This window comes from Lissotriton helveticus, chromosome 6 (assembly GCF_964261635.1).
Source record: "Lissotriton helveticus chromosome 6, aLisHel1.1, whole genome shotgun sequence".
Lineage (NCBI taxonomy): Eukaryota > Metazoa > Chordata > Amphibia > Caudata > Salamandridae > Lissotriton > Lissotriton helveticus.
The window spans coordinates 1,954,504,673-1,954,648,851 of record NC_136067.1 but is presented as its reverse complement, the minus strand read 5'-3'; the positions used below and the strand labels follow the sequence as shown (position 1 = coordinate 1,954,648,851).

Sequence of the window (144,179 nt, the reverse complement as noted above, 5' to 3'; positions counted from 1 at the left end):
CAAACAGTAGGAAGTGCAAATCGTTTTTTCATTCGCACAACACACTTATATTAATAAATTTCAACAATCACATTCACCAGTTTCCTTCGTGCATGCGAGCGTCATCAGGGAGAGTGCAAAGTTCTATGGGTTTAAGTAGAGGACGGGCTCTTGATCAGCACCGCCTCCACCCGCTCTGCCAATCGGTGCCTGCCTCGGCTGGGAAGCCGGAAGAAGGTGCCTCCCTGCGCCCTCCACTCAATCAAGCCTAGCGCTTGCGGTGGACCGGGGCTGCAGGGGTGAATAAAGTCACAGTGGTGAGTGGGTAGTTTTTTTAAAATACAGAGGTATAAGTAAACACAGTGCAAATTTGTAAAAATCAATCGGCGCAGTGTTTTAAAATAGGGCGCGCTTCATAAACCTGAAGTCGTTTAGTGAGCGCTGCTCTTGCTACAAATATCAGCATCAAACAGTAGGAAGTGCAAATCGTTTTTTCATTCGCACAACACACTTATATTAATACATTTCAACAATCACATTCACCAGTTTCCTTCGTGCATGCGAGCGTCATCAGCAATTGCATTGCAATTTAAAAACTGGCTTCACCATTAGTTGTGTTTTAAAATTGTGATTCCAGAGACACCAAACTTGGTGGTATCAACTCTTCTCATGAGGAATTTGCACATATAAACTGTAATAAGGAAATTCCAATGTTATCTAATGGGAGTGATAGGTCTTGCAGTAGTGAAAAATGAAACTACTAGGACATATTAAACTAAAAAGTGTGTGTTCAACTTTTTAATTTCACTGCACTCTGCCCATTGGCTGTTCGGGGCCTAGCTTAGGGGAGACCTATATGTAATAAAAAGTAAGGTTTGGGCCAGGCATGTTTGTTAACTTGTCAGGTCATAAGAGCAGTTTAAAACTACACACAGGCTCTCCAGTGGCAGGCTGAGACATGTTTAATGGGATACTTAAGTGGGTGGCAAAACCAGTGCTGCCCACTGGTAGCTTTTGATTTACAGGCCCTGGTCATATGTTGTGCACTTTACTAGGTACTTACAAGTAAATGAAATATGCCAAATGTGGATAAACCAATGTTACCATTTTTTCATAAAGAGCACATGCACCTTAGCACTGGTTAGCAGTGGTAAAATGCTCAGATTCCCAAGGCCAGCAAAAACAAAGTCAGCTAAAACAGGAGGCCAGAAAGCAAAAAGTCAGAGAAAACCACACCAAGGATGCCAGGTCTAACAATAATGTTATGTTTTCATTTTCTATTTTTAATACTTTATATAAATTATATATTGGTAATTTTTCAAAATGTATTCATGGAAATCTTTTATACGTTTATTTTTTATTAATATAGCTTAGGGAAACTTAAATCTGAGATCCTTAATTTTTGTAGCTTATGCTAGAGTGGGAATAGTGGTGCCCACCCCTCCAATATCCAATACTTTATTTACTGTTCCTTAAGTCAGAGTGGGGATAGTAAATCTAACGCCTCCAAAATCCAACACTTTTTGTACTGTTGCACAGGTTGGAAGGGGAATTGTAAATATGCCCCTTTTCAATGACTAACACTTTCCGTGCTGTTGCTCAGATTCAGTTTGGGACTAAGGGCCATATGTATCAACATTCCGTTTTGCGATTCCTAAATAGAGATTTTTTTTTTTTATATTTCTTTTTATTAAAGTGAAAAACAAATGAACATGAAAGAAAAAACAGCACAAGGCAGTACATACATAAATGTGTCACATCACTGCGAGGATAGGGACATACAGATGCAATACAATCGACATAATCACGGGAGGGGCAGGGGAGAGGAATCTGAAACAGGAGAAATGCTTAAAGGGTTGCGGAGGGAACATCAGGTTGGGAGGGAAGCAGTTCAGTGTCGAAGTCCGCTTGGGGGGGAGTACATATCTCACCACGATACGAATTCCATTGGTTCCAGACCTTCCGCTATTTTCGAGGTCTGCCACGGGCAATGTACACCGTCTTCTCTCTGAACATGCACCAATCCATGTTTTGTTTCCATGCCAGAACCGTGGGCGGCCTCTGGGCAATCATGTTGCCCAGGGTTACCCATTGAAGCTGCGCCACATTGTAATCATTCGGCTCCCACACGTTCAACAAGCACCGCCTAGCCTCAGGCATCGACTTCACACCCGTGACCTCACTCATAACTTCATGCACACAAGTCCAATAGCGCGCCACCGTAGGACATTCCCAGATTATGTGGAAAAGGGTACCCACGAGGCCACAACCACGCCTACACAGCCCATCCAGAGAAAATACCATGTGCACCAGACACGGCCCTGTAACATAGACTCTGTGAAGAATTTTGAGTTGAACAAACCGAAGGCGCGCCGGAATTGCCACCTCCTTAGGAGAAGACACCGCCGCCTGCCAATCCTCATCATCCAGCTCCAAGCCATCACTAGTCCAAGCCTCTCGGAGACGACAGAGGAGGTCAACCCTGGTATTTATCAACTTTTTATATATTAGCGAAATCGTGCTGTCCGGGACATACCCGTCCAGTATACGGTCCTCAAGCGGGGATGCCTCCGGAATATCCACACCCACTGGAAAAACAGATAACAACGCATGATGGATTTGCGCGTAACGAAAAAATTCCCTAGCATTCAAGTCATACTCTACCTTCAGTTCCTCAAACTTCTTGACCCTACCTCCACACATCGGTCACCCTGCAGATACCGATTACGTCCCAATTATCGAATCCCTTCATTTTCCATAGGGACCCCAGTCTCTCAGACGCATACAACGGGGTCGCTCAAGTCAATTTATCCGTCCAACCCAGGGCGGCTGTGGCGCGATACCATACCTGTACTGCTATCCTGGTGGGGCCCGTGAGTGCCCTCCCCGCGGATCGTGCGTACAAAACCCTATTGTAGTCCCCGCCGGGCAACAACCACTTATCCATCTCAAACGCCGGATTTGGCACGGGACCATAAGTACAGTGGTTAATCGCCCCCATCTGAGAGGCCCAATAATAACGACGAATGTCAGGAAGCGCGATTCCACCATCATACCACGGGAGTGTCATCTTCGCGAGAGCAATACGGGGACGACCCCCCATAGCAATTGCCTCTGTAGACTTTCAACCTCCCGAAAGTAGCTAGCAGGCACAGTGTCGAAAGTGTTCTGCAATGCATATAAGAACTGGGGCAGCGACATCATCTTGAACAATGCCGCCCGTCCTAGAGGGGAGAGAGGGAGCCTACGCCAGGCGGCAATGTCAGACCTGAGGCGCTGAAGCGGAGGCAACAAATTACGCTCATAACGGAGTGCGGGGTCCAAGGTGATAAAGATCCCCAAATACTTGAATCCCTCCCGCACCACCTGTATAGGACATCCACGAGGCAAGAGGGGAGCATCGCCCGAGAGAACATAGATACAAGACTTAGACCAGTTAATGACAAGACCGGAATTTTTACGGAAAGAGTTCAGGACGTCAAACAGGACTACCAACGACTTCCGAGGGGACGTGAGATACAACAGGATATCATCCGCGTACAAAGACACACAGTCTTCAAAGTCTGAAGTCCATCGAACGCCCTTCAAAGACGGCTCCCACCTCAGCCAGGCCGCCAGGGGTTCCAAGGCGAGAGCAAAAAGAAGCGGGGATAAGGGGCGACCCTGGCGCGTCCCTCTGTCAAGGGTAAATGGAGCAGAAACTCGGCCGTTTACTACCACTTGAGCTAAAGGATCAGTGTAAAGCAACTTCACCCAGTTAATAAATACCGGGCCGAAACCGAATTTCGCGAGGGCCGCCCAAAGATATGGCCATTCCAGCGTATCAAACGCCATTGTGGCGTCCAAAGAAGCCAAAATGGCCAGCTCACGTAGCGTCGCCGCCCTCGCGAGGGCGCCGTGCAGGCGCCGGAGGTTCAGTGCCGTGTTGCGATGTGGTAGAAAACCGGATTGATCGGGGTGAACTAAGTCGCCGATGACGGTTATTAAGCGAGTAGCAAGCAATTTGGCCGGGATCTTAGGCTCGGCATTTAAAAGAGATATGGGTCTATATGAGGTGCAGCGGTCGCGCGGCCTCCCCTCCTTGTGTATTACAACAATAGAAGCCAGTCGTTGATCAGGAGGGAGGGAACCCGTTTCCAACGATTCCAAAAACATCGACCTAAGATAAGGGGCTATCACATCTGGGCGAAGCTTGTAGAGCTCAATGGGGAGTCCATTCGGGCCGGTGGCCTTCCCTGACCGAACCGCACGGATGGCATTCGCCACCTCCTCGACAGTAGGCGTGGCATCGAGGAGTTCCCTTTCAGGGTACGACAAACAAGGCAACGCGATATCCCGCAAAAGTAGCCGAGAGTCCTGCTCAGGTCTATCTGACACTGGGGAATAGACATCCCGGAAATACTCCGCAAAACACTCCACTATCTCAACAGGGCCAGTTATTCTCGCTCCATTCGCACTCTCAAGCACCGGAACCACACGACTAGCACACTCCTTCTTATCCAACCACGCAAGTAATTTCCCCGCTTTGTCACCCACATCATACAGACGTCCCTGCTGCTCTCTGCTCATTACTTTCGCAGCATCAGTAACCAGTGCTCTATAATCGAGTTGCTTAAGACTAAGGAGGTGCAGCCTATCTTGGGTAACCCCCGAATCAAACTCCCCTTCCAAAGCAGTTATTTCATTTTCAATTCGAACAACCGCCTCCTGTGTACGTTTCTTAACATTGCTAACTAAGGAAAGGGCCTGGCCCCGAATGACAGTCTTGTACGCTTCCCACGGTGAGACAGAGGAGGACACAGAGCCCACATTCTCCGCAAAGTAATGATCCAGCGCTTTGATCAGTTCCGCCCGCACCTTAGGGTCCCGGAGGTACCAGGGGTAAATCGGAGCCACCCGACCCTCCGTTCCCAGCTTCGTGTCCATGACCAACCATAAGGGGGAGTGATCCGATATGCCCCTGGCCAGATGTTTAATCTCCCTAATAGAGGAGGCCTGCGGAGAGGGCACCAGCACATAATCTAGTCTGGAGAGACTACCGTGGGCACCGGAATGGAACGTGTATTGCAACTGCCCCAGGTGGAGCAATCTCCAACAATCGACCAATCCCAGAGTGTCCAAGAAGTTACCCAGCCAGGATTGAGACTTCGCAATTTCCCTGGGAGGGTAGCGATCACACATCCCGGACACCACTGAATCAAAATCTCCACCCACCACCAGCTGACCCTCCGGAACTCCCAGGATCACTTTCCCCAAATCGGCGAAAGTAGTAGTCTGCAAACCAGGTGGAACATAGACAGAGAGGAGGGTGATGACCCTCCCCTCCCAGCGCCCGACAATGGCGGCGTACCGCCCTCTATCATCGAGGATAATATCGTCAACCTCAAGAGGGAGGGAGTTCCTGACTAGAATACCAACCCCTGAGAGCCAGAGGTGAATCCGGAGTGCGCTAAGAGACGATAACCACGCCTGTTCATAGCATGGCATGTATTGCCTATTAAGTGCGTCTCCTGATTCAACACCACATCAGGGGATAAACGACGTAGCAGTTGTAATACCACCCCTCGTTTTATCCTATCTCCCAACCCATTGACGTTCCAACACAATAGCCTCAATCCCCTACCCCATCCCAGAAACCAATCCCACCCCCATCCCACAACAGATGCAACACAGAGCTACAGTAGATCATCAGTACAGTGCCTTGAGAGAAACAAAAGAACACTAACTTTGCCCCGTCTACCCCCCAACAGTTCCCAACAACCCACCCCCCACCCTGCACCCCTGCGTGAGACTAAAAAGCCACCCCAACTTGCAGTGTGCCTGTCGCCCTAACACACAACTAATCTACGAAAAGAACCCTAGAGGAGGAAAGACCCACCCACCCCCCGCCCAACCCCCGAAAGACAGTACATTAGCAAACAAATATGCATAGCATCAAACCGCTGCCAAAAGTCAATATGTTGATCCGGGAGCCGATCTCACCCCCTATTCCTGCTCCACCGGGCCACCCTCGGCCCCTACTGAATACTCAGAGTGTTCTTGTCGCATGGGCAGTGTGTCAAGCCAGTCTCCTGCAGCCTCAGGATGGTTAAAGAAGAATGTCCGGTCTTCGTACACCACACGTAGCCGGGCCGGGAAGAGCATAGCATACTTCATGTCCCTGTCTCTTAATCTCTTTTTCACCCCTTGGAACCCCATTCGCTGTTTCTGTACCTGCTGGGTGAAGTCCGGGTAAAAACTCACTGCAGTGTTTTCAAAGGCAGTGGGACCACTCTGGCGCGACGCTTGCAGGATCGCGTCTCTGTCCCGAAAGTTGAAAATCCTAGCAATAATGGGTCGCGGGGTGGCCCCCTGCTTGGTCATTCCTCCCGGTATCCTATGTGCCCGTTCCACAGCGAAGAACTTACTGAGACCCTTGGGGGCGAGGTGGTTCACAACAAGGTCCTCCACAAGCAGGTCAACCGAAGAGGCATCCGTTTTTTCAGGGACACCGACCACACGAATGTTGTTCCGTCGTGCACGGCTTTCAAAATCTTCAAGGCGTCGGGAGAAAAAATCGTGCGAGGATCGCAGGTTACCGACCTCCGCCTGTAGATCAGAGACGTCGGTGGTGAGACTGGAGGTCTTTAAATCGAGAGATTTGACCTTTTCATTGGTCTTAGCTAGATCTGCCCTGATCAGAGTGACATCAATAGCAACTGTGTCCAGTTTGTGGGCCAGGGCTTCGTACTGTTGACCCAGCGAGGCCTTCATGCCAGCAATGGCGCCCATGACATCACGCAGCGTCAGGTCCTCACCCGTCAAGGAATCATCTCCGACGTTGCTCGGGGGTTTATTCGGTCCCCCTGGAGAGCCCTTGGAAAGAGTGTATCTGTCCATAACGTTGGACTGTACGGAGCTCCCACGGAGAGCCGGCTTGGTCTTGAGCTTCTCACCCTCGGGCTTGGTGGCCATCTTGGGTTCAGCGCCCTGGAGGGGAGCCTTGGACCTGGTAAAAATGGCTACACTCGATGCGACCAAAACGGGTCCTCAGGATAAAGTGGGCACTTCACACCACATGATAAACCACAGTAGGCCAGCGCAGAACTCGGGTTGAAGCAGGAGAGCAGAATGTGACCAGTGCGGGTCAGGGCAAACCAGAGTCGGAGAGGTCTCAAAGCCAAAAACGAAACCGAAAGTGAATGGCAGAGTGAGAAGACTCGGGCAAGCCGTTGTTGTCCGATTACTGCCCGGCTGGCAGAGAAATCGAGCCCGGGTCAGCACCAAGGAGCAGGCCAGAAAAGTTCAGGAGCCCGTAACTTCGGCTCCCAAGATCCAACTCGAAATCCGAAAACAGCTAGTAGGTCAGCCAGGTTGTGCCAGTAACGACTCGTCGTCGTGGACAGGATAAGATGCAGGATAAACGGCGGAGGCGGCGAAGGTCCGGGAGCCCTGTGCTCACGCGACCATTCTGGTTGCGCGCGAAGCTCCTCCTCCCTAAATAGCGATTTTTAAGGAATTGCTATTTAGAAATCGCAAAATTGTATGTATGTAGAAATCAGCTTCTTTTTAGCGATTTCTTAAAATTCCTTAATTGTGATTAGCAAATTGCTAATCGCAATTAAGGAATAATTTCCCATTCATTTCTATGGGCCAGGAGGCCCATAGGAATGAAGGGGAAATTTGCGATTCGCAATTTGCTAATCGCAAATTGTGAATCTTTTCAAGGGTGCAGGGGTGTCCAAAGGACACCCTGTTGCACCCCTAAAATCGGCATGGGTGCACATGTGGCGCACATACATGCCCTAAGGGCATGTATGTGCGTCACATGGCACTTAAAAAATTGGAAATATATGCATTTTGAAAGGAATTCGCAACTTACCACCAACTAGAAGTTGGTGGTAATTTGCGATTCCTTAAGGCCAATTTGCTAATTTTTTTGGCTTCTTGCATTGCATTTAAGGAATCGCAATTTTGCGATTCCTTATTTTTCAATCAGATTTGCTTGATGCATACCATTAGTCCAAATTGCATTCGCAAACGCCGAAATTCTGCGAATTTTGGCGTTTGCGAATTCAATTTGGCTTGATACATATGGCCCTTATAAAACATTTCACTCCAAAGTCCAACATTTTCCCTACTGTAGCTAAGGTTGTAGTGGGAATAGTAGGAAATCTGCCTTTTCTCTATATGGCAATCTCAGATTTTGTGCTTTTTTTCTGGACCCTTTACTTTTGCTGGCTTTAGAATTCAGTGCACTTTTCTCTTGCAGGAGCAAAGTGCCTGTGCTCGCCCTTTAAAGATGGTGGAATTGGCATATTCCTAATTGGTATATTTAACTTGCCTATGAGTCCCTAATATATGGTAAAAAACATACCCAATCCCTGAAAGTTAAATGCCACTAGTGGACTGTAGCACCTCTTGTGCCACCCACTACACTGGCAGTGCAAACATGAATTCAGGCCTATCACTGTAGCCTGACTGCAGCAGTTTAAAATCTGCAACTTGACCTGTCAGAATAACCCCTTTTGGCAGGTTCAAATGTCCATTGTATATATTAATAAGTAACTCCTCTGTAGGCCTTGTAGTCCAAAAGGCTGGGTGCATGGTATTTAAAAGTGGGATTGGTAGGAACTGAATATTACCATGTTCCTACAGTGATAGGGCTCATGAAAGCTATTTTCACTGTGGCAGGACTAACAGTTTTACAGAGAAAGGCTGAGTGCAGATTAAAATCTTAATACTGTATCTCTGGAATGGGACCAGCTAGAAAAATTATATAATAACTATTTTAAATAATTATTAAAAATCAAATACAATGGTGAAGTCTATTTTTTTGTAATACTAAGGAGAAAATAGCCATTTGGAACGTTACCTTTTCCCTGCTTGACGTCCATGAAGGCTAATTGGCATTGGTTCTCAAGGTTCTCCCAGCCAGTAATTAGCTTTGTATTGGTGTGAAGTACCTCCCAAGAGCTAGCATTTGGTTGACCTGAAAGGGCAGAGGTGACTCCTCTGAACTCCTCAGAATATGCAGGATAGGGGCCCTGGTCATCCTCTTTGAACTTTGCTTGCCACGTCTCCTGGGTTTACATATAACACTTGGGGTACATTGACAGGGGAGAGAACAGGATGCCAAGTCAATACTTGCAGATCCACTGTCAGGTTGAAGAAAGACTCAGCTTTTATTCTACCAGACATTTGTCCCTGGGTTTACATATGACCCAGTACTTGAAAGGCTGGCAAGACAATCCTTGTGGATCCACTTTCTGGTAGAATAGATTCTATTGACCACCTTCTAGTGGAGTAGAAGATGCAAGGCGACGCAAGGAGGAAGAGGAGCAGGGAGCTGGAAGCAGGTCTGCAGGAGCGGGCCAGCAGGAACGGGCTGGCAGGAGCATTGCCAAGCATAACCAAGCAGAAACAGAGCAGTGGCAGAGTGGACCCATAGCAGAGCCAGCACAGGGGAGTGGCGGGGGTGGGAGTTAGCTGAGCAGTGTGCTTCTACTGTCTGCTGAAGCGTAGGGCCCGGTTGGCATTCCTGCTCCTTCCTATGCCCTTGTCTTTCTGAGCTCTTGGGTGCTCTGCCCATTCACTGAGCGTCACATGGCAAGCTCTTGTATGATAGACTTTGTAGGGTAGAGCAGCAGGTGCAGAGGCAGCCAGCCCTTTGGTGCTCCCTCTTTCCCACTCATGTCTTTTGCCATCCTGCCATCTTCTTTTTCACAGCCACATCTGCCTGCCTGCTACTTGTGCTAGCCATCCTAGCCACCCCTGGTACTTCTGGTCACTCCAGATCAACAGGGGGAGTAACTGAAGTTCACAGCCCCAAGTGACTTTTGCTGTTGCAGCCTTGAGCGAAATCCTATTTTTACCAAGTTCAAGGCACACAACAATACATTCAAAGCTACATTAGGAAATTATTTCATAGCAAAGAAAAATCCTGGGATTCTCGTTCCTCTTATGATGTGTTCTTTAATTCTCTTGTAGCCATGTGCCAACGTGTTTCATCGCAGCAGGGGAATCACTCCTTGCAACTTCCTCAGGGCTGCTATACTTCAAAGATCTCCCAAGGGATCCTCCTAAAAACCGGCATCTTTATCCGGGATGGATTGACTCGTACACGAGGAGACGCCACGAGAGAAACCAAATGATACTGAATAGGAGTTGGAAACTAATTAGCTGCTTTTTTTATTCTCGCATTTTGAGGCGCGAGGGGAATAACTTGGGGCACACTTTGTGGATAACAACCATAGGATACCCCAAAAGAAAAATGAGAACATTTAAACCTTTACGGACTCAGTTTTGAGAACCAGCAGTTAGGAGGATCCCTTGGGAGATCTTTGAAGTATAGCAGCCCTGAGGAAGTCGCAAGGGGTGATTCCCCTGCTGCAATGAAACGTGTTGGCGTATGGCTAAAAGAGAATTAAAGAACACATCATATGAGGAACAAGGATCCCAGCATTTTTCTTTGCTATGAAATAATTGCCTAATATAGCTTTGAATGTATTGTTGTGTGTCTTGAACTTGGTAAAAATATTGTTTCAATCGATCTGATTGATAAATTTGGGGGAGTTGGGTGTTTTCTCCCTCTGTCAAGAGCACCGCACAGTTTTATTCTGACAAAACGTGACAGTGTATTCCATGTACAGCGCCTGAGACTCATACACCCGCATCAGTAGAACTGAGCGGAGTCATGTAGGATTGCTGGTTCCTGAGCCCTCCTCGGGCACCGTACTGTTGTGACTACAGGTGGTTAAAGAGTTAATCCCTGTTATATGCATTAGTGTTTTGCGGCGGGGATGTGGAGAGTCCCCCACCTTTCTTTGTGAAGGCAGCCTCAGCAGGGTCTGTTATCACTATCTACTGGACGTCATGATGACTACTCGCCACAGACAAAAATACTCCTATGAAAAAAAACAACTTCTAAATCAGACCCAGAGCTGCTGTGTACCCTACACAGTTTCAATTCAAAGCTGGCATGGAGTCCTGGTAAACTGTTGTTGACATGAGCATCACAAGGAGGATCAAAAGTGACCACGACCTCCTAAAAGTGGAGCTAAATATCCAGCTTTAGTGTGTTCAGTATCTAGAAACATCTTGCACCCTTGAGGTGGCTAAAGTTATTGTGATGTTGAATAGGAAGAATATTCCATGGCAGAACATCTGCCGTCCTGCAAAATATGATCAGTGCAGAGTGGATGATGGATGGAAATGTGAATCTGAAGAATTATTAAGACTTCAGGTGTCAGTAACCCCTGTTGACGTCCACAAGCTGGAAAATGCATTTAAATGAGCCTCAAACTTGGCCCAAAACAGTAAATCTATCTTGGGAAGGAATTTGTACACATGAAAAATACTAACATCGAGTGGTTTGACAGTGAATGCTTAAAATTAAAGAAATCACGAGCCAATGGCCATGCCCCAGATAGTAAAAACACTTGGGCGGCAGTAATGTACAAAGGAACGCACTTCAAATGAGTATATAATCAGATTGGGTAGTCAAATAGTATTTTCAATTTCGTAATTCACAAAGGACAAAACGGCAATTAATTGTGGTGCCACTCAGTATAAAAATGCACCTTACTACCTAGATGCCTGACTACACAGATCCTGCATTGCATTCACCGTGATAAACAATATAATATACAAATATCCCGGCACTCAAAAGTAAAGACTCTATTCATATTTCTATAAAGCCAAAACAAGCTGCATTACGTAGTATCAACATATCACTGGCAACAGACAAATTTGGGTTCATACAGAAACTGTAATTTTTAATTTAGAAAGACATTGTATAAGACATCACAGTTTTCAAACAAGACCAAAAAAGAACCAATGTCCCTAGAATAAGTGTAACAATGAAGAGACTGTTCATAAAAAGATGGTTGTAGCTTTATGGTCTTGATACAATTGCGCAACAGCCGACACGTGTTTCGTCACGTCAAGTGACTTCCTCAAGGCTCTTTCAAATTTAAGGGTTCAGTGGCTGCACGTGTACTTGATTCCGAATGTCTTCTCAGACAAAGACCAATTGTAACCAGAAATTTCCTGATTTATAAGATGTTGGCCACCTATTTTCTTAATTTGAGTTACGGGAGAACTGCCAGCACAGGTAGTTCAAACAGTATATGATAAAAGTGTTCTGTATTATGTCCCAAATTATACATGTTACAACAGTATGCTAAGCCCAAAAAGCTTTTTTGATATGTATTTGTCCCCGTTGGCAACCTTCATTCCATCATACGAAGTCTTTTCCCCAAAGAGCGAAAATACTTTTTAACAGTCTCTTGTGTGAGGTACACATTTATTGGGTTCCCCATGGGCTATGATAGGTATTCTGTATAAAGTTACAATAGCGTCGGCTCGGCAGGACGCGTCCGGTAGGGCTTAGCATACTGTTGTAACACGTATAATTTGGGACATAATACAGAAAACGTAACTCAAATTATGAAAATAGGTGGACGACATCTTATAAATCAGGGAATTTCTGATTACAAGTGGTCTTTGTCTGAGAAGACATTGGGAATCAAGTACACCTGCAGCCACTGAAACCTTAAATTTGAAAGAGCCTTGAGGAAGTCACTTGACGTGACGAAACACGTGTCAGCTGTTGCGCAATTGGATCAAGACCATAAAGCTACAGCCATCTTTTTATGAACAGTCTCTTCAATGTTACACTTATTCTAGGGACATTGGTTCTTTTTTGGTCTTGTTTGAAAACTGTGATGTCTTATACAATGTCTTTCCAAATTAAAAATTACAGTTTTTGTATGAACCCAAATCTGTCTGTTGCCAGTAATATCTTGATACTACCTAATGCAGCTTGTTTTGGCTATATATAAATACGAATAGAGTATTTACTTTTGAGTGCCAGGATATTTGTATGTTATAATGCCCCAGATAGTATCCCCCAGTGGAGAGGAATGACTTTTAGCATTGAAGAAAGAATAAAAACAACTAATTAAACACAACAAATACATTTTAATGTCAAAACATGGAGAGCCCTTGAGCTAGCAATACAAGATACGAATACAAAGTGCTTATGGGGCTTTGTTTAGATGGGGCTGTGAAGGACCGGGTAAAACCCTTGAAATGGGTATTCAATGGCACTCCTGCGTAGAGTACTTCAAGGCCAGGTCTAATCCATCCTATCTAAGTAAACAAAATGCACAGTTTGTCCTCCCCAGGGCTTAAGGACTGAAATTGTGCCCTAATTTGCTAACAATAATTTCTGCACAAACTGGAAATTCATACCAAGAATTTACAGAAGATGAAGTCCGAATAATCATTCTTAGCCAAAAACAAATGAAAGCCCCAGGCCTTGAAAGAATTCCAACAGATATATTTTGTAATCATTTGACCTTTTGGGTGCGCATGTTGACCACACGTTCAATGCCTTCTGGGAGTTTGGTGAGATCCCTGCATCTTGGGGATCTGCAGTTGCTGTTGCTGCTGCACCAAAAAAGTCCACCCAACGATATGACGAACTATCTCCCTATCTCATGGTTGGACGGCGCTGAAAATATTGATGCCATGTTACTACTGACCGGTACAAAAGGGGTTGGTGATGGACGGAGCAGCTGAATCAATCAAACACTCACACCCAGTCAAAAGATCTGGGTTTAATCCATCACCGTTCTTTAGCCCACTCTGCCACCCCAGTTCAGACATGGCTATATGCAAATCAGTCTGACCCTGTGCCTCATGGGAACAGTCCAGCCCGAACGGCCAAGCCATGTCTTCCCTGGACCGGAAACAAGCTTCCGAGGACCGGTTTCTGGCATTCCAGCCGTCTTCAGCCCGGCTTGCTTGAATCCAGTGGCAAAGTGAGCAAGGGACTCACGTCTGAGCATACCCTGCCACACTTATGGTGGCCAAAAGCAGTACAAAAGGGGGTGGTGATGGACGGAGCATCTGAATCAATCAAACACTCACACCCAGTCAAAAGATCTGGGTTTAATCCATCACTGTTCTTTAGCCCACTCTGCCACCCCAGTTCAGACATGGCTATATGCAAATCAGTCTGACCCTGTGCCTCATGGGAACAGTCCAGCCCGAACTGCCAAGCCATGTCTTCCCTGGACCGGAAACAAGCTTCCGAGGACCGGTTTCTGGCATTCCAGCCGTCTTCAGCCCGGCTTGCTTGAATCCAGTGGCAAAGTGAGCAAGGGACTCACGTCTGAGCATACCCTGCCACACTTATGGTGGCCAAAAGCGGTACAAAAGGGGGTGGTGATGGACGGAGCATCTGAATCAATCAAAAACTCACACCCAATCAAAAGATCTGGGTTTAATCCATCACCGTTCTTTAGCCCACTCTGCCACCCCAGTTCAGACATGGCTATATGCAAATCAGTCTGACCCTGTGCCTCATGGGAACAGTCCAGCCCGAACTGCCAAGCCATGTCTTCCCTGGACCGGAAACAAGCTTCCGAGGACCGGTTTCTGGCATTCCAGCCGTCTTCAGCCCGGCTTGCTTGAATCCAGTGGCAAAGTGAGCAAGGGACTCACGTCTGAGCATACCCTGCCACACTTATGGTGGCCAAAAGCGGTACAAAAGGGGGTGGTGATGGACGGAGCATCTGAATCAATCAAACACTCACAACTAGTCAAAAGATCTGGGTTTAATCCATCACCGTTCTTTAGCCCACTCTGCCACCCCAGTTCAGACATGGCTATATGCAAATCAGTCTGACCCTGTGCCTCATGGGAACAGTCCAGCCCGAACTGCCAAGCCATGTCTTCCCTGGACCGGAAACAAGCTTCCGAGAACCGGTTTCTGGCATTCCAGCCGTCTTCAGCCCGGCTTGCTTGAATCCAGTGGCAAAGTGAGCAAGGGACTCACATCTGAGCATACCCTGCCACACTTATGGTGGCCAAAAGCGGTACAAAAGGGGGTGGTGATGGACGGAGCATCTGAATCAATCAAACACTCACACCCAGTCAAAAGATCTGGGTTTAATCCATCACCGTTCTTTAGCCCACTCTGCCACCCCAGTTCAGACATGGCTATATGCAAATCAGTCTGACCCTGTGCCTCATGGGAACAGTCCAGCCCGAACTGCCAAGCCATGTCTTCCCTGGACCGGAAACAAGCTTCCGAGGACTGGAATGCCGGAAACCGGTCCTCGGAAGCTTGTTTCCGGTCCAGGGAAGACATGGCTTGGCAGTTCGGGCTGGACTGTTCCCATGAGGCACAGGGTCAGACGGATTTGCATATAGCCATGTCTGAACTGGGGTGGCAGAGTGGGCTAAAGAACGGTGATGGATTAAACCCAGATCTTTTGACTGGGTGTGAGTGTTTGATTGATTCAGATGCTCCGTCCATCACCACCCCCTTTTGTACCGCTTTTGGCCGCCATAATTGTGGCAGGGTATGCTCAGACGTGAGTCCCTTGCTCACTTTGCCACTGGATTCAAGCAAGCCGGGCTGAAGACGGCTGGAATGCCAGAAACCGGTCCTCGGAAACTTGTTTCTGGTCCAGGGAAGACATGGCTTGGCAGTTCGGGCTGGACTGTTCCCATGAGGCACAGGGTCAGACTGATTTGCATATAGCCATGTCTGAACTGGGGTGGCAGAGTGGGCTAAAGAACGGTGATGGATTAAACCCAGATCTTTTGACTGGGTGTGAGTGTTTGATTGATTCAGATGCTCCGTCCATCACCAGCCCCTTTTGTACCGCTTTTGGCCGCCATAAGTGTGGCAGGGTATGCTCAGACGTGAGTCCCTTGCTCACTTTGCCACTGGATTCAAGCAAGCCGGGCTGAAGACGGCTGGAATGCCAGAAACCGGTCCTCGGAAGCTTGTTTCCGGTCCAGGGAAGACATGGCTTGGCAATTCGGGCTGGACTGTTCCCATGAGGCACAGGGTCAGACTGATTTGCATATAGCCATGTCTGAACTGGGGTGGCAGAGTGGGCTAAAGAACGGTGATGGATTAAACCCAGATCTTTTGACTGGGTGTGAGTGTTTGATTGATTCAGATGCTCCGTCCATCACCACCCCCTTTTGTACCGCTTTTGGCCGCCATAAGTGTGGCAGGGTATGCTCAGACGTGAGTCCCTTGCTCACTTTGCCACTGGATTCAAGCAAGCCGGGCTGAAGACGGCTGGAATGCCAGAAACCGGTCCTCGGAAGCTTGTTTCCGGTCCAGGGAAGACATGGCTTGGCAGTTCGGGCTGGACTGTTCCCATGAGGCACAGGGTCAGACTGATTTGCATATAGCCATGTCTGAACTGGGGTGGCAGAGTGGGCTAAAGAACGGTGATGGATTAAACCCAGATCTTTTGACTGGGTGTGAGTGTTTGATTGATTCAGATGCTCCGTCCATCACCACCCCCTTTTATACCGCTTTTGGCCGCCATAAGTGTGGCAGGGTATGCTCAGACGTGAGTCCCTTGCTCACTTTGCCACTGGATTCAAGCAAGCCGGGCTGAAGACGGCTGGAATTCCAGAAACCGGTCCTCGGAAGCTTGATTCCGGTCCAGGGAAGACATGGCTTGGCGGTTCGGGCTGGACTGTTCCCATGAGGCACAGGGTCAGACTGACTTGCATATAGCCATGTCTAAACTGGGGTGGCAGAGTGGGCTAAAGAACGGTGATAGATTAAACCCAGATCTTTTGACTGGGTGTGAGTGTTTGATTGATTCAGATGGTCCGTCCATCACCACCCCCTTTTGTACCAACATGTTACTACTGACCCACATAGAATCCTGGGTCGACAACTACAAGATCTTGTTGTCATTGCAAGCTAGTTTCTACAAGTCACAAGGCATGATTGAGCATACAATAAGACTCTACGGTGTCTGTTTGAAGTATACACTCATATACAAAATGCTATTTTCTTTTGGGCCTACATTCATTCTGTGGACAGATCAGAGCTCTAGCAGGCCCTAGATGATCTCTGCCTTTGTACAAATCTCATGAATGAAGTGAAAAAACTTCATTCAGGCACCATGGGGACAGTGAGATTTGGCCGAAAGGGTGAGTTTACATCAAGCTTTGTTATAAAAACCTAGGCATCTGGCAAGGATGCGATTTAGCGCCCTTGCTACTTATTCGTTTCATCGACACATCGGGAAGCGACTCCTGATGCTAAATCTGCAAGTCCTAACCATAGTGGGGGATAAAACAGAGATCCCACTGTTTGCCAATGATGCTATATTGTTGGCCAGCACAGACCTATCTATGCACAGTTTAATCAAGGGCTATTGAAAATGACTACTACTAAATCGTGATCAAGGTTAGTGAACCAAAGGGGGAGATTTACTAAGATTTTGCACTGTGTTTTGAGATTCAGATCGGCACATAATCTTTTTCCCCCAATTTACTTTACAGTGCTAAATTTGTTTAGCGCTGGAAATAAGGGAGAAGTAATGTGAAGCAGCGCATAGCCATACTTTACGCAATGGGGCGTACCAAGGGTGGTGCATGGGCGTTCTCATGCAACCACCCAAGGTTTCTCAAACTAAACCCAATTTACTAAAAAAAGTAGATTGGGTTTAATGTGAGAAAACCATACCCTTTTCAAGTAGGTGCAAGGAAGGAGAAATGCTTTCATTTCTCCTTCCTTTTCCGACTTTGCAGGTGTGATGCACTTTACAGCAAACATACAAAGTGGAAAACAGTTTCAAGTCAGTCTAAGCATGGTATTTTGTACTGGAGGGGTTCCTTCCAGTACACAACCTATGCTAGACTCACAGAGACACCCCTGCATCATGGCGCAAAGGTGTCGCTGTGGCACACGGCAGCTGATATCAGCGCCGGCGCTTTGTTCTTTCTCTAACTATGCTTGGGTTGTTTTGCACATAAATGTTTTGGGCCTTTTTTGGATGTTTGTCAGCCTATTTTACGGCCTCCTGGGTCCAGTTTTCTGTTGATTTCCCTGTTTGTAAGGCAAACATTGTCTCCAGCAAGCACAAAGCCATTCAGTCTTCCAGAGTTTCTATACAAGTTCACAACTGCCTCAATTTGAAAACATTGGCCATTTCTTTAAAGGTATTTAATACCCTTACGGGATCCATTCTTATTTTGGTGCACAAGCATATTATTCTCTATCCCAGCCTGACCCAGGTGCACACACTTGTGTTTCAACATACATAGAAGTTTTTCTGTAAGCATGTATTGGAACATTCAATTTGGGTTTCTGGTTTTTTTTTTTTTACGTACACCTTCACGTATTTTACACTAAGCATTTTGGGGCAGATTTACAAGCCTCTTGCGCTGCTTTTAGGCTGCTGTTGCGTCACTTTTGTGATGCAGTGGCGGCACAAAGCCAGCGCCATGCTGCGGGGTATTTACAACATGACGCATCTGGGAGTTGTGTCAAGTTGTAAATCCCTGCGCCACATGTAGGCATTCCGGCGCAGGGTGGGGCGTTCCGGCGCAGGAACGCCTCCTAAAGGTGGCTGAGTGAAATCTACAAGTCACTTTTAAGGCCATGGTGCGTCAAAACCCTGCGCCTGCTTGAAGCAGGACATGCTGGAGCTTGCAACGCAAATCCAGTAATGTGCCGCCTTTAGATGGGGGATGCGACACGCATCAGCCCATCCGTGCGCCGCATTGTAAATGCAGCGCATTGGTGGTGGCGCATGGGTGGACAGATGCATCGCAACTCTTCTGGCGCTTCCCTGCTGATTAGCAGAGATGCGCCAGAAGTAGTAAATCCGCCCCTGTATTCTTACAAATACATTAGTGTCTGTCCGTAGATATTCACCAATGTATATAGCAGTGAGTGTACAATGATGGGATTGGTCTACTGTGCATTCTGTCATGGTTGATGCTAACTGCAAGCCAGTGTTAGGGAAATTCGAGAGTCCAAAGTCACATTTTACAGTGAAATATAAACATTTGATTTATTTCCAGTTAGGCAATTTGCTTTATAATATGGCATTACCCCAAAGAGGCGCACAGGCCTGTTTAAGCTATATAATATGTGCTCCGCTTAAATATTATATATTTAATTATAGGGACCCCAAAAAAATGTATTGGTGAATAGAAAGGCCTGTCACTGTGCAAGTGTGTCAGCAATGCACATCTGGGGTTTTCCTCGGGCGTAAACTACCTCTGAAGCTCATATCCACTGGCCTTATAGCTAACCTTTCAGCTTACAAGAAATTGCTGTAAATGTGAAACTAAAACTAAACTGAAAATACATTGGGAGTCATACAAGTGCTTCGTAAACAATACAACAAACAATAGTTGCAGGCGAAAAGATAACAAAGCCTGACACAGGGAGCATTTATTTATTTTATTTTATTAAAATTTATAACGCGCAAGAGCTACCCGCAGTGGGTTTCCCGGCGCAAGGGATAGACTGAAGAAGAAAGAGCCAACCTCTCAAAAAACCGCACCATGAATCAACCAAAGCTGCATGCGAATCATTGGAAAAGTATGGTTTTCAATTTTTTCCTAAAACAAAGAAAATTTGTTTCTGACTTCACAGTGATGGGTAACGCGTTCCAGTATTTAGGGCCTAGATGGCAAAAGGCCCGACCCCCCATCCTTACAAGCTTAAATCTTGGGACAACAAAGTCGCAGTTGGCAGAAGATCTTAAAGTGCGACTAGGCTTGTAGGGTTGGACCAGGCTCTGCAAGTATTTTGGGGCCGAGCCCTGCTTGATTTTATAGAGATAACATAAGGCTTTGAACTTGATGCGACTGGAGATCCTAAGCCAATGTAGATCGCGAAGAGCCTGTGAGGCCGATAATCTCCTCGGGATGTTACAAAGAAGTCGAGCCGACGAGTTTTGAACAACCTGGAGTTTGTTAATAGTAGCGGCGTTGGCGCCGAGATAGAGGACATTACCATAGTCCAGGCGAGATGTCACTAACGCCTGGACTACGGTTCTTCTGGTGGTATAAGGCAGCATCCATAGAATTTTCTGGAGCCATCGCAAGGTAACAAAGCAGATGGCGGCCACCTTGGTGGCCTGCTGTCGCATAGATAATTTGTTGTCTATCAAAAATCCGAGGTTGCGAACCACAGAAGTTGGCTGGGGAAGAGGACCCATGTCACTGGGCCAATGTTGGGGGCCCCACAAATCTTTATGCTTCCCTAAAATGAGAATCTCGGTTTTGTCACCGTTTAGTTTGAGGAGATGCCTCTGCATCCACTCAGCTATACGTGACAGTCCAGTTTTCAGAATCGATACGCTGTTGCGCTCACTGCTGGAAAGGGAGAACACAATTTGGGTGTCATCGGCGTATGAAAAAATGGACAGCCCAGCGTCCTCCGCGATGGTAGCCAGGGGTCTCACATAGATGTTGAACAATAAGGGGCTTAGTATAGACCCCTGCGGGACGCCGTGCACCAGTGGAAAGGTAGCAGATGTGGCTTTAGTGGAAAAGACTTGGAAAGTGCGCTCACTTAAAGGAGGCAATCCAGGCCAATGCCGGACCGTCCACTCCCAGGGATCGAAGAGAATTCAGAAGGATGGAATGGGACACGGTATCGAACGCCGCGCTCAGATCCAGAAGGATGAGTGCAGATGTTTCCCCGCGGTCGATACACAAAGAACTCCTCCCAGGTGACACAGAAGCTTTCAAAGGGAAAAAAGGGATGTTTTTGATTTTTTTTACCTAGTGCTGGCTGTGCTTTGATAGGTCAATAGGCAGTCCTGAGAAGTCAAGCCATCAGGAAACATCCTGAGTTTCCTGTCAATCATACCACCCAGGCGCGTGGATACCCTCATGGGTGACAAGCATCGCTCTACAAATCCACCTTACATTACATCAGATCACACCTAAGGGTAGACCGGATATCACCCGGCAGCCAGGTACCAGCAACTATGGGGCCTTCTACAACAGGTGTCTCCAGCCTTTTCTGTTATAAGCTTCCTATATTTATTGAATATTACCCTGAGCTACTGTTCTTACTATTGTCATTACTACTGGAACAGTAAGTATAGCAGAAAAGTTTACACCAGCGACCACCCCCATGCAAGAGTGCCATCAGTTATCACCTCAGTGTCACAAACAGATTTGCCACCAGTAATGTAAAAAACAGGAGGTATCGATTTAGAATACCTCTATATGGGTAATGCCTAAGAGCCATGGCTGTAATATCCCTGGTACCAAGGTAATAATGAGTCATAAGTCTGTCAGACGCTGTATGATTTGTCACTCAAATGTCAACTTTGAATATATGTTTTTCTTCTAAAATAGTAAGCCAGGCTGCACACAAGAGAGCTACTCACAGGTAGCAGGAGATCTTCCTTGGAGAAGAATGGTCTAAAGAATATCAGTGAAGCCAGAAAATGCAGGCATGTCCTCACCTATATAAGTTAATGTTTGTGTGTATGTATGTTTAATATATATAGGTAGTGTTTTTCACTCAGGGGCTTTTGATGCTGTGGAATATGCCTCCATAGTGTTTACAACAAGCAATATGGTGGACAAAGTCATGTTTTCAGAAACCACTTACATTTCAATACTTATGCCTCCTGAAGAACTGTTGTGAAAGTATTCCATAGCCTTGCTGCCTCTACGGAGAATGCTTGTCCACTTGTGTGCTTTTTCACAAAGGTTCGATCTTTCAAAGTGGCAGAGGAGACTGTACGCAGAAGTTGAAAGGGACAAATCCAAGCGCTGTGTAACTGAGGATGGTCTGTTACCACCAGCGGTTTAATGACCTGGGCATAATGGTTCATATTTACTTCACTCTGATGCAGAAGCCACTGAAGTGCCACTGGGCTACCCACTTTTAGTTTATTTTAAAGATGGATATTCCCTGGTGTAGGAAGGTGGGTTTTTTGTTGCTGTTGTCCTGACACTTTTTGCCCCCTTTTTTTAAGCTTCTAGAGGATAGTTTTCAACTCCTGAGAATGCACTTCGGCCTGCTACCCAGTCCTAAGTGCCAGTGTTGATTCCTTTAAAACAAGGCATTACTGATGTTTAGGCTTCCCATTTGCTGGCTCCATTGTCACTCTCCTATTCTATCTCCTAGTTTGTTCATGGCATGTAAGCCTCTTGCTGCATTTACCGCTCCCCAAGAGCAGGGACTAAGTACTATATAAATACATTTGTAAACATTTTAACATCTGTTCAGGAACTCCTTTTGTCTTTAATCTGGACCACTTAAGGCAAGTGCTTGTGGTTTAATGCTGTAAACAGGGCTATAAATCTCATTCTTATCTCACAATTGCGGTGCATTCTATGACTAGGGTCTGTTTTTTTGGTTGGATGGAGGTGACTAGAGGGTAGGCGGACAACGGGTTGCCTAGCCTCTTTTTTTTATTAAGTCGAGCCTAGCAGCAGTGCGCATATGCAGCTTGCTCTGCGAGTCAGGCTGTATTAGGGTATGCACTAGCATCCCGCCCACTCTCTGCCCATATTTGTCATTTGCTTTGTGTCATTGTCTTCATTTGTTACCGCCCATAACAAGTGGACCTTTTACTTGGCTTGTTACATGGCCTGCTTTATTTAGTGGGTGAGCACTATTTTTGTTATTGGCACTAACGGGGACAGTGGCGGCTGCTTTTTTGTTTTTTGCATAATGAGCGCGGGACCCGCTTTAGGGACACCGCGATCATTGTGTAAGTTAAAAAAAAAAAGAAGCCGAGCGTGGTGTCCTTGAAGAGGGCGCCGCGCTCAGTGTTAAAGTTAAACAACCATTTGCAATGCCATAGGGCTCGCATTTATGCGTGTTTAAGCTTATGGCATTGTAAATGACAATGCCTTTTATTTATGTTTTAAAAACCAAAACAAAAATATTAGGCATTGTCATTTACAATGCCAATAGCTCAAACTCGCGTAAATGCGAGACCTATTCCATTGCAAATGCTTGTTGTACTGGCTTCGACCATGGACTAAACCAAACCTTGCAAATTATCTTAAGCCTGTTTGTGAAAGTTGGCGAAGCAGTAACGTACATAATGTACAGTGGCTTGATCACATTGCAAGGACTTAACTAGTATATGATGCTATAAATTATGAATTAATCCAAAGACTATGATCCCCTCAGCCCTGAAAATAATCAAAGATAAGTATTGTTCATAAATGCTTAACACGCAGGGAGGCAAGTACTTTATATTGTTTCAGGAAATTAAACCTGCTCCTTGCTATGAGAAATATCTGGATCAGCTCTTCCCTATAATATAAAGAGAGCATTATATATAAAGTTTAGGTTAGGCTCACCTCCAGTAATGAGACAGACAAGGAACAAGGTTAAATAAGAACCAGACTATTATTTGCAACTGCACACAATTTATTTATTTATTTATTTATTTTTGGCATTTGTACAGCGCTCTGTTACCCGTAGGTGTCCTGGCGCTAAGTGTTACTCCTGATATAGAGGCAGGTTAGGGAATCAGATGGTAAACAACCATGTCTTTAAAGCTCTTCTAAAGGCCATAAGGTCCGTCAGTTTTCTGAGGGCGTGAGGCAAGGCATTCCAGGCTTTGGCTGCGCCCAGCACAAAGCTTCTGCCCCCCCAGTGCGCTCTCTCAGTACGAGGCACCGCGATCAACCCCATGTCAGCTGATCTAAGATTTCTAGTCGGACGGTACCAGTAAAAGTACCGCCGAAGGAATAAAGGCCCCTTGCCTTGTAAGGACTTGAATACTAGGCATAAAGCTTTAAAGAGAATTCTCTTTCGCATTGGGAGCCAATGCAGCTTGACCAGCTCCTGAGACACGGGGACAAATTTAGGGATCCCCAGAATCAGCCTAGCCGCCGCATTTTGAAGTACCTGCAACTTATTGAGTACCCCCTGTTGGGCACCCAGCAATAGGCTATTGCAGTAATCCAACTTTGCCATGACCAACGTTGTAACAACCGTTTTCCTATCGCTGCCAGGGATGAATGGCAGGATCTTACGGATGGATTTGAGCAGGTAGGTCACCGAAGAAGATAGTGCATTAACCTGGGGACGAAAGGTAAGTTGATCATCGATCAACACCCCTAGGTTTTTCACCTTAGCTACTGGGGTGGGAGCCTTGCCCATCTGGTCTGGCCACCATCTTGGGGTCCAGAAGTTAGTGTTATAGCCAAAGACTATGACTTCGGTTTTCGCCGAGTTTAATTTAAGGCAATTAACTGCCATCCAATTTCCGACTGCCAGCATACACTCCTGGAAATTCCTAGCTACATCATCTTCCCTCCCTGGTAATACCGACACCACAATCTGGGTGTCATCAGCATATGATGTAAGATCAAAACCATGTGCTCGAATTACTGGCGCCAATGAGCTAACGTAAACGTTAAATAACGTAGGGCTCAAAGACGAGCCTTGAGGGACTCCGCAGGGCAAGATGAAAGGTTTTGACTCATAATCTCCTAAGGCCACCCTCTGGACTCTGCCGGACAGGAAGGCCCTTCCTCCCGCATCGGTCACCGCTCTAATCTCCTCAGTTGTTTTAATGAGGGCGGATTCCGTGCTATGGTGAGGTCTAAAACCATGTTGAGAGGAGTCCAGAGCTTGAGTGGCAGCCAGGAAGGAACTTAGTTGGATGTTCAGTGCCTTTTCTATTAATTTAGCAGGTAAAGGGAGCCTTGCTATTGGACGATAGTTATTTGGGTCCCTGATATCCAGGTTAGGTTTTTTAAGTAGGGGCAAGATTGATGCCTGTTTCCAACACGCTGGAAAACCACCAGTCGCAAGCATTTTGTTAAAGACGGTCACCAGCGATGCAACTACCGGATCTGTGGCCATTTTTATCACAGCCACCGGACAAGGGTCTGACGGGGCACCTGATTTTGCTGCTAAGAATAGCCGCCTAATTTCTTCCCCATTTACTGGCGAAAAACTATCGAGGATTTGTCCTAAGGGTGACTGCATAATGTTTTCTGAAGAGGCTGCCTGGCAATTCTGCCTCTCCTGGCTAGAGAAGGCTTTAAAGATCGTCTCAACCTTACCTAGAAAGAAACTGGCAAGATCTTCACATAATTCCGAGCTTGCGGAAATGGCCGCGGGTGCCGGGTCAGCCAGAGCTGCCACCGTAGTAAACAGTTCCTTCGCAGAGTTCTTAGCCAAGTTAATACGATTGGTAAAGTACTCTTGTTTTGCCTTCACCACCGTTTTTTTGTATGTTAGGAGACTTTGTTTAAGACAACTTCTATCACTTTCCCTGTATTCCTTCCGCCAGACCCTTTCCAGTTTTTTACATTCCAACTTGTGATTTCTTAATTCCTCCGAAAACCATGGCGCTGAGGGCTGATCTCTGGCCAGGAGGCGTAGTTTGGGTGGGGTGAGGATATTGCAGGCTTTGTCAATCCAGCTAGTGTGGGCAAGCGCCGCCGCCTCCACCTCTAATGGAGGGGGCTCCTTTGTAGCGAGCAGATAATCTTCCAGTGCGCTACCCTCAATTTTGTTCCAGGCCCTGCAAACCCTAGCTACTTTAGGCGGGCACCCCCCACCTTGGGATTTAGGCACAGAGATGGCAAATAGCAGCGCCCTGTGATCAGACCAGGTGAGCGGTAAGGATTTATTAAAGCCCAGAGTAGGGTGGTTCGAGAAAATCCCATATAGGGTATGGCCGGACTTATGCGTGGGCCCACTAACCAGTTGCTTAAGCTCGGCACCATCCATTAGGTCCATAAGTGCGTTAGTGTCCGCATCCATGGGGTTTTCTAAATAGAAGTTGAAATATCCCAAGGCCGTAAAGTCCTTGGAGCAGAGTCCCTCCTCCAGAATACTTCCCACTGAGCTCAAAAAGATGTTTTTAGGACCAGGGGGTCTATAAACTAAGCAACCATTAAATGAGTAATTATTGGCCAAGGTGAAATTAAACGCTAACGCTTCACAACCGTCCACAGTTAGTGGATGAAAGAGGGCGTTAAGGGAGTTATGATAGATGACTGCCAGACCTCCACCTTTCCTCAGTGGCCGGTCTCTCGTAAAACTAATATAACCAGGGGGAGTGGCATTAACTAAGTCCGGGCCCGAAGCCGCGTCCGTCCATGATTGTCACAAAAGCGATTTTAACATTTTCTTCCTGAATTAACAGCGCGCACTCCAAGCTGTGCTTTACCAATGATCTAGCAGTCACCAGGAGGCACTCAAAGTTACATCCCCTTGCTTTATAACTCCCTCGATGTACTCTGGATAAGGCCTTGATGGGGGACATTAATACAGCTGGGATCGCTCTCATGCAGCCAAAGCAGGCACATGGGCTTTATGGCTGGTCCTTATGCAGATTTAGGACGGCACAGCTAGGTTTTCTCTCTGGTCCCATCAAGTATCGTAATGTTTCTCTGCTATATGTCAACCTATATGAATCCCCCCTAGTGCAACCGGCAGGGTGCGTGGCCCTAGGCCAGGGCCAGGCTCGGACGGGCGCAGACGGGCTTGCCTTAGGCGCGCCCGCTGCGCGCGTCCGTGCGCGGTCGCGTCATCGCGACCTTTATGCACCAGGGGAACAGGGGAGGAGAAAGACTAGACTGCTCGGCCTTGGCCCACCACAAGATGGCGGCCGCCCAGGCGAGCGTCCAATCGCAGTTCTCCCCTCTCTGACTCCAACTTTGTGCTAGGCGAAGGGCAAGGGCTTGTAAATCAACCTGCCCCTCCTGCCAGAAGATTAATCATTTTAAAAATGCGGGGTGAGTTGATAAGAATACCTCCGTAATTTGGGAGCAGCGCACCGGACCCAATAAGACACAATCACACACAGTAGAAGGTAAAAACAGAGTAAAATCGGAGTATAATCCCTAGCTCCCGGCTCACGCCTCACGCCTCAGGAGCAACACATTCAACACATTTAGTGATGAATCGGTCTTGCACTTTATGCTGCTATGCACGTTCCCCTGCCAGTTAGAAGGCTATACCTAAGATTGGTTTCTGAGACACATAACATAAGACATTGTAATGCTGCCATGAACCTATGTCTCAGAGCGCACTTTGAATCCAGCTTCAAACCAGGGACTTTTTATATCTATGCTGCTCGGAAAGTCACGCAAACGTTTATTATAGCCAGCACATTGTGAAACACAAAGTCAACTTTGGAGTTTAGTTTTGGACTATTGTATGAGGTTATTACTTAAACCTGATGAGTATTGTGTCATGTTTGATGACATTATACTATAACGCAAAGGTTTTGAATCATAGAGGTACCTGCATTAGACTTAAATATGTAGGGTGCGATGTGAGGTAAATATATCTCTTTTACGAAATGCATTGAAGGAAATCATTATGAGACTTTAAATAGTTTTGTTTTTATTCGATACATTTGGTAAATAGAATCTTCCTTAGGGGCCAGTTATAACTCCAGAGTATGACATAATTAGGAGAAGATATTCAGTTAAACGCGTTTGCACTTTTGGACAAAAGTAAGGAGGGTTCTGTTGCCAAGCAGTGCCAACCAATTTACTAATTAATAAGTAGGATTGCAAAAGTATATGTTGTTAAACCTACCAAGGCAATAAAGTCTGTGTCCATATATTGGAGGTTGCCTGAATTCCATCTATAGTCTAGGGCTAGCAGGCTTTGATGACCAGTGGAGCTACACATAGTACTCTTTTAGTTGGGCAGCCTCTGATTTCTGTCCTTAGATTTAATGGAATAAAGAGAATGAGCCGGGAAGGTTGCATTGCAGATTGCACACTGAGCTGGAGTAAGAGATTGCTGTTCATTTATATATGTTATCTTTTTCAACACAGTTTAAAATCATGGAACTCTGCTGCAGGGGGAGAAAGAGAATGAAGTGTATATATAAACATACACACATATATACACTACCTACTGGTGATACGCAGTAGGTAGTTTTAGTTAGCACCAACTTTTCCCATACATGAAGCGGTTTCTGATTTGCAAATAACTTTGAGGCTGTTTGATGAATCTTCACGAAATGTTCAAAATCAGTTTACAACTTACTTCAGCTGCTGTCTGGAAAGTTTTGGGGTGATTCATCAATCAGGCATTGAGAAAAACGAGGGTCCCAAAACGCTCTTTCCCAATGCAATGGTTATGGCGATTTTGCAGTATTTATACACAACTACAGCCTGAACCGCTGAACAGAATTACACCAAATTGTGCAGAAAGGTAGATCTTGGTTGACAGGTACAGTGAACCTAAGATGAGAATGAGGATAAGATTGAAGAGGGAAAGGAGGTAGACATTGATGAAGCCAATGCCAGGAGAGTGTTGTCCCAATAAAGCAGCATTATCATTTGCTCTGTCTAGGGCAGGGAGCAGTGAGTCCTCCCACAGTTTGTCTCCATCAGAACTGGAGGACAGACAGGCAGAAAGGGCCTTAGCATTGCAGCTGGCTATGTTTGCTCTTGATGAGAAAAAGTTGGCTGTAGAGGAATGAAAGGCGGCTGCTGTCACAACCCTTGCAATGGTGGAGTAAAAGTTGACCCTGACCTTGGAAGAGAAGTAGGCCCTGCTGGCCCATGAGAAGATAGTACAGATCAAAAAGTGGAGGGAGGAAGAAGCAGAGGTTTATCAGCTACCAAGAGATACTGGTTATCTATTAGAAAGGGGGGGTGGGGGGAATGAATCACATAAGTCTCAATACCAGAGTTTCAGAACTTTTTATCTAACAGACCCTCAACCTCATGTTCACAGTGTATGTAATCTTAGTGTGGTTCGGTGGATAGCATCATCATTGGGTCTTGTCACTTGAGTGTCCTGTTCTTCAAGTGACATTGAAACCTCCATCAGGAGGGAGACTGCCTGGATGTTGACAGTGGTGAGTGGATTAAAATGATCTCCTATCCTTTAGGTGAATCTTTATTGGGGGAAAAGAGTAGGATAGAGATAAGTCTAAAAACAAAGCGGAGTTCAGTGGATGAGTCACTAGTCCGTGACGCCTAGTGGTCAGGTCGACATGTTTTGGCCTGGAACAGCCCTTATTGGTCTATGACCTTTGTTAGGACAAAAGAAATATATATGGATGCCTTATACTTCAGGGCTTCACAGATAGTGTGTAATTAGCGAGTGGAAGCACTCACCCGTCTTCATCAGCGAGCACATTTTGCTCCAGACAGAATGTGTTTATAGGTACAGTCTTTAGGCCAATAATTGTGAGGGAAACAAAGGAAAATTAAATGCATGATGAAATTAATGTTCCCAATTTCCCAATTCACCTAGTGTGACACTGAAAAAACAACTGGGTAGCAATGTCGCTGGTGAAGGCGTGGTTATTTTCCTATTGATATGCATTAGTGAAAGAAAGCTGCAGCCAGGGGTAACAGGTACACTGCCTTGCTCTCACTCTTGGCGCATGTGTATAAAGTACTGTGAGGTAGAACTTAGCACTCGCTCAGATCGTCATGAGGTATACCTCTAGGGTGCTCATGACGAGCTGAGCTCGTCATGACCACACCCATTATCATTATGGCCCAGCACAGGAGGAAAATAACTCAAGCAGCCAAGATGTTAAATATGCATTTAAATTGGGGCCTGGCTAGCAGCATGGCTGAGTAGGACGTGTGCCTGCACAGCTCCGGAGAATTGCAGTGATCCGATGCACATTCCGGTGGTCTAAGGTCCTGAAAACGACGTAAACATACTCCTGGGGGTCCAATACCCCCCCCCCCCCCTGAGAAGGCTGCGGGTGCAGGTCGCGGCTAGCCCGCTATACGCAGCGGCGAAGACTGCTCCGGAGGCCCGTGAGCGCAAACTACGATGGCGCCACTGGGTTGCTAAGAAGAGAGGCGGCACAGCGAGAGGCATCGGAGATGAGCGGGGGCCGTGGGTGCCCTGAGGTGAGTCCCCTTCTGGCCGCCATTGCCCCAGAAGTAAGCGGGGGCCAACACGAGTCTCTACATCTGCCCCGGGGGGCGGCGAGAAGGTGGGTAGAGGAACTGCCTCCGGGATTGGAGCTCGCTGCCCTGACAGACATCGACGATCCCGGAGGTGAGGGCTGGCCTCAGCGGGTGTGGCGGCCAGGGAGCGTGGCGGGGCATGCGCCGGGTTGCGGGGATCCGCAGTGAAGAGCGTACGGCCCTCCGCCTGGCCTGAGTGAGAGGAGACCGCGCAGAGCCCGAGCGCGAACTGTGGCAGGGGAAGCCCCAAGGCCTCGGTGGCGGTAGTGAAGGCCTGGGGGTGTAGCATGCTGCGACAGAGGGAGTCCCCCTTGGCATAGAGGGGAAACCGTGTGAGACTGTCCCCCCCCCCCCCCGGGTGGGGTACACGAGCAGAGGGGCACTAATGAAAGGAAGACTACTGCCATTTGAAGGTGAAGGGTGCATAGCTCTGGACAGAGGCGCGGACTGGGCTTTTCTGTGAACTGCTGCACAACTATAAGAGGCAACCAGGGCTGCGCTAGCTAGCAGGATGAAGCAGTGTGGGAACGCATACCTCTGCAAAGTGCACCGGTAAACTGATCTTCCCAGGCTGCATAGGCCGCAGAGGACTTGGTAGTCCAGACTGAGGTCCGCTCTGTATGACCTATCCCTGGCCCTTGTGGACTTGACCGGCTGAGGGGCCGACTCTGCCCCCCGCCCTCCCTCCTTCCCCCCGTCCCTGCCCACATGAAGACACGGTGGCGACTGTTCGCTGGACGCAGAGGCGATTATTTTGCTGAGAAGTGCGTGGGCGCATGGCACCGGAGGGACTGGCCGGAGGGGGACCTGGAGGTGGTGAGGTGGAGCACGGGGCTAGATAACTCCAAGACAGAACAGTCTCTGCAGGTGTGTGGTACCCCGCAGTGCAATATGGGCAGGACGAAGGAAAAGGACCCTAAACCTCCCAGCAAGGGAACACTGGACTGCTATATCAAGTCGGCCCCCCCACCGGATGATGACTCTGCGGCTACTCGTTCGGACACAGCCCTGTTGATGCACATAATCCAGGCTTTCCGTGAGGCCCTTGAGAATAAGATCGGAGCGGTGGGCACGGAAGTAACGCTCCTACGGCAAGATCTTCAAAATTTGGCAGAAAGAGTAACGGAATCCGAAACAAGGCTGGGGGAGGCTGAGGACACAATACAAGATATGAGAAAAGATATGGCGGAGCTTCAATCGTCATAAACAGCTGCTGTGGAAGGTGGACAATGCAGAAAATAGGGCAAGGCGCAATAACCTCCGCTTCGTGGGTTTTAGAGAGGAAATCTAAGGTACCAATATGGCGGAGTTCCTGCACTCTTGGTTACTGCGCACTTTTCCAAAGGATAAATTCTCTAACTGCTTCATCATAGAAAGGGCTCATCGAGCGCTGCTGGCCAAACCACTGGCAGGAGCGAGACCTCGGCCAGTAATAGCTTGTTTCTTGAATTTTTTAGACAGAGACATGATTCTCCGGGAAGCTAGAAAACTTGGGGAGATCCGCCTAGACAATGCCCAAATAATGATTTTCCCGGACTACAGCCAGGAAGTGCAGAGGCAGAAATGCTCTTACGACTGGATAAAAGCTAAATTGAGAGCCCTCCAAATTCAGTACATGCTATTGTTCCCGACCAAACTAAAAGTGATATACAAGGATAAGATCCACTTTTTTCAAAATCCGGAAGAGGTATGGCAATGGCTGGAGGAATGACCTTCGTTTATGTGACCCACGACTGGTGCCCAAAAGACAGACGCTGCAGAGAGGCACATGGAAGACCCCAAGGGGGCACCAAAACCACAGAGGACGCGGCAGAGGCATGGGGAGCGACTTCCAGGAGCGACTCTGTGAGAAGTTGGCCTGGTATATGATGTTCACTATTCTAGTGAGCACCTTGCACCAGTCCAAACAACCCTTATGGTGATGGTTGTAAAGTCAACCTTATAGACCAGCTATCCTAGTGGTAGCATGGACAAAAGCAGTCTTAGGCTAAACTCAAGAGGGCATGTGAAGCCAGCTGTTTTACCATATGCAAACCTTTTAATACCAGATGAAAGGACACCACACAGGTTATATATTCAAAATATATATGTATTTATTTTTAAATAAATCCCCTTAACTCTTTATGAGCACAGGAGCACAAGCGTAGAACAAAGAACTTAAAATAACACACAAAAGTTGCACAAATATGGATAGGCCCTGGTGGCCCGTAAAACCATATACTAAAATAGTGGTATAAGAACCACGTCACAAACAATGGTAAGGCCTAGGGCCTTGGGAATTGCTGGGGCTACACTGGACTAACAGCAGTTAGGACGTGGGAGGCCCACAGGATGCGGGTGCAGTGTCTAAATGCACACGCGTGCACCAATAGAAGTCAATGGGTGCGTAAAGTTAGAAAGTTGCATATTTGGAAGTCTTCCGACTGGACTAGAACTTAACCACTTAAAACTAGGACACTAGGGATGTAAATCTCTACAGGAGCACTGCAGTAATCACGTTACCCCACCCACAGGAAGCGGTTGCATAGGTGTCAAAGTGTGTCGAGTTTCGTCGTGGAGTTCTATGGAGCCTTGGAGAAAAGATGCTGCAGGCGACCAGGAGAGAAGAGTCCGGTTGGATCCAAGGGTGGATCGAAGATGTAGAGTACCTGACAGCAGAGGGGACAGAGTCTGGGTCACTAGCCAGTGACCAGGAAGGAACCAGGAAGGAACCAGGCGATGTCGGGTTGCGATCAGGTGATGTCATAAAGCTTGTCTCCGCTGCCACGTAGACCAGGAGGTGTCGACGATGACCAGGTGCTGGACACGGACTGTCCCACAAAGGCTCTCGCTGTCGGCAGTATTGGATCTCGATTCGGAGTCAACAGGCCTTGGCAAATGCAACCCACGCAGGACTCGAAGATGGCTTCTGGATCAGACCAGCAAGGTCTGATGGGCTGCTCCTTTTCAGCGGAGCAAGGGCCAGTCTGGAGCAACCAGACCAGCATTGAAAATTTGAACGTTCGTCGTCACAGAGGCCACTAGCCAATGGGCAAGTGACCGGACAGACACGTGGAGCAGGAAAATGCAAAAGGGCCCCACGCAGCACTCGTGAGTGTGGAGAGGTGATCTTCGGTGCAAAAGCTGTTCGGGGCTGGGGCTTCTCAATCCCCAATACACAGCTTCGAGGGTGCCTCAGGAGCTGCACAGAAAGCACTTCGCTGGCTTTCCAAGATGGCCGGTCCCACGTCTCACGTCGACTCCACGGGTCTCAGCTTTGCTGTGGCTGTGGATCGGGCTGTTGGATGTCTGGAAGTCTGGTTCTTGTCAGTCTCTGTCGTTCGAGCTCCGGCGGGAGCAACAACAAAGCAAACCTTTGAGCACTTGATGGTGCCTGCTTTCACAGGCTGGTCACTCCTTGACCACAAGGGAGATTCTTCAGTCTTCTACGTTGAGTAGGATGTCGAAGGGTCCAGAGTTTCGTATCAGAGTTTCAGTCAGGATTATCTAAATTCTTGGGACACAGCTCCTACCTTTATTCCAAATCAAGGGGCTGGATTACCTGCTAGGTCCCTCCTATGGGTGGGACCCAGGAAGGGGGTGGTTACACCCCTTTCCCTTTGTCCAGTTTCGCGCCAGAGCTGGGGCTGGAGTGCCCCAGCACCGGTTTGAACTGGGCTATGCATGGGACACCTTGTGTGCCCCAGGCAGTGTCCCTGCCCCAGTCCACTATCTCCTGTCTGGGGTGGTGCTAGGACCTCCCTGTGACAGGAAACCTATTGTCCAGGACTCCCCTGCTGGAGTTCCGTTCAGCAGCAGGAGGCCAGACTTGTGTCTGTGGCAGCAGCATCCATTTTGTGATGCTGAGGCTCTGGTTAACTTTAACCGGGATTACTGTTAGTAACATGTCTTCTCCCTCTAGAAGGGTGGAATGCTACCCTGGTCGCCAGAATTGGCGAGGGGGTAGTATTCCAAAGCGTATGACACCTCACACGACATGTTTTGATAAAGCCAAACCAAAGATAGCATTTAACCGCGAGGTTCATAATGCACTTAAGAGTATATGGTATGGCAATATCCTAGAACAGCTATAAGGACATGGTTCCGAAAGCTGCAGACAGGCTCAGCTCATGCTAGAGCCCCATCTCACATAAAACCAAGCACTCTGCCTTCAGGATTGTTAAGGCCTGCCATAGGAGTGACTTATAGGTGCATATGTGTCCAGATATACGTTTAGACATAGGACTACTATATCTAAGCAAGGGGTGATTACACGACCTTGCCCCAGCTGAGTGATCAGCCAGTTGTGTCAGTTTGGATGGCCAGCCAGGGGTAGCAAAATATATGCTGCAGCCCCTGGTAGGCCTTGGATACACCTATGCCCTGGGTACCTATAGTACACTGTACAGGGGATCATAAGGTGACCCAATCCCAATTGGTGATGTACTTAAAGTAGATGTTGTGAATTTAGAGAGAGAACAGCAGGGCTGTGGGTCTGATTAGCAGGCCCACAGCCACATCAAGTCAAAAACCAGTGAAGCAAAAAGCAAAAAAATGGGGTGACCATAGGATAGGAGACCCTACTCTCCAACATAACCCCCCCCCCACAAACGCAGGGACATTAAACTAAACCTTGACCAGATAAGTCTTCATGTTCTAAGTGGAAATACCTGGAGAGACCATCTGCATTGCCATGGTCAGTCCCTGGTCTGTGCTCCACTGTAAAGTCCATCCCCTGTAGGGAAATGGACCACATGAGCAGTTTGGGATTTTCACCCTTCATCTGATTTAGCCACAAGAGGGGCTTATGGTCGGTCTGAATCTTGAAGTGAGTGCGAAACAAGTATGGTCTCAACTTCTTCAGGGCCCAAACCACAGCAAAGGCCTCCCTCTCAATAGCTGACCAACGTTTCTCTCTAGGGGTCGGCCTTCTGCTAATGAAAGCAATGAGCTGGTCTTGACCATCTACATTAAGTTGTGAAAGCACAGCTCCCACCCCCAACTCAGAAGCATCTGTTTAGACAATAAACTCTTTGGAGTAGTCAGGACTCTTTAAAATAGGTGCAGAGCACATGGCCTTCTTCAGGTCATCAAATGCCTTTTGACAGCTAACTGTCCACTGAACCTTTTTTGGCATCTTCTTGGATGTTAGATCATTGAGTGGTGTCACAATGGACCCATAATTCTTAACACATTTTCTGTAGTACCCAGACAGGCCCAGTGGTTGGAGGAGCCCATTCCTGTATGGTCTGGATCTTACTCTCCAGTGGTTGAACCTGACCCCCACCTACAAGGTGGCCCAGGTACACAACCTTACTCTGCCCTATCTGGCACTTTGTGGCCTTGATAGTTAGGCCTGCCTTGTGCAGGGCCTCTAAAACCTTCTTCAGGTGGATCAGGTGATCCTCCCAGGTGGAGCTGAAGACAGCAATATCATCCAGATAAGCTGCACAAAAGTCATCCAACCCAGCAAGGACTTGGTTCACCAACCTTTGGAAAGTGGCAGGTGCATTCTTCAAACCAAAAGGCATTACCACAAATTGATAATGACCTCCTGGGGTTGAGAAAGTAGTTTTGGCCTTGGCATCCTCAGCTAACCTGATTTGCCAATAGCCAGCTGTCAAATCAAATGTGCTCAGAAACTTGGCAGAAGCCAATCTATCAATGAGCTCATATGCTCTTCAGTCAGTCAGTCAATAACCTTTATTCGGATATTTTGTTATCCATAAAAGTACACACATAATTATGTACATGGTCAAGATAAAAATCACAATAAAATAAGATAAAAACGTTGTTAGGTTTCCCTTATCATTAACAATAGCAACAATACTGGGATGACAAAGTGCAGAGTGCATTATTATCCAGATCAACAACTACATTCAAGTGTATTTCTATTGCAATATCAATAATATGTACATATGCAGAAATCACCCTTAAAATAGCAGCAATGTATACACAGGACACATGTTTCAAACATCGGCATTATCTAAGGTGCTAGTTTTGTAAAGTGCATAATTCCTATATAATAGGCCATCTAAGTAAAGTGCAAAATACAAGGTCCCCCATGAAACATTAAAGTAGGCAGGTTACCGAGACTCAAATGTTTACAAATGGAAATGAAAAATAAAGTGCAACTGTGCAAAGTGCAGATATGCGACCCCTCTAAATACAAGTAATACATCTTGGCCTGATAGACATTGATTCATAGATTATTATGGCTTGTGTATTTACAGATAGCAGCGTGGGATAAAGTGCAACTGTGCAAAGTGCAAATATAAACCACCTCCGAATATATATAATTCATGTTGGTCTAAATAAATGTTAATTCATAGTAGAGCGGGATCGAATAGCCATTTTTAAAAAGGTGCACACACGGTATATAATGTCATCATCTTTAAGCTGGAGAACAATTTTATATGCCACTTTAAAATCCTTTGCACCTTTAGCTCTAAAAAATGGTATCAGGAGGAGCTTACTATATTTTTGATAAAAGGAACAAAAGAACAGAAAATGCATCAGTGTTTGTTTTCCTGAATTCTGACATGGGCAGACCAAATTCTCAATGTTAGGTTGGTAGCCCATGGGAAAACACAGTAAATTCTTTATAGATCCTGCTCTTAAACGAAAGAGGAGACTACGCTCCCAACATGTGATATCTTTGAGGAGATAACCAGCTGGTATACACAGGGTGGATTCATTGTTACCTTCGATTTGAATATACTGTTTCACAGTAGTTTTAACCAATTCTTGTTTATATCTGGTCTCCCCGTAGTGCTTGTAAAGGGTGTTGCGAATTGTCTTCCCGTCAATCCCATCTAATCCATTAGGACTATCAAAAATGTGCTCGAGGTTGACTGCTGCCAGGCTCGCCCGTACTTGGGCCAGCCAGGGAATTTTAATTCCCTGATCACATTTTAGGCAGTCAGCCAAGATTTCCCTGGTCAAAGAGGCTTCGGGGTTTTTCCAAACCTTTATCCAGAACAAAACGGGGCGAGCCTTAATGTAATCCTCCAAATAAGACAATTTCAGTTCAGTGTGGGTTATAAAGGTAGATGAAGAAATTGGTTTTCCCAAGAGCCTTCTGCAAAATCTATTCTCCTCAGCCTGTGCATTTTTTAAATTTGTGTATCCCCAGATTTCGGCCCCATAAGTCATAATTGGAACGCATTGTGTCCTATAAATTTTTAGTAATGACTGTACCACCTCTAATCTTTTAGGCTTGGGGAGGGTCATTACTGAGTTTATGGCTTTAATAAACTTAGACCGTCCATAGGCCAAGTGTGGGATCCATGAGCCGTTGTCTGAGAATTGTATGCCTAGGTAGGGAAAAGTGCGGGTGCATAACAGGGAGTCTTGGTCCAAAATAATCCTATTAACATGGCTTTTTTTGGGCCACAGCACATTAAAAATGATTTTTTTAAATTGGTACAAAGGTCAAGACTATACATAAAATCTACAAATCCCCTAATTAAAATCCTCAGAGCATTTGGTGTGCGACCCATTAAAACAGCGTCATTTGCATAGAGTAAGGCGGGGAGTTTAGTGCCATTTATTATAGGGACATCGGGAGTTTGATTAGACAAAACATTGTGGAGTTCATTAATGTATAAAATAAATAAAAGAGGGGCAAGAACGCACCCTTGTCTAACACCTCTACCGACCGTTATATCTCCTGGCACTGCTCCATCCATACTAATCCTTACTCTAGCTTTTAAATCTCTGTGGAGATAGGCTAAGAAGTGTACCAAATTATTATCCAGACCGTGATCCAAGAGGCGTTGCCAAAGCCTTGATCTGTTAACAAAATCAAAAGCGGACGAGAGGTCCATAAATGCCAGGTACAGTGGACTGTGTCGAGCTATGGTATATTTTCCTATTATTAAATTAAGGTTCAGACACTGTTCCACTGTACCAAGGTGACTCCGGAATCCCAATTGACATTTATTCAAAATGTTTTCGTCCTCTGCCCATGCCCTGATCTTGTTAAATAGAACTCTCCCTAGTATTTTAGGAGTGTTATCAATTAATGAGATGGGCCTATAACAACTAGGGTTGGATCTAGATCCTTTTTTTAAAATCGGAATGATTACCGAAGTTGACCATGTACTGGGGATTTTATTTATAGTTAAATTATTAAAAAAGTTTAATAACAGGGGGGCCCAGAATTCCGGCTCTAATTTTATAAGGTCTATAGGCAGACCGTCCGGTCCTGGGGCTTTGTTGCCCGCACTCTGGGATATTGCCTCCTCAACCTCACTTAGAGATATTATAATTTCGGTGGGGGGCATATTTTCCAGGGAATCATCACAGTATGATGGGGGAGCATATATCTTTGAAAAGTGGGCGACCCATGCTTCGCTAGAGATGTTACAATCAAGGGGGGTGGAAGGATTTCCAAGAGTTCTCAGGGATTTGGTGGCAGACCAGAAGATGTTTGTATTGTTGGTTTTGGCAGCACAGGCTAGATTGTCCCAGTGTTCCTTCAGGACTGTATCGCGCCTGAGTCTTAATTCCCTTTTATAATTAGATCTTAATGCACGAATAAGGGTGGGATCTCTAGGATGTGCCGACAAAGCCGATCTCAGTTCCCTGTTAGCTCTGGAACAGATGTTATCGAACCATTTAGGATCAGAATTGTGTAAGCCCGCTGGTCTAGAGATCAGGTTTTTAATACCTGCACATAATTCAATGAAGGCAAAAACTGCCTCGGGGTTTGGGTCTGACAAGGCGAGACATGTCTCACATAAAGTGGGATATGCTTTTATCATCTTCGTAAAAATCTCCTAATAATGTAGGCCTCTCCATTTAACTCTCAAGGTGTCAGTAGAGAGATGTAAATTACCTGCTCCCAGTTCTTTCCTAAAATTGGAGCGACGTGCCACCTTAAGCAGGACGATTCTAGGATTATGATCACCAAAGGTGGACAGCTTTACCTCTGTCCCAAGAAGATGGTCTTGTAACGAGGGAGATATGAAAACATAATCGATGACTGAGGCTCGTCCTAATCCTCTATATGTGGGCAGTGGGTTATCGATGGTGTTAATAGGAGCAATGTCCATTACATTTAGGAGACTTGAGTTTACTAGATGGTCTATTAACTCATATCCCCATTTGCATGGGTCACGTGTATTTGAGTAAATGGAATTACCATTAAAACCTTTTCCTATCTTCGCATTAAAGTCACCCCCCAAACAGATCCCCGCCAAGTTATACTTTCCCAGTAGATTCATCTCGATCCAAAATAAAATGAAAACGTTCTACAAAATTAGGATTCGGAGTTATTAAGAAATCATTATTATAAAAATTAATAAAACAAATAGAAGTACCCCGTGTGTAGATTAGGACTTGCAAGTTTGTATTCCCAGTAGGGATTAGTTTTATTCTACCCCCTGAGGCAATGCTGATCCATATTGATAAACCCCCTGATGGTCTGCCATAGGTAGGACTGGCGGGGATGGTATTAAAGCATTCGTATCCTTCAAGATATAATTCTTTAGAGGCCCAGGTCTCTTGGAGCAAAAGGATATCAAAAGCTCTTATCATATCAACTCAGTCCACTAATTTTAACTTTGACGCTAAGCCTGCCACATTCCAACTCAGGACCTTCAATGTGGATTCAGAACTATCAATCTGGCGGCGGTTGGGCACATCCAGATTAACACAGACAATCTCATCCGTGTCCCTGCACACCATCGGACTGTTAGAGGTGGTTATGTCAGAGGGTCAGTCGAGGGTATCTAGGTCAGAGATAGCCGAATATTGATTTACCTGCTGGGGGAGGGAACTAGAAACTAGATGTTGTGTCAGGGGGCGTTTATAAAAAGATCCGAGGGATAGAGCACAAATATTGGTTGAATAAAGGTTGAGCACAAATATTGGTTGAAAAAAGATTGTTAGTTTCCTTGACTGCAAGTATGGATGTAAATACAGAAAATTAAATTCAGCAAAAATGTCAGAATTATTTTCTCAATTTTTAAGCCACAATCCTCCTTTTTGTAAATGCGACGCGTTTCGGTGGATCATAAGATTACACCACCTTCATCAGGGTTACATGCAATGTCTTCCCAACAATTCTCCAAGATTTCTATGGAAGCGTAACCTCATTGGGTAGATGCCTCGTTTGTTTTAAAACACATCTCTTGTCCAGCCAGTTAAAAAACTATTCCGGAACTGCGATCTTGCTGTGTGTAAAATGACATCACATGATGGGGTAAGCCGAGCTAGGACAGTATCGGCACTACAGCTGTTGAACACCAACGTAGATATACACGTCAGGTTGATGTACTGTTAGACACACGGTAGACGTAATGAAATTGATGCTAATGCAGGAATCTGCTACTGCGCCACAATGGTTCCGTAATTAAATTGTTTTGGATACCATCCGGTTATCAACGAAATAATCTTCCCGTGTATCCACCTCCAGCCAGTGGATACACGGGAAGAATATTTCGTTGATAACCGGATGGTATCCAAAACAATTTAATTACGGAACCATTGTGGCGCAGTAGCAGATTCCTGCATTAGCATCAATTTCATTATGTCTACCGTGTGTCTAACAGTACATCAACCTGACGTGTATATCTACGTCGGTGTTCAACAGCTGTAGTGCCGATACTGTCCTAGCTCGGCTTACCCCATCATGTGATGTCATTTTACACACAGCAAGATCGCAGTTCCGGAATAGTTTTTTAACTGGCTGGACAAGAGATGTGTTTTAAAACAAACGAGGCATCTACCCAATGAGGTTACGCTTCCATAGAAATCTTGGAGAATTGTTGGGAAGACATTGCATGTAACCCTGATGAAGGTGGTGTAATCTTATGATCCACCGAAACGCGTCGCATTTACAAAAAGGAGGATTGTGGCTTAAAAATTGAGAAAATAATTCTGACATTTTTGCTGAATTTAATTTTCTGTATTTACCTCCTTTTTACCAATAGGAATTGACTGTTTCCTTACTTCTAATGTTCTTCCTTTCTTTTAATTATTATTGAACTATTGTTTTTAACATTGCATCGTGTAATAAATTGTCCAGATCTTTTCATAATTTCATTTGTGTTTTGCCTCATAAGTATAGTAGTCCATTTGTGTTTGGTTTTGATTGTGTACTGAATGGTTGTCACTTAAATAAGGTGTCCCAAAGGGAATTTTTGCTTGACTAAACAGTCTTTCTGGTACCCCATCCCTTTGGCTGCGGGGTCCCTCTCTCTTTCATTAGAGGTGCAAGTATGGATCCAACAGTCCGTGGGTGTGAGAAATTAATAACAATGCAATCCCCTTTGATGGTTTTTGTTGTGGGTCCCACCCATCCCACCCTGCGAACCATTACAATTTCACGCATATCGGGCCTCCTGTACCTCTTATGTTTAGCCATCTAGTCCACACATTTATTTCTTAATTGTACCCATGACTCAGATTTGTTTTCTCTAATGGAGGTAAAGATCCGCTTCCTCTCTCCTGGTCCAATCACTTTGCTGTCCCGATAGAGCTGACCTTTACCTCCACGAATAGTAAAATAAGAGAAGGGAGTAAGAAGGAATCTCAGAGAAATTTTCAGAAGATCTCAAATGAGTCACTTGCCCCGAGGATCCCTAGTGAGGCTATTGTCCAGGAGGAAGATGTAGGCTTGGCGGTACATCAACTAGAAACCGCCATTAAAATAGCAATGGATGAGTTGGCCCCGGCCTCTCTGCGTTATTGCGCTAGGAAGAAGCCATCGGCCCCTTGGTTTTCTGAGTCGCTACGGCTTTTTAGGCAGGCAGTCAGGAGACAGGAACGCCTCTGGCAGGCCTCCTGGGATCTCAGGGACAAAGAAGCTCATAAAACATTACTGAGGAGGTATAAGGCGGAGGTCATCAGAACCAAGCAGGAATATTTTTCAACTCTCACCGCCTCCCTGTCCTCCTCGAAAGAGCTTTTTAAAATCGTTGACTCGCTTACCTCCCTGCAGATGCCTGACCCTGTCATTGGGTCGCAACAGCTCTGTAACGACATTGCCCAATTCTTTCAATCAAAAATTGGGGATATCTACACTGCGTTAGAGCGGCAGAAATCCTCCCTATCCATTTCCCCTCCTCTTTTATCCCCCCGCCTATTGGGGGCTGAGGTCTCCTCGCAGGGAAGTTTGTGTAGTTTTCCTCCCCTCTCTCTTTTAGACCTGGAGAATCTTCTTGGTAGGATTAGGTCGGGCTCCCCGCTTGACCCATGCCCTCTTAAGCTCCTAAAGCAATGCAAGGAGACTCTGTTGCCGCCACTTTTGGAGATCATGAACAGTGCGATGAGGGACGGGATCTTTCCATCGCAGTGGAAGAGGGCAGTGGTGAAACCACTGCTGAAAAAACCCACGCTGGATCCTGGTGTGTTAAAAAAATTTCGCCCCATTTCCATGCTCCCAGCCCCTGCGAAGATGCTGGAAATACATCTGAACCAGCATCTCTCAGCCTTCCTGGAAAACTCCAATCTTTTTGATCATTCACAGCATGGCTTCAGGAGGGGGCATAGCACGGAGTCTGCCCTAACCATTGTGCTTGATAACATCCGCACTAGAGTGGATAAGGGTCAGACTACCCTGCTCATCCTCCTGGATCTCACTCCTGCGTTTGACACCCTCTCTCCCTCAGTATTAACATCTCGACTGAGGGAGATAGGGTGGAGGGGTCTGCACTCGGCCTACTTACCTCCTTCCTTGATCGGAGAGAACAGAAAGTTAAGCTGGGTGAGTTTCTATCTCCATCTCTTCCTGTGCACTGTGGGGTTCCTCAGGGGTCGGCATTAAGTCCGACCCTCTTCAACATCTATGTAACCCCACTGGCCAGGCTTATTAGATCTTTTGGGATGGAGGTAGTCTCCTATGCCGACGATACCCAGATCCTGGTGTCTCTCGCCCATTCTGTCACGCTGACTGCCTCCAATTTTAGACTATGCATGGAGGCAGTCGCCCAATGGATGATTAGCAATTCATTGAGGCTTAACGGCGAGAAGACAGAGATTCTGGTGTTCGGCGGAAAGAAGGAGATATGGTCGGCGGAATGGTGGCCCTCCTTGTTGGGAGTCTGCCCAGTTCCCACGGACCTGGCCAAGAACTTGGGAGTCCTGATCGACCCTTCGCTTAGCATGCAGCAGCAGGTGAATAGAACAATTGCTACCTGCTGGGGTGTTATTCACATCCTTAGGAAGATCAAACACTACCTGTCCTTGCAAGCGAGAAAGCAAGTCGTTGTAGCCCTTATAGGGTCGAGATTGGACTATTGTAATGCGTTGTATGCAGGGATCAATAAAGGCCTGCTGCAGCGTTTACAAATGGTCCAGAACGCCGCAGCGAGATTTGTTTTAGACCTGCCCAGATATTCATCAGCCTCCGCCGCTAGGAAACTCCTTCATTGGCTTCCGATGGAGGATAGGATCCGTTTCAAAACTCTCTGCCTAACATACGGTGCCCCGTCGAGAAAAAGACCGGGAGGAATAGGAGATCTTTTGGTCCCTTATAGCCCTTCCAGAAACTTACGTTCGGCTAAGAAGTTCCTGCTACTAGTACCCCGCATTCGTAGAGCTAAGTGGGGGGGCAGAGCTTTCTCGAGTCTTGCGCCTAAATGGTGGAACACTCTACCGGAAGAAATTAAGTCTCTGCCCACCATGCAAGCCTTCAAAAAGGCCCTGAAGACTCGTCTCTTTGCCAAAGCCTACTTGTAGTTTTGTTCTTTGCCTTTTTTGAAGACTTTTGTCTGTTAGGCACCTTGATGCCTCCAGGTTTTAGTTGCGCAATTTAAGTTGTCTTTCATTTCATTTCATTACCCCTGCAAGGACTAACACATATGGACAGGATGCAGGTGGTAGGTTCAAAATATCCTTATTTGGTTCATCCTGCCCCTTATCCCCGACCACAGTATTACAGTAGTATTATCTGTCACATTGCTAGATGCTGCATTTGAGTTGGCAGCACGGGATGTGCTGGGGCATGTGGGTTTATTACTATTAATAATAGATGACATTGATTTTACAATTAAAGGGGCTGGGGATGCAGGGGAAGGCGATGGTATTCCTGACAAGGGATTTTCCTGGATATTTACAGGGTTAGGTAAATCTTTGTTTTCCCTATTTGGCAATATACCTTTAAGGGTTAGGCTTGCCAAACGATCTAGACGTTTCCACAACTTATCAAAGCTTAAATCCACGAACCCTTTGATACGATTACACACTGTGTCAACAATAATATCAATGGCAGTGTCCCCAAGTGTAAAGTCTGAGAAGCCTGTTTGTGTAGACTTCATTTCCGTGATGTTACATTGTATATCCTCATCAACTGCGATAATTGGGTCGGTAGAATTACCACATGGGTCACTGCTTGGGATTGGGTCTGGGTCTGTGGTAGTAGAATTGCCCCTGAACCATTTATTTAGGGTTGCGCTTTGAGAGTTCAAACGTGGGGGCTGTCTTCTTTTGGGTTTAGGACAGGATGGTTTTGATGCCTTCCTCTTCTTTTTTGTCCCACATATTTCTGGATCAGGCGTGGGGGGTGCATTCGCTATGATTGAAGGGTCGGTTGGGCTCAAATCGGCTTCAACGTTAACAGCTAACCCAGTGAGATCTGATCCTTCAATATCCACGGAATTTTCTCCAGTTACGGTTTGTGGTAAGTGTACGATTACTACGTGTCTCAGTGACTGTGCCACACTTGAGTCTGAGGTGTCATGATGATTAATACAAGGTTTTTTAAGGGTGCCCACAGACAATCTTCTCTCCGCCAACTGAATTTCATTGCTCACCAAATTCATAGTGGCTCCAGCACAGTATCGATCATGTTAAATTGGCCGCAGGAGCAATGGCATCATTCTTCCCCATTTTAGCAGGTGACCACAAGGTATTGCACGTCTGTTGGAAGCAAGGTATTCGGGGGAATGGCCCAGCCCTGCCTCCTCCTGCCCCGGACAGCCACAGACGGCCCGCCCTTTCCACGGGCTTAGCCCGGCGAACGCCCGCGCGCGTCCCGCGATGCGGGAGGGCTGAGTTCGTTTTGAGCGCCTCCGGGCGCAGGCTGAGTGGGGCGGCGTCAGCCGCAAAGGCTCCTGGGGGCTGTAGTCCCCGGCTCCCGGCGGCCGCGAGGTGGAATGGCGTCTCTGGCGGCTGGGGGGGACCTGGTCTTGAGGCAAGAGCCCGCGGCGATGGAGTGGCAGAAGCGGCGGCAGACCTGGGCGTGAGGCAAGGGCCCGATATCCTGGAACACACAGAGGTAGGCACGTGGATTCAAAGGGCAGTCAGGTCTCTAGTGCAGAGCAATCCCGCTCTGCCGAAGGGCTGACTTCGTTTTGAGCACCTCCGGGCGCAGGCTGAGTGGGGCGGCGTCAGCCGCAAAGGCTCCTGGGAGCTGTAGTCCCCCCTCCCGGAAGCTGTGACGCGAGGTGGAATGGCGTCTCTGGCGGCTGGGGGGGACCTGGTCTTGAGGCTAGAGCCCGCGGCGATGGAGTGGCAGAAGCGGCGGCAGACCTGGGCAAGAGGCAAGGGCCCGATATGCTGGAACACACAGAGGTAGGCACCTGGATTCAAAGGGCAGTCAGGTCTCTAGTGCAGAGCAATACCATCTTGGGTGTGAAGTTTTGGTACAAGGACTACTGGGCTGGCCCAGGGGCTCTCTGATGGCTCAATTACTCCCAACTCAAGCATTTTCTGCACCTCAGTCTTCATACAGTCCCTGTCATGGTCTGGTTGCCTGTAGATTTTACTCTTCACAGGCAGACTGTCACCAGTGTCAACCTCATGGGTGCACCAGTTAGTCTGACTAGGTGTTAGGGAAAACATATGTCTATAGGCCTGTAGAACTTGTCTGCAGTCTAATTGCTGCTGGTCAGTGAGGCTGCCTGCCAAGGCCACTCCATCAACTGAACCATCATCAGGGTTCTGAGTCAACAGGTCTGGGAGAGGGTCACTCTCTTCCTCCTGTTCCCCATCTGTAGCCATGAGCAAGCCCATGTCTGCCCTGTCCACATGTGCCTTCAATCTGTTGACATGGAGCACCCTGTGGGGGCTCCTAAGTGTGCCAAGGTCCACCAAGTAGGTGACCTCTCCCTTTTTCTCAACAATGGTGTGGGGTCCAGACCATTTGTCCTGGAGTGCTGTTGGGGCCACTGGCTCCAACACCCACACCTTCTGTCCTGGCTGGTACTCAGTCAGCACAGCCTTTTGGTCATGCCAAGCTTTTTGAAGTTCTTGGCTAGCCTCAAGGTTTTTAGAAGCCTTCTCCTATGTATTCAGCCATCCTGGAGCGGAGACCAAGTACATAGTCCAATATATCTTGTTTAGGCTTTTTGAGAGGTAACTCCCATTCTTCCCTCACAAGACACAGGGGTCCCCTTACAGGATGCCCAAACAAAAGCTCAAAAGGGCTGTAGCCAACCCCCTTTTGTGGGACCTCTCTGTAAGCAAACAGAAGGCAGGGTAAAAGGATGTCCCATCTTCGCCTAAGCTTTTCAGGTAACCCTTTTATCATCCCTTTGAGGGTCTTGTTGAACCTTTCAACAAGCCCATTGCACTGTGGATGGTAGGGTGTAGTGAATTTATAATTAACACCACACTCCTTCCAGATAACAGTCAAATATCCTGACATGAAGTTTGCACCTCTGTCAGAGACAACCTCCTTTGGAAAGCCCACTCTGGAGAAAACTCTAAGTAGGGCCCTTGCCACAACAGGAGCTGTTGTGGTCCTCAGGGGAATAGCTTCTGGATACCTGGTGGTATGATGCACTACCACCAGTATAAATCTTTGCCCAGATGCTGTCTGGGGGTCCATTGGGCCAACAATGTCTATCCCCACTCTCTCAAAGGGTACCCCCACCACAGGTAGTGGTATGAGGGGAGCCTTTGTTGTGCCACCTGATTTTCCACTGGCTTGGCAGGTAACACAGGAGCGACAAAACTCCTTGGCATCTTCTGACATATGGGGCCAGTGAAAGTGAGGGACAAGCCTGTCCCAAGTCTTGTTCTGGCCTAGATGTCCTGCTAAGGGAATATCATGAACCAAGGTAAGAAGGAAGCCCCTAAATTGCAGAGGTATAACCAACCTCCGAAGCACCAGGCTTAGGGTCTCTAGCCTCTGAATAAAGGAGCCCATCATCCCAATACACTTTATGGGTACCTTGAGCATTCCCAGCAGCCTCAGCAGTAGCCTGCTCTGAGGGGTTCAAGAGAAGGACGAGTTAACTGAGCCTGCCCCAGGTCTGCCCTTGAGGGTCCCCCTGTCCCAAGAAACTCAACCTGATCAGGTTCAAGCTTTTCTAGGACAGTTCCCTCTTGGATCACAGAATCATCCTCCTGGGAGGGCTGATCCTCAACCTGAGGCAGGGGGGAGGGAACTGCCTTAACCCTCTTGCTCTTTCTCTTGGGTTGTGTCTGGTCTATAGTTTCAATATCCAGCACAGGTTCAGGTAAGCACTTTTTGGCCTGTGACCTGGTCACAGCAAGGACATGTGCTGAAATACCTAGCATCTCTGCATGAGTCATATACTCCACCTCTGACCATACTGAGTTTTCTAGATCATTGCCCAAAAGACATTCAACTGGGAGGTCTGCACTTACCACAACTCTTTTGAGGCCAGTTACCCCGCCCCAGGAGAAATTAACAACTGCCACACTATGTGTAGTAGTGACATTGCTAGCATTGGTCACTAGGTGATTATCACCCAGTACAATCTGTCCAGGGTTCACAAAGTTAGGTGTCACCATAGTGACACTGGCACATGTGTCCCTGTAAGCTTGAGCCACTTTATCATTTATCAAAGGTGTCTGTCTGTACTTGCCCAAAGTATTGGGACTCACAGTAGTGGACATAGCCATGTCCACATCACAGATCAAGACAACCTGAGTAGGGATCCTGACTAGGCCCGGATCCACCTCAATACACATGGTTAACCCCACTATAGCCTTGGGTTGGGAACTACCACTGCTGACTGTACTAGGGGGTGCAGTTGCCTTAGGGGCTGCAGTGGTAGGGGCTGTACCTTTCTTGGTGCACTCACTAAACCAGTGAGAGGCAGTTTTACAGTAGTTACACCAAGGTTTCTTTGGACCTTCTTTCTTTTTCTTAGAGTTTTGGGACCCCCCCTCCTTAGAAGTATTTTAGGGGCCTGAAGAAGACTTCTGGTCTTTTTGCTTTTGATTTCCACCCTTTTGGTCTGCCTTTTTCTGGTCACCACCTTGGTTCTGGGGTCTCTGCTTAACCCTGGTTCTGACCCATTTGTCTGCCTTCTTTCCCAATTCTTGGGGAGAGGTCAGATCTGAGTCAATCAGGTGTTGGTGCAACAACTGGTTCTGACAATTATTAAGGATTTGCTCTCTCATGATCAAATTATACAATCCTGTACAGTCCTTAACTTTACTTCCCAGTAACCAACCTTCCAGAGCCTTAGTGGCACAATCAACAAAATCAGTCCAGTCCTGAGTCTGTGTCTTCTGGGTATCTCTGAACATTAACCTGTACTGTTCAGTTGTTAAGCCAAACCCATCAATCAGAGCACTCTTCAGGACAGAGTAGTTTTTATCATCCTCATGACTAACAGTGAGGAGTTTGTCTCTTCCTTTTTCTGAAAAGGAGAGCCACAAGATTGCTGCCCACTGACCTTGGGGAACCTGCTGTACCATGCAGGCCCTCTCCAAAGCAGTTATCCACTTGTGGATGTCATCCCCATCTTTGTAGGGGGGCACAATCTTACTCAGGTTTCTATGATCATAGGACCTGTCTTTATCCTTGGGGATATTGCTGCCTCCAGTGGAATCTAATCCACTTAATTTTTTCTCCCTTGCTAAAGCAAGTTTAGCTTGGGCCAGGGCTGTTTCCTCGTTCTCTATCTGAAGTTGGACAGCTCTCATCCTAGCCTCATGTTCTCTTCTCTGGGGGGAAGTCATTCCCATTTGAGAACCCCTTGAGGCATTAGAGAGGAGAGACTCCCTGGAAGGAGATCTTTCCCTTCTATTGCCTGGGAGAAGCCTACTATTAGGTCTGGAGTGGTGAAACCCTTCTCCATTCCCATGTAAGCTTAGGTTAGCCTGGCTAAGCTTCCTGACTTCTACCTGGCTACCATCTCCATCAGAATCTTCCTCCTCCTCTTCCTCTTCTACTTCTGGGGTTAAGGGGTCATCTTCTGTGGAGGGGACACCTTCACCTGTGTTCTCTAGGGGACCTGGTTTAGAGGCCCTCTCCAGATCACCTGCCTCTAGGACTTCTATCAGGTGTTGGATGGTAGGGTTGGAACCCTGTTTTAACTTCCTTGAGGTACACAATGACCTCATTTCTCGAAAGTTGAGCATATCATATCTGGAGGGTGCCTTGTGAGGGTCACTTACCGCAGGTAGAGAACTGGAGGGTTCACCTGTGCCAGACATGTCTAGTGAGGTGTGGTGTGTGCACCTACCTACACTGAGTGTTTACCTACTAGAACCTCTCTAGGAGTTGTAGTCAGGGTGTGCTAGGCCCTTTCCTCTACAACAACTAAGTTCAGTAGAACTTAAGTATTTTAAGCTTTGTTATATGTACCTATGGTACCTAGTGTGATCTTTCAAATGATATCAAAGATTACAATGGTAAAACAACAGCAATCTCAAATCCCAACCGCTGCCACCAATGTGAGAAGTTAGCCTGGTATATGATGTTCACTATTCTAGTGAGCACCTTGCACCAGTCCAAACAACCCTTATGGTGATGGTTGTAAAGTCAACCTTATAGTCCAGCTATCCTAGTGGTTGCATGGACAAAAGCAGTCTTAGGCTAAACTCAAGAGGGCATGTGAAGCCAGCTGTTTTACCATATGCAAACTTTTTAATACCAAATGAAAGGACACCACACAGGTTATATTTTCAAAATATATATGTATTTATTTCTAAATAAATCCCCTTAACTCTTTATGAGCACAGGAGCACAAGCGTATAACAAAGAACTTAAAATAACATACAAAAGTTGCACAAATATGGATAGGCCCTGGTGGCCCGTAAAACCATATACTAAAATAGTGGTATAAGAACCACGTCACGAACAATGGTAAGGCCTAGGGCCTTGGGAATCGCTGGGGCTACACTGGACTAACAGCAGTTAGGACGTGGGAGGCCCACAGGATGCGGGTGCAGTGTCTAAATGCACACGCATGCACCAATAGAAGTCAATGGGTGCGTAAAGTTAGAAAGTTGCAGATTTGGAAGTCTTCCGACTGGACTAGAACTTAACCACTTAAAACTAGGACACTAGGGATGTAAATCTCTACAGGAACACCGCAGTACTCGCGTTACCGCACCCACAGGAAGCGGGTGCATAGGTGTCAAAGTGTGTCGGGTTTCGTCGTGGAGTTCTATGGAGCCTTGGAGAAAAGATGCTGCAGGCGACCAGGAGAGAAGAGTCCGAGGGTGGATCGAAGATGTAGAGTACCTGAAAGCAGAGGGGACAGAGTCTGGGTCACTAGCCAGTGACCAGGAAGGAACCAGGAAAGAACTAGGCGATGTCGGGTTGCAATCAGGTGATGTCGTGAAGCTTGTCTCCACTGCCACGTGGACCAGGAGGTGTCGATGACAACCAGGTGCTGGAAACGGACTGTCCCACGAAGGCTCTCGCTGTCGGCGGTGTCGGATCTCTATTCGGAGTCAACAGGCCTTGGCAAATGCAACCCACGCAGGACTCGAAGATGGCTTCTGGATCAGACCAGCAAGGTCTGATGGGCTGCTCCTTTTCAGGGGAGCAAGGGCCAGTCTGGAGCAACCAGACCAGCATTGAAAATTTGAAGGTTCGTTGTCACAGAGGCCACTAGCCAACGGGCAAGTGACCGGACAGACACGTCGAGCAGGAAAATGCAAAAGGGCCCCACGCAGCACGCGGTGAGTGTGGAGAGGTGATCTTCGATGCAAAAGCTGTTCGGGGCTGGGGCTTCTCAATCCACAATACACAGCTTCGAGGGTGCCTCAGGAGCTGCACAGAAAGCACTTTGCTGGCTTTCCAAGATGGCCGGTCCCACGTCTCACTTCGCCTCCACGGGTCTCAGCTTTGCTGTGGCTGTGGATCGGGCTGTTGGATGTCTGGAAGTCTGGTTCTTGTTGGTCTCTGTCGTTCGAGCTCTGGCAGGAGCAACAACAAAGCAAACCTTTGAGCGCTTGATGGTGCCTGCTTTCACAGGGTGGTCACTCCTTGACCACAAGGGAGATTCTTCAGTCTTCTACGTTGAGTAGGATGTCGAAGGGTCCAGAGTTTCATATCAGAGTTTCAGTCAGGATTATCTAAAGTCTTGGGACACAGCTCCTACCTTTATTCCAAATCAAGGGGCTGGATTGCCTGCTAGGTCCCTCCTATGGGAGGGACCCAGGAAGGTGGTGGTTACACCCCTTTCCCTTTGTCCAGTTTCGCGCCAGAGCTGGGGCTGGAGTGCCCCAGCACCGGTTTGAACTGGGCTATGCATGGGACACCTTGTGTGCCCCAGGCAGTGTCTAGTTTCATTCAGCCCTCCCTGCCCCAATCTACTATCTGCTGTCTGGGGTGGTGCTAGCACCTCCCTGTGACAGGAAACCTATTGTCCAGGCCTCCCCTGCCGGAGTTTCGGTCAGCAGAAGGAGGCCAGACTTGTGTTTGTGGCAGCAGCATCCATTTTGTGATGCTGAGGCTCTGGTTAACTTTAACCGGGATTACTGTTAGTAACATGTCTTCTCCCTCTAGAAGGGTGGAATGCTACCCCGGTCGCCAGAATTGGCGAGGGGGTAGTAATCCAAAGCGTATGGCACCTTACACGACATGTTTTGATAAAGCCAAACCAAAGATAGCATTTAACCGCGAGGTTCATAATGCACTTAAGAGTATATGGTATGGCAATATCCTAGAACAGCTATAAGGACATGGTTCCGAAAGCTGCAGACAGGCTCAGCTCATGCTAGAGCCCCATCTCACATAAAACCAAGCACTCTGCCTTCAGGATTGTTAAGGCCTGCCATAGGAGTGACTTATAGGTGCATATGTGTCCAGATATAGGTTTAGACATAGGACTACTATATCTAAGCAATGGGTGATTACACGACCTTGCCCCAGCTGAGTGATCAGCGAGTTGTGTCAGTTTGGATTGCCAACCAGGGGTGGCAAAAGATATGCTGCAGCCCCTGGTAGGCCTTGGATGCACCTATGCCCTGGGTACCTATAGTACACTGTACAGGGGCTCATAAGGTGACCCAATCCCAATTGGTGATGTACCTAAAGTACATGTTGTGAATTTAGAAAGATAAGAGCAGGGCTGTGGGTCTGATTAGCAGGCCCACAGCCACATTAGGTCGAAAACCAGTGAAGCAAAAAGCAAAAAAATGGGGTGACCATAGGATAGCAGACCCTACTCTCCTACAGACTCCATACCCCAAAACTGGACCTGAAAGGAGGAGACATCGGAGTGATGGTTCCCTCGACTCTAACCGGCCGACGGGGTCCCGGTTCCTTTGCCTTACAGAGAAATCATGTTCAGATGTGGAGGGGGATCCTCAACTTTCCTCCTCGGAGGGGGAGGAGTCGGGCAGACAGTTACTGCTTCTTTTGGCGGTTGAAATAAATGAGATGGAACACGAGGCTACACCAGACAACATGGCGACTCAGGGGTACCCCTGGACTCTAACTCGTGATGCAGGGACCAAAATGGCTGACCATCTACTTATAGCGTTCGCTTGGAGCACGCAAGTTGGACACCCCTCCTTGTTTGTTTTGTTTGTCTGGTCTTTATTCTTTTTCATTCTTGCTTGCGCTTGTGCACACCTTTACATGTTGTCGCTTTAAAGGTTTAGAGCGGGCTTCTCTTCTTCTGAGAGTTTGGGACTGGGTGGGCGACAGACCTCCATCACCCGAAAAGCTCATTCTCTTCCATTTGGCCGGAGATGGGACAGCGGAGGGGAGGTGGAGATGGGGGTAGATTGAGGGGGGAATTCAACTGTTTTCTGGGGAGTGAGGAGGGGAGGGAATGGCTACATGTTTGATGGGTATTACAGTTATGTTTTTAAGGCATGCCAGAGATGGGATCATTCCATATATCTGTATACTAGACACCCGACTCCTGACACCACACAAGCATTTTACAACTGATGTCTCTTGCAACGGTGGGTAGCTCCCAGGCTGCTTCACAAGTAAGTGGCTGTTTCAAGATCCTTACATGGAACGTGAACGGCCTGGGCAAAAAATGAAGAGGGTTGGTCCAAATATTGTCTTGCTACAGGAGACCCACCTTCAGGGCACGCGGTGTGGGTTTCTGGTGAGAGGACCGTATAAAGGTCTGGCCCATGCTGGATATACCACAGGCTCCAGAGGGGTTGCCATCCTGATTAAGAAATCCCCCCCTTTGTAGCTACTCGGATATGGACAGACTCACAGGGGACGTATGTGGGGATAACGGGAACTTGGGGGCGCCAGAAGATCACGAGAGTCTCAATATATGCACCCCCAAAACTTCAAGCTAGAACTCTAACTGGTCTAGCTGATATCCTCCTGGACACACCAGACACATTACACGTGGTGGGCGGGGACTTTAATGACGTTATGTCCTCTCAGATGGATAGGTCAAGGGACCGACTTGATGACTCAATAATGACCCCCCCCCCTAGCTAGGACCATTTCCACACTGGGACTAACAGATGTCTGGCGATGGTTACACTCGGACGCCAAAATTTACTCATATTTTTCAGGGGCACACAAGGTGTATTCCAGGTTAGATTGTGTCTTCCTTCCCCGTCATGCCCTTAGCATTGAGGATGTGGCAGAGTATCAAGCACGAGGAATCTCGGATCATTCACCACTTCTGGTGAGATTGGGTGGGAGACATAAGGCAGGGGGCAGATGATGGCGTCTGACGGCGTGGGACCTCCAGAATAAGGACCTGCTGCGGGGATCAGGGCAGATACGAAGGTATACTTCGCGGAAAATATAGGATCGGTCCAGTCAGGTGTAGTTCTCTGGGAAGCCTTTAAGACCGTTATGCGTGACAGGGCCCAAAATAGGATGGCGTGGGAAAAAAGGAAAGTGTAGGAAGAGCTGTATGCTCTGGAAACTCACATCCTGGAGCTAGAACGTAGGCATGTGGTAGAACGAGATAAACAGACACTTCGGCTTCTAGTGGACAAACAGCAACAGTACAAGGCCCTAGTGACGGATGAAGCCAAAACACAGGCACAGGCAACCCTTCATAGATTATATGATGTAGGGGATAAGTCTGGAAAGCTCCTGGCGTGGTTGAGCCATAGAGAGCAGGATGCCTGCTGGGTAGAACAGGTGATTGATGGGCAGGGACACACCAGGCAGAACGATGCCCAAATAGTCCAGGCATTCGCCACCTACTATGAGGATTTTTACAAGGCTAGAGATCTGGGTGCACTAGAAGATATACTGCCGTATATGGACAGCATTGAGACCCCCATCTTAGCCGAAGAGGACCAGCTAAGCCTTGAAGGAGATATAACAACCACTGAAATCACAGAGGCCCTAGCCAGACTCCGACCGGGGAAATCCCCAGGCCCGAACAGACTTCCCGCTGAATTCTTTAAAAAACTGCAGATCTACTTAGTGGCCACCTGTTGGCACTGTTCACGGAGGCAGCCCAAGAGGCCATGCTACCACCTGACCTTCGTATGGCCACAATTATTCCTATCTATAAACAGGGTAAACCCCCGAAGAATGTGCGTCCTATCGCCCCATTTCTCTCCTGAAAGTGGAGGTCAAACTCCTGGCGACGATTCTGGCTCTTCGTCTGCGCCGGGTAATTTCCGGCCTGGTCCACTTGGATCAGACAGGCTACCTGCCAGACAGGGCGACCAGGTTAAATCTCAGGAGAACCCAGAATTGGCTGATGGAGGTGCGAGATCGCCAGGAACCACATATGTTTCTGTCCCTAGAAACTGAAAAAGCGCTTGACGCAATACATTGGCCCTTCCTTGAGGGAGTGTTAAGCAAGTTTGGTTTTGGTCCCACGTTCAGGAATTGGGTGAGACTCCTCTATACAGACCCGCGAGCCAGGGTAAAAGTAAACGGGGAGTTATCAGAGGACTTCCCCATGAGAAGAGGGACCCGGCAGGGCTGTCCCCTATCCCCATTACTATTTTCCCTTACTATTGAGATAGGGGCCTGTGAAATTCGACAGGAAAAAGAGATAAGAGGGTTTAAAATTTAGCAGACAGATACGTTCGAGGAGAAAATATCGCTTTATGCGGATGACGTCCTCTTGTATGTCACTCACCCAGCTACTACAATCCCAGTGTTGTTTACCCTGCTGAGTCGCTATGGCTCCTATTCAGGATATATGATAAATTGGCAAAAGTCGATCTTATATAGCCCCAGACAGGGAGAGGTTTGGCCCCTCTTGCCCGGTGCGAAGGGTTTACATATCTAGGGATATATGTAACCATGGAGAGAAAACTCTCCTACCAGAGAAATATTCAGCGAGTGCTCACAAACTTTGCTAATGACGACACTAGATAGAACACTCTCCCCCTCACGATTTTAGGGCGCACCGCAATGTTCAAAATGATAACGTTGCCGCGTTTTCTCTACGCCCTACAAAATGAATATTTCCCCTCTCCCAACAGGTTTTTAAAGATATAAATGCCGTGCTCCGATCATTGTTTTGGCTGGGGAGACAATCCAGGATAGCCCTAGATACACTGCAAAGGAACCAATACAATGGGGGGATCTCCCTGCCAAATATCGAAGCATGTTACTGGGCAGAACACTTTTCACCGATAAACGAATGGCTTCACGCTCCTGCAGATCACCCCACGTATAGATTAAAGAGAGGGACAATGGCTCATCGTACCTGTTTGCATTATATATATGGGGGAGAGAGAAAGAGAGACTACACCCAGCGACGCGGACTACTGTGGAGGTCTGGGAGAGAGCGACTAGGACGATTGGCTGGACACACAAACCAACGAAACAGACCCCGATATGGTCCTGCTCGTGGCTAAAGGAACTGCATAAGCTGAGGGGGTTTAAAAGGTGGGATGACATTGGAATCTCTATATTAGGAGACTTGCTGAGGAGGGAAGACCTAAAGTCCTTCCAGACATTGAGGCTGGAATACGGATTGCACCACACTATCTGAAATATGCACAACTGCGCCATGCATGGAGGGCAGAGAAGGCGCTCTCCTCTCCCTTGCCAGAGTATGCCCCGCTTGAGGGCCGCTTACTACAGGAGCAAAGCCCATGCAAAATAGTATCGCTGACAAATAAATCTTTGATCAATAATATGCCTGATGGACTAGAGAAGCTTAGAGAAACATGGGAACAAAATCTGGGGGAGATGGACACAGTGGACTGGGAGACAGCCCTGATGCATCCTAGGGAAGTCACAATTAAGTCCAGTCTCTGGCTCATTCATTATAAAATTCTCCACAGGGTATATTACGATAGATTACTGCTGCATCGTATGGGGCGGGCTAGCGGCACTAACTGCCTGAGATGAGGTCATGCTCAGGGGGAATTTTATCATACTATCTGGGAGTGCCATATAATTCAGGAATACTGGGCTAAGGTACTGAGGGAACTGAGTAAGATACTGGAGACGACTCTCCTGGTGGAGCCTAAACTGGTGCTGCTGGGAATAACCAACAATGTCGATCTGAATCGCCCACTCCTGATTTTTGTAGCATTAGCATTAGTGGTGGCTATGAGAGATGTGGCCCGGGCGTGGGGCACTCCCATACCTCCTCGGATAGGAGAATGGAGAAGGGGCATGGATATGTATATGGCAGCAGAGAGGGTCACATACAAAGCTTGGGGATGCCCCAAGAAGTTCACTAGAGTATGGGGGAAGAAGAGACGATATCATGGCCTAGACGGGGGACTGTGAAACGAGGAGGAGGGGATAATCTGTTATCCATGTCGCATGCGGGGAGGCCACCACACGAACTTTGCACTATAGAGACTTGTGGGGAACCATTTTATAGATTTGTCGTGTTACCAGTGGGATTGCGGGTCTGGCGGGAGGAGGGTGGAGGGGTATGGGGGATGATTACATATGACAGGCCTGTTATGTTTATGCACTTTAAAAAAGCAAATAAAAATCTTTTTTTTTTAAATATGCATTTCAATAGCATCATGATGTGGAGAAATGTAGCACAGGGTTTTGACCAGCAGGGAAAATGAAGTAAGTAAAGCAACAAATCCATATACACTTTTAAATTATAAACTAAACCATGAAGGGGTGAATTCTGTACTCTCTGTCAGTTGCACTTACTTGGCTATAAGCCATCCTGCACAGTGCTCCAAACAATTCTGAATATGGTCTGGAGAGTACCAGTTTTTATAGCTTCCTCTGTGACCTTAATTGAATAATTGAGAACAGGTAGTTGAGGTTAGGATGCTGCAGGCTCTAGTAGATGGAAAAAACTAAGTTTGTGTGATTTTGTGAAAAGGACCCTAAAATATAAATAAACTCTCAGAGATGTTTCTGTTAAGAGGAAACTGTTACTGGAGTTGCCATAACACAATTAATTAATTTCTGGGAGTTTCAAAAAAGAATATTTAAAAAAAGGAAATAAAGACTCCTGCTATGAGTGAACTGTGTTAAATGCACAAATAAACTCTCAGAAACTTTTTTGTTAAGAAGAAACTATTGCTGAAGTTGCCGTAATGTGCATAGTTAATTTCTGGGACTTTGAAAATGGAAGTTTCAAAAAAGGAACAAAGGAAAGACTCCTCCTATGAGTGAGCGGTGTCAAATGCGTACTTGCTGGTAAGGTCACTATTGTCAGCATATGGCTCCTGGGTCCACAAGCAAATACTCACATGTTGAAATAAGGGTGACACTACCAACCAGAATATAAGATCCTTAAGTATTGCCCGGCGGTGTCGCCTCTTGAACCCACAAAGAAGTTAAACTATTGAAGAGGCAGGCGCTGGAGACTGGAAGGCAGGAAACAAGGTTTTTATTCTCTCCGGAGGAGAACACAACGAAACGGACAGAAGGTATCGTTCTGAGGTGCTCTAACTGCATCCCTGAGGCCTGGCCTCTTATACACAAGTTTATCTTTTTATTGCATGTAACACATTCTCGTCGATACTTTGATGTACGGAAAGACATCCTCAGAATCCCCCTTCCCAGCCCGTTCCCACGCGAGGTTACAGTGGAAGTCCCCGCCCCGTTCACAACAGGTGATGATCATCGCGCAGCTGGATATTCCGCCGATTCACGGAGTGTCCGGGGTTCGATCGGATCTCGTAGGGCGGGGGGGCTTTGATCAACCCGGGGATCCCTTGCTGGGGGGAAACTTTCTATTGTACGGGGAGGGGCAAGGAACAGTATCGGCAGAGCTGGGTGTCGGCCTGGGAACGAGGAAGACGAACGGGCACACGGGGAAAAGGGGTTTGCATCAAAGGGCCGGGGATCATGAATGGGAAGAAGGGAGGTGTTGCGCTGGGAACAGGACGAGGGCCTGGGGCAGAGCAGCGCCGAAGAGGGGTTTTATGATTCGCGGCAGGTGCAGGCAGGGGGGGTTGTCAGCGAAGCTAGGAGGGGGAGAGAGGCGCGCTGGCTCTCGGCGAGAGCAGGGAAGCCATGGTGCTCAAAATGGCGGCTGTTTTACGCGCACAAAAGGTTTAAGGAGAGCAAGAGGGCGCCGATAATGTTGACGGTTTCAGCCCAACTTTCAACAGTCCCCCCTTTTCAACATATCTAGCCACCTTGCTTTACTCAATGTCAATTTTCATCAAATTCCTAACTTCGGTATCATACAATGCTCTCATATGTTCGCTTCCAATGTCCACAGTTTTGGGAAAATACAACTCGCACATAAAGAACACATAGGTGGCAGACATTGAATTCCTAAGCATAGGCCACATATTACAACTACGGGAATCAGGATAATGGTGAGCAGTCTCCAGCCCCAGCTTTTGACGGTGTCCCAGAGCCAACCACCAAGCGACCATTCTTCTTGCTCTTGGTGAACTTCCGAAGAGAGTCTGTGAAGATGTTCGATGGCTTTGTACACTGAGGGTGAGTTGTCCGGTATGTATGTACAACAGCTGGACCCAATAATGCGGCATGCTCCTCCACGGTCCGCCAGAACCACATCTAGAACGAGGCGGTTCTGAAGAGCCACCAAACGGACCGCTTGGAGCTCGGCAGTGTTGTTGGCAAAGATGCCCGCTGTGATGTTCATGGTTGTCTCGACTGCCTGAGTCAAATGTCGGATGGCACGGCTGTTTGCCATCGGGCCCCAGAGGGGGACGAGTCCTTTCATAGCATCGAGGAACTGCGCCCCTGTTGAGTCGGCTTGCTCAACGTCTTTGGCTCGTTTTTGCCTGTGGTGATTCGCTGGGGCCACATAAGTTGGAGGAAGGACGAAGGAGATGTAGCAAGTGCCCCCCCAGCCTTTGGGGAGCCAGGTGTAGGCCTTCGTGCCGCAGATGAAATACATGTTTGGGGATGACACAAAGGAAGGTGGATCCGTGGAATCCAGAGTGCTGGTAAAGCGGCAAGCGCTGCGACCCACCAGCTGTGTCCCAAGTCCTTCTACACACATGTGGCCTGTGACGTTGATGACCGACAGGGCCACAGTCAGAGTGGCAGCCGTTCGTTTCCGCAGATAGGAGAAGGTGGGTCTGGTTGGATTGTTGAACACCTGCATTTCGATTCGTTCTTTAGCCGGGATGTCCATTTGGATCGAGTCGCTGGGGGTCAGCGGGCAGAAGTGTGTCTTTGTCTTGTTTCGCCCGGCCCCGTGAGAAGAATGTGCTGCAGTTCTGCTGGAGGTGGCATTGCCCGTATAGCTCTCTTGCAGGAGGATCAGCCAGGCAAGGCAGGAGCCGTGGACAGAGAAGGGTGAAGGGATGAAAGGTATTGAATGTCCAGTGGCATGGGGTAGCAACCCACAGATCCAGCAGTTGGTGGTGTTGGTGGCAAGATTGTGCTGGTGAAGTAGCTGCACGAAAGAGTTGTTCCAAAACTCCTTTCGCCTCTCTCTTAGTTGAGGAGAGAGCGAAATTAGATAATGTTCCTTCATGGTGGTAGGCTGAGCAGTGGTTAGGAATGTTTCGTGAGCAGGTGCGTGTTCTTCCATAATCCAGAGCGTAGTCATGAGGAGAAAACAGAGGAGGATTACGATGAAGAGTGCAATTGTCTTTGAGCTATGGAGTCTGTCTGTTCTCGGATTTCTGTAGTGGGTATTTCCTGCTGTCTCCGTCGGCTTCTTATTTGGTGCTTCCATCATCTTCTTATCTGGCGCTTCCATCATCTTCGTCTTCAAGGTGCTCGGTAGTGGGCAGGACCACAGACTTAGTTTTAGCTTCTCTCCAGGTAACCCTTGGTAGTTTGGGTCACCGTTCTGAGATCCTTTAACCTAGTCCGTGGCCTACTTAGCCGAAGCTCCCTCCTTTCGACGCAGGAAATACCCTTCTCGAGATGGCACAGTGGGGTCAGGATGTTTTGAAAGTTCAAGTGTCTCAGTATCAGGATAGCAGTTCAACGATGGTCGGTCCTGGTTCAGGAGCTCTTCTTGGGTGTTGACGGTGTCTGTCGTGGCCAGGGCTGGAGAGACCTTTTTTGCAGTGCTGAGCGTGCAGCCAGTGTTTCTTCCCCTCCACTCGAAGTGCGGTCCGAGTGGTGATCAGCACTTGCCAGGGGCCCATCCACCGGGGTTCCAAATTCTTTGATCGCTGAAAATTCCGGATCAGCACGAAGTCCCCCGGCTGGATGGCGTGACCCGGACCCCTGGAAGCATCGGGGATGGCCTGCTGCACCTGCTGATGAAGGACAGACAAAGTTTCAGTCAATTTGTACAGATAATCAGACATTAGGACGTCCGGAACGTCATGAATGGAAGTTGGTTTCGGGGCAGACCAGACGCTCATGGGTCGACCGAAGACAACTTCATAAGGGGTTAAGTGATGTCGGGTGGGGGTAGAGCGCATCGATAGCAATGCCAATGGGAGGGCGTCTGGCCATTTCAGGCCCGTGGTAGCCACTATTTTGGCCAGTTTAAGCTTTAGTGTGGCATTGTGTCGTTCGACAAGCCCAGCAGATTGAGGGTGGAAGACTGCGTGGAATTTCTGTTTAATACCCAGCCCATTTAGGATGAGCTGGATAACTTTGGCTACGAAGTGGGGGCCATTATCACTCCATAAAACACGACAGAGGCCATAACGGGGGAAAAACTCCTTTAACAGAACCTTTGCAGTGGCCATAGCGGTGTTGTCACGGGTTGGATATGCTTCCACCCACTTGCTAAATGCGCACACCACGACGAGCACATATTTTAAGCCTTGGCATCTGTCTAGCTGGATGTAGTCCATCTGCAGGACTTCAAATGGGTGGTTTGGGACCCCAAATCCCCCCCGGGGTACTACAGTTCCTTTCCCGGGGTTGTGTTGCAGGCATATTAAGCATTGTTGGACCAGGCGTTTGGCGGAATCTGGGATCTTGTCATTGTGCCAAACCCTGGAGACAAGTTCGATCATGGGGGCTGATCCTATGTGGGCAGGGGAGTGTGCCATGGTTAATATGGGAATCAAGTATGAATCAGGTAGCAACCATCTGTTCGTGTCTTTTGTCCGCCAGCAGCCTTCATCGTCTTTCAATCCCACCCGTGTCCATTCAGTCAATTCGTGTTGTGTGCTAGCCGTTTGTATGTCTCTAATTGTGTCCTTGGCGTCAGTCCAGTTTTCTGCTTGTGACCTGGTCACGTACATATGTGTTGTCGTTCTATTTTCAGCTGTCGTTCGGGCGGTGATGTCGGCTAGTGCATTTCCCTGTCCAATAATGTCTGTCACTTTCTTGTGTGCCTGGCATTTGATAACGGCAAGTTTGTTGGGGAGGAGGACAGCTTCGATTAAGGCGGAGACTAAATCCCCGTGCAAAATGGGTGTGCCGTGTGAGGTCAAGAATCCTCTCTCCCTCCAGAGGAGCCCAAAATGGTGAACCACCCCGAAGGCATACTGGCTGTCGGTGTAAATGTTCGCTGTGGTTCCTGTTGCCAGGATGCAGGCTCGCGTCAAAGCAATCAGTTCCGCTGCCTGGGCAGATCGCTGGGTGATGCGGGCTGTTTCTACTACAGTTCGAGCCGTGGTGACTGCATAGGCAGCGGAAGTGGTACCATCGGAGAGTTTGATGCAAGAACCGTCCACCCACAGCTCCCCGTCGGGGTCAGGGAAAGCCGTGTCTCTGAGATCGACCCTACTCCTGGTCTGTTCGTCCGTAAGAGTCACGCAGTCATGTACGGGGTGCACATTGGGATCGTTCTCTGGCAAGGGTAACAGAGTTGCTGGGTTCAGTGTGGTGCATCTTTTCAGGGTGATATGGGGGGCAAGCAAGGTCAGTTCGTATCCAGTCAGTCGTGCACTCGTCAGATGTTGCGTCTTGGTTTGGTTCAGGAGGGTGTCGACTGCATGGGGTACCAGTACCGTGAGGGAATTCGAGAGTACAATCCCCTCACTCTGTCGGATAGAGATTGCAGCAGCAGCTACAGCTCGAAGGCAGGCAGGCAAGGCTCTGGCGACAGGGTCAAGAGTGGCAGAGAAGTAAGCGCACGGTCGTTGCTTAGGGCCGATGGCCTGGGTCAGGACAGATAAAGCGCACCCCTCCCTTTCGTGAGTGTAAAGGGAGAAGGGCTTTTTGTAATCAGGGGTACCTAGGACAGGGGCTGAGCAAAGGGCATCTCGCAGTTCTGTGAAGGAAGTTTGACACTCAGGGGTCCAAGGGAGTGGGAAAGGGACGTCTTTGTTTAGCAGAGAAAGCAGTGGTTTTACAACGAGGCTGAAGTTTGGTAACCATTGTCGGCAGAAGGAGGTGAGGCCTAATAGGGAGCGAACCTGCTTCTGGGTCTTAGGGACAGGGGTATCTAGAATGGTTTGGATTCGATCAGGGGTGAGTTTTCTTCCATCTTTGGACAAAAGGTGGCCTAGGTAAGTGACCTGGGGTAGGCAGAATTGCAACTTCTTCTTGGAGACCTTGTGGCCATTTTCCGCAAGGAAGTGCAAGAGTTGAATGGTGGCGGTAACCGCTAGAGGGGTGGTGTCGGCTGCCAAAAGGATGTCATCGACATATTGTACCAACACCACTCCGTCGGGTAACTGGACTTGGTCCAGTTGTCTTTTGAGGGCTTGGCTGTAGATGCTAGGGCTTTCCGTGTAGCCTTGAGGCGCTCGGCAAAACCTATATGAGCGGGCTTTTAGGGTAAAGCCGAAGAGATATCGGCTGTCTGGGTGGATGGGGATGGAGAAGAATGCGTTCTTGAGGTCGATGACGGAAAAGGTGGTGGCAGTGGATGGAATCAAGGTCAGGATGGTGGTGATGTCTGAGACCACAGGGTACTGGGGTACCACCACTTTGTTGATCTCTCGGAGGTCGATGATGAAACGGTATGCTTTCTCATCTCCCTCTCCCTGCTTCTTGATAATGGGCAGGATAGGGCTGTTGCAAACGTTGCTAACCACTTCCTCTACCACTCCTGCGTCTATCAGTGACTGGATAATCATTACCAATGCCTTCTCGCCCTCTGGCGATATCCGATATTGTGGGAGTTTTGGGAGTGTTGCGTCTGGTCGGACAGTAATGTGCACTGGGTCAATTAACATACGCCCTACGTCCGAATCCGCTTTGGCCCACAGATACGGAGGTAGAGTGTCAAGCAGGGACGCGTCAACGTCGGTGATGGAAAACATGTGTCGGGGGGAGCAATGTCTAAGCAGAACGGGGTTGTCGTAAAGAAACACTCGAACTCCATCTTGAGAACACCTGATCGTCGCTCGGAAGTGTTTCAGTAAGTCAAGTCCCATAATGGCGTCAGGGCTATTGGAGGAAAGCAAGAACGTGGTGTCGGTGGTGTTGTTTTCTACGTCAAAGAGAATCGGGGCAGACAAAGGGTTGGTGGAGGGCGTTCCATCGAAACCTGTCGATGTTATGAGTGAGCCAGACAAGGGTGCCCTTGGAATCAGTCGTTTAGATAACGCACTACGTGTTGCGCCAGTGTCTACCAGAAATGGAGACTTGGTACCCAGGACCTTAGCAGTGACATAAGGGCCCTGCTGGTCAACATAGAGCTCGACTGGATCCCTCCCTCGCCCTTGGCTGTCCTATGCGAAGGTGTGAGTATCGTCATAGTCAGATTGTTGATATTGGTTCTGCCTGGGTCGGTCGAACGTATTTGGTCTGCTTGATCTGTCGTTAGTCGCGTCATTTGGGGGCCCTCGTTGTTGTCCCTTAGGTCTCGGTCCGTTTGCTACGTCCCTGGGGTCTTTGTTTCTGATCATTTCCAGAAGAACTGGACACTGGGATTTCCAATGGCCAGTCCCTTTGCAGAAAGCGCACTGGTTTTCTCTAAGGTCTGTGCGTCCACTGTAGGAAGTCAGAGTGCGGTCCTGGGGAAATGTAGTCTTAGGGACGTTTGTCTGGTAGTTTCCCCGGTATTGGTCTCGTCCTATAGTCACCCCTTGCAGTTTGGCAATCATCACCCTCTCTTTTAAGTCCTTCTTCTTTTTCTCTGTCGCCCTATCGTTTTCATTTTTCTGATGCTCATAATATTGGGCCATTTGGAGAATCGCTGTAGGTTTGGAGGCTGCCCAACTACTCTCGCTGGCCTGTAGTTTCTGGGAGATTTCCGATGATAGGCCCTTAACATAATTCTGGACAAACAGATGGTGTCCGGTTGCAGTGGTCATGTCCTGGCCGCTGTAATCGGAGAACACCGTTTCAAACCGGGAGAAGTATTCCGATACATCCTCCTGGGGTTTTTGGCGACAGGCTGTTACTATCGACCAGTCCACTTTCTTTTCTGGGATTAGGGTTTTTAATTTCTCTACGATTTTATCTGGGAGGTCTAGAATGGATTTCAAAGGCTTTTGTCCTGGTCCCCGTTGTTTATCCAGATCATCGAGTTGTGACCAGGTATGTCCAAACAGCTCAAGGTGGTCGACTTTCCGGATTTGCTTCCACACATCAGCTGGTAGACATAACCCGAAGAACAAGTCGATGTCAGCCAGGGTCATAATCGTTGAGCCCAGGGCTGTACCCAATTCAGTATAGAAGGCAGTGGGGTTTTTACGTAGGTCGGGTAGAGATTTCCGGAATGTCAGTATCTCTTGCCGGTCCCATGGCTGGTAGACCCAGTTGTACACTACCCTTCCCTTCGCATCTTGGTTGTTTGCATCATCGTGAGTCCCTGTACCCCGAGGAGGAACCCAGTAAGGGGCAGCCTCTCGTATCGGCATCATGGTGTTAGATTGCTCGGTTGGTGGTTCGGTCACTACGGAGGCTGCGGATTTAGCTCCCGGCTTTCGTTCAGTGAGGTGGCGGAAAACCTCAAGCGTACGCGTAAGGAGGTCCGACACATCACACTCGCCCTCATCCCCGATATCGGCCTTCCGGTACAGAGTCCTTAGGCTCTCGGGACCTTTGTCTCGATAACGGTCCTCGTATGCATTCAAGACATGATAACACAGTCGTACGGTAAAATGTCGTCTGTGACTCCCTGTATACGAGCTGAACATATCTGTGATGTACTCTTCATCATCCTTCCTTTCTACCAGTGTCCTTGTTATTTTGTCGATCCCCGCTCGCTCATCTTTGTCTAGTCTGTTTGTTCTTGCAGGGCCAGCCCCTCGAGTCTCATGGTCGTCTAACGTTGTTGTTGATGCGGGTTTTAATACAAGGGGTTCGGCTGGCACAGAGGCCATTGGGGCCGACGCTGTGGCGGTACCTTCGTTTGTACCTGGGGGTGGCGCGTGCTGCGCCAAGGGTTGAGAAGGGGCATATGGAGGGGGCATGTAGATGATAGGAGGACCTAACAGCAGGTCCTCATTGGCTCGTTGTTTTGAGGGTAAATCAGGGTAGAGCATGGAGGGAGTTCTAACCGGACACTGGCTTGGCGTTTCCATTTCTAGTTTCTGTTTAGCTTTCTCTCTTTCCTTTATCTCTTTTTCTAAGTTCTGGGCAGCTAGGTGGGCTGCTTTTCGCAGCTCTTTTTCCAGCCTACTCTCAGTTTTCTTTTTACGTTGTTCAGTTTCTTTTCGCCACATGCCGAAACTGTCAAGCATAGTGGGTGTTGTCTTGTTTTTACCCAGGGCAGTTTCTAGCGTTTTTATTTTATCATCATCGAAGGATCCTATCAGTGGCCACTGACTTTCTTGACCCTTTTTCGTATATTTATGCCATAGTTTACTATAGGCTATAGCGGTCAATCCATGCTTCATGAACATGTCCTTATTAGGGGTGCCTTCCAGTGGGGCTGGGTGGTCCATCTCTAATAAGCGGTCCGGGCTAAACAGGCTACTAATCAGTGGGGAGAAGACAGACATGACGGCTCGTAACGAGGGACTAAAAAGTCAGCACTGCCTATCTTATCACTAGGTGCAAAGACTGGACAGAATATTTCTATTCTACGTTGTTTGCAGGCAGTGAATACCTCATGGATCAAAATAACAAAAGACCAATAAATAACAATGGGGAGAATGAGTAGGTCCGCAAAGATCTGCGTTACCTACCCTTTTCACTATCTGCAAAAAGGGTGGTCTCTTCCCTGTTTGCAGACAGGGAATCTCCAGGAAACAATAGTTTTGCGAACAACAGTTCAGTTTCAAGTGATTATTGAGTGGGGGAGAAAAAATAAGCACGGCTGCTGCCCTACCTATCCTCCACTGCTTGCAAAGAGAGAGCCCGTTGTTTCTCCGTTTGCAGACAGTGAATCTCCAAATAAATAAAAAGAGCAATACTAGTATTTTTTAAACAATCAAGCAATCAAGCAATCATTTCGCAACTTGTCGTGATTACACGACCTTACCCGGACCGCATGGACAGTTTCTTGTCTTCCGAATCCAGCGCCCGATCGTCCTCTCTTCTCCGTTATCCTCGCGGCACTCCTTATGTTCCCAGTCAGGACCGTAGATCACTCGAGAGAGGTCTGTTCGGAACCAGCGAAGTTCGGATGATCGGCTGTCAGACGAGGGTCTATCGGACAGACGCGTTCCCGATCGTTGCAGTCGTTCACTTTGTCGTCAGGACCTCTCCCACTGGATCCATGGGTCGCTGATGGGCCCCACGCTTGGGACGCCAATTGTTGAAATAAGGGTGACACTACCAACCAGAATATAAGATCCTTAAGTATTGCCCGGCGGTGTCGCCTCTTGAACCCACAAAGAAGTTAAACTATTGAAGAGGCAGGCGCTGGAGACTGGAAGGCAGGAAACAAGGTTTTTATTCTCTCCGGAGGAGAACACAACGAAACGGACAGAAGGTATCGTTCTGAGGTGCTCTAACTGCATCCCTGAGGCCTGGCCTCTTATACACAAGTTTATCTTTTTATTGCATGTAACACATTCTCGTCGATACTTTGATGTACGGAAAGACATCCTCAGAATCCCCCTTCCCAGCCCGTTCCCACGCGAGGTTACAGTGGAAGTCCCCGCCCCGTTCACAACAGGTGATGATCATCGCGCAGCTGGATATTCCGCCGATTCACGGAGTGTGTGGGGTTCGATCGGATCTCGTAGGGCGGGGGGGCTTTGATCAACCCGGGGATCCCTTGCTGGGGGGAAACTTTCTATTGTACGGGGAGGGGCAAGGAACAGTATCGGCAGAGCTGGGTGTCGGCCTGGGAAAGAGGAAGACGAACGGGCACACGGGGAAAAGGGGTTTGCATCAAAGGGCCGGGGATCATGAATGGGAGGTGTTGCGCTGGGAACAGGACGAGGGCCTGGGGCAGAGCAGCGCCGAAGAGGGGTTTTATGATTCGCGGCAGGTGCAGGCAGGGGGGGTTGTCAGCAAAGCTAGGAGGGGGAGAGAGGCGCGCTGGCTCTCGACGAGAGCAGGGAAGCCATGGTGCTCAAAATGGCGGCTGTTTTACGCGCACAAAAGGTTTAAGGAGAGCAAGAGGGCGCCGATAATGTTGACGGTTTCAGCCCAACTTTCAACACACATGCATAACATCATATCTTAAACCTGAGAGACAGAAGTTAACCCTATAGTATCCCTCAGAGCATGTTTACAAAACTCTGCTCTTTAAGATATGCTTTAAATTACATATGTGATTTCCATCACCATGAAACAAGATTCCTATAGTTCACGACCATCAACAATGGGTGACCATATGCTGACACCGGCTACATTAGCTCTATTCCTTTTCTTGACTCTACAAACAAACATACATGTACATCACATGCCTAAATATAAGAAACACAAGTTAACCCTATAGCACTTTTTCAAACGTGCTCATGAATCTCTTCTTTTATGTACACAAAAAAAGCTTTGCCGGTAGTAGAAGCTGTAGGGATAATGTTTCCAAACTCATTAGCCAGGAACCAGAACAGGGATAACCAGGAACAAACAGAGAACACAAAGGAAAATGACATCCTCACACGTGCGACCACCTACTGCACAGTGTCCAACAGCATTAAGAAAGCCATCAACAACATTGACACATTATAACTTCTGGATCTTAAAAATTCCCAAGCCTAGATTTGTCCACAAAAGGAGTAAAAACATGTGAGATCTCTTGGTACTTACACAAGCCCCTAAAAATAAAGAGAAGACAAATATGATGCTCACAATTTGGGGCCTACCACCTGTAGAATGACATTACATTTGCAGATCATGTGCAGCATGCCATTTGATAAAAGCAACAAAAACCCTCACGTTGAGCGAGAACTTGGAGTGGACTCTAAAACGACATACAAATTGCAACACCACACACACAATATGCATGATCACATGTACATGCAGACTAAGATACATGGACATGACTTGCGCAAAGTCAAAACACGGATTGGGGAACACCATAGCAATATCAGATGCAAGAAAGCTACCACAAGGATGACTAACCACTTTCTTGTTTCTCAGCATACAGCCAAGGATCTTAAATGGGTGCTTTTGGAAACACTGGATGAGATAGACCGAGATGCCGAACATATTTTCTTTCAAAAAGAACAAAGATGGGTCTACCATCTTAGAACCCTTTATATAGGGCTAAATGACAATGTTCCCTGGTTAGCGTTCGGTCAGTGATAATGATAATATGTATTATTATAATATTTATATATGTATGAGCCATCAAGACTAGTGGCAATAACCTGCAACTTTGGAGACATCATCCCTACAGCTTCTACTACCGGTAAAGTGGGACCATATGCAGTGACTTTTGCTCCTGGGTCCACAAGCAAATACTCACACACATAATATCATATCATAAACCTGAGGGACAGAAGTTAACCCTATAGTATCCCCCAGAGCATGTTTAAAAATCTCTGCTCTTTAGGATATGCTTTAAATTACATATGTGATTTCCATCACCATGAAACAAGATTCCAACAGTTCACCACCATCAACAATGGGTGACCATATGTTGACACCGGCTATATTAGCTCTATTCCTTTTCTTGACTCTACAAAAAAACATACATGTACATCACATGCCTAAATATAAGAAACACAAGTTAACCCTATAGCACTTTTTCAATCATGCTCATGAATCTCTTCTTTTATGTACACAAAAAAAGGCCTATATTTGAACTGATTTGCCCATGAGATTTGAGATGGAGAGCTCCTGATATAGTTTTGAAAGTCCACTTGTGCATTTCGCACTCCTATTTTGCTATAACATGCTAGAAAATATTCTGCATTTATCTCCTCATTATATCTACAACGTAAGGGCAGCAGAGACTTAACAGGACCTTACCAGCACATGTGCAATTGACACAGCTCACTCGCAGCAGGAGTCTTTCTTTCCTTTTTTGAAATTTCCTTTTTTTTAAACTCCCAGAAACTCCAGCAACAGTTTCTTCTTAACAAAAATAATGAGAGTTCATTTTTATAAACACAAATGTTCCTCACTTGTAACTTTCACTTCAATGATTTACAGTCCTTTACACTAGTTGGTCACAAAACATTGTTTTTTTCCATCCACATGGTCTCTCCAGACCACAGTCAGCATTCAGTTGGGGAGATGCATGCATCAGCACTATGCAGGAGGGTTTACATTCAAGTAAGTGCAATTGAGAGAGAGTACAGAATTCACCTACAGGCGAGAAGAATGGTCCCCCATCAATAGTGTCAGTGGCTAGGGAACATGTTGACGGAGGGGTACAGGTAGTTTCAGAAGGGCATAGAAAAGACAAGTGCCACTGCAGAGGCGGGGGATTCTTCATTTTCTATCACCTGAGCATGAGTTTCATCTGGGGGTTGATTAGTCTAACCTAGCTGTTGGCTGTGTGGTCAACCCGGAGGCTTTGCCTTTTGTTGGAACCCCTATTTTGTTCCTGGCTTTAGAACTCTGTGCACTTTACCCTTGCTAATCAGCAGTAAAGTGCCTTAGCTTTCCCTTTATATCTATATATATACATATGTGTGGCGGTAAAAGGTGAACTTAACTTTAATGTCCCTGTAACCTTTGGTTTTTTCAGTGAATTTGTATGTTTTTAGCGTAAAATAATATATAATTGGATCCGCAGGTACCCAAGGGTACCCAAGTGTACTTGCAAATCTGCGTCCCCAGATATACATAGATTTATTTCCTCAACAAATCCAAATCTACTGAACAGGCTTACACCAAATTCAATAAGAGCTCTCTCTGGGCCAAGAGTTAGCGTTCTGCCAAATTTGATGCAAATCAATTTACCAGTTTGGCCTGTAGCTATGTCTATATATTGCAAAATCCCTGTAGACACTGCATGGGGAAAACTCGTTTTGAAACCCACCTTTTCCTCTGCTGCCTCTTGATGACTCACCCTGAAACTTTCCATGCAAAAATAGGCAAAGTAGGACACTTTTTTCTGTAAAGTTTTGTGAAGTTTCTTCAATTGATGCCAACGTTATTAGCAAAACAAAAAACGCTTTGTCTACGGGAAACATTGGTCCTAACTATAAGTACCTACTGGCTATCGCCAACAGATAATATATATCAGGTATTTCCTACTGGCTAATGCCAGCAGCTAATCATATAGCTTCAAGTATGAAGCTAAGAATCTCAGGCCCACTCGTCAGTACACTCCTGGACCTGTGGAAACTACAGAAGAAGGACTGTTCTGCCGCCAGAGAACGGTCTTGCTGCTTGAGGCCTGTGCTGCAGTCTGAGCAGGAAGACTGGACCTGCTCCCTTCATTGCAGGCTACCTGAGTGACCCCAAGGGCTCGTGAGGTAGCCTCATGTTCTGAGGTATAGGGACACAACAAGCTCCAGAGAACTCTCTGCAACTGCCCAGCTGACCTGCTGCACTAGACCTGCCCAGGCCTGCAACTGGACCTGCCTGAGTCAACCTGGCCTCTGTTGGAGTGAGTTCCTGATCCCCAAAAGGTGCCTCCCAGGTCCTGGTCTCTTGGCATTAGTTGATCTCCTCCTGAAAAAAAGGAGAAATCCTAAACTTTTGGGCTCTTCACGACCCCGAACAGGTCTGTTCGTGCCAAGATATTCCAGCCCAAGACAATGCAAAAATTTGGTGAGCCCAGCTCTTCGTGCTACAGAGGTAATCTGCGACAACGGGCAATGCAATATCTGGACTTCGTGCTACAGCATCAAAAGTCCATAGTGACTATCAATGCAAAGATGCAGCAATGATCGTCCATGACACCCAACAGGATCCTCACGCACCAGCTATGACCATCTGCGACACGTGGCCTGCTCTTCGCGCTACAGTGATGGCCATCCGCAATGCTCTCCCTGGTTCTTGTGGCCTCCTCCACCGCGAATTGGACTCTTTCTGCCAAACTTTGAGAATGTAATGTTTTCAGCCAGACTAACCTGGTCCCTGTGTCTGGCCTGTGCTCGCTCCATCATGGACGGCCTGAACTTGTGACTTTCACCTGGTCTAGCTCAACCAGATAACCGTGAGTGGCGCTTAGTGCTTTGGGGTGCTGTACTTACCGTAAATCTTTTTTTTTAAGTTTAAGTTTATTGAGAAAAACTTGAATAAACATAAGAAAACTTCATATATAATGAGATACAACATAATAAGGTTATAATCTTCAGCAAATAATGTATGAGAAGGGAAAAAGGAGAAGAAAACTGGGGAGGGAGTTGGGAAGAGAGAAAGAGACAAGGGTAGGAAAAACTATATAATATTATGTCATCAAAATTAGAAACAACACCTGAATTCAATCTCTATAAGCATGAAAAAGAAGGTTTACAATATATAGAGTAACTATAATTAAACAATACAATGAAAGGAGTAATCATGAGCATATGTGAGTGAAATAAAAATCCAACAGTTATATCAAGGAGGTTTCCGGACTACATCAGAAGAGTTAACTGGTGTAGTGTTAGCAGAGGCAATGCATGTTAGATAAGAGGATAGTGGGAGCCATAAAAGATCTCTTTTAATGGAAAGAGATATGGGAGTAACATAGTTAATGTCCAGTCTATGATGGAAACAAACATCATTCCACCATGCTCTGAAGGTGACTTTGTCTGCCTGTTTCCAATTAGAAGTTATCAAGTGGAAGGCTATTGCTAATAATAAATCAACTAGTTTGGAGTTGGGAGATGGAGTAGGCCGAGATGATAAAGATCCTAAGAAAATGTTAGTATGTGATAAAGAGATTTGGGGTTTAAAGATTTTGTTAATTTGAGACCAAACTAATTGCCAGAAACGAGAAATGGGAGGACAATCAAAAAGCATTTGCTTTAAATCAGCAAGCGCACAAGGATAGGACCAGCAAGTGGAGGAAGATTCTGGAGTGATAAAAGCTAATTTTACGGGAGTGAATAAAATACGTTTATAAATAAAAAATATAGGGTTTGAGAGGTGTTAGAAGCTCTGGATGTCTTATAAATCTTTAGCCACAGCTTATCCCAAAAGGGGATAGGCCAACATTCAGCTAAGTCCTTTTCCCAAGCCAGTTCCGTCTTTCCTTTGCCTCTAATAAAGGAGAGAAATAAACATTTATATAAAGAAGAAGCTGGTGTGGAAGCTGATAGTAAAGGAAAAATAGTGGAGCATCTGGATGGAGGAGTGGAAAATAGATGGTAAAGAATGAAGATACTGGGAAAGAGAGGAACAAAGTAAAACATATGCAGCCTTACAAGAGGATGGTAAAGAACATTTTGATTGGAGATCCAAAAAGGATAGAGGAATGTTATTGATTATTAGTTGAGAGATCCAGAGCAACCCTTTGAGTCTCCATGTTTTCAAATAAATGGTGCCATTGTTAATGCATAATAAATTATTATGCCAAATGGGCTGTTGATCTTACGAGGAAGATGAGGGATAAGAAGAAGGAAGAAGAGGTGCAAGGATTTTACTGTGTATGAGAGATGGCTGGAGAACGAAAAAGAGTTATTGTTAGTAAAGGCAAGAGATTCTATAAATTCAAAAGGGGATAGAAAATATTTTTCTATATTCAACCAAATAGGAGGATGAATAAATTGATCATCAGAGAGCCAGCGAGAAGATTGTTTTAAAGAAAAAGCATAGTGATAGGATTTAAAGTCAGGAAATTGTAGGCCTCCAGATGACTTTTCCGCTTTTTAGAGCAATTCGAGGTGACTCGTTTTTCCAAAAGAATTTGGTTAACAGAGAGTCAATTTTCTTAAAGTAGATTGCAGTAATATGAACCGGAATCCTAGAGAGAATATAAAGAATCAAAAGAGAAAGCATCATCTTGATGGAGTCTAAACGTCCCCACCAAGAGAGAAAGAGTGTGTGCCAGCGATCAGTAGATTCCTATAGAGTCTTAATAATACTGTCAAAATGTATCTTTAATGTTTCTGGGATATTTGAAGAGAACCACAAGCCTAGATATTTTATCTTAGAGGTTTTCCAGGAAAAGCCTTTTTGTATGAAATCTTGTTTAAGACATAGAATATTTAGAGGAAGGACCTCACATTTGTCCGAGTTGAGACGATAACCAGGTAATTGAGAAAAAATGTCAACTTGAGATAAAAAAGAAGGAATGGCGGTAGACGGAATAAAACAATATAAAAGAATATCAGCCGAATAAACGGACAATTTGACATGAGAGGAATCAAGTTGGAAGCCAGTAATCTTATCATCTGACCTAATTATAGTTAAAAAGGGTTCTAAAGCTATTATGAATAAAAGAGGAGAGAGGGGGCATCCTTGACGCACTCCTCTAAAAAGTGGAAAATAATCTGAAGTTTTGCCATTAACAAAAATAGAAGCTCTCGGACCTGAGTATAATACAGACATAAGAGATATTAGTTTAGGAGGAAATCCTATCCATTTTAGTGCCTGAAACATGAAATCCCAACCAATTCTATCAAACTCCTTTTCTGGGTCTAATGCTATAGCAGCAATGGGGTAGTGAAGAGAGGAAGCTCTACTGAGAATGTTAAAAGATACTCTAGAATTGTCAGATGACAGGCAACCTTTTACAAATCCCAATTGTTCCGGGCCAATAACATTAGGTAAAATAGGCTCAATGCGAAGAGTGAGGATTTTTGCAAAGATCTTATAATCCAGATTGACTAAAGAAATTGGCCTATAATTTTTGTAGAGAGATGGATCTTTATTCTTTTTAGGTATTAAACAAAGCAAAGGTGAATCCATCTGGACCCGGGGCCTTCCCTCTTTTCAGTAGCGAGATTGTGCGTGTAATTTCGGATGCAGTGATATCGGTTTCTAAAGAAGAAAAGTCTGTATCATAGGGCAAAGGAGGTTCAATAGACTGAAAGTACGTAGACAAATCAGTCGAATTTGGTTGTTGTTCAGGGGTATATACATTTTTATAAACAGAAATAAATTCATTCAGAATATCATTGTCTTTAAAGAAAGATAAACCGGTGTCATTCTGTATAGATTCTATTTTGGTCCGTTCACATCAAATTTTCAAGTAATTCACTAACAATTTCCCCATCTTATTTTGGCCTCCATAATATCGAGCACTGCTTTTTAAATGATAAGAGGAAGCGACTTCAGTAGATATTTTATTAAAACTGAATTTTGCTTCGATAAGGTTCTTTAACGCGGATTCAGAGTTCAAGTGGTAGTAAGTATATTCAACTTGTTTGATTTTGGCAAGCAATTGGGAGTTTTCATCTTCAAAAGCTTTTTTCTTTTGTGAAACAAAGTTTATAATAAAGCCTCTGGCGGCAGCTTTAAAAGAGTCCCAAATCATTACGGGGGAAGAATCCGGGGTAGAGTTAAAAGAAAAGAATTCAGAAGCAAAAGAGGTAAATTGGCTTGTAAAATTAGGATCAGATAACAACACATTGTTAAAACGCCATCTACCTGCATAGGGTGAAAAAGGGATTAACTCAAAATCAACAAAAACTGGAGCGTGGTCTGATATTAAAATAGAGGCAATTGCAGAATGGGAAACTTGTTGAGATAAGGATTTACTAAGGAAGAGATAGTCTATATGGGATTGTGAGTGGTGAGGAGGAGAGTAAAAGCTGTATTCTCGAATATCAAGGTTGCAGAGCCTCCATATATCAACTAGGGATTTGCGGCAAATGGAGGAAGTAAATTGTGAATGCAACTTTGTGTTAGAGAATTTAACAGAAGAGCGTCTGTCTAATATAGGATCAAAAACATGATTGCAGTCCCAACCAAAAATAATATATTCATCATCAAACAGAAGAAGTTTATCAGATATATGCATCTAAAAAGTATTATCCACATTGACTGGTGCATATACGTTAAAAGAAACTAAAGGTATTTGATTTATAGAATTTTTTTTGTGTTCAAATCGTTTTTATTAGACAATAACAAAGAAATGAAAAGAAGGCAGGAGTGCATCAATAATACATACAATCATGTCGTTACATTGCCGATGTCAAAGAATAAGAATTGGCAATAGGAAACAATAGGAAAGAAGGACATAACAAATAATAATAAATAAGTACAGAAATAGTCAATAATCAATAATCAATAATCAATAAATAAATTAAAGTAACACATTGTTTGATTCAAAGCCACACCTCCATAGCGGTACACATAGTAGATGCATACAATTGGTTATGAAAAACAGATTACCGCTCCGTAGTACTATGTGAGGATACAGCATCATAATGGTGTAAGTGTGGTTTTGAGTAACAGTTAGCTTTCCAAGGTATACAGTGTACAAGCAACCGCCTTGTTCATGTATATTATGTCAGAGATATAGCCTATGAAACTACAGTGCAGCTCAGCGACAAATGCAAGATCTTACTGATAGAGTATGGTAGTATGTAAGACAACTATAGAGTAGTAGTATACTGATTGTGATCTAAGTGTGGCCCGTCCCCGGGTGACTGCTCTCCGGTACTCTCAGGTGTCTAGTGATTATGTAGGCAGACTACGGGGGGGTCAAAGGAGAGGGAGGCTGCATCCAAAGTGGACCAGAGTTTCTTATTGGTAACTTGCCATGGAAAAGAGTGTAAAGCGGGATTGTCTACTCCTCTGATACAGGATAGCCATTCCTTCCAGGCAGCGAAAGAGACCTCTGCAGCCGTCTTCCAGTGACAGAGGACCACCTTGCACGCCAGGGTTAGTAGTAGGTCAAGGAGTTGGCGGTCGTGGTCTCTTATTTGCATTGGGTCAATGGCCCCCAGAATAATGTAGATGAATTCCCTTCTAGGTTTGATGCCAAATATGTGCTCAATGTAGTCAAAAACATTGGACCAGTACCTGTGTAGCATGGGGCAGTTGAATAGCATGTGTGGCAGATCACCGTCAGCTAGGGAACAGTTCCAACACGTGGGGGTATCTCTTAGGTTGAGTTTAAACTATCTTTGTGGGGTCCAGAACGCCCTGTTGAGTATCATGTATTTGGTTTGTGAGAGGATTGGTGAAACTTTGTGCGTAAGCGCCGAAGCGTGGATCCTGTCCCAGTCAACAACTATACTGGTATTGTTCGGTTCCGCCTCCCATTTAAGTTTGTTTCGTCTCATTGATTTACTTGGTGTTGGCGCGAGCAATTTGTATACTTTTGAGACAAAATGACCTGATGATTGTAGGTGTGTAAGCGTCGACTTTAACCAAGGTGCTGACAGTGTGAACGAACGTGTGGACAAAACTGACTTTAGTTTTAGGAATGTGTAGAAGTCGATTGGGTGAAGGGAATGTTTAGCTTGGATCGTTGCGAAGGGCAATGGCATGTGCCCCTCATAAAGATCCGAAATCACGTTGATTCCTTTATCTGACCAGTGTTCCCAGGAAAGAAGCGAGCCGTTGATCTTAATAAGTGGGTTACGCCATAGGGATGCGGAGGCCGACTTCTTTATCTGCAGGCCAGATTTATGTGTGTCGTCCAGTCTTAAAAGAGCCCTTTTGGTGTTAAGCATGATATACTTAGAGTGTGTGAGGTGTGATAGGTCCATTGTGAGTATCGCGGCGAGTGGGGCCTTACCTATAATAGACTTTTCTATATTGATCCACAACGGCGTGTAGCCAGAATCTTCGGCGAACCAGGAAACCCCCTGTTTACACAGGAAAGCGGTTTGGTAGTTTCTAAAATTGGGTAAGCCTAGACCGCCTTTAAGTTTCGGAAGTTGTAATTTTTTCATAGAGATTCTGGGTTTCTTCCCTTTCCATAGGAAGTTAGTAAATAATGTATCTATTTTTTGCAGGAAGTCCTCAGTGAAAGTCATGGGGAGCATGCTCGCCATATAATTAATTAAGGGGGTGACCATCATCTTTAATGTCTCCGCTCTACCCCACCACGACAAGAATTTCAGGGACCACCCTTCCAGAAGTTTTTGTAATTTCTTGTAGAGTATATCTTCATTAATTTTTAGTGTGGTAATCAGGTCTCTCTCAAACTCCAAGCCCAGGTATTTAAAGCTCTTTGGTCGCCAGGTAAGCCCAGAATCTCCTAGAATATTTTTATCACTCATGTTGTTTAGCATTTTCACCTCAGTTTTGTCTTTGTTCAGGGAGTATCCGGACACACAGAGAACTCCTCGATCGTGGAAAGCAAGGCCGGTATAGCTCTATCCGCCTGCTCACTCAGGACTAAAACATCATCAGCATAGGCCGTGAGTTTGATAGTACACTCCTTAAACTGAATCCCTGGGATGTTCGTATTCTCCCGTATTTGGTATAGAAAGGGTTCGATTGCCAGTAGGAATAGGGATGGGACAAGGGGCATCCCTGTCTAGTCCCTTGTTCTAGTTTAAAAGGGGAGGAAAAAGCTCCACCAGCTCTCACTCTAGCAGTGGGGCAGGCATACAGTGACATTACCAATTTAGTAAATAGAGGACCCAGCTCGAATTTATGTAGGACTGCTTCCAGGTATGTCCAATCCACTTTGTCAAACGCTTTTTCAGCGTCGATTGTAATCGCCGCGGTGGGCGTGGAGAGGAGCTTCGCTTTTTCGATTACATGAGCTAGAATTCTGGTATTGTCGCTTGACAATCTATGTTTCAAAAAGCCAGCTTGTGATGGGTGGATTAGGGACGGCAGTACCTTCTGGATGCGTCCCGCTAGAATTGAGGCCAAAAGCTTACAATCCAAGTTTATTAACGAAATGGGCCTGTAGTTTTTAGGAAGTTTAGAGTCCTTCCCTTCCTTGGGTATCACGGCAATTACTGCCTCAGCCATTGTTCCCTTTACCTCTCCCGTAAGACTAATCTCTTGGAACACGTTCAAAATTGGTGTCGTAAGGGTTTGAGCAAAGCTTTTATAAAATTGTGCTGTAAACCCGTCTGGTCCGGGGGCCTTCCCGCTCTTAAGAGACTTGATCGCAGCAATGACTTCTGTCTCAGATATTGGTTCGTTTAAGGATTCTTGTTCTGAGGGCGTAAGTGTTGGTAGTGCGCATTTGGAGAGGTATTTCTCCACTTTCTCTTTCCCCACATTCACGTTTCTAGCGTATAACTTCTCATAGAAGTCTTTAAATAGGTTTGCAATTTTATTGGGGTCAGAATTGGGGGTGCCCTTATCGTCCAGTAAGGAAGTAATGGTGTTTTTTTGAATTTTAAATTTAAGATAGGCTGCTAATCCTTTCCCTGCTTTATTAGATTCACAGACTTTAAACCGTTTTCTCCTATCCAACCAGACTCCTGCCTTCTCACTCACTAGTTTATTATAGGTATATTTTTGGTTGGACAAGTCAGTCAGTAACTTGGCACTTCTACTGGTTAGATATTCGTGTTGGAGTTTTGAGATGTCTTCTTCTAGTCTTAAGAGGGCGGCATTACGGTTTTTGTTTATTGCGGATGATATTTTTATGATGAGCCCCCTTATGGTGGTCTTTAGTGCTTCCCAACGGATTAAGTCCGAGGTGTCCCCCTTTTTATTAATTATTAAGAATTCTTTGAGGGCGTTTTCTATTGTTTCTTTGTGTTTCACATCATTCAGAATGGTATCATTGAGTCGCCACATCGACTGACGGGTTGTCGGTTTGATATTTGATAACGTGAGTGAAATGCAAGAGTGGTCAGAGACAAGTCTTGGTGCAATGTCTGTGTCTTCTATCCTGGCCACAGCGTTCCTAGTTAAGAATATGTAGTCAATTCTTGAAAACGAGTCGTGAGGTGGGGAGTAGAAAGAGTAGTCTCTGCCGTCAGGGTGTTGTAGACGCCATGTGTCTACCATGTGGAATCTATTACATAGCTTTGCAAATTCCTTATGGGCTTTGCCTGGACGGAAGGTGCACTTAGAGTCCCTATCCAGGGCAGGGTCAAACGGAAGGTTAAAATCTCCTGCTAAAATATGAACTGCCGAATCTGGGATGGTGTCGATCTGTTTCGTCAGTTCTAGCCAGAAGGAAGGGTCATGTGTGTTGGGGGTGTATATTCTTGTAATGTAGAATTCAGTGTCATCCTTAATTAATTTCACCGAGACCCATCTACCCTTGTGTCCATGGAGGAGGAAACTACTTCCACATTCGCTTTTCTAGCAAGTAGTATCTCTACCCCATTTTTCTTAGAGACGGCTCCGGAACCTACCACTTCAGTATAGAACTTGTTACGTAGGGTGTGAAAGTGTTTCGCCTCCAGCTTCGTCTCTTGCAATAGGGCTATGTCTCCTCGTTGTCTACGTAGATAATCGAGTACCTTTTGACGTTTAATCGGTTGATTCAAGCCCTTAACATTCAGTGAGAGTAATCTAAGGTTAGCTATGGTTGTCGTCCCTATCGGGGTGTCTATAGTAGGAGCCATCAACTATCAATCTTGAGACATTCTAACGTACTACATTGAGTTGTATTAGTATTAAAGAACTCGTTCCGGACTGGGCCCCGGTGGAGCAGCATTACGCAGGAGACAATGTTGGCAAGAGCAAGAGTCACACTGGCTACAAGGCTATCAAGAAATACAGTCGGCTGCAAGACAGGATGCAAGTACGGAAAAACAAGGCAAAAGAATACACAGAATGCAAAAATTGAAAAAATTGAAAAAATTGAAAAAACGATCCCCCCCTCACCCCTGCAAACCTCCCTCCACCCTCCTCCCCTACCCACAACCCACCCCTTCCTCCCCAATAGTAGAAAGGGAACATGGCGACTCTGGAACGACCGCGAGGCCGCCTCCAAGCAGCCTGTTCAACATCATTAATTGCATGAGCTGCAAAACACCTCTTAGATCAAAAGTGAAATGATTATGCAGGCAACGAGATATAACATTAGGCTGCATCATAAGGCTATAACATAATACGTTACTGTAAGAATAGAAGACCACTAGTACAGCAATCTAAAGAATAACGTGTGTAACAGGTTCCAGGTGGACTATATCATATGCAGAAGCATAACTGTGGCGGCCTACCAGGCGCCATTTCCGGTCAATGTAGCTAACAGGTCATGGGTACAGCATGGATCATACCCAATAATTATTGCCAAAAACCAAGCTTGGATCATACCCAATAGGTATTGCCGAAGACCAAGCACTTTAGGCAAACGGGACATATTGAACACAGTGCGGAGCAAAGTTACCAAAGTTCAGGTTAGCCACAGTGGGCTATAAGGAGCCAAGGAACATGGGTCTACCAGTACCGGATATTCAAAAAGTCATCCATGTCCGGATGCATTGGCACTCAATTGGGTCGAAGGAGATACTTCCATGTTGCCGTCCCCTTGGGTAAAGAGCTGATGCCGTAATTTTTGTGGATCAGAGAATACATGAGTCACACCTTGTATTGTTACTTTGAACTTTGTCGGACCAATAAAGCCATACATGTAACCGAGTGACTTCAGTTGCGGTCTCATTGCAAGGAAGGCTTTCCTGATTTCCATAGTCTCTTTACTGAAATCTTGTGAGATGAAGATTTTGTGGCCTTTCCATAGTACATGGTTGTGTTTACGAACGAAGGTAAGTATCTGCTCCGTGTGTTGATATCTTAGCGGCTTGCACACTATCGCTCTCGGGCCTTTTTGATCCTTAGTAATTCGCCCGGTACCCTATGTGCCCTATCGAACTCCAGTGGTTGAGTGAAGGTTAGATTTGTGGCCTGTGTAAACCATTGCTCAAGGAAGGGTACGCATGATCCATGGGATTCTTCCGATTTTTCTGGTATTCCAAAAATTCTCAAGTTCCCTCTCCTATTTCTATCCTCCAATTCCGCAACCTTCCTCACAAGATGATCCGAGCACAGGGTGAGGTTCTTGATGGCTCCACAGGTTTTATTTTCAGAGTCTTCCAGTTTACTTATTCTGCTCTCGGACTCCGTCATCCTCGAGTTGATGTCCTTTATATCCTGCCGCACCGCAACAACCTCCTCTTTGGTAGATTTTCCCAAATCTCTGACCTCTTCCAGTCTGCTTAGGATAGTCTCCATTGCTTCTGCTATTTCTTTTTTCCCTTTGACTGGCGTCGGTGGGTCAGATTTCAGACGCTTAGAAGTTTTGCCATTATCTTTGTCCCCCATTCTTAACTTGTTTGTTATGGTTTGCTGGGGTTTGCTGGGGTATTGTCAATGGCTGGTATCCTAATGGTGTCCTAATGAATGTGCTGGTCCGGAATCACTGTTATAGAACCTACCAACAGCGTGCGTTACAGAGCAGACCAACAGCGTGCGTTACAGAGCAGAGTTTATAGCCAGTAGCTTACTGCTTGGGGTCCACTAACCTCCCAGCGCTGAGTTTGGGTCATTCTGTGTCAGTGTAAGGCAACGCAAAGGTTAATTAAACTTCCTTATGTAGGTAATTCTAGGTTGTGCAGAGCGTGTTGCTGACGGAAAGGATGCCTGTACTACAGGTACACAGGATGCAGAGTCTCAGATTAACACAGATCTGTAGGAGTCGCCATTTTACATTGCGTGTGGGGTGACTCTCTGTTAATGGCTACACAACCAACAGAACTAGCGCGAAGATGAGGCAAGTGCACTAATTATGTCCACATATACTGGTCTCAGTTCATCGATTTCTTCATGAGCAAGCAGGTTTCTGCATTGAGATTAAGTCAGTAGTCATTCGTGGGGCAGTTGTAGGCGCTTGTAGCCACTTTAACTTGTCAGAGCATTGATTGCATCATTACATCATCATTTAGGTAGTGCACACGAGCAGGAGCGTCAAATATTAGTATGGATTCCATCAAAGCCTTCAAAACCCATTAATATAAGCGTAGATTTCCAGAACAGCCAAGCAGCGTCCATATCAGTAAGCACAGGGTGGCTCGAGCGCGAAACTAAATGCACCGGCAAACCGCCATTCAACCGGCTGATTCCCGCTTCCCGCTTCGTGTAATTTCACATTTGCACATTTGTCTCAATTGCTCGCAGGCACCATTACTCACGACTCAGCCGCTGCAGCGCTGTAATCTGGGGCCAAGTGTCGTGTTGATCGAGCATTCCTCGCACAGCTAGGCGACAGGTCCGGAGCTCCGGGGTGCCTCGTGGATGCGGCCGGTTTCAAGCTCCGTCACAGTCTGCGGTCTCCGGGGGTCGGGGCAAAGAGTCGATTTTCTCCGTTTCCCTCGACCGGATTTGGCTGAAATTCACACCATCGCCGGTTCTGGGGTTCCGACGGCTAAATGCCCGCTGTGGTCCGGAATGGGATCGGTATGCAGCTCTTTGTTGCTCAAAGATCGCGGCTGCCTGGAGGAGGACAGAAACTACGCCGCCATTTCTCCGGCGTCCAAGCCACGCCCCTGATTTATAGAATTTTGACAATTACCCAACGACCTTCTAAATCACTTTGTTGATGGACAACTGAAATCTGATATTTCTTACAACACAAGATAGAAACTCCATTTTTCTTACCTAGAGCAGGGGAAGAAAAGACATTGCCTACCCAACTTCGTTTCAATTTAGATGCTTTGGTGTCAGATAAATGTGTTTCTTGAATTAATGCAATATCAGCATTTAATCTAGCTAGATGTGTTAATACCCGTTGTCTTTTAAAAGGGTTATTTACTCCTTTAACATTCCAAGTTACATCTCTAAAAATAAACCATCAAATTGAACATGAACAGTTATTATGCAAACAGTATAAGAATTAGGATTATTGCTAAATGAAAGAAAGGAATTAGATAGGAAAAGATTGAGAAAGACATTCAGGAATGAAGAGAGGGAGGAGAGAGGCATTAGAAGATTATTGTACGGTATACAAAAGTGAGAAAAGAAAAGTATGCAAAGGAGAAACAGGAAAGGAGAGAGCTGAGGGAGAACAAAACACGGAACAAAAATACAATACAAGTCCAACATTTGACAATAAAGAAAAATGTAAAAAAGACATACCACAAAAAAACAATGAGATTGGGCATGGTGGAACCACATACGGAAGGCAGCACACCGGACTGAAGACTCCACGAGGACACAGCAGAGGGAGAACGACCTCCAGGCATACATGAAGATAACATAAATCAAATGATCACAAAACCGCATCTAAAAGAATCCAAAAAGAAATAATATTAACAGCAGGTCTCACAACGGAACAAAATACAGCAGGAAGGAGGATATAACAGAAACCATGACATACAATCGCTTGAATATATTCAAAATATTTATGCTCGATGGATGTCCATAAATTTCATCTCTAAAAGAGTTCAGAAATTGTTGAAGCAGCGCCGGATCTTCATAACTCGTCGTTTTGTTGTTATAAGTTACTTTGAAGAGGCAAGGGTGGAACAAGCCAAAACGAGCATTCAAAGAACAAAGAGCAGGCCTCATCTCCAGAAACTTCTTCCGACGATCTGCAGTAACTTTGGCGTAGGCTTGCGCACAGAAAAGATTAGAGCAATTCCAAATAATCTCCCCTTTCTGTTTGGCAGCCTGAATAACTTTAACCCCTTCGACGCTCATGACGAGCCCAGCTCGTCATGGAGTTTCCATTGATTTCAATGGAAATTACATTGAAGTCCTAAAATAGCCTTAGCATCCAAGTGGTTAAGTAGATCTGTATATTCTAAAAAGTACACAACAACACCCCTAGGCTTTGTTGGAGAGGAAGAGGAAATAGAAGAACGAGAAATTGGACCTAAACGATGCGCTCCTTGAGTGTTCAAAGATGGAGAACTTGGGAGTCCAAGAAGTGTGGGCAAAAATGATTGAAAAAAGGATAAGGGATTCGATCCCTCAAGTCCTTCCGCAAACCCGTAAATGCGTAGGTTGTCACGCCTGTCTCGGTTTTCGAAATTTTCTCCTTGATGCTTAAGATTTTGAATTTTCCTGTGTAGGCAAGGAACTTGGTCAGTGACTACTTTAACGGAAGAGACTTTTTTCTCAAGATCCTCAACTTTGTTCAGTGTGTGACCAGTTATCTTCGAGATTTTGAAGACGAGAATTTGTTTCTGCCATGTAGGGTTTGAGTGAACGAATTTCCTCAAGTAATAACGCCATAGAGATGGAAAAGGAAGTATTGGTGGGAGAGGGAGGATTTGTTTTCACTCGTTTTCCTGGTGTAGAAACCGAAGTAAAGGGTAATTTAGAAGAGATTTTAGAGCTTGGGCGAGAAGTATGGGGGGAGGAGCTCTTTGTTGTAGAAGTGAAATTTGGTGCTTCTTCCATAGTGTCCTGTAGTACACTGAATGGATTAATATCCTCAAAAGACATGCTGGAAGTATTAATTTGCTGAGAGTTATTCCGATTGTAGAGTGGCATTGCCATTAAAAAAAATGAGAGGAGAGAAGAATAGTAAAACAAGCTCTAAAATCTAAAACGGCGGTCAAAATCGTGTGTAGGAAATGCTAAGTTGAAATTCCTATAGACGACAACCAAAAATTAGCATACTATTAGAAGGAGTCCAGTAGTAACAGCATTTGAAGAAAAAGTCTGATCTTTTTGTAAGAGAAAGCACTGTTTTAAACTGTATTGTGAGGCATGAAATAAACTGTATACATAGGGAGCAGTAGATACAACAAAATGGTGGCCGTTTCTCAGCCGCGATCTGTAAACGGTAAAAAAAATTAAAAACAACATGAATCCTCTTCCTCCAGCTATCAACAGAACTCCCATTTCAAGCCTCAAACGCTTTTGAAGAAAATTTGCTGTTTTAACCTGCACCGTGAAGCAGGAAATAAGCAGGAGACAAGGGGGTCTGTAACAACATCAAAATGGCAGTCGCTTCTCAGCCGTGATCTGTAAACGGCAAAAAGTATAAATATAGCAAGTTTACTTCATTTTTCTTAAGTGGTGTGGTATTTTCCTTGTGTTGTGTTTTCACTTTATTACTTTTTAAGTGCCTCATAAATACTTTATACATTACCTCTAAGTTTAGCCTGACTGTTTTTGCACCAAGCTACCAGAGGGTTAAGCACAGGCTAATTTGGTGGTTCACACTGACAAGAATTGTGGTGGTTGTATGAGAAGGGCTCACATTCCCATAAACAACAGCCCAATTTCTCACAACAGCCATATTACCAGAGGCCAAACTCTGCCCCTGCAAAACCAGTTTACTGATGCAGGCTTAGAAGCAATATGATCTGTCAGAACAAACCCTGTTTTTTAGAGGTTCCATGGCGAGGTGGGAACAACACCTCACCATGGAACGATGCATGTTGGCCCACCCCCTACCCCACAGACCACTCCCGCAACCTCTGCATCATCCTGGACAGCAAGCTATCTATGAAGAGTCAACATGCCTCCTGAAGAGACTCCAAACAACACTAAACACAGCGAAAAGACTCCTCTTCGACCTCCCCAGAAGGACCAACATCACACCCCACCTCAAGAAACTTCACTGGCACCCGATCCAGAAGAGATGCCAGTGTGCAATGCTGACCCACCCCTACAAAGCATTACACAACAAAGGACCAGCATAGATCAACAAATGCCCGACCTTCCACCAACTAAGCAGACACCTTCGATCTGCCTCCCTCTACCTCACAGACATCCCACAGATCCACCAAGCCAACATTTAAGGACACTCCTTCTCGCATCTGGCAGCCAAGGCTTGGAACAACCTTCCCATGTATCTCCGGACCCCATTGATGCTCCAGCAATTGAAGAAGGAACTCAAAACCTGGATGTTTGAATGAACAAACCACCGCGCAGCAACCACCATCTCCAGCGCCTTGAGACCCTCACAGGTGACTGCAGTCCTTCATAAATGCCTGATTGATTGAGGTAAAAGCTTTATTTTAAATATTTACGAGTCATTCCTATGTAGGCTTTGTAGCTGACGTGGTAATGTGCAGTGCATTTAAAAATGGGATATGTAGAAATTTCATGTTACCATGTCCCTGCAGTGGCAAGCCCTCAAAAAACAATTGTCACTGTGGCAGGCCTAGAAGTCCTGACTAAAATAGAAATAGTGTATCTCAGAATGGGCCCAGGTAGAATTCTTTTTAAAATAATTATATGTAATAGTTACTAAAAAAATCAAATGTATTGATTAAGTTGATTTTTTATTAATAGTAAGGAAATGTGGTTCTTAGAAAGATACCTTTTTCCTGCCTGAAGTTTTGGGAGGCTAATTTGTATTGATTCTCCGGCTTCTCACAGTCAGTAATTGGCCTTCAATACGTATGAAGTGCTCCCAGGAGCAAACAATAGGTTGATCTGAACGGGCAAAATTATTCTTCTGAACTCCCCAGAACATGCAGGAAGGGGGCTGTGAGCATCCTTTTTGACCCTACAGTGCAACATCCTGCTTGAGAGCCAAATTCTGCTTGACTGATCTGCTGGGTTCATATAAAACACTTGGGGCACAGTTGAAAGGGGAGAGAACAGAATGACAAGACAATTCTTGTGGATCCACTGTCTGGTTGCTGACATGCTTTGCTTTAGTACTATCAGGCTACTGTCTCTGAGCTTATTGTGGGTACAGTTGATGCTTTAAACTGGATTTTAGTGTTAGATGGGGGCAGACACTAGGGTTGCCATAGTGCACTGTCCATTCACACTCCCAGCCTTCATAGTCCAAGTTTAGTGTGATCGAAAACTATTGCCATCTGGAAAATTCCCAAAGTGGGTAGGGTTGGCAGGAGGAACTTTTACCTTATTGGTTAGGGCATGACTAGGAGTATACCTACCCCCCTATGAATGCATGACGTTACAATGCATACATTTACAACACATGCAGTTACAACGCAGTTTTTATATCGCAACATCCACTACAATGCATTCCATTACATCGCATGACACTACATTGCATATTAAACAAGCATTGGCATAGCCAATAGGTCTCGCTTGTGGGACCTTAGAAGTATTTTGTTTTGCAGCACAATATCCTTGTAACTAAATACTTATAAGGTCCCACAAGCGAGACCTATTGGCTATGCCAATGCTTGTTTCCTCCTCTAGCCTTCTGCCATCATTCCAAATCCAAATAACTGACTAACCTATCCACCACTTAAAATGTACTTGCATGTTTCACTAAAATAATTCAACTCTAATCCTCTATGGGTCCCGGCGTAGCGTGCTACTCGCCGAAAAAAAAGCGCTTTAACGCCTCGTCAGGGGTAGTAAGCGCAAAAACCTCCTGTGATTCTGGGCAAATCACTTAATCTCCCCGTGCCTAAAAAAAAAAAAAATGAAAGTGTGTCCTTATGTAACGTAACTGGTGCTATGTAAAGCGCTCTGATAACTGATTCGGTTCGGTTCAAGTTCGCGCTATATAAAACTCAAAAAAAATAAATATATAAATGCAATTACAATACAATAAAACATTCAGCGCGAGTTCGCTGTGGTAAAGGAGACGGAGTGTGAGGAGGCTTTACCGTCGCTTGGCCCCCAGCGTGACAGTCTGCTAGCAATATTCATTCATTTCTCCGTGGATTGGATTATTGCAGCTGTGTAGCTCTAGAGATTATATCAGGCAATCGCATGATGATGAGTCTGTGAAGCGACGCCTTTGCTTGGAGTGCACGCCCCCTCCCTCTCCAACACGCACGCACGCGGACAGGCAAGTTTTCTCCTGCGTCACCCCTGTCGCAGAAAGCCCACCCAAGTCTGTTAATACCTATAATGCAGGCTTAAAAAGAACTTTTGAAAGAGTAAACAAAAGGCATTCTTTTTTCTTGACTTTTGTGTCGTTGGGGCGCACGTTCCAACCATTTTCCTCCGCTTACGCAATTATAGCAAACAAAAGCGCAGTTTTCGCGGCACACGCGAATCTCAGCCTTTTCTACCAGTCAGTGTTTTGCTTCTGAACTGTTTGGCACAAGCTGAGGTCCTCGTCTGTCGTGTTTAATCACGAGTCCTTTGTGGGAACCATCACGTGCTCTGAAAGCAGCAGCGCTGAGGGAAGAGCACAGCATGAGAGAACGTCTTCGTTTCCGTGTCTGCATCTCAATGCCGCTCTTAGCCAGACCCTCTTACTTTGTTATATTTAATGAGTGTTGATGATGTGGCGCTTTTGAATGTTCGACCACCATTACTAGCTGCGTGTAATTTAGGGAAGTTGGCAGCCATTGCAGTGCTCGGTTACTTTAACCGTTGTTAAGGTATTGTTGCCAGGGCCAGTGGCGTACCAAGGATTCCATAGACCCTAGTGGGAGCATGCAAAGTGGACCGCTCGAATAAACGTGTTGGCTACTAAAGTTTGATTTTTTTCTTGCCGAGTGAGGTTCTGTCTACGGCAAGGCTGTGTTTGCGGGGAGAGAGAGGGGAGGTGCTGGTGTGGGAGGGGGGAGGTGCTGGTGTGGGAGGAGTGCTGCTACGGCAAGGCTGTGTTTGCGGGGAGAGAGAGGGGAGGTGCTGGTGTGGGAGGGGGGAGTTGCTGGTGTGGGAGGAGTGCTGCTAGGGGAGGAGAAGCCCTGGCTGTGAATGCTCGTGCATGTTTGCTCACGTGATTCACGTGAACTGCAAGAAAACGCCGGGCTGAAAGCCCTTAGTTTGAACAGGATTTTGCCGACATGAATTCTCGCTCCGCTCGATGCGCATGCCCGCATCGATAGGTCGCGAGACCTAAAAACTACCTTTACAACGCATTCCATTCCATCGCATACTACCTTTACAATGCATAATAATACAACGCATACCATTACATTGCATTTAAGGTAAGTATTGAATAGTGTAGGGGTAGACATTACTATTCTAACTCCAGGGGGTGCAACAGTAGGGTAAGTGTTGGATAGTGTAGGGGTTAAAATTACTATTCCAATTCCAGGGGGTACAACAGTAGAGTAAGTGTTGGATAGTGTAGGGGTTAAAATTACTATTCTAACTCCAAGGGGTACAACAGTAGAGTAAGTGTTTCATAGTGTAGGGGTAACATTACTATTCTAACTCCAAGGGGTACAACAGTAGAGTAAGTATAGTGTAGGGGTACAATGCGTTGTAAGTGGTATGCGTTGTAATGGTATGCGTTGTAATGCCTGTATTGTAGTGACATGCGATGTAGTGTCATGCGTTGTAATGATATGCGTTGTAATGCCTGCGTTGTAGTGACATGCGTTGTAAAGGATGTTGCGATGTAATGACTGTGTTGTAAGTGTCGTGTGATGTAATGACTGCGTTGTAAAGGTTGTCCCCCCTATCTGGCACACCCAGGCACCCACTTACGAACACTATCTTAACCTGTGGAAGATCAGAAGAGGACCGGATCTGCTGTCTGCAGCCTGAGAAAAGCCTAAAGGACTGGACCTGCTCCCTCTTATACCCAGTACAAGGAGATAGACTCCAAGGGTCATACGGCTGACCTCCTGTTCAAGCTACAGTGATACAACAAGGTACAAGAGGCATTTTACTGTAAGTACCCAGCTGAATTATTGTTTACTTTCGCTTACTGGCAACCAAAACGTGGATTTAAGTGAAAGTAAAAACATTTCAATGACCCCATGCCATGGGAAACAACTCCCATGATGAGGGGTGGTCATTGTTTTTTATTATCAAAAAGAAAATCACAATTCGTATTTTCTTTAAAAAAAACAAAGAAATTTGAATTGCAGGGTAAAGCTCCATCATTTTGATGTAGCTGTAAGACACACTTTCAATGCAATATCAGGAGCTGCCGCTATGGTGGTTACTGCCAAATTAAAGATGTCCGCTGGGACAGTAGGCCTCTCTAAATTTGGTGTATGGTTACTCCATCAGGACAATGTAGTAAAATACGTTGTCACCCCTGATGAGTAACCGCACTGTAAATCAGGTTCTGTGTCAGAAGGTACAATCTATGACCAGGATGAACCTGGTTCGTGTGTCTGACCAGTGAGTCATCGGGTCAGCCTCAAATTGTGCCCAGAACCAAAATAGTAAGGCAGGTAACAGGGCTAATCAGACCAAAATCCTAAACAGAACAACCTGCCACACATGGATAAATAGCTAAGAGATATGTTATCCAAAGTCTAAGGCACTAGTGAGTCGCAATAAAGCCTAGTGATTCAAAGAAAAAGATAATACACTTCAAAAATCTTTTATATCAAAAAACAGTTTCAATATATACAAAGTATCATCACTTGTGTAGATATGCTGGAAAGCAATCAATAGAAACAAGTTTTAGCAGTGTCCCTTGGGATCACAAAAGCATACATTGAGAACAATAAGAGAAAAGACAATACTTTTACTTAATAATAGACATGAACGATCACTCTGGAAACATCCATACTCACACCCCAAGAGCATTCATGCTTTCAGTAACTCATACATCACATTCAAACTCCATTTATAACCCATCACTTCAACTGACATACAGCAAAAAAAAAAGAAATTGAAAGTGTGGGGTACAGCACTGTCATGTTGATGGAGCTGTAAGGAACACTTTCAATGCATTATCAGGAACTACTGTGATAGTGGTTCCTGCCAATATTAATGATGTCCGCAGGGACAGCAGGCATCTCTAAATTTGTATGGTTACTCCATCAGGGCAATGTAGCAAAATACTCTGCCTCCCAGATGAGGTAACCACACAGTAAACCAGGACCTAAGTCAGAAGGTAGAATCTAGACCAGGATGAACCTGGTTGGTGTATCTGACCAGTGCTTCAATGTGGTCAGCCTCATATTGCGCCTAGGTCTGGGTCTACCGTGACCACTGTCATTAGCCTCAATCAGTAGGTAGAATGTCCCAGCCATGCTACCGCAAACACCAACTGGACCCCATATTCACCAGTTTAATCAACATTGCAATAGACAACACTACACCAATCACCTGGTCTGACCATGCCTTTGTCAACTTCAGAATACCTATCCCACATTTCCGCAGAATCATCACTGCCAGAGCCTCATACTAAGACTGGTACAAGATCCCAGAAGCTACCTGGCTTGCTGATCACTATCAACACACCTTCAACACATCATCAGCCTCCCAGAATCCATTTCCAACTTCAATGCCTGGAACACTGACTGAAGAGACAGCTTGGCCCCTCTCAGCAAAGGTAAGACAATCAAACTGCAAGCAAGCTTGTACATGGAAGAGTTCAGAATAGCTAAGCGTTACTGCAAGTAACTCAAGCAAGAATGACACAGACAATAGCACCTACAATTCCACCCTCAGAATATATCATCAACGGATCAGGGCCACCAAACTCTCCGCGATCACTGATTGCATTGAAGGCAGTACCAACAGCGCATGGGAAATCTATTCCATTCCGAAAAATGTCACCTTCCCAGCAGCAAGGTCCAACAGTATCACCCCCTCTCAGGACCTCTGCAACGAACTGTCCATATTCTTCAGCAACAAAATCATCAGCATCTTCGGCAAGTTAAAGCCCCAACCAAACACCTCTGTCCCCGCTGCCCATCTCCACCTCCATCTCCTATCTCCACCTCCATCAACGCGACCTCTCTTACCGAGGTTGTTGGGCTGACTGAGGGCCTGATTTAGATTTTGTCAGATGGGATACTCGGATATCCCGTCCGCGATATTACAAATGCAGTACATCGAATGGCGGATGGGATATTCATCATGTTTGTGATAGAGTAACCTCTCTGTCAAACTCTAAAATAGGCCCAAATGTGGAAGGTCTCAGAAGTGTATGTGAGTTGGGGATGGTGCAAGGTGATGGGCTAGGATGCTCATGATGATTAACAATGTGTATGCTGGGTGCACTGTTGGATGGAGTATGTGAAAAGATGGTGGAGGGGGGAGGCCATGGAAACTTTCCAGGCTCTAACATGTCAAATCAAGAGTGTCTATATATGCCATAAGCAGAGGACTCCTTGGAGACGAAGACATGGAACTGTAAGGATATGTGAAAACGTTTTGGAACTGAGAAATTCAGAGGTGGAAGGGGATTGATGGATTATCTTAAAGGAGACAAGACCACATCTTTGTGCTGGCTTGGCCACCTTTTTGCCTTCTTCTTTTTTATGATAGAACTTTTGGGGAAATAGAAGATTAAGCGCCCGATAATTTCCGGCCAACCCATTTCAAGGGAGTCAGTTGGAAATGATTCCAAGCAGGATTTGCAAATGGCTCAGAAGAGCCCGTCCACCCTTCGAAAGGCCTTCAGCAATCCCTCGGCTGGCTTTTTCTGGCTGAGGCATTACTATGGCAGGTTCCCACTACCTTTGTACGCCGGCCTTTCTGACACAGAAAGGAACTGGGAAACTGTCTTTGGGGGCCCCCAGCAGGCCCCCCATGGGTGCAAGACCACAGAATGGCAGCCTTGGGGGCACCTATGGTGCCCGCCTGTTGATCCCTGCACCCCATGGCAGGCACCTTGAGGTGCCAGTTGCACGAAAAGTACTACCCTACTTGTTGATCCGGCAGAGCCTGGATAGCTTTAACGACTGAACCCTGAGTTGACACTGGTGGAATGTCCCTAGGTCAAGGAGGCAACTACTTTTGATTTTTATATTCCCTCACACACCCTAGTGGTGTCATGCTTCATCATCGGGACACCCTGACAGCTAGAAGTCAGGGTGGGCTCGACTGTGTCTCAGGGAGCTCTTAGAAGATTTTTTGGCCCAGGTAGGGATAAAGATTAAAAATCCACTGTCAGATCCCAGTTTCCCTTTATTCTTGAACCCCTGGAAGTAAAGAGATATGGGATTTTCCCTACACTCTATTTAATAAGGGCAAATAGCTGCTCCTCATCTATGTACGTATTATTTGTCATCTGTAGAACGACAAAAACAACACAATGACCACCATAGTATCATGTATTCATAGTATATGGAGTGAAAGGGATGAGTGAGTGGTAGGGCAATTTGTAACGGCAGGCATGTATGGGAGCGGATGACACGAGAGTTTCACCTAATGTTACACACACTAGTGTAATGCAAGATGCCACACGGGTATAACACGGACATGAGTGCTTTGTAGAGACACGTTATTGAACGGATACATGCACTCATTTGAAAAGTATAGTTCATGATTGTGTCACCTTCGGAATGTCTATTTACTGGGATAATGGCACAAATGCATGATAGGCAACCCTGTATACTATGAGTACATGATACTATGGTGGTCATTATGTTGTTTTTGTCGTTCTACAGATGACAAATAATACGTACATAGATGAGGAGCAGCTATTTGCCCTTATTAAATAGAGTGTAGGGAAAATCCCATATCTCTTTACTTCCAGGGGTTCACAGTCTTCGCCCTGAAGAAAGTCCAGCACCCTTCATGGGGCACCAGTGGACTGAAACATGTTGCCAGTAGGGTCTTAGGACCATAATATCCCACATGACCCTATTCCTTTATCTTTTTAATATCCTTGCCAGATCGAAGAATAAAGGGAAACTGGGATCTGACAGTGGATTTTTAATCTGTATCCCCCTCTAGCCCAAAAAATCTTCTAAGAGCTCCCTGATACTTTAACCGTTGTTAAGGTATTGTTGCCAGGGCCAGTGGCGTTCCAAGGATTCCATAGACCCAAGTGGACCGCTCGAATAAACGTGTTGGCTACTAAAGTTTGATTTTTTTCTTGCCGAGTGAGGTTCTGTCTACGGCAAGGCTGTGTTTGCGGGGAGAGAGAGGGGAGGTGCTGGTGTGGGAGGGGGGAGGTGCTGGTGTGGGAGGAGTGCTGCTACGGCAAGGCTGTGTTTGCGGGGAGAGAGAGGGGAGGTGCTGGTGTGGGAGGGGGGAGTTGCTGGTGTGGGAGGAGTGCTGCTAGGGGAGGAGAAGCCCTGGCTGTGAATGCTCGTGCATGTTTGCTCACGTGATTCACGTGAACTGCAAGAAAACGCCGGGCTGAAAGCCCTTAGTTTGAACAGGATTTTGCCGACATGAATTCTCGCTCCGCTCGATGCGCATGCGCGCATCGATAGGTCGCGAGACCTAAAAACTACCTTTACAACGCATTCCATTACATCGCATACTACCTTTACAATGCATAATAATACAACGCATACCATTACATTGCATTTAAGGTAAGTATTGAATAGTGTAGGGGTAGACATTACTATTCTAACTCCGAGGGGTGCAACAGTAGGGTAAGTGTTGGATAGTGTAGGGGTTAAAATTACTATTCCAATTCCAGGGGGTACAACCGTAGAGTAAGTGTTGGATAGTGTAGGGGTTAAAATTACTATTCTAACTCCAAGGGGTACAACAGTAGAGTAAGTGTTGGATAGTGTAGGGGTAACATTACTATTCTAACTCCAAGGGGTACAACAGTAGAGTAAGTATAGTGTAGGGGTACAATGCGTTGTAAGTGGTATGCGTTGTAATGGTATGCGTTGTAATGCCTGTATTGTAGTGACATGCGATGTAGTGTCATGCGTTGTAATGATATGCGTTGTAATGCCTGCGTTGTAGTGACATGCGTTGTAAAGGATGTTGCGATGTAATGACTGTGTTGTAAGTGTAGGTTGATGTAATGACTGCGTTGTAAAGGTTGTCCCCCCCTATCTGGCACACCCAGGCACCCACTTACGAACACTATCTTAACCTGTGGAAGATCAGAAGAGGACCGGATCTGCTGTCTGCAGCCTGAGAAAAGCCTAAAGGACTGGACCTGCTCCCTCTTATACCCAGTACAAGGAGATAGACTCCAAGGGTCATACGGCTGACCTCCTGTTCAAGCTACAGTGATACAACAAGGTACAAGAGGCATTTTACTGGAAGTACCCAGCTGAATTATTGTTTACTTTCGCTTACTGGCAACCAAAACGTGGATTTAAGTGAAAGTAAAAACATTTCAATGACCCCATGCCATGGGAAACAACTCCCATGATGAGGGGTGGTCATTGTTTTTTATTATCAAAAAGAAAATCACAATTCGTATTTTCTTTAAAAAAAACAAAGAAATTTGAATTGCAGGGTAAAGCTCCATCATTTTGTTGTAGCTGTAAGACACACTTTCAATGCAATATCAGGAGCTGCCGCTATGGTGGTTACTGCCAAATTAAAGATGTCCGCTGGGACAGTAGGCCTCTCTAAATTTGGTGTATGGTTACTCCATCAGGACAATAAAGTAAAATACGTTGTCACCCCTGATGAGTAACCGCACTGTAAATCAGGTTCTGTGTCAGAAGGTACAATCTATGACCAGGATGAACCTGGTTCGTGTGTCTGACCAGTGAGTCATCGGGTCAGCCTCAAATTGTGCCCAGAACCAAAATAGTAAGGCAGGTAACAGGGCTAATCAGACCAAAATCCTAAACAGAACAACCTGCCACACATGGATAAATAGCTAAGAGATATGTTATCCAAAGTCTAAGGCACTGGTGAGTCGCAATAAAGCCTAGTGATTCAAAGAAAAAGATAATACACTTCAAAAATCTTTTATATCAAAAAACAGTTTCAATATATACAAAGTATCATCACTTGTGTAGATATGCTGGAAAGCAATCAATAGAAACAAGTTTTAGCAGTGTCCCTTGGGATCACAAAAGCATACATTGAGAACAATAAGAGAAAAGACAATACTTTTACTTAATAATAGACATGAACGATCACTCTGGAAACATCCATACTCACACCCCAAGAGCATTCATGCTTTCAGTAACTCATACATCACATTCAAACTCCATTTATAACCCATCACTTCAACTGACATACAGCAAAAAAAAAAAGAAATTGAAAGTGTGGGGTACAGCACTGTCATGTTGATGGAGCTGTAAGGAACACTTTCAATGCATTATCAGGAACTACTGTGATAGTGGTTCCTGCCAATATTAATGATGTCCGCAGGGACAGCAGGCATCTCTAAATTTGTATGGTTACTCCATCAGGGCAATGTAGCAAAATACTCTGCCTCCCAGATGAGGTAACCACACAGTAAACCAGGACCTAAGTCAGAAGGTAGAATCTAGACCAGGATGAACCTGGTTGATGTATCTGACCAGTGCTTCAATGTGGTCAGCCTCATATTGCGCCTAGGTCTGGGTCTACCGTGACCACTGTCATTAGCCTCAATCAGTAGGTAGAATGTCCCAGCCATGCTACCGCAAACAGCAACTGGACCCCATATTCACCAGTTTAATCAACATTGCAATAGACAACACTACACCAATCACCTGGTCTGACCATGCCTTTGTCAACTTCAGAATACCTATCCCACATTTCCGCAGAATCATCACTGCCAGAGCCTCATACTAAGACTGGTACAAGATCCCAGAAGCTACCTGGCTTGCTGATCACTATCAACACACCTTCAACACATCATCAGCCTCCCAGAATCCATTTCCAACTTCAATGCCTGGAACACTGACTGAAGAGACAGCTTGGCCCCTCTCAGCAAAGGTAAGACAATCAAACTGCAAGCAAGCTTGTACATGGAAGAGTTCAGAATAGCTAAGCGTTACTGCAAGTAACTCAAGCAAGAATGACACAGACAATAGCACCTACAAATCCACCCTCAGAATATATCATCAACGGATCAGGGCCACCAAACTCTCCGCGATCACTGATTGCATTGAAGGCAGTACCAACAGCGCATGGGAAATCTATTCCATTCCGAAAAATGTCACCTTCCCAGCAGCAAGGTCCAACAGTATCACCCCCTCTCAGGACCTCTGCAACGAACTGTCCATATTCTTCAGCAACAAAATCATCAGCATCTTCGGCAAGTTAAAGCCCCAACCAAACACCTCTGTCCCCGCTGCCCATCTCCACCTCCATCTCCTATCTCCACCTCCATCAACGCGACCTCTCTTACCGAGGTTGTTGGGCTGACTGAGGGCCTGATTTAGATTTTGTCAGATGGGATACTCAGATATCCCGTCCGCCATATTACAAATGCAGTACATCGAATGGCGGATGGGATATTCATCATGTTTGTGATAGAGTAACCTCTCTGTCAAACTCTAAAATAGGCCCGAATGTGGAAGGTCTCAGAAGTGTATGTGAGTTGGGGATGGTGCAAGGTGATGGGCTAGGATGCTCATGATGATTAACAATGTGTATGCTGGGTGCACTGTTGGATGGAGTATGTGAAAAGATGGTGGAGGGGGGAGGCCATGGAAACTTTCCAGGCTCTAACATGTCAAATCAAGAGTGTCTATATATGCCATAAGCAGAGGACTCCTTGGAGACGAAGACATGGAACTGTAAGGATATGTGAAAACATTCTGGAACTGAGAAATTCAGAGGTGGAAGGGGATTGATGGATTATCTTAAAGGAGACAAGACCACATCTTGGTGCTGGCTTGGCCACCTTTTTGCCTTCTTCTTTTTTATGATAGAACTTTTGGGGAAATAGAAGATTAAGCGCCCGATAATTTCCGGCCAACCCATTTCAAGGGAGTCAGTTGGAAATGATTCCAAGCAGGATTTGCAAATGGCTCAGAAGAGCCCGTCCACCCTTCGAAAGGCCTTCAGCAATCCCTCGGCTGGCTTTTTCTGGCTGAGGCATTACTATGGCAGGTTCCCACTACCTTTGTACGCCGGCCTTTCTGACACAGAAAGGAACTGGGAAACTGTCTTTGGGGGCCCCCAGCAGGCCCCCCATGGGTGCAAGACCACAGAATGGCAGCCTTGGGGGCACCTATGGTGCCCGCCTGTTGATCCCTGCACCCCATGGCAGGCACCTTGAGGTGCCAGTTGCACGAAAAGTACTACCCTACTTGTTGATCCGGCAGAGCCTGGATAGCTTTAACGACTGAACCCTGAGTTGACACTGGTGGAATGTCCCTAGGTCAAGGAGGCAACTACTTTTGATTTTTATATTCCCTCACACACCCTAGTGGTGTCATGCTTCATCATCGGGACACCCTGACAGCTAGAAGTCAGGGTGGGCTCGACTGTGTCTCAGGGAGCTCTTAGAAGATTTTTTGGCCCAGGTAGGGATAAAGATTAAAAATCCACTGTCAGATCCCAGTTTCCCTTTATTCTTGAACCCCTGGAAGTAAAGAGATATGGGATTTTCCCTACACTCTATTTAATAAGGGCAAATAGCTGCTCCTCATCTATGTACGTATTATTTGTCATCTGTAGAACGACAAAAACAACATAATGACCACCATAGTATCATGTATTCATAGTATATGGAGTGAAAGGGATGAGTGAGTGGTAGGGCAATTTTTAACGGCAGGCATGTATGGGAGCGGATGACACGAGAGTTTCACCTAATGTTACACACACTAGTGTAATGCAAGATGCCACACGGGTATAACACGGACATGAGTGCTTTGTAGAGACACGTTATTGAACGGATACATGCACTCATTTGAAAAGTATAGTTCATGATTGTGTCATCTTCGGAATGTCTATTTACTGGGATAATGGCACAAATGCATGATAGGCAACCCTGTATACTATGAGTACATGATACTATGGTGGTCATTATGTTGTTTTTGTCGTTCTACAGATGACAAATAATACGTACATAGATGAGGAGCAGCTATTTGCCCTTATTAAATAGAGTGTAGGGAAAATCCCATATCTCTTTACTTCCAGGGGTTCACAGTCTTCGCCCTGAAGAAAGTCCAGCACCCTTCATGGGGCACCAGTGGACTGAAACATGTTGGCAGTAGGGTCTTAGGACCATAATATCCCACATGACCCTATTCCTTTATCTTTTTAGTATCCTTGCCAGATCGAAGAATAAAGGGAAACTGGGATCTGACAGTGGATTTTTAATCTGTATCCCCCTCTAGCCCAAAAAATCTTCTAAGAGCTCCCTGATACATGGTCAAGCCCACCCTGACTTCTAGGCGTCAGGGTGTCCCGATGGTGAAGCATGACACCACTAGGGTGTGTGAGGGAATATAAAACAAAAGAAGTTGCCTCCTCCCTCACTTACTGGTGATGCATGATTGTGTGCTTCATGTAGGGACATTCCACCAGTATCAACTCAGGATTTAGTCGTTAAAGCTATCCAGGCTCTGCCGGTTCAACACTAGGGGAGCACTTTTAATGCAAAAGTGTTAAAATAAGGGAGGGTGCACTCACCTCGCAAATTCCTCTCAGCCCTCCAAGAAGTAAGAAACGTTTCTCACTTCACAAGTGTTAGTACCTTGAGGTGCTTGCCATGGGGTGCAAGGATGAACTGCACCTCTGCTGTTTGCTATGAGAGCATGTATTCAGTTCGGAATGCATGCTCTCATAGCAAAGTACAGGATAACGACCGAACAGTGTAGGTGGGCTGGAACCGATGACAGGAGGTCGTTCGGTTCTCTTTCCAGAGAGATGTCAGACGGACTCCGGTCCGTCCTACATCGAAATCAGGCCCTAGAATTTGATCTAATGTTAGTGACAAGTGCTGTAATTCTTTTAAGGTCAGTGTGGGTGAACTAAAAACATTTGAAGCTAACGAGGAATTCACCGATAAAAAGGTTGTTGGAGTCTTATAAAATATATCCATATACCAATTAACTGATGCTGCTTAAGTGTTATGTATAGAGGGCTCAATTCACAAAGGTAATTTTCAGGCAGAAATATCTACACACCTAGATTTATGCCTACATGGAGTCATATATCTCTGACGAAATCCAATTCAGGAACTGACATATCCTTTTGTATGTGTGTTTCTGTATGTGAATGTTCCGCCTTATTTTGTCCTTTCTGCCCTCCATTTTGTAGTAAATGTTCTCCATTTTCCTGTAACTGCCCTTTGCAGCTCACATATTTACTCAAAAGAAGTAGACCTACATGTGTGGAGGATTCCACACTAGTGGCGGAGAAGTCCACACATAGGAGAAAGGGCTGCCGTAGGTGGACATCTCTATCCATGCTTCAAAAAATGTATTTATGAGTATGTGAAGTAATGCTGCAGGAGTACCACTTCCTGTAATCATAAAAGTATTTTCTGAATGAGGTCCATAATGTTTCTATTAAAATATGGACTGTGACTGCACTTCATATGAAGCAAGATTGTAATTACAGGGCTTGCATTGCTTTAAACCACAGTTATGTATTGTATCATTAAATAATAAAATAATATAAAGCGTGTTAAAAAAAAATCTAGCATTACAAACAGTGTCACTTCTTTTCAAAGTATTCTCACTTTTAATTTAGATTGTACATTGAAAAGGTAAAAGTTTTACTTTCCACATTCATAACCCTATTTTTTTACTTTCTCTTTGTTTTCAGTTTAGATGTTGATGGGTATTATTGGGTTTTCAACTGTTGTTGTTTTGATGGCATTTCAGTTCAAGCTACACACATTACTCCCACCTTTTTAAAATTATTACTTGATTCACTTGTTTATATATTTGTCCTGGTGTTATTTGGCTCACATTCTTGGTGGCTTTCCCTACCTTTTACTTTACTATTATCCCTGTGAATCATGTCTGTTATGCATCTTAGCCTTTATCATTCTCATTCCTTCTCGTCCTACTGCCCTGTTTTCTTTCAAATGACTTATTTTATCATTCCTCCAAACAATCTGTCCCTCAATGCTTTCTTTCTAGATAACAGTTGTATTTCCCCTCCCTCCTTGCATTGCCAAATTCACCCACACACAAATTTCTTCTTTCCCACCCTTTGTTGCCCTTGGATGAAATTAATTCCTGTTAATGTCCATCTTCAGTAACCTCTCAATGTTTATTTCTGACCTTCATTATCTCAATAAACAAAGCATTGTTCTTCTTGTAGGTCCAAGCTCTGAAGATAATGGAGAAAAAGAATCAAAGCACGGTGTCTGAATTCATCCTTCTAGGGTTTTCTGAGCCTCCGGAGCACAGAATAATCCTTTTTGTGGTTTTCCTATTGATGTATTTGGTAACTCTGATGGGAAATGGCACCATTATTTTTATTATCCGAATGGATTCTCATCTCCACACGCCCATGTACTTTTTTCTAAGTATCTTATCTTTTGTAGACATTTGCCTGACGACTTCCACAGTCCCAAAACTTCTAGCCAACATCTTCTCGGAAAAGAAAAGCATATCTTTCTATGGGTGTTTTGTGCAACTACACTTTTTTTACTCCTTAGGTACCATGACAGATTTCCTGTTGGCCACCATGGCTGTGGATAGATACTTGGCAATCAGTAAGCCACTGCACTATGCTATGATAATGAGCAGGGGAGTCCAAGTGAGGCTGGTGGCCGCATCTTGGGTTTTCGTCAATGTGCATTCAGCAGCAAACAGCATTATGGCAGCACGATTATCATACACTGCATCCAATGAGATCCGCCACTACTTCTGTGACCTGCCACCACTCTTGAAACTGTCCACCTCAGACACATTCCCAAATGAGCTCCTTCAGCTAACTGAAACAACCATAGTCCTGCTGAGTCCCTGTTTCTGCATTATCATATCCTACATCCTCATTATTGCCAAAATATGTAGGATGCCTTCAACAGAAGGGAGATCCAAGGCATTTTCCACTTGTTCTGCTCACCTGTCAGCAGTGACTCTGAACTATGGCCCAGTGCTATACACATATATCCGCCCAGCATCTGCATTTTCCTTGGAGAAGGACCTCATCATCAGCGTGATGTACAGCGTGGTCAACTCCATGTTGAACCCGTTTGTCTACAGTATTCGAAACAAGGAAGTCAAGAGCGCTTTGGCTAGAAACCTGAGAAAACTAAAACTTTTCTGGAGGAAATAAACTCTGTCATTATCTCTCCGTCTTTCTGCTGTAGTGTTCATTTTATCTGCTGTTTTACTTTACTTTGTTCTGAGATTTTATACAACCTTTATCATCAGGTGGCCAATGGCGAGTGCTGGAGGTGAGAGAGGGTAGCTGGGGGAGCTGGGACAAAAGTTCTGAAAGTCGATTCCTATGCACTGCACAGAGAGGTGCAATTCCCCCAGAGAGCAATTCAGAAGTTGGATCCATATGTTGAGTGGGTCAAGTGAGCCCTGAATCCATTGCTTAATGTCAAAAGGCCTGATTAATCAGGAAGCATGATTACAAGCTGTTCCAGAGCATGGGTCCTTAGTAATTTGGCAATTACCCTCCAAAAAACATTGATTAAGCAATCTCTTCATATTGGAGAGGCAGTTAACATAGAAAAATACAAGCATCTGGAAGCCTTACAATGAAGAAGCAAGAACAAGAAATACATGAATCATTACTGCATAGAGTTGACACATATGTCTTATTGAAGAATTTAAAGATATTTATCATCTACTAACACTGCGGCTGGGAATATCCAATCTCGAATATTGACTCAACAGAATATTGTAACAACAATATCAAGGGATAAAATATCAATAGGGAAGCGTACAGAGCAGGTGGGAATTTACCATTCTTAATTCCACATTGATGTACCTTTAATATATATGTAGATCCCCAAGTTATTTGCATCTTTTGATATTTTATACCTGAATATTGTTGTAACGATAGTCTGTCCTGTCGATATTCAGGATTCGATATTCCCAGACAAAACCCTACTAATTTAGGTTTCATGCTCCTTTTGTTTATTTTTAGGTCGAGGACCAGAAATGCTGGCTTGCCAGCTTCCGGTAGGAGATCTTATGTCTCTTAGTAGTGTGGTTTAACCCGCCTTTCTCCTCCACCTCTCCTCCATTGGCTGGCTTCCTAAACGGAGGCCAGCCTTTGGAGGAGAAGGGAGTCACTCCAAACAAGCCCCGTCACTTTCGGATTCAGGGGCGTGTTTTTGGCGTACTTTCGCCCTGTGACATCATCCGTCACTCAGAAGCCAAAAACACGCCCCGAATGCGAAAATGACCGTGTGTTTCTCCGAGGCATTTCCGCCTCGCCTCCGAGAAACATGGTCGTCGTGCTCCCCCTCCCTCCCTCTCAGGCCGTGCAGGCCTGCTCCCTACCTGTTTCTGCCGGGCGTACGGTGTCCTACAATGGACAATAGTAATCACAACAGTTCCCGGCACAGCTGCTCCTTCCGCTTGCCCGAGATCATTCATTTCCTGTGTTCCCAGCTGCCCTCCGTCTGCCTGCTGATCCTGCTCTCCTCTGACTGAGCTGTGCCCCTCCGGATTCCTGCGCAGGGGAGCCTCCTGCTGGAGAGCGGCTGTCGGGATAGTTTCAGGGAACACCGACAAGCCCGAAAGACAAAGCGGTGCACGGGATAGGCAAGGCACGGGCGCTGTGGCCGTGTGACCCATCCCCAGGTAGGTCGACGCCACAGTATGGGTGGGCTGGTGTGGGGACAGCGGGAGTCCTCTGCCGGACGGGGCGCCCCACTCACCTGAAGCCGAGCCACGTTGCATCCACCCGGACATCTGTGGGCCGGCGGCTCCGCTTTTTCTCTTCTTAATTCTGTTCCATTTGTATAGACGCCCGCCCCGCACCCATCTAGCTTTTGTCACCCCCGTGTCCTCCCTCCGAAAACAGAGCCCACAACACTTGAACGCCGCCCCGGCAGACCGATGCGCACCTCGCCACACCTCTCCCGCAAACCTGCCTCCCTCCGTGTCCAGCATGCCCGACTTAAACGCAAACTTCACCACCTGGCTTGCATCCCCCACCACCCCCTTATTGTCCTTGAGCCACCCCCCACCCCCCCCGCACCCTGCAACCCAGCCTGCCCCTTGACAGACCACACTCCTACTCCTTGTCCCCCTGACCTGGAACCCTCCGTGCCGTTAATTATTTTCTTCTCCTTATTCTTGGGGGCAACTGTCTGCGCGGCACTCCCACACCCCTCACCTTCGCGCCAGCAGTTCCCCCTAGTCACTCCGCCCACGCTCCCCGGCTGACCCGCTAAGAACTCATATTCCTCGCCCGCTCCAATGGCTGCAGTTCCGAACGCGGGCCCCTCCTCTTGCCCCCAACCCTAAATTCGTGTGCCCAGCATCTCTCGGGGGACGCGCTGACCTACGCTACAGATAGTGCACCAACTTGCATTAAAGAATTGTGACCGGCCCTTGCACACACTCTCAGCACCTCCTGAATAGCTCACCCATTAACTCCTCCCACTTGTGGTCAGTTGTCCTTTCCTTAGTAGTTAATGGTGTGGCACCATGGGGTGAGATCGAGATAGACAAGAAAGGGGAGGGGTGGGGGGGTGATAAAACCATGCCTGGAGCCATATTTCCTTTACTTATTTAGCAGGAAACCGAGCTCCACCGCGTCCGACCCCACACTGCCCCGGCCTCAATTGGACGAAGGGTCAATCGCACAAAGACTAGGGGCCAGCACCCTGCACAATCCTCGCCTCCAACATGCTGCATAACGACAGCACACTTACATCCAGCACCTTCACCCCAGATGTCACACCCCGTACAGCGCGCCCATCCCGCACTTCCAACAAAGGACTCAGTCCACCCTTCTGTGCACACCGTTGCCCGCCAAGTCCGCCCAAGGGCACACCGATCGCCCCCACAGCCTGTGTCCCATCCCGCACCTAGTCCGCTCCCAGGCCCCGGCCACAAACCACGCGTAAAGCCTGCCCCCACGCCACACATCACATTGCCACTATTTCTTCAACCAAGGCGACCTCCTCCCCCCTCTTTGAGCCGCCCCCTCCCCACTCCCAACCCCCTGAAAGCTCCCCCCGTCCACCGGCCGCTCACGCACCCCCCTCCCTATTATTGACCACAATGCCACCCCACCCACGACAAGCCTTCTCGTGTATTCACCATCCCAAAATTTGATGCTATGCACAGACGCCATCTCGGTCTGCCTCTGCCCTCTTGGTCTGTGGCTCAACTTGTTGTGGAGGTGAGGGACGAAAGTTGCTTACAGCGACCTGGTAATTGTGGAGAAACGTGAGCAAAAGGTGCTGCTTATTTTATACTTTAGCTCTTAGAAACAGGCGTTATAATTATATTTGCTTTGGGTTTGCATTCCACTTTGCCCTTAACTCGTAGGGAGTAGTAGTAAAACTGACTGACCAGCAAGCACAAATTGTATTTGGGTGTTCTTTTTTCCCATTTTTGTATCCATGTGTTATGAGGCACAAAATAACACAGTATATTTCGTAAAATTACCAATAGCATCTAAACAGTTTGTAAATCTGTTGTTTTACATCCTTTTAGCCCTTGGTGCCATTTATTTTTTTTAACGAGAAACCATGGTAGCTACGTATAATCTGTTGTATTTGCCACTTCTAGTTAGCTTGGTGTAATGGACGTCCATGCTTGGTGTTTTTTTTTACTATCCATTTCACACACGTATACAGACGCTCTCAATGTAAAAAGCAACAAGGCAATATATTTCCGATGAACCTACACCTGATAGCGTGACCTAGCACATATGAACACACTATTTTTAGGTTGAGGACTCCGTCACACTGCGTAGCTCTAAAACCCGCGGACTCATTCTGACCAGCGGCACAACGAAGTTCATTCAGCCCACGTTTGCCCGATCTCCAACCGTTTACGGATACCTTGACAGGTTTACCGTTTTTGACCCCACGCATCAGCGTGTTCATTTCTAACCTGTCGGGACCCGTGCCAAGGATTCCTTAACAGCGGTTAGCGCTTATGTATTGGATTACGCTCTACTTCACACGCCTTAAACCCCAGTGGAGGCGTACATATTATTCAAACCAGGCAAACTTATTGTTAAAGTCCTGAAGATGATCCCTTTATAATTCGAGCGCGGGATCGAAACGTCGACTCCTTTGAGTAGACATACGTGTAACCAATGTACATTAATGTCTGTATGTGTTACTCCAGGATACATTGTCTATCTTGATTCAAAACAGTGGCCTGATTGCTCACTTTCTTTGCCTGAAATACTTTTTCTTTCTCTTCTATCCTCTCACTTACCTTTTCAGTACGGTACAGGACTGTGCCCTACTGCAATGAAATGTTTTGTTGCGAAATGTAATTGAACCTTTTATACCTGAATTGATTAATAAATTCCCTGTCCGGCTGGACAAGGAAGCATTGTGGTCTATATAATATTCTTCTATGATCTTGCTTAAAGCTTAGGACCTTTGCTCTCCTTAAACTTAACTGATACCCATGGTCCATAGCTACTTACTGGGTTCCCCTTGTTTATTTATAAAGCTCAGAGAAACCCTGGCCTCCCCTGCTTCTCCTGCTCGCCTTCCGGTCGCAAGAGGTTTGTACAACCCCCCCCCGCCCCCATGCACAGTTACCAACTGCTCCGACCAGGTGGTAATTGGATGCTAATTTGGGCACAGTATTCTACTCTGAACAAGGAAAAAGATATGGATCCATTATTTCGGAGCCTGCGTGATATTCGCTATTCAGGGTGGGATACTGACTAGACAGCAGTGGCGATACCTGCGGTAAACGATAATTCCAGACACATGGGGCCAGATTTACCGCTTACGCAGCGCAGCAGCAGCAGCAGCACCATCAGCAGCAGCAAATGCATCCTTTAGTTGTATGTGTGCTGTACAGTGCAGCACACGTACAAAGTCGGAAAAGGAAGGAGAAATGAAAGCATTTCTCCTTCCTTGCACCTACTTCAAGAGGGCGCAGTTTTCTGACGCTAAACACTGTCTATTTTATTTAGTAAATTGAATTTAGCGTCAGAAACCATGGGTGTTTGCATGGGAATGCCCATGCGCCACCCATGGCACGCCCCTTTGCGGCTAAGTAATGTACAGCATCTCTCTGCGCTGCTTTGCGTTGCTTTCACGTTATTTCCAGAGCTAAACAAGTTTAGCGCTGGAAAGTAAATCGGGAAAAAAAATTGTGCTGATTTACTTCACTTTTGTGACGGAAGCACAGCGTAAAATCTTAGTAAATTTCCCCCTTTAAATTCTAACCCGAGGAACCTTCCTAAAACCTAAAATGAGAAAAACATTAAAAAACACACAATAACTATAACTCCAATAATATATACAATTATAGCCATCCAATATGTATCCTCAAATATACCCCATAGCATGTCTCTTTCACAATGCTCACTACAACTCTCAACAAGTAATACACTGCTTACTTCATGCAGTCCCTATTGATACTCACGTCGTTGTTCTTCCATCAGTCAGTCCTCATCTCTCGTTCCTCTGGAACCAGGATCGAGTTGGATGGGTCATTTTATTTTATTTTTTTTTATTTATTTTTTTGGTTAAAAACTTTTATTGAGCAATCACGTAAAAGTACATCGATGGGCCCACAACCACACGGGCTGGCCGCTAAGTCGCATAGTACGACACATGAAATAAACAATCATTTCCTAGGTCAGGCCAAATCGTAGAACGAAATTGCTACAGACATAGAACAGGATACAGCAATTTTCTATATAAAACATGAAAAATACTCAACACAAACATAAGGCGAGTGCAATAATCAAGTCAGCCCAAATGGCAGAGGGGGAGGTCACGAAACAGGAGAACAAAAATACATCAATGAGAGTCGGGAAGGCCGTGAGGGGGGGGGAAGCAGGGAGGACAGGAAAATCCTAGAACAGAGCAAAAAATTTCGGGAACGTCAGCCTAAGGAGACAGGGTAACATCGGAGGTGGCAACCAAGGGAGGGGTACAAATTTCTCCACGGTACGCATTCCATTGACCCCAAATTTTCGTCCACGCCCCCGGCCTGCCCCTAGCCATGTAGACTGTCTTCTCACGGAACATGGACCAGTCCATGTTGTCTTCCCACGCTGAAACAGCAGGAGGTCGGGATGCGTCCCAGAGTTGTGCAATGTCACGCTTCGCGACCATGTAACCCAGGGTCGCCCATCTAGTCTGGGCCACAGAGTAATCGGAGGGTTCCCACACATTCAGCAGACATCGACGGGCCTCAGGCCGCAGGTCAACACCAGTCACCTCAGTCATCAACGCAAGCACATCCACCCAATAAGCTGCCACCACAGGACACTCCCAAAGTATGTGCATAAAGGTAGCGCTCATCCCACAGCCACGCTTACACAAGCCATCCGGGGAAAAACCCATCACGACCAGACGCGGACCAGTCACATACACCCGGTGGAGGATCTTAAGTTGCACCAAACGAAGACGGGCGGGAATGGCGACGGATGGGTCATTTTAAATCTTCGGGCAAACCATCTGGACCATGCAGGTACCGTAAGACAATTTATATCAAGACAACGATCAGCTCCAATTGGAACTATCTTCCACTACCAAGATTTGTCGACGCTTTTTACACTACATAAATTAGTCGGCGCAAAAGAGCCCTTACAAGATTCCTAACTAAAGCCATACAATTTTATAACCAGAGTTTCGACCTTTAAAGCGGTGTAGTCCTTACAGCTCGGTTTTTTGTGCTCCCCAACTGGAGCTGTCACATTTTAACCCCTTCCGTGCTCCCGTCGGCCGTTGGCCGACGTAAGCACTCCCTCCCCAGTGATGCACACGACCAACGGCCGACGCAGCCCCACCCACCCTTTAGAATGCCCGCACCGCGGCGGAAAAACCGCTGCGGTTAAGGCGTTAAATCAACAAGGGCCCACATGATATTTCTGAATTAATAAAGTCAAAATACAGCCTTTGCCGTTAATACATTACCTGCATAACATATAAATCCTAAGTAAAGAACTCAATACAGTTCAGTAAGTAATCCGGCATAGATTTGCCTTCTAAGAATGGGAAAAGGGTGTCTCTCTCGTAAGAGAAATGCGCACTCTTATTTATGGTTTTGAACAATGGGGTTCATAAATTCGGTGGGAATACATGATTCATAATTTTTAACAAAATAGGAAACAGTCTAGAGGAAATATTTCTACATAGATTACATTTGGTGATTTTCTCACCATCAATACACTCACAGACTTGGTTATAGGGTTTAATCAGTTAAACCCTATAACCAAGTCTGTGAGTACAGTACAGTGTTAACAGAACTATGATGAGCAGAGTTTGTGCGTGGATTGATACACTCAGGAAGCTTTTCACAGACAATGTTTTCTGCTGACTTGTGTGAAACTATTAAGGTTTATTTTAGAAACAGAATCAACAATAATATCACATGATACATGGTGACATATATACAGCTAATGGAGGCACATCATGGCTTTTTGAGTGGTGAGTGCTATTTGCCTAGATTACCCAACTGTTGCCCACCAGAGACTACGGGGCACATTTACAAGGGAATAGCACCACCAGAACGTCACTTTTTCCGACATTAGGTGACGCAGTTCTCTGCACCATATTTACAAAGCAATGTTAAGCCACTTTGCGTGGCTTAACGCTGCTCTGTAAATATGGTACTCTTTCACACAGTTTTCTGCATGAAAAGGGCGTGCAATGGGTGCTGCTGTGAGCATTACACCGCAACACCCATTGCTATTTTACACTGCCCCAGATCCACAAGGATCTGTAAATCAGAGGCAGTGCCAAAAACTAATGCCACTGAATAGCAGGCATTAGATTGGAGCAACGAGTGGAAATACTATGGCGCAAGATTGTCTGTGTTGGCCGTATGCAGCTTTTTTAAACACCAGCACAAGGGAAAAAACAGGGGTCAGCCGTATTCTTGTAAATATGGTGCATCAATGCATTTTTTAAATGATGCAGCGCGGTGCTGCAAAATTGCTCGCTGTGCCATTTCCTAGTAAATATACTCCTACGTTTCTCCTTGTAATCTTCCTTTTTCATGGGTTATAGCAGCCCTGCCAAGTACCCCACATCAGGGGTTAGTCTAACGCATTTGAGTGCTGGTGTCAGCATCACTGCACTAAAAAGCATTAGGCATGCAATTATATCTTTGCAAGAGCTGCATTTGAACAGTGATCGCACTGGCAATGAGTGTAATGTGCAGTGAGCAATCTTCTCACTTGTTTACTTAGATCTTATTCACACTTACTACAAATAACATCATGATAAGATCAACTCTAGCACTGAGGGAGTGAATGATGGATATCACCAAGAAGCCGAGCCTGAGCATATACCATGTGTCTGTGTCATTGATGATAAGAAATCCTGGTCCAGCGGAGTGCCCAAGGCCATTCGTGGGTGGTGCGAGCAACGACTCATTAAGGTGAGTGTTAGGGCTCCACTCCTGACCCCATTTCCTGCCTCCTATTTCTTTTCCTTAAAGTTTTATTGCTGGCAGAATGCCTATCAGGACGTCACTCTGATCCTCTTTCTGCTGGAGCGTCAGGCAGAGACATGCCACTTCTCACATACAGCAGTGTGCATGTATCCCTGTTGCGGCTTTTTCTGGGCTTCTGTAATTTCAGCCCAGAACCTTTGCGTCGTACGATGCTCAGACCCTCACCCACCTCTGACATACAGCACCCTCGCGGATTGAACACAACACGGGCGCATTAGGCATATGCTCTGTGTTTTCCAAGGCTGTGTCTCATCGTGCATTAAAAGAACACACCCACAAGCCTGTTATAGCAGAAAAGGTCACTTTATTATGACAGGCTTGAAGTTACAGAGCATTTCATATATACAACATACAACAATAACTTCATTAATGCATAACCCGATTGAAAACCCAAACTTATTCAAGATCCCCCAAGCGAACACCCCATGCCCCGCCAGTTCATTCATTCTGCTTACACCTATTCTTCACATTAACCAATGTCTTTCTCTCCCAACACAAACCATCCTCACCAAAATCACTCTCCTTCGCCTTGCTTCATGACCTCCAAGCTCCTCATCCCTTCCCCTTCTCAACCCCAAGGGATGGATGCACTTGCACCTGAATCGCCATCCCCCAAATTACTGCCACCCAGAAAAACACTGAAAGGTGTATACCTGCCCAATACTGAAAGAACACAGGCTCACAGCAAAGTATCTGCCTCAAGACAGCTCATCGTATCCCGGCCAACAAAATCCCCAAATTTCATCAAAATGCTTACTCAAATTTAGTCACATGCAACTGGCTAAAAAGAAATGACCCCTTTCTCGTCTTTCATGAGGGAATGAACTTAGTCTATACAAAGGCTGACCCCCAACCATATCCATCTGAGAAACCACAATCTCTTGACTTCAGCTGCAACAGTTTCAGTCCCGCTGGATGCATCAGATCATTCTCCCCCAGATGAATAAGCAGTAAAACATTATGACCAACCCCTGTTGGATGAACACTAAGCCCACCGAAACAGACTGAAACTTCCCCACCACGACATTATCCTCATGCCAGACTAGAATATTTTGTGTCGACTGATATGCGGGCCTAGTCTTCTGCCAAACCTTTGTTGGTCAGCCAATAGCAAAGCCCATCAAATAACTGCATGTCCTACAATCCTGTTCACCTTTTCGTCTGCAGTAGTGCCAGGAAGATAACCTATAAAAGAGAAAAAATGGCATCAACAGAAACAATGACCATTGGTTATCCTCACCCTAATGAAACATGTGTCCCCCATCCCCCCCAGGTCATATCCAGCTTCTCCTACTCCAGGATCCCAGACTAACTCCACAGTCGAATCATTACCTGCTCTGTTGTGAAAAAAAAACTTACAGCAACCTTTACCCCAACCCTTCTTTCCCCCCATGAACACCAGATTTCTAACTGGTAAAATACTCTGCCCCAGCACGGTTGGCTGGATATTGACCCCCACACCATTCTCCACAAAATGCAAGCATAGCAAAAAAAAACTCAAAATGGAGTATGTGATACACCCTCCCATGGATCTATAGAACGAAAGCACTCAAAATCGTCCACCCATCCCAGCATCCTGTCAAACATAAACTGCACCTGAGTATATCGAAAACAAAAATTCAAACCCAACCAAGAAATACGACCCCCAGGTAGTGGCAGAAACCATCTAATCAACCAATACCAATGAGCTATGTAGTTGCTAGAACAGAGGAACATACAGGAACAAGAAGATCATACAACCCTGGTAATATTACTTTAAACAATAGGAACCCACCCCACAGCGTCTGTACTGGCTGCAACACCACCATCCGCACCTGACTCCCCACAACGAGAGAAAAACCCAGCCCAATCCAAGCCTAAACTAGTAAGTGTCATGCAACTATGGCAGAGCATGCAGATATAGGCTCCAAAAGTATGAAAATAGCAGGAAGGCTTACTTCAGAGCCAGAGGAACCCCAAGTCCTGTACTCAAACCCCCAAAATTCGCTCAGAGCCAAGCCCAGTGACCAGAAATCTCCTGAACCAAAAAGAAAAAGTCCGACCCAATTCTCCCTCTAACCATGAGAAAGAAAAAAAAATTCCATATAAAGTCAAGTCAACCGGTGCACACCGAACCGGGCCAACACCCGCTGCCACAGGTTCCGAAGCAAGCCAAACAAGTAACAGGAGAGTGAACAATGATACCTGACCACTGCAAATAAATAGCAACCAGAAAAAAGAACCAACATTAACCAGAGTAGGGGGCCTTAGGTAAAGGGTGACCCTGCTGACCACAGCCCTTAGCTGTTGTCCATTGTGCCCCCGAGTTAACTAGGGAAGAACATTGCGATGATGGTTTACACCCACTGCTTTCTACACATTTATGTTTGTATCTATAAAAAATGACCAGGACAAACCCCTTGCTCAAACCCCTACAGGCCCCTGAGTGGAGACTTTGGCCCCTACCCCCAGCAACAACCCCCTGACAATGTGGACCTGTGCGGGGAGGGCCGATTTCTAATGGGCAAGCCGCTCACTGTATGATTAGAAGATGTTGGTTGAGTAGAGGACATCCATGGAAGCCTCAGTTCCAGATCCACGTCACACCATGGCTTGTCCGTATTAATACTTAGTCTAGCCCTGAACTCCTCGATGTACCACGATCTACGTTGCTAGGCACCTCGGTCTGCGTGCCAACTCCCATCCCTCTTCTTTTGACCCCTGCTTAGACTGAATACCATGATGCATAAGGTTAATAACAACAATATACTCATACACTCATTCTTCCAGAACTTGGCAATTTTTGTCTTAGACTGTTCAAAACTGTCCCAACTTCCGTCTTGTACCTTCTCAGCTCATTCCAATTAGCCATCACCTTGTATTTTATCACACATTAAAATTGACCCACGATTAGACTTATGACCAACAGCCCCACTTCTCCCTGCTTTAGGACTCTAAACTGTGGATGAAACTCCTCAGGAATCACCCCCTAATCCCCAGCCCCCACTGAAACCAAGGAAGACTATCCCTCGGTGCCCCTGCACATCCCCTACTTACCCTCACTGACCCATACCTTGTCGGTGATCTCCCACTGTAGTACTGTCACCCGAACAACTACTTTTGAAGTGTTGTGGTGTGTCGGCTGTACTCGTCAAGTCTGCACTTGACATCTGAAAAGCACCAACCTCCTCACTCCTACCAGTTAAGTACCCCACAGCCCTTCCTCGAAAGGGGGAAAAACCCTGGATGCACGGCAATGCGTTCCCCTCACACAAACCACTCCCAGCAAGCTCATCACTGTAGCCATTATAATCCAAACCAAAGCATTCTCCAACTGCTCATACATACCACTCAGACGCACTCAGTCACTTACATCACCTTCATAACTAGGCCATGCCCTGACAGGGCGATGTAGAGAAAAATGATTGCTGCTCCCTCAGCAGGGGGAAAGCTGTGACAGACTCTCCCACCAAGATCTCAGACCAAGGCCCAGGAGCCGCACTGTGCTCTGTCGGGGAATGCATCCTGGTGATAGCCCGTTAGGCTGGACAGCTTCTTATTACTCCCCAAGTGTTACTCAAAGTGACTGGGAAAAACTCCCTTTTTCTTGTGGGGTCACACCTGCCCCAGACGCCACGTAACAACTGTCCTCAACAGGGGCCCATACCCACCCACCTACTCCTCTATCAACCAGGACCAGTGGTCGAAGTGGGGGTGCGAGGGGGACCTGTGTGCGGAGAATCATAGGGCGGGAATAACCTGTTGATTGGGTCAGTGGGCGGAGCCAGAGGTGTGGCAGAAAGAGCAAAATATCCCAATGTTTAGTATATGTTTCCAAGTTCACTAACCGGGTACAGCTTATTATGTTATTTAATTTAACCAATGGATACACATGTTTATTTAAGGTTTTATATGGGTTATTAACATTAAAATACATTCACAAAGTGGGATACGTTTTCAATCACAGAATGTCCCAAATATCCTTAAAAGTGGAATCGCAAGCTATTTGTCTCCCAGTCATGGAGTTTCTGTCATCAGCGCTTCTCCTGCCTTTTTCCACAAGAGCAGTTCAAACATGAATGGCAAAATATCCTAGTTTGCAAATGTTTTCCACGTAATTGTGGCTCTGCCATGTTAGCCACATAATTCATCATCTGCTGCATAATCTGACAGTTTTAACTAATAAATTGTTTATAGCTCAAGCGGATCGAAAGTTACTAAAAATGTGACTGTGAAGTGGAAGGCCCTTTGCAAAGGTTGACTGATCACCTTTCTCACTGCTGCAGTTGTATTTTCTACTGGTAATAATAAGGAACAATCTTTGCAGAGACTGTTGCATGTGTAAAAATATCAAAATAATAAAGTATCAGAAAATGTACACCACCACTAATACCAGTGTAGGGTGTCAAAGCACTTTACATCACACATATTACACAGAGACAACCAGTCATGCGTGTGTAAATCACTGTATAGGAAATGTTACATAAGACAGAGGACTACAAGGTGTAGGAGTCACATGACAACCATACAAGTAGGCAGCATAGTTTAATAGTGATTGGTCTGGAGAAACACAAACTCAGAATTTAAAATGTAATACCATGGATGGGTGTTCTCTTTAATAATCAGAATTGATTTCAACCCAAATGCACCCTTTTTGCAACATTAAGATAATCAAAGACTGGGGAAAAAACATAATGTTCTAATGTATACCTTGCAGCTTGAATGCAGCTCTTACATGACAGTTAATAGCTCATGGTTCTATGTTAGGATTTTAACTTATTAACTGCAAGTAACAATAGGGTCTCTCTGAGAAAAGCAGTAAAACACTGACCTATTTACATTATGTGCACTTTGTGATCTGCATGGTACATGTTCTAAACAGCAGCCACATTAACCCTCTGCACTTCCAATTCATGAGTTAAAACATCCACCAGACTAAACACCATCTCTCTCAACTAAGACCCTTAATCACTGGAGTTATCATGATACTTTTATTGTTGCCGAAAATTGATGAAGACCAGGAAGGAGGCAGCAAGTGCTTTTAAAACCATATTATACTAGCAAACATGACGCCCCCAACTGAAGTCAGTGCCTGCCATGGTCCGTGCAGGTAACAGCGGTGGGGCGGTGGCCCTGGGTAAGGGGGGATTTCAAGGGACAATGCTGAGGGAACATTAATTATTTATTTAATTTTCCCTTCGCATCGTCCCTCGAAATCCCCCTTTACCCGGCCCCTCTGCCCCACTGATGTTACCTGCATGGGCCACAGCTGGTCAACGCCTGGTGGGGTCACACTGCCCTAGAGCCACGTGGCTCAAGAGTCCTTGTGACCTCAGTGAGAGAGTCACTGTCACTCTTTAGTGTGCTGCTTCAAAGGCCTGCCTGAAAGACTGGAGGTGAACTTCAGAATGATTTGAGGCGAACAGGCCTTCAAGGTTAACCCACACTTTCCACTGCTAGGGTCCACCTGCTGTTGCTAAGACACCAGGGCTGTTGAAATCTTGAGGGGGCCTTCTAAGGTCTAGCATGGGAATGTGCTCCCTTAGGGGGAGTGGTCTGGTGGTCTTGTCATAAAGGCTGAACCTAGTTCCCCAGTTCCAAATTCAGCAGCTCTGACCATAGTACCACATCCTCTCCCCCACTGAGCACCATACTGCCCCACTGAGAGAAACATGCACTGCACTGACCCGCTATAAACACCTGGATGTGACTCAATTAAAATTATGCACTAGACAAGAGCAATAGGCTGCCTAAAAGAATTAACAACATCCTAGAAAAATCAAACACTCATAGGGAATGCAAGATTAGGTAAAACATGTGAAACATAAACAGGAACAACATGATTACCATAAAGCTTTTACACTTATTATTCAGAAATTAGTGAGTGTTTTTGCCTGAAAAGTTAAGGCCATGACTACAGGGTCCATAAGGGACCCGTTTCAATGCCCATTGCTTGTATCCCTACAAAACGTAAGCAGTATGGTTTAAAAAGACCACATTCGTGAACACACAGCCGCTGTACACATTTTGTTTTCCAATGCACTCATCAATCAGGCATTGCAGTACCTCGAGGATTGGTGCATTTTCCCACCTTGAGAAAACAATGTTGTTTAAAGAGAGATGAGAAAACAAAAGTGGAGCTTCACTGGCAAACACTGTAAAGTGGTGCTAATGTGTTTAGGTGTGAATAAATCAATTTGGCCACTTTGCAACCGCTCTGACTTGCTTTAGTTAGTTATTTTTCATATTTTGAATGTTTTATTTCTCTCCACCCCGAGGCTGCACTTAGAAATTGAAAAATGTCAGAAAAAGACGATGTTTCCATCAAAAGTGTTTTTCTTTTTTGGATCCATTTCACAGGGGAGCAAATAAATGAAAGGAGGAAAGAGAAGGTAATACTTGTTTCTTGAAGTGTCGGTTTTCACTAAATGAGGAGGAGCGAGACAGAAAGAGGGAAGAGAGAGGGGGAACAAAGAGAGGGGGGGCAGCTACCAGCGGTAGGAGAACTGGACACTGACCTTGTCTTCTCTGGGCACGAAGGAAAGACAGAGTCCTTTTCCTTCTCTGCCCATTCCACCCATCCCCAAAAGCTGAGCCTTAACTATTGGCCTTGGCAATTTCTGCTGTCCCGGAGGCATGTTTAAAATAAGAAAGTAGGGGAACGGACTCTATGAAATTAAAGGAGTAGGGGCACGCCGCCCCCTGCCGATATTGTCCACTTCGACCACCGACCAGGACACTCACTACTGGCCCTCCTTGCCAGATCCTGTTTACAAAACTGATAGAGACAGCCATACCGCCCGCTAGGTTCCTGTTCTCCATGTGCATCCCAGCCCAGTGTAACAAAAGATTAATAAAGGCACTTGGAGGTTGAGTTAAAGGATTTATTCCAGATATTAAACTCCACCCAGCAACGGAGCGTCCGATCAGCGGCAAGCCAACGGTTACAATGGCAAACCGTAGATCTAACGACCATGCACGGATGACCAGACATTCATATAACAACATGTTTATCACGAGCCATTAATCATATCGTCACACGCCGCGTGGAGTACCACGCGGCGTATGACGCAACTATATACATTACATCACCTTCCTCCTTACAACAGCAAATAAAGAGGAATTAAGCAAATACTTAAAATTTCACAAATTCATTGTACCTTTCCGGGGTTTTGATACGCCTGCCAAAAGAAGAAAAAATTTGGTTACTGGTAGTGTTTTGAACATCCAAACCATGTCTGACAGGAAGTGGTTCACCAGTATGACATGGGGCATCCAAACCATGTCTGACAGGAAGTGGTTCACCAGTTTGACCTGAAGTAAGAGAATCATTCGCTATATGTGGACCAATAATCCAAAAAGACCAGTCTAAATTATCATAGACGTTAGTGTGCTCTCTACTTTTAATAATTTTAGCTTGACGCTCTGTAACTCTTACCAATTGACGCTTATTCCACCAACCCCTTTTATCAAGGAAAGCGGACCCCTTGCTGACTTTCAACACTTGGACAGGTGTACAAAATTTCGAACGACCTTTCGTTACCTTTCCAGGACTCTTAATTAACACCCAGTCACCTACTACAATATTTACAAGATTACTATTTAAACTCTTGTCAAAATGCAATTTCATCTGGTTTTGTTTTTCTCGCACAACAGTCTTAATTGAATGAAATTCAGGAGATTTCTTTACAGAATCTCTTTGTAACCAGGATGGAAACAAAACAGAACGATTTTCTCTCCCTCTCAAAAGAGAAAAAGGGGATACACCAGTTACACAATGAGGGGACGTGTTGTAATGCCAGACTTTTTGAGTAACGAACTCCCCCACTTTGTAACCACAAGACATTGCAGTCTGAATACCCTCCTTAATTACTCTATTCCCTCTTTCTACGAGACCATTTGAAGATGGGGAATATAATGCTACTTTCAGTTGTTTAATATCCAACTCTTTCAAAAATGTACACATTTTATCTGACACAAAGTGTGTTCCATTATCTGTAACTATAGATTTTGGAGTCCCTTCTAAATCAAAAACCTTCTTCAAGAAAGTAATAGTGGAATTTGAATCTGGTGATTTAACAAAGTCAAAGTACAACCATTTTGAAAAGTAATCGACTAAAAGAATCACATATTTATTCTCTTGTTGTAGAATGGAATATGGACCTGAAAAATCCACTCCAACTTTTTCCCAAGGTGAATCTGGAAATTCCGTGGGGTGCAAAGGCACTTTCATAGTGCGCCAATGTTTGTCTGATAATAAACACTCGGGACAAGAATCAACTAAATTCTTGACCTGAGCATCCAATGACGGCCACCAATAGTTTTGTTTAATTCGCATAGAAGTCTTTGTTATCCCTAAATGCCCCTGATGAGCCAAATTAATTATAGATTCTCTCAGCTTAAAAGGGGGTACAAATTTCTCACCCCTACGTACAATATCGTTTTCAACAAAGAGCTCATCTGCAACTTGAGCGAAACTTCGTAGATCTCCGCTCAAATTTCTCGGTTCAGGCCAATGGTGAGTAGAAAATTCTATAACTTTCAACAAGACATTGTCATCTTTAGTGGCATTTTTCCAATCTTCCTCAGAAATAATAGTACTGACTTCATTTATGGCATCTACTAACGTGACGCACTCTACATCTTCCACTACCAAGTCTTCTTCATCATCTTTGGACATAGCCATTTGTTGTACAGTGCTTAGCTCATCTACTGAGCTAACACTCTAGATCTCTGTAATGTTCTTTGTTCTGGAATTCTCCGTTGCCCTGTTGGCAGTTGGAGCTCTGGCCAGGGGAGGATTGGGCTTACCTGTTCTGTGCTGCAATAAAGCTGATACAAATTCTACAAGAACAAACAGTTAGCGGAAGAGAGCATTGATGAGTTTGTTGCGCGTCTACGCGAACTATCAGTGAAATGCAACTTCGGCCAAATGGCGGATGAACTTATAAGAGACCAACTGATTGTTCAAGCCAATAACAGAAAAGTCCAAGAACGATTATGGGCGGCAAAAAATCCAACATTGAAAGTTGCGATAGAATTGGCTAAAGTAGTAGAAGAGAGTGAGAAATGTATGAGAGAGTTGCAGAAGAGTGGCTTGGAAACTAAAGTGGCAGAAGTTTCCAATAAGAGTATGACTAGTGACAATAGTGATGATGAAGCTATGGCGATTGCTATAGTAAGAAAAAAGGGCTATATTCTTCAGAAGAAGAATATTCAACAAACCTCAGGTAGTAGGAATAGTCAGAAAGTGTGTTCGAGGTGTGGGAGTTTTTCACATTCTTCAGATGCTAAGTTTTGCTTTGCAAATAATAAAGAGTGTCTACGTTGTGGGAAAACGGGACACTTTGCAAAGATGTGTAAAAACAAAAACAGTTCAAACGGTTCACGGGTGACTGTAATTAATGACTGTACTGATGTGAGACGTGAAAAGAACAAGATATTAATTTTGTCTGACACTGTATGTTCATGCAAAGATCGAAGAGAGAATCCTTTTAAAGCTGAGTTCAAAATTGATGAGAGGGTAGTGAACCTCATGGTGGACACAGGTTCAAAGTGGACCATCATCCCACTATCCTTAATGAAGAGTGTGTGGGGCGAGAGAGCATTGAAAGAGTGTGATATTTTTCCGTCTGGATATCAAGGCGAGAAAATTGATCTATTGGGATATTTCGAGTCAAAAATTGAATTCAAGAATAGATCGGTGCCTGGAAAGGTTTACATATCGACTGTAGGACCGGCCATATTAGGTCGTCACCACCAATTTGACCTACACATTGTAGTAGATCCCAGGTCTGATGATCCTGTGTCTATAGTTGATAAGTCTTCTATTGGTGAGATACTAGACGAATTTAAAAATGTGTTCAGAGACCAATTGGGGGAACTTATAGGATATTCTCATCGCATAATACTCAAGGAGGGTAGTTGTCCTGTCCAACATAAAGTGAGGAAAGTCCCTTTTGCCCTACGTAAAGAAGTTAAGTCCACTTTAGAAGAAATGCTTCAAGGTGGTATTATCGAACCAATTGAAGCATCTCCCTGGGTTTCCCCTGTAGTGATTTCCCAGAAACCGGACAATAAAATTAGGTTCTGTGTGGACTTACGCTCACTCAATAGATGTGTGGTTGCGGATGTATTTCCCCTACCAAACATTAATGAGCTAGTTTCGACACTTAAAGGGGCCAAGTTCTTTAGTAAACTGGATCTAAAGCATGCTTATCATCAAATTTGCTTAGATGACAGCTCCAAACATCTTACCGCATTCATCACTAGTGAGGGGACATTCCAATTCACGAGATTGCCCTTCGGACTTGTCTCTGCCGCTAGTGTATTCCAGAGACTTGTTTCTGAAGTGTTTAAAGGGTTAAATAAAGTCCTTTACTTTCAGGATGATATCTTGATATATGGAAATTCACTAGAAGAACACAATGAGATTTTGTGGAATGTGTTACAAAGAGTGGATGTTGCTGGTCTGACATTGAGAAAAGAGAAGTGTGCATTCCTTTTGAAAGAAATAGAGTACTTGGGTTTTTGCCTATCCGAAGAGGGGATTAAACCAAAAAAGAATTTGTTAGAGGCCATTGAACAAGCTCCTTCTCCAGTTGATAAAGATCAACTTCGATCATTCATGGGTCTGATCGAGTTTTACTCGAAATTTGTGAAGGATTTTTTCTCAAAGACTGCTCCTTTGAGGAGTTTGTTGAAGAAGGGTGTTAAGTTCAATTGGACTGTTGAGCACGAGTCTTGCTTCGATATGATAAAAAAAGAGCTAAAGTCTGCCAATGTCCTTACACCGTTTGACACTGCTCGGTCCTCTATTTTGATGGTAGATGCTAGTATTGTAGGTCTTGGTGCAGTTCTTTTACAAAAACATGGTGGAGTGGAAAAGACCATAGCGTTTGCCTCTAGGCCATTATCTGTCTCAGAGTCGAATTACTCGGTTATAGAACGTGAGGCTCTTGCTGCTGCTTGGGGCACGAGTTATTTTAGGACCTATCTGTGGGGTTACAAATTTATCCTTCGCACGGATCATAAACCTCTCTTAAACGTGTTGGCTCCGGGAGGTGCTGGAAAGGGGTCTCCACGTTTAGCAAGGTTAGCCTCTCGCCTACAAGATTACCAATGTGAAATTGAGTTTGTTCATGGATGGAAAAACATCCAAGCGGATTGCCTGTCACGACTTCCTGTGCGATCTTCTAGTGGTGAAGATTCAGTTGAAGATGTATTGGATGATGTAGCAGTTGCTGTAATGGATGATGTTATGAGTGTAGGTGGTGGTTCTTTTTCTTGTAGTGAATGGTCAAAAGGTATGGAAGATGATCAGGTTTTAAAAGCTGTCATAAATCTTGTGTCAAAAGGAGCAAGAAGAGAGAGTACTGTAGAACCTCAAGTCAGACCGTTTTTAAAAGTCTTAGACGAACTCTCCTTAGAAGGGGAGCATGTTTTGATGAGAGGTGACCGTTATATTCCACCTAGTTCTTTAAGGTGTAGGATCCTAAACTTAGCCCATGAGGGACATTTGGGCCAAAGTCTCACGCAACGTCGAGTTAAGGAACATTTTTGGTGGCCCTCTGTCGATTGTGATGCAGTAGATTGTGTTTTAAGGTGTAATTTCTGCAAGGAAGGGGAGAAACGTCTGAAAGTGTTGGGGTCTCAGTCTACACAGAAAATTAGTTTTGAAAATATACCATGGCACAGTGTGTGTTTGGACTTTATAGGTCCCATGAGTGAATTGCCATTAAATCAACGTTACGCTATTGTTGTAATAGACTGTTATTCGAAGTGGCTTTGTGTACAGTTTGTGAGAGAGATAAACACTGATACTACCATTAGCTTCCTTAAAGGAGTGTTTTTGAATGAAGGATACCCTTCTGTTCTTATTACGGATAATGGCACACAACTGACTTCTTCAAAAATGACTCAGTTTGTACGTGAATGTGGCATCAAACATCAGAGGACGAGTTTGTACAATCCGCAGGGAAATGGCCTTTGCGAGAGAGTAAACCGTCTTGTAAAAGGGGTGATTCAAATGTTTGTTGAAGGTGGTTGTTTTTCCCATGAACGGGTACAAGAACTTGTTTGGGCCTACCGGTCAACGCCCCATAAGTATGGAGAAAAATCCCCTTTTGAGCTAATGCGAGGTCGTACGCCAGTGTCAAGATTGACTCCTGCATGGTTAAGGGGCTCTGCAAGTGAGGTGTCCTTATCCCAGGGCAGTGCTTCTTTACCTATATCTGTAGGCGATCTGGTCAAGGTAAAGCCAGGGAGATGTGCCAAGGGTCTTAGCAAGTTTAGAGGTCCCTTTAGAGTCAAAAGGGTTTTTCCACATTTTGTTGTCTTGGCCAATGGGGAAAGTTGGAATTATAGGAGAGTTGCACTATACCAAAGAAAGAATGACTGTTTTGATGGCGTAATACCTGGTAGTACTGAGGGATGCAATGGGTACTTGTTAACTTCTGATGGTAGCGCCTCTTTCGCTTCTCAACCAATTGTACGGGGGGAGGTGGGTAGTGGTGATGCTTCCACTTCCTTGAGTGCACAAGATAATTATTCAGTTGAAACTGCCTCTACTACAACTATTCCCACTACTTCTTCTTCTTCCTCATCAGAAGCTAGTTTGAGGTGTACTCGTTCTCGTCGTCCACCTACTTACTTGAATGATTATGTACATTGATTGTGTTTGATCTTTTGTATGATGTTGCTTCTTTCCTTGTTAAGGGGGGAAGATATGTTGTACAGTGCTTAGCTCATCTACTGAGCTAACACTCTAGATCTCTGTAATGTTCTTTGTTCTGGAATTCTCCGTTGCCCTGTTGGCAGTTGGAGCTCTGGCCAGGGGAGGATTGGGCTTACCTGTTCTGTGCTGCAATAAAGCTGTTCCTGCAACATCCAGTCTGTGGAGTTATACATCAAATCTACAACACCATTCTGGATAAACAATCAGCACGAAAATTCTTGCCACCTACTATATGTTTAACTGTAAAATTAAATTCTTGCAATTTTGACACTAGCCTCATCAGCCGAGCTGACAAAGATGTAGAGTTAGACTTATTAAATATATAAATCAGGGGTTTGTGGTCAGTAACCAACTCGAATTTCCTCCCCCAAATGTACATTTTAAATTTGTGGACCGCCCAAGAACAAGCTAACGCTTCCCTCTCGATTGTACTGTATCTTTGCTCAAAATCTTTCAAAGCTCTAGAAGCGAATGCGACAGTTTGTTCCTGTCCGTTCACTTTCTGGGTAAGAACTGCCCCTAAACCAGAAATACTTGCGTCTACTGTAATAATTGAGATGGCATCCTCCCTAAACGCATGAATGGCTTTTTCAGAAATAATCATTTTTTTAACTTCACAAAAAACCTTATTTAAATCATCAGTCCAAATGAAATTGGACCCTTTTCTTAAAAGTTGTCTTAATGGTTCAACCAGTTGTGAATAAGATTGCACAAACCTGGCATAGTATTCTGCCAGACCGAGAAAAGATCGCAAAGCGTCTTTATCTGGAGGAGGTTTTGCATCTTCAATAGCCCTAATAACAGAAAATTTGGGAGTAATACCTTTGTCTGAAACAGTATGACCCAAATAGTCAATTTTATTTACTGCAAACTTGCATTTTTCCTTATTAACTGTCATATTTTTAGACATTAAAATAGATAGGACCTTCCTGAGGATTTTATTATGTTCGTCTAAAGTTTCAGCAAAAACTAAAATATCGTCCAGGTATGCTTGTACACCTGTAATTCCTTGTAGCAACTCATCCATCAACTTCTGAAAAACACTACCTGCGGACGCCAACCCAAAAGGAAGGCGCAGGAATTTGAAAGCCCCGAAGGGAGTAATGAAAGAAGTAAGTTCCTTTAACTCTTTAGACAATGCAACTTGATGGTACGCTGACCTCAAATCTATCAGTGAAAACCACTTTGCCTGACCAATGTTTGCCAGTAGTTCATGAATTCTTGGGAGTGGATGACAGTCAATGATAATGTTCTTATTTAAAGAGCGCAAATCCGCACACAACCTAATTTTTCCAGTCTTTTTTCGAATAACTACAATTGGTGCGACCCATTGGGAAGAATTGATAGGGGAAATGATACCTTGCTTACATAAATCATCTAACATTTCTTTCAATTCTGTTCTTACGCTCAATGGAACTGATCTGACTTTGTGTGCTACAGGCTGAACCCCTGGTATTAGCCTTATTTTATGCTCGAATCCTTTCACGCTCCCAACCATTTCCTCAAAAACGGGTTTAAATTCTGAAAAAATGTCATGAATATCTACATTGGAATCCCCTATGCTGGCAACAGGAAGTCCATCAGAAACTGTTTTGAACTTAGGTAAGTTCCCAACTTTGATGGGATTATCATCACCAGGAACTAAATAAAGTCCCATCAAGGCTAAATCCTTCCAATGTAATCCTTTACAATGTTTTTACCTTTTTCAGCCACATAAATTTTTGTAACTGTTTCTCTTCCCAGGCACTGAACCAAACCTTCAAAATAACCCAACATATTAATATCCTTCTCCCCAAACGCTTTTGGGTTGACATCAGTTTCATTAACTCAACTCTTTTGTCCCATTTTTCATAAAAAGTAGAATCTCTGAGGATAGTATATGGCGAACCCGAATCCGCCATGACCTGTAAATGAACATTATCAATAATGGCGGAACATAAAGGGCCCTTAATAGATTCTACATCGCCATTTAAATCTAAAGTTACAACAATGTTTTTAAAGGAATTTGAACAAGCATCTATATCTATGCAATTGACATTAATGTGCTTCTTTGCAAATCTACAAACACCTTGAAAATGGCCTATTGTTTTACAAATAGAACAACGTTTCTTGATAGCTGGACAGTTTGTAGCGTTTCCTAAATGATCCCTTGACCCACACCTGTAACAGAAAATGTTCTTTTTCTTTTGAAAAGGTTTGAATTGGGTTTTGTTTTTATGATTAATTGCACAAACAGCTCCTTCCTGGTCCGAATCAGAGAAATCTAGAACGTTAATTCCCTGTTTAGGCGGTTCCATTACTACCTTTCTGGTTAACGTGGAGCGCTCAATACTAAGAGCAAGGTCGATGACTTCACTCAATGATGGGTTCTTACATCCAAGTATCCTTTGTTTGATTTTTCTAGAGACACAATTGAACACAAATTGATCTCTTATGAATTTATCCGGGGAAGGTTCAAAATTACATGTGATAGCAAGAACTCTAAGAGCAGCAATGTATTCTTCTACCTTCTCTTCCTCCTTTTGTTTTCTGGAATAAAAATTGTGTCTCTCAAGCATGATGTTAGGCTCATCGCAAAATTGTTTTTTAAGTCTAGCGATGGCTTCAATATATATATTCCAAGGATTATCTCCACTTTCGTCTTGAGAAATAGGAGGGGCTATAGGTACAATACTTTTAAAAATCCGTTGACCAGCTTGACCCAAACAACCAAAAAGTAATGCAAATTTTCACTGCGCAGAATAGCCAGCAGCGTCAATAGCAACCAAATGATTCTCGAATAAATCAAACCATTCCGACCAAATAATGTCGGGGGTACCCGGTTTACTCAAGAATGGAGGTGGCTGTGTAATTTGATGCCATTGGTTATCAGTCATGTTTAAAATTTAGATAAAAGCGGTAAACAAGGCACAAAAATGGAAAGAAAATACCATGAAACTAAAACTTGCTTTGAACTAAAATAACTCCAAACAGACTCTAAAATAGCAAAGTAATCACTAATTGTGAATAAACTAAAGAAATAGTACTTAGTACATATATATAGTGTTATCTTGAACTGATGAAGCGTGCGTATCGCAGTAGTGACATGCAGAGATAGTTACTCCAGTTTATTAAAGCGTGCGCATCGCTGAAGAGAAATACGATTGAATAAAAGAGCGTGTGTATCGCTGTAAATGTCCATTACGATATTATGTGATCTGGCAGGAGCGTGCGTATCGCTGAAGCAATACGCGCATAAGCCTTTAGACTTGACTTGTCTTGAAAATATTTTTTAAATAAATTTAATGATCAACAGTACCTTGTTCCGAAGCGGAGAAACGGGGAATTGTCTACCTTTCCGTTTTCCGTCGTCGGAGAAGAAACGTCTGCCTTTCTGTTTTCAATCGTGGAAATCAGAGTAGAGCGCAAACCAATAGAAATGCACGTTTCGCAGCACGATTGCAACCGTCCAATGGTTGAGGGTCGATCTGGCCAAAATGGAAATTTGTGGCGAATAAACGAACCCCTCTCAATTCTTGGCAACCCTATTGGAGGTCATGACATGCTGAAATGCTCCGAATCCAGGAAATGCGGCAAGTCACGAAGATGACGAGATGAGGTGCCGGTATCTAGAATCGTGACCGGTATCCAGGATTGTGAAAGTAAGTAAATAATTCCAATTTGCGTGGGAAAGGGTGGAGTTCATCCCCAGCGTCGCCAAATGTAATAAAAGATTAATAAAGGCACTTGGAGGTTGAGTTAAAGGATTTATTCCAGATATTAAACTCCACCCAGCAACGGAGCGTCCGATCAGCGGCAAGCCAACGGTTACAATGGCAAACCGTAGATCTAACGACCATGCACGGATGACCAGACATTCATATAACAACATGTTTATCACGAGCCATTAATCATATCGTCACACGCTGCGTGGAGTACCACGCGGCGTATGACGCAACTATATACATTACACCCAGATGACTGCAAATGGCACCCTGCACCTGCCCAGAAACATCGGCTAAATCGCTGCTGAAACGCAGTATATCACAGCTACAAGGAGAAACTACCTTGTCCAAGATTCCCTGCTGTATGACGTCATTGAGGCCTGGAGAGGCTGTGTGCTCAGTGAGCAGTGACACCTGGCGTGCAGGGGACATGACCACAGCCATGGAGGTACTGGCCCAAACCTTACCCGCCTGATAATTTGACCAGGCATAGACAGCGCCCTCCCCTGAGGACAGAACGGCACCGCCTAATCCGAAGCCACAGTACCGCCCATGCCTACCTGTAATAAAGAGGTTGAAAATCCAAGATAATTCCAAGTAAAATCCAAGGTTTATTGAACTGCAGCACAGTACATCCACTCTCCAAGTTACCAGTCCTTTTTCTCCACCCCAATCCATTTCAGACCATAACAATTCTAAATGGAATCCATAACACAATGTGCATGAGCAGCTATGAAGAGACATTCTATTTAAAAGGGAAATATGTACAACATTGGAATTTGTATTAAAAGGGAAATATCTGTAAACAAGAATACTACACATTTTCCCCCTAAAGAAAATTAAGTGACTACGTAAACATTAAAAAAAACAAATCCGTACACATAAAAGAAACTACTGGTTATAATAGAAAATTTAAGACACACATTTGGATACTCTTCTAACATTCCATCTTTTGCCATCTTGTGTGACAACGCTATTGTGATAAACTTTCACAACCTTCATAGGTTTGCCAAACTTTGTCTCACCTTTGGTAATATAACCAGGTTTACGAATCCTAACCACATCACCTACCATAAAAGCAGGTTGTTTGACTTTCATCCTAGTATCATAATCACTTTTGTATTTGCACTGTTTGAGTTCCACTTTCTCAGCTACATCCTTGACATTCACATCAACCATGCGATAACCAGCACTTTTCTTAAACCACCAAGGACATAGGTTAGATACAGGATCTCTACCCTTTAGTAGGCGGAAAGGAGAAACTTTTGTAGTGGCATGAGGCGTTATACGGTACAGCCATAACTTTTCTCTCAATTTCTCCTTCCACATTCCCCCAAACTTCCGAGCCCATAGGATATCTTGTTTGAGAACCCTGTTATATCTCTCCACTAGCCCATTTCCTTGTGGTTCATACAGAGCAGTGGTGCAATGCTTTATACCTTAAGTACTCAAAAACTCCAACATCTCTGAAGATTTGAACTGTACCCCATTATCTGATACAATGCTTTCTGGGAATCCTTCTCTTGAAAATATCTCTCTCAAAAATAAAATAACACTTTCAGTGTTAGGATGAGGTACCAGTTTGACCGCAGGCCATTTGGAGTGATAATCCACAGCAACTATAGCGAATCTACACTCCTGTGGTAAAAAATTGAATGGGCCAGCAATATCGATCCCTAATTTCTGCCATGGATGATCTGGCCACTTCACAGGAGTCAAAGGTGCCGGATCACATTTGCACGTCTTATCACTTTCAATGCACTCAGGACACTCTCTAACAAATTTATCTACAAACCTATCCACTCCTGGCCACCAGAAATTTGACCTAATTAATCTTTTCATGGACGACATGCCCATGTGACATTCATGACTCATTTGCAAAATAACATCTCTTACCGCAAAAGGTGGAATACATTTTCCAGCTCTGAATAGTAGATTTCCCTCTATGGCTAACTCATCAGCAACATTGTAAAATGGTATAACTTCAGCTGGAATTAATTCCTTAGAAGGCCAACCCACACTCACATAATCTCTCACTTTGCACAAGACATCATCCTCACTCATGCTTTTCATCCATAAATCTTCTGAAATGATACTGAATTTCTCAGACAATAATTCTGAAATGCTAGTTACGACTTCAGTATCTTCATCATCACTGACACTGGGATATGGTAATCTTGACAAACAATCTGCAGTCACATTGAGTTTCCCAGGCACATATTCTATGTCAAATCTATATTCTTGTAATCGTGACATCAATCTAGCAATACGAGCAGTCGCACTCAAACCTCCACCGGGTGAAAGAATACCCACCAAAGGCTTATGATCAGTACGTATCAAAAATCTTGCACCCCAAATATAATTCCGGAAATGTTCAACAGCCCAGACACATCCTAATAATTCCTTTTCGATTACAGCATATCGTTTTTCAGTGTTATTTAGAGATCTAGACGCGAATGCAACATTCCAGTCCTCCTTACCCGAACGTTGCGAAAGCACGCAACCCAGGCCATAAAGGCTAGCATCCACTGTCAAAACACAAAGTTTGTTTAAACAAAACGGACTAAGTGTAGGAGCTGACACCATGTCAAGTTTAATACTGTCAAAAGCGTTTTGTTGTTTAGTTCCCCACAAAAATTCAACATCTTTCCTGGTTAGTTCTCTTAACGGCTCCACTTTAGTTGCGAAACCAACTATAAACTTACTGTAATATTCACAGAGTCCTAAAAATGATAACAATTTATCTTTGCAATCGGGTGCAGGAGCTTTCAGGATTGCATCAACTAACGATTTCTTAGGAGCAACACCATTCCCAGAAATAGTATGCCCTAAATATTCTATCTTCTTTTGAAATAACTTGCACTTTTTACTCTTAATGGTAAGACCAAACTTACTTAACATTTTACACACATTACTCAGGTGTTCCATATGTTCTTCATCACTCTTAGAAAATACTAAAATGTCATCCTGAAAACACTTCACATAGTCACTCATGTCTTTAAAAATATGATACATCGATCTCTGAAAAACTGAGGCTGCCGATGCCAAACCAAATGGCATCCGTTTGAATTGATATAATCCCTGAGGTGTAATAAATGCTGTGAGATGACGTGATTCCTCTGCTAACACTACCTGATGATACGCAGATCTCAAATCTAAGGTAGAAAAAACTACAGCCTCACCAATCATGCTCACTACTTCATTGATATTCGGCAGAGGATGACAATCTCCTACTATATTAGCATTAAGTGCTCTCAAATCTATGCAAAGTCTCAGAGATTTATCAGGTTTGCGTGCCAAAACTACTGGCGAAACCCATTCTGACGATTCTATCTCCTCTATGACATCATTTTTTAACATATCTTTTAGAGTATCACTTAACTCTTCTCTAACATTGAGTGGTGCAGGTCTAAGCTTTTGCACAACTGGTTCAGCTCGTTGTTTGAGCTTGATGACATGAGTGAACCCGCTTAGCTTACCTAACTTGTCTGAAAAAACTTCAGGAAACTCACACGAAAGTAACTTTCAAGCATTACTCTCTTCTACAAACATAACTCTTTTATTTAACTCATCTCTATCCTTTAACACCATGACTGGATCTTTGCTGCGTGGATTCAACGTAATGTTAAGTTTGAATTGATCGCGCCAACCCAGAACATTCACACCCTTTACTACAACATATAATTTGATGTACGCAGATTGATCCTTAAAATATATGGTGGAAGCAATATAACCAATGAAATCAATGTATGAACCATTGAAACCTTTTGCCATTACATCAGGAGGGCACAAATCACTCTTAGCAAGCTTAGATTCATACATTTCATGAAAGTATTCTTCCGTTATGATGGTCCAAGGAGACCCAGAATCAGCCATTAGCTCTAGTTCAACACCCATAAATTTAACCACACACTTAGGAGAGTCCAACACATCCTCTTCAAGCAACCCTAAACTCACTAATGATACAATCATTCCTCTTTCTTTAAGGGATTCATTAGACACGACATGCTCAAATCTTGACAAATTTGATCCCAAATCAGTGTCATCTCTCACACAAGAGACTTCCCCTTTTTTTAAATAATTACTTTTGTCCCCAATTTTCTTTTTGTCTTCCCTACAGGACTTGGAAAAATGACCAACTCTACCACATTTGTTGCACTCTTTTCCCAAGGCAGGACAAAACTTGAAGGAAGCTACATGATTGTAACTCCCACATCTAAAACATACAATGCGGTTACGTGATATATTCTTATAGTTTTGAAAACCTTTTGTAACATTCTTCTTAGCACATACTTCTTCACTTAGTTTATCATTCTTGCTACCCCTTGTGCTTGTTTCTTCAATAGTTTTCATCCATTTGCTAGATTGTTCAAAAGCCTTGGCAGTGGAAATGCTTTCTAATAAAGTGGGATTACCTAATATCCACAATTGTTCCTGTGTTTTCTTACATTTAACATTGACAATTATCTGATCTCTGACCATTTCGTTTTTCATTGCACCAAAATTACATGAAACCACTAAAGCTCTCAAACCCGTTAAAAAATCATCAAAAGATTCATTTTCTTTCTGTGCCCTCGTATAAAACTTGTAACGATTCAGAGCAATACTGGTTGTGGGTTTGAAACGTGTTTCTACACGAAGCATTGCTTCATCAAATACACCAGAGTCACCAGGAACAGGTGGTAAATTTCTAAAAATAGCTTGCCCTTCGGATCCTAAACAATGAAGAAAAATATTCTTTTTTCTTTCATTTCCCATCCTTTCCCCATCAATAGCCTTTAAATAAGTTAAAAACTCCTCCTTCCATCTGTTCCAGGGGATGGGAGGATCACCCTTACATTGTACAAATTTTGAAGGAGGGTCAAACTGCATGGTGAAAATGATAATAGTACAAATTAAATAGTGAACAAAATGAAGCAATATGATATTTTTACCGTTGAAAGAAAATAAAATGCAAAGTAAATAAACACATATTCAATCCTTGAGTACACCAGCTGTGTACATCAGCCCTGTAATGTCCTACACAGCAGTTGTAGATTATAGTGCAAAAGTCTAGTACTAGCTCGAAATTTCCAGCAATAATGCACGCGATGTGAAAATGTTGTCAAACAGATAGTTGTGAAGTTTGTCGTGCGGCGTGGCTTATTTGATCAATATATTCCAAAATGTGAAACAGTACCTTTATTTAACGAGCACACCCGAGTCACTACTTGGAAACCATGGTAACTGCACGCTCCAACACGGCGCATGGAGATTTGTTGCACGGGAAGACTCAGTCCTTCGCGTGTTGCCCGTTGAAACCACATTCAAAGGTAAACATTTGCTTATTTCGTTTAAAATTGTGAAACTTTCGTGCAAACACCCATAAATTTCGTAGTTTATGGTAAACACAGCGTCCTCAACCGTGCAGTCTCCAAGATGAAAAGCGTTACCAATAGAATATTGTACACCAGTGAGAGCAGGTGTAAATAGTATTCCAAGTAAAATAAAGTTTTAAATCCTTCAGTCCTTAAGTAGGATAGTCGATAGCAACGTCTTCTATGTAGGAATGAACCAAGCTCCAATCTTCAAAAGTTTATAAAATCCAAACTAGGTTAAGATCAGGTAAAAATCCAAAATCCTTTCAAAATCAGGTGTACCACACCTGTGCTGCTGTAGTAGTAGGTACTAGACACCCTCGTCGCCAATTTTGTAATAAAGAGGTTGAAAATCCCAGATAATTCCAAGTAAAATCCAAGGTTTATTGAACTGCAGCACAGTACATCCACTCTCCAAGTTACCAGTCCTTTTTCTCCACCCCAATCCATTTCAGACCATAACAATTCTAAATGGAATCCATAACACAATGTGCATGAGCAGCTATGAAGAGACATTCTATTTAAAAGGGAAATATGTACAACATTGGAATTTGTATTAAAAGGGAAATATCTGTAAACAAGAATACCACACTACCTCATGCGCACCCGAAATGGCCCACATCCACACCAAAGACTGACCACGCTTGCCTGCCGGTTCAAACTCCACAGGTAGGCTAGGAGCTCCCTCCTCCTTACCAACTCCTGCTACGGCATGACAACAAAGGAAGAAGCACTAGTAGGACAAATATACAACAAGTTTGAAAAGAGATTAACTGATATTTCTAGAGTGCGCAGCTGCTTCCGGAAAGGCGTCTCCTCGCTAGCAAATAGTTCAAGGCGGAAAACTTCTAAAAAAGAGAAAAGGACCCATTAGCCTAACAGACAAGAGTCAAAAATCCAAGTCTTGGGACTGAAACAGAGTTCAGATGGGCTGGAACGCAAACCAAGAGGTAGTGCATTCCACAGTCTGGGAGCCAGATAGGAGGAGTAACTCCCTCCCCTTCTTGCAGGGCCGTTTCTAGGTGTTTTGCCGCCCTAGGCGAGAATAGAAAAATACCGCCCCTCCCTTTTACTAACATCACTCTTTCCCCCTGTCATCCAGGTGTTGGTGAATAGAGGCCAGCTTTGGTGCCTCTCTATCTAGTCTGGACTGTCAAATCCGTATTAAAGTAAGTCATCTGTGTCAATTGTTGCAGCTATGTAATTATTATTGCCCAGTTCTGATGGTATTAACTCAGTTATGCTATCATGGGCTTGAGTTGAGAGAACAGTAGGGCGACTGGCCTCTACCACCTCCAATCACACCCAACACAGGCAGATACACAGACCCATGCTGAATCAAACCAACCCATAGTATGCTGCTTTATGGGGCGAGATAGACAAGATATCAAGCAATGCCAGGATAATCTTTTCAGGCATGCAAATACTTCTGCCTGTTTGATAAGCATCAACTGAGGGTGTTGTGTGAGGAGTGCTTATCAATGTGCACTCTTCAGTCTTCCCCCAACATAACTTAGATGCCCTCTTCATCACTGAAACCTAGAGCACACCCCCCTCCTTCACACACACCCTGGACATCCTCATCCCAGATAGTTATAGAATCCAACATATAGACAACACACTCAAAACAGGAGGGGGGTTTGCAGTCATACATAGAAATCTGGCACTGTTCACAGCTCGACAACACTTACGTATTTCAAGCTCTTCTCCTGCCGCTTTTCTCTCTCAATACCCGAAAAAGCACTCTTACCTGACATCTAATCTTTAGACTGTTTACTCTCTGAAATAACTGTGCAGACTTAAGAATCTGAGGGGTATGGGCTTATTGGCAATCATGGGGAGTGAGGCGCATTTCTGAGAAGAAAGATAAACTAATGGTAAATGTCTAATGAACTGTTATGTAATCACTGGTCCCTGGGAGTGGGAATATTCCTGATCCACTACGTGTTTGGGATGATGGCTACAATTGTAGTGTTTTTTTTTGCACTGTACTGTCGGAATTGCTAAAAGAAATACATTCTTTAAAAAAAAAGTGTGCAGACTGAAAAGTGGCATTAATCTGAGAATAATATGATATGTAAATGCAAAGTCGCACATGCCTTTGTTTAGCAGAATACAAAGTGTTTCCACAAAAAAAACAGAACATACCTCGTTCACAGGCCCACTCGGTATTGCCTTTCACGAAGGTTTGTTCCAGATCTCTCCAACAAGAAGTCTAAATCATGTCTCTTTTAGCGGGCCCTGGGGCTGGAACGATTTCTTCCCAAATGCGCATCCGTGCTCTTATTATTATCATATTTTTACAGATACCTCTGTGTAGATCTCCATTTATATGGCAGGATTATGAAGGTATAACAATTATGAACAAAACGGCGAGATGCGCTAAATGCGTTCTGCTGATGGTAGCCATCACATTTCACACTAATCACAGTCTCTACGGGCGTACGCTGTATTCTGACGAGTACAGCACAAATAACAAGGGATATGTTTATTTAACAAACATTCATGCACGCATGTTTTTTGCCGCCCTCCTCCTTCTGCCGCCCTAGGCGACCACCTAGTCCTGCCTAATGGTAGAAACGGCCCTGCCTTCTTGCTTTGTAGAGGCGAGGAACTTGGAGCAATTTCAACTTATTCGATCTTAAGGATCTGGTTTGCGAATAGGGCTTCAGTCTTAATTTAAGATAAAGCAGACTTTTATGAGCAAAGGCTCTGAAAGCAAAAATCAGCACCTTAATTTGAATCCTCTTGATGACCGGGAGCCAATGAAGATGATGAAGGTGATGAGCGACTGACGAGCGCAGGGGAATTTTAAGGATTAGACGAGCAGCAGCATTTTTTTTAATTTGTATTCGTTGAATTAAAAAGCAGGCATGCCTGAAAACAGGCTATTCGCATAGTCCAATTTAGACGTGACCAAAGTTCAAAATGTGGATCTCATATGAAATATAACTTTAATAAACCGTACATTTTCAAACTTCCTTCTTTTGCATTCTAAAGAGCATACCATCAAAACCCTGATACAGAAACATAAAATTGCAAGTCATACAACACACCCCAATCTTTCATGTTTCATCCATACTGCTAACAACCGACATCACCTGCCTCTTTAAAACCAATGAAGCAACAATGAACTTCCTAAATCCAATAGATCACACAACACAAGTTTGTTCAGTTAAACATCAGTACAACTATTTTTACATATACCTATACATGTTCATTTGTCTAAAAATGACTGCGTACATGTTTTAAGAATGAATTCCGTAACAACATCAAGTGTATGAATTGGTTCAAGTTCTCAACTTATGCTGACATGCATTTCGGTGTGAGACCACAGAGGAGTCACACACCTTCTTCAGGCACATTCGATCTATCCAGAATGAAGAGGAGGGGAGGGTCATAACAGAGTTATAAAATCATTCCTCATGTTTCAGTTCTGCACACTTCACAGCGGACCTCAGGAGAGCAATATACCAATGAAGGGCAGAGAAAGGTAATCAACTAGAGGTAGCTTTGTCGCTATCTCACTCTCCTTAGAGAAAATTTGCAATCCAATTGTCAAGTACAGGGGACCAATGATCTTATATATAGACTCAGTATACATCCAAGTGGTTCTTGTAGCTTGGCGCAGCCGATAGTTTCAAGAATATCCATTGTACTTCATTATTTGCGATCACTTCTGCATGCTCATCCTCTCCAGTTAGAGAAAACGTGTCATCCTGTGCAGCACACCCCATTAGTTGATCAGGGGTCCTCTTTTTGTTTCAACATAGGGGTATTAGCAGTGGTAGCATGCCAAAAACATAGTTAAAACAGAGCAACCACCATTTTGATCATTTGCACCCAACCCTTAAGGGAGATCTGGAGGTGGCTCCACGTTGCAGCATCTTTTTACATCTGAACTGCGAGGGCTGTCATATTCCTTCTTACCATGGTGGATAAATTGTTGCTAATTAGGATAACTAAATAATTCATTTTTATTGGCATCCAACTAAATGGTTAGCCATGCAGCTAGTGGGCTTTTGTGACATGTGACATGGGCAGGGTGTAAAGTAAAATGCTTCCATTAGTATAAATAACAAAGCTTTATTGTTGAAACACCATAGCAGGAGGGACAGCATATCAGGAACATCTTCTCACAGCAACTGACTTCCCAGAGCTCCAGCAAAGAATATAGAACTTTGCAGTACAAAGCTCGAGAGAGGCAGAATGCTTAAAGAGAAACAACTTAGAAATATAATGGAAACACAGCACATATTCCTCCGTAAAAACAAAAGAAAAGCAAAGACAAAATTGAGAATAATGCAACAACAAAATAATGTGAGAAAAACAAAGAATTACAATTGTTCAATCATGTGACAAACGAAATCTGCCATCCACTTAGGTTTGATAAGCATCCTTTTCTGACCATTACACCTTCTTTAACAGGTCTAATTTTCTTATCATTTCCTTTGACATTTTCATTTTCCAGCTCACCTTCTGCAACAATCTTGTAAGAGATGTAATCATCAACAACCTCTTCCCCCTCAAAATAATTCCTTTCTACAACATGCTCCAACTCTCCTCTCATACTAAAACCATCCACATCACTTGAATTAGAGATTAACTCCACACACAATTTAGAGTCATTGTCACAGTCATTATCGTCATACATCTGAAAAGAACCAGAAGACTTTTCGTTAAAATTCTTAGAGTCATTTTTGTAACAAGGATTGCCATCTCTGTAAATTGCGATCCTTCTAACATTCCAAACTTTACCATCACTGAGAAGAACCTTTAACAATTTGTAGAGGTTCTGAAAACTGAGTTTCACCTTTTTTAACCTTCCAAGGTTTTTTAACCTTGACCAACATACCAACTTTAATATCTACTTTACCTGATCCATGATTGTCATCAAAAACACGTTTGTACTCTAAATGCTTCTCAAGAATGTTTTTTTAACGGACTCCATAGAAATATAAACTCCTGCACTGTTCTTGCTGTGCGTCCTCGCATAATTTCAAATGGAGACATATTCAAAGCTTCATGGACATTAGTTCTATAAGTCCAGACCATTTTGTAAACTTGTAGTTCCCACTCTTCCCCTTTCTTAACAGCGATTTGGATGGCATTTTTAACACTCTAATAAACCTTTCACACATGACCTTACCACTGGGATTGTATGGTGAAGTAGTTCTGTGTTTCACTCCAGTTCTCTCAAAATAATTTTTTGCTACATTAGACATTAATTGTACACTGTTGTCACTTATGATCTGAACAGGTAAACCTTCTGCCACAAATACTCTATCAATACATTTCAACACAGAGGCAGAATAAATTTTTTCCAGAACCTTGCCGGTTGGCCACCTAAGAAAATACATCAGTTATGGAAATGATGTACCTAGGAGTATCAATAGGACCGATAATATCTATGGCTACGGTATGCCAAGGGCCATAAGGTATGATGGGTTCACACATATCAGGTCTCAAAGTCTGAAGTGATTTTTCTGAATTAGCACAAATCATACAATCCCTCACACTCCTTTCTGCACACAAATCCATCCCCGGCCACCAATACCATCTTTTAACTCTCTTTAGTTTCTACTATACCACAGTGTTCCACATGGCACAGTCTCCTGATGGATTCTTTTAAAGAGGTGGGAGGAACAGCTTTATCCCCTCAAAAAATAGATCCTTCATTTTCAGATAACTCATTCCTTATTTCCCAAAATGATTTAAGATTAGCTGAAATCTTAGATTTCTCAGGCCAACCATGAAGCACAAATGAAATAAGAGACTGTAAATCCTTCTCCTTTAAATATTCCTCTTTCCATATCTTTTTTCGACACAAAAAGAACCTTCATCGTGTATTAAAGCTAAGTGTAAAGAAAGAAAGACATTGCTTTTACCTGGAACATGCACAATTCTGTATATAACATCTTGTAGTCGCATTGACATCCTACCGATCCTAGCTGAAGCTTTATACAATCCATCTGTAGTAAGTAACTTAACCAGGGGTTTATGTTCACTCCTAACAATACATTCTCTACCCCATACAAAATTACGAAAGTGCTCTCAAGCCCAAACACAGGTTAAAGTCTCCTTCTCGATAACTGAAAAATTTTCTTCAGAGGGAGATAACGCTCCGGAGGCATAGGCAATTATGGATTCTTTACCCTTCTCATTAATTTGAGACAAAACACCTTCTAGACCTTTGTTGCTGGCATCTACAGTGATTACACATTTACTATCCACATCAAAGCAACTCAAAACAAGAGCATGAATTATCTCTTCCTTAATGTTCTCAAATTATTTTTTGCACAAGTCAGACCAATGAAATTGTACATTACTTTTAAGCAATTGTCTTATGTTGAATACTTTGCTGGGGAAACCTTCTACAAATTTGAAATAAAATTCAACCATCCGAAGGAAAGATCTCACTTCATCTTTTTTGGGAGGATGGGGGACACTTTCGATAGCTTCAACCAACTGTGGCTTAGTGGATACGCCCTCACCACATAGAAGTTATCCAAGATATCTCACAGATTTAACACCAAATTTATACTTTGAGTGTTCAAAGGTTAATCCTCTTTCTTCCAAAATACTCAAAACGTCCTCTAAAACACAATCATGCTCTGCTTTGTCCCTTCCAAAAACAAGAATATTGTCTTGGAAGCATCTCACTTTGGGGTGTTTGCCAAAATGCTGGTGCATCAACCTCTGAAAAATAGCAGCAGCAGATGCCAGACCAATGGGCATTCTTTTATATTGGGAACATCCCATTGGAGTAACGAAAGCAGTTAAATGTTTGCTATCTTTGTCTAACAAAATCTAATGGTAAGCCGCAGATAAATCAATTGTGGAGAACCATTTAGCATCCTTAACAAGCGCTAGCATTTCGGAAATCTTGGGGAGGGGAAACTTGTCAACTACAATATTATCAATAAGATGGTGTAGGTCAATGCAGAGCCGAATTTTACCATTGGAGCGTCTAGCTACCACAATGGGGGAAATCCACTCTGAGGATTTAATCGATTCCATAACATCCTTACTGACCAATTTGTCCAATTCCTTTTCAACTTCGCTGCAAATGAGTATAGGAATGTCGCTAGCTTTGTGAATTTTATGGCAAGCATCATTATTTAGAACAATAAGGTGTTCAAAACCATTGAAAACTCCAACTTTACCTCTAACGTCTTTAGCAAAATTGTTTAACATCACATTGCCTAAAGATCCGTTCTCATCTATTACTAAAACAGGATCAGGACTATTCAAAATGATATTTAGATTCCCTTGATCTTTCCAGCCAAAGACAGATGGTCCACACTTTACAACATACAACTTTCCTATAAATTCTCTGCCTTTAAATCTGAAAACAAGAGATCTAAATCCCACCATGTCAATGTTTTCTCCTGAATACCCTTCAGGACTGATGTCAGGAGTCCAAAGTTTGTTACCTAAACTATCTTAAATTTAGAATTCCATACATTTTCACTTACAATATTATAGGGAGAACTTGAATCTGCATACATCTGAACAGACACTCCTCCAATTATCATGTCACAAATAGGTTTCTTTGAGATATCTTTTCTGTCATCTTTAATGTTTAGTAAAAATTGCTTTTCAATTTTAGATTCATCTTTTAGAGAACAATGCATAATCTTATTAACTTATGTCTCATCCTTAATTGAAGTGTCTTCATCAACAGATTTCAACTTTTGTCCTTTTTTCTATTATAAACTCTAACATAATGGCCAATTAACCCACAATTAGAAAAATTTTCTTTTAGTGCAGGACAAAATGTACTATTATCTAAATGTGAACCACTCCCACAACAATAACATTTAAGATATTCTCTTTTTTTAAACTCGTTCATTTTTACTGATTCAGATTTAGATTTTAGTTTTATTGGATTTTGTTTAGAATAACTATTGATTTTTACCTTAGCAACAACCTGTTCCCTAACTTCCTGATTCTTAACTTTAAGTGCCTTAGTGCTCCTGCTAGATAATTCAGCTTTTCTGAATATAGCTAGTATATATTTTAATTCAGCATCACCATTAATCCAAAGTCTATCTTGGATTGCAGGATCGTGAGGGTGCATGACTACTTGATCTCTAATAAATTGTTCTTGTAAGTGATCACATTTACAATCTTCATCAAGTTTTTTCAAAGCCAATTTCCAATTCCAAAAATTCTTTATTTCGGCCATATAGGCCATAAAAGATACAGTAAAATACAATACATACATTTAAAACACAGTATTTTTACATATAAAAAGTCTCTACTGAACCAGCGGGGGATAGGGGGTGCAAGGTAGTACCAGATCAGGGGGACATTTCCTTCCTAATTATCCACGCTGCCAATAAGAATTTTGAAAAAGCAAACACAATATGGCCCAGAGTATTAGTTTTCATGACCCTGTAAGCCTTTGAGTAATTCCTGAACCCCAGGTTCCGGCAGAGCGGTGCTAACCAGCGCTTCCTGGGTCTCTGGTAGGCATGGCATACAAACATTATATGTAGGTCATCTTCGTCCTGGGCTTTACAGCATGGGCAAAGTTTGTCACCCCCTGTGGACCATTTGCAGGTAAATACTTTGGTGGGGAGTGTACCGAACCTCCATTACACAAACAATTTCCTCGCCAGAACAGGAAAGATAAAATCCATAAAAGGTTTGAAAACATAAGAATTTTTGGATTCCATAAAACGTGCCGTCAGGGTGCCACTATTATAAGCATTTTCCAAGTGAGACAGGTTTTTGTTCTTGTACAACTGGGCCAGAGTTTTACGTGTGATCCTTTGGCAACCCTGAGCTGGATCATCCCATAAGTCTGGCAAGTTCATACTGAGCAATTCCGTCTTGATAAAAGCCAGCCAGGGAATTTTGTTGTTGCCATTCAGGCTCATTACATGAATAAGGTCCTGTCTGTAATGGTGCAGTTCCTCAGTAGTCCATATCCGATGCCAAAACTTCACAGGTTTTGACAGAAGATCTTCAGCAATGGAGGGAAGACCCATATCTAGTCTTAGAGGCAGAAGTGGCGTGCCTTGCGGGAGACCAAGTAGGCGTCTTAAAAAACTATTTTCCACTCCTGCCAAAGCCTTCCCTGCTTTGTGTCCCCATAACTCGCTACCATACATGGCTGCTGCCTTGGCTTGGGACCTGTATGTTTCCAGGGCCGGGTTTACAGGCTTAAAGGTGGACTTGTTGGCCACCTTCAGCATTGCACCCGATAACTGGGACAGTTTTAGCCTGGATCTAGCTATCTGACAGTCCCATGAGAGGTTTTCCTGGAGTGTTACCCCCAAATATATAAAGGTCGAGACCCTCTCAAGACTAACTTCCCCCATTGTGGGATTTGGTCTAGTTTTGGTCGGGGATGGAAGATCATGAACTTAGTCTTTTCCGTGTTCACCTCCAGCCCATGTTGGCGACAGAAAAGGCCAAAACCGTTCACGATCCTCTGAATCCCCATGGGGGATTTGGAAAGCAGGAGGGTATCGTCAGCAAACATTATTGCTGGGACCCTCCTGCCTCACATTTACAATCTTCATCAAGTTTTTTCAAAGCAACAACACACATATCAACAGTTTCATTAGGATCTTGTTTGCTGTGGAAAATTGTGTACCTTGTGATACCTATACATACTTTAGGAGCAAAATAGTTATCAAAATCTTTTAAAACATCCAAAAATACATTAGAGTCACCCCCACCAGAGGTTTTAGTCATTTTTTCATACACTTTCAGACCACCAGGACCAACAGAATGTAAAAACAATTTCTTCTTGCTCTCAGGTTTCATTTTCCCTTCTTCATCAATAGTTTCAATAAAGTTTAAAATGTACAATTTCCATTGCATCCATTTCATGCATAGTTCACTTCCTGCAGGCCAAAATAATTGTGGAGGCTGAATAGTGTAATTTTGCGTTGCCATAACTGAAATAAGTTTCTCTCAGTGTCCTTTCTTCACCTAAAGGACTAATTCACTGAATGCTGAAATAAGCTTCTCTCAGTGTCCCTTCTTCACCTAAAGGAATAGTTCACGGAATGCTGAAATATAATTAAATGCTAGACAAAGCCCCCAATGTAGCATCTGCTTAACGTACACCAGATAAGTAAATACTCACGGTGCACCCGACTTGAATGTAGAAAAGGAATGCCGTTCAATTTGATGTGTGAAGAAAACACCATAACGTGTTGAAAGAGCCAGTAAATGCGCATCATTTTTGTTTGTAAACTAGAGCGAGCACACTTCAAAATGGCTGCACGTCACTCTACGTTGCGCAACACACGTAATTGGTCACACGTAGACAACGTTATGCGTCATTAACGTGAGATACATTTCAGGTGGAATGAAGAACCTCAAGGGCGTTCAGAGATTCCAGAGCAGAAGAAACTCACAAATTCTGGATTGGAATGAAGAACAACATGTGTCCGCAAGCTACAAAGCAGAGGCAGGGTTCCATAATGGATGTGCTTTATTTAAAATCGTAGGATCCAACAGTAAGGCAAATGTTATGCGCAACTATATGAACATTGCCAAACAAATAGAAAAACAGTAGCATATAGTTCGTTGTAACCAAATTAAAATACAGCAGTTTGATGAATACGCTGGACTATACGATCGTGCAGCAAAGCCTCCAAATCACAGAAAACGAGTCACGGAAAGAGTAAAAGGGGCAAAATAATACAGACCCCAATAGTAGCACCCCGATGAAAGTAATATCCAACTGTAGAACTCCAAAGAAGTATAGATCCAAACTGCAGTATGTGAATCTTATAGATTTTAAACGAAGTGTTGTCCCAACTGCAGAAAATAAATATGACTAGAAGAGTCGAAAGAATTGTACGTTTGTTCCTCACTGGTGTTTCCACTTGAAGATCGTAGCCAAAATTGTAAAGTATGACGCTTCCATTAATAGAAATAACAAAGGTTTATTGTTGAAACACCATAGCAGGAGAAACAGCATATTAGGAACATCTTCTCACAGCAACTGACTTCCTAGAGCTCCAGCAAAGAATACAGAACTTTGCAGTACAAAGTTCGAGAGAGACCGAATGCTTAAAGAGAAACAACTTAGAAATATAATGGAAATACAACACAGGGCCTCACTTTTAAACCAATTTATCCTTTACCTGATTAAAATTGATAAACAGGAGATGATCTCCATTAGGGCCTGTATGTAGGTACTAGGGGAGGTCAACGCTATCAGTGTGTCGTCAGCATACAGCATAATGTTCAGGTTTCCCACCGAGGTACCCATGTCTGTTATGTCTGGTGCCCTACGTGTGGAAATGTCTAACAGTTCTGGAGTGAGCGGGATAAGCAAAGGTGACAGGGAGCACCCTAGTCGAGTACCTCTGTTGTTAGGGGGTCTGTATAGAAATCCATCAAAATGTATCACTGCTGTCAGTTTGCAGTAGAGCCAAAGAGCCATCTTTAGAAAGATGGGGTCTATTCCCATTCTAACAAGGGTACTGAACAGGAAGCCCCATTTGATTAGATCGAAAGCTTTCTCAGCATCTAAAGAAAATGCTTCACCGGGCATTCCACAGTATATGCGAAAGTGTATGCATATGATCATGTGAATAGCAGCTTAGCTTTTGTGAATTAACTTTTTCAATCTCCTTGCCAGTATTTGGGCCAATATCTTTACATCCAAATTGGACAACGAGATTGGCCTGTAGTTTTCGCCTCTCAGTGGGTCCCTGCCTGGTTGTGGTATCATCCAAATGTAGGTTCTGGTGAATTATAAGGCCTCTAGTGCTTCCATCACCACATTCTTTCCACCCGCTGCCCTATTTCCTACTAACTTAACGCAAGCTTCAGTAAAAACAGACACCAAAACTTATCCTGATTGACCACACCTCTTGCCTATCCCACCCAATCAGCACCTGCTGTACAGACTGCGCCACCTGTGCAAGATGCCCAGGGGTGGCAGGGAGAGTCCTCTTCTGCAATGGAACATTTCCAAAAAGCAAGCTTAGAGCAGCAGCATGCAGTCAGATATTGCTCCCCCACATAATATATCTTAATAGCCGATAAAAACACGAGGTTCCCTTCATTGCAGGTCCTTTCCTTCATGTTCAATGTGCAGTCACTGTGCTCCCTGTGAAGGGCACTGCGACCATCCTGAACCCACACTGGGGCCGCTGCAGACTCAATTGCTTGTTGCTGTCACATAATATTCATCCTGCTGTGTTTACTGTTCGCCGGTTGACCTCGCTTCCTCTCACGGTGATTGCAGGTCTGCCAAGACATGAAACATCTGATGGATGCACTCTCCGCCTGCATGAAGTGCCTCTCCGCGGAGGGATCTCTGCGTGGGCTCCTCAGCACCCCCGCGCCTGGTTTATGCTCTGTGATGAGCCTCAGACAGGAAGAGTAAGCACACTGTCAGGGTCTGATTAACGCTGACAAAAGACCCAAGTGTGC

At 44.9% G+C, this 144,179-nt stretch overlaps 1 protein-coding gene across 1 annotated transcript; it reads left to right on the top strand.

Annotated features, from left to right (window-relative positions):
* Positions 1 to 100,732: 100,732 nt before the first annotated feature.
* Positions 100,733 to 101,677, top strand: LOC144761984 (olfactory receptor 1L8-like). The gene has a single exon (XM_078647149.1). The coding sequence runs from the start codon at positions 100,733 to 100,735 to the stop codon at positions 101,675 to 101,677; it is 945 nt and encodes a 314-aa protein (XP_078503275.1).
* The last annotated feature ends 42,502 nt before the right edge of the window (positions 101,678 to 144,179 follow it).

Coding starts and splice junctions, on each gene's coding strand:
- LOC144761984 (XM_078647149.1), top strand. CDS start 100,733: ATGGAGAAAAAGAATCAAAGCACGGTGTCTGAATTCATCCTTCTAGGG.